Genomic DNA, 144179 nt, shown 5'->3' with positions numbered 1-144179 from the left:
AAACACTCTCATTCCCACTCTCATATTCACCAAGTACATCTTTCAATTGAGCTTTGGGTGACCACAAACATTTAGGAGGGTAGAGGCTATTAGAGCAGTAATCACAGCCAAGTTCACATTTCCCCCAGCAGTATAGAGAAAGTGGCTCTGTTTAAAAGTTCCATTCATAGGGGCAGAAAGAATACTTGCAAGGTATTTGGCAACTTCCAATGCCACTACCACAGTTTGGAATGCTAAAAACTGGTGTTTGGCAGAACATTCTTTAACAGTTTAGAGTAAAGGTTAAAAGACATACCAGCCACAGAAATAAAGCGGACTTTCTAAATTTGTCTACTTTTGATCCAAGACCAAACTAGATATGTCAATTATGATCCATGCACTAGGCATTTCCTCAGGTTCTGTTGGCCTTTTATTGCTTTCTGGGTGTGACAGGTTCATGACACCTAGTTAACACATTAGGCAGGAAATCCTAAACCTCCTGGTAGCTAACATAGGATAAACCACAGGTATACCTACCTCTCTAAACCTCAGTCAATAAACACATTTGTAAAAATATTCCACAAAATGAAGACTGATCTGCAGGTTCCAGTGGAAAAATCCAACTACAAAGGTATGTGTTCTTGTGCCTTCCTCATGGCTCTACCCTATTTAATATTTTCATGGTGAGCACAGAAGGGGAGGCTCATGTCTAATTCTGTCTTTTGATGCCCTGTAGGAGCTCAGGATGTGCAACTATCTTTATAAGCAACCTTCACAAGCACACTTGTTTAAAAAAATATTCAACTGGGAATCTGGTTAGAGCATGCTTAGCTATTGAGGACTAAGAAAGACAAAGTGAGGATTAATACAAAATATATTAGGTAGCTAAAAGGAAGAGGTGATTGGACACCTAGCTATCTGAAGACTGCCTTTATTTTGAGAAGTGCGTAAGATCTGTAGGACAATATACCTTCAAGTAATGATTCAAATGGCATAAAATCACCAAATTCACAAATGACAAGATCTGATCTTTGTATGTTTTCTGATCTCTGTATGGTTCTGTATATCACACAGGGCTTTAAAAATATATATATATATATGGAACCAAGCAACATACATAGAAACTAACTTTAGCTATAAATCAATTCCTGGCTTACTGATTACTTTTTAAGAAAATTTTCTGATAAGGGTGTGTATAAGCTGTAGGAGGTGATTGAAAACCTTCCTGTAGCAGAAGAGAAGACTAGACATAATAAAGCAATGTATTGACCTGGCCTTTCCCAACCTCAGCCACCTCCAACAGCCACACCTAGCCCCCACCACAACATCCTTGGTACCTGCTCAACCAAACTCACTCAACTGCTAATACTCCCAGCTCTGGAGAGCCATGACTAGCGCTACACTCTGTGGTTGCTCCTTTCGGGGTATGTCTTTAACTCTTACCAGACAATACAAGACCTGCCGGAAGATTTAAACATCTGCACAAAGATGATGAGGACTTCTATCCCGATTTACTCTAGCCATACGGGACTCTACTTCTTAGCAAATGTAGTTCTATGTTGGGCTGTGTGGGATCCCCTGTTGGGCCAAGAACAAGTACGGGTCCTTTCTTGGTTCTTCAGGGCAAATGATGAGCAACTACAAAGAATTACTTTCATATGGAAAGTACTGAAAATGCTGACCAACCCAACACAGATGACTGATGCCACAGTGATAATAAGTTGTCCTTTCCAAAAGCTGTGGGAATCTGGACTCTGTGCATGTGTATTCAGAAGTTACCCTGCAATGTGGCCAAGGACTGTGCAGATACCAGATGGTTTAGCAGACCCCGGACTAGAAGTGCCCAGTGAGCGTTGGGAATGTGCTGATGCAAGCTTATGAATATGAAATTTCCATAATCCTTAATAACCTCCTTAGGACCAGTCAAGATTGAAACAAATTGTAGTACACATTCTAGTGTGTGCTCCCGTGACTTAAAAAAAAAAAAAAAAAAAAAAATTCCCTGGGGCACCTGGCTAGCTCCGTCAGTGGAGCATGCGACTCTTGATCTCAGGGTTATGAGTTCAGGCCCCACACTGGGTGTGGAGCCTACAGATTAATTAACTCATTAGCTAATTGATTAATTTTAAAATGAAAAAGCAAACAAACAAAAATAAATTCCCTAACACTGTAATGTTTCCCTTCACAGAAATTCTGGAGTTTGTTCCCTAGTTTGGGGAGACAGTTCACAGAAGAGCAGCATTAATATTACTTTGCAAACCAATTTCTTTTTAAAGTTTGAATGAGGGAAAGCATTCAGGAAAAGGTAGTTTGTTGAAAACAGAAATGATCCTAAGAAAATCAATACTGTATCTAAGAGCCTTGGCTTGGCAGATTTTACTGGACTGTTTTAATACAAAAATCTTGTTTGTCTTCCCCAGTCATCCTAACCTGGCTCATCTTCCCCCATTCCAGCACTAGGGGAGAAAGAAACCCCTTTCTTTATTAAGGACTCTTCCTTACAAAGGCCTGCTTCCATTTTGTCAACTACCATGAGAAAGAATTTCGGTATTCTAGGACTTCCAGAATTCAGACCAAGGGCAACTGAACTACGCCTATGAATGAATCCATTGTTAACCCAATTGTTAATTGTTAATTCCATTGTTAATTGTTAATTCCCATTGTTAATTCCAAATGGGAATGGGGATCCCCAGCCACTCCCAGCTGACTGGCTTGCAAGGATAGGCTTGCTGTATTTAATTCCATTACATACAGTATGGAGATATATAAGTACACACACATATGTATATATGTGTATGTATAAACATATAATTATATAATGATTATTTGTTAAGTATCTGTTATGTGCAAAGAAGGAGAGGACAGGGACAAGAGAATATATAAGAGAATATGAGAGTAAGACTGGAGATACAAAGATTAATTAAAAAGACAAGAGCTGTGCGGATCCTGGCTGGCTCAGTCAGAGGAGTCAGCAACTCTTGATCTCGGGGTTGTGAGTTCTAGCCCCACATTGGGTGTAGAGATTACTTAAAAATAAATAAATAAAACTTCCAAAAAAAAAAAAAGACAACAGCTGAAAAACCATTTGGCAATAAATCTATCAAAACTGAATACACAGGGCGCCTGGGTGGCTCAGTGGGTGAAAGCCTCTGCTTTTGGCTTAGGTCATGATCCCAGGGTCCTGGGATCGAGCTCTGCATCAGGCTCTCTGCTCAGCATGGAGCCTGCTTCCTCCTCTCTCTCTGCCTGTCTCTCTGCCTAATTGTGATCTCTGTCAAATAAATAAATAAAACCTTTAAAAATAAAAATAAGAATAAAAACAAAAAGCAAAGCAAAACAAAACAAAACTGCATACACACCCACTCTATGACCCATCAATCCAACCTCTATGTATGTGTATATATAGTCACTAAAAGAACGTACGAGAATGTTCAAACAGCTCCACTATTTGTAATAGCCACAAACTGGACACAACCTGATGTCCATCAACAGTATAATGAACACATTAATTGTAGGTTATTTATACAATAGAATATATGTCTCAGTGGTGAACAGTTGATACATACAACAAATTGGATGAATCTCATAGACACAACAATAAGCCGAAAAAGCCAGGCTAAAGGAGTATGTGCTATGTTTCCATTGGCACAAAGTTTAAAAACAGGCAAAACTATTCCATGTTGTCAGAAAGGAGAGTGAGTGGTTACCCTGGGAGGAAAGGACGAGGGACTAAGTTGGGGCAGGTACAAGAATGGCTTCTGGGGTGTGACAACGTACTGCTTCTGCATCTGGACCCTGGTTGTTCAGAGCTGTTACTTTGTGAACATTCATCAAGCTAGAACTTGGACTTCATGTACTTCTGTTGAAAAGATTTTATTTTTTTACTTTTTAAAATAAAAATAGCATATATCTAAGTATATAACATGATGTTTGATATACATATACATAGTGAAATGATAACTAGTTTCAAGCTAATTAACAAATTCATCTCCTCGCATAGCTACCATTTTTTAATGTGTGGTGAAAGCACATGCAATCTATTGGCTCAGCAAATTTCCAGTAAACAATACAGTATTATTAAGTATGCTGGACACTAGATCTGTAAACTTATTCATCTTTCATAACTGAAATGTTGTATCCTTTGATCAATATCTCTCCCTTTCTCCCCATCTTCCCACTCCTGATAACCATGGTTCTACTCTCTACCTCAATATATTTGAACTAAAAGATTCCACTTAGAAGTGAGATCATGAGGCATTTGTCTTTCTTTGTCTGGTTTATTTCACTTAGCATAATGTCCCTCAGTTTCACATACGTTGTTGCAAAAGAAAAATCTTCTTTAGGTCTGCATAATATTCCAGTGTGTGTGTGTGTGTGTGTGTGTGTGTGTGTGTGTATGCCAGAATTTCTTCATCTACTCATCTATTGATGGACACTTAGGTTGTTCCCATATCTTGGCTATTGTGAATAATGCTGCAATAAAATGGGAGTGCAGCTATCTCTTCAAGATACTGATTTCATTTGCTTTTTGTACATGCCCTGAAGAGGGACTGCTGATCATATCACAGCTCTATTTTAAATTTTTGAGGAATCTCCATACAGTTTTCAATAATGGCTGTACTAATTTACATTCCCACCAAGAGCATACAAGTGTTCCCTTTTCTCCACATCTGCACCAGTACTTACTATTTTCTTTCTCATAACCACCTTCCTAACAGATGTGGGTTGATACTTCACTATGGCTTTTATTAACATTTCCTTGATGATTAGTGATGTTGAGAAATATTTTCATACATCTGTTGGCCATTTGCATGTTTTCTTTGAAAAAATGTCTTTTAAGTTCCCTTGTCCAGTTTTCTTTTTCTTTTTTTTTTTTTTTAAAGAATTTATTTATTTATTTGACAGACAGAGATCACAAGTAGCAGAGAGGCAGGCAGAGAGAGAGAGAGAGAGAGAGGGAAGCAGGCTTCCTGCGGAGCAGGGAGCCCAATGCAGGGCTCCATCCCAGGACCCTGAGATCATGACCTGAGCCGAAGGCAGCAGCCCAAACCACTGAGCCACCCAGGCGCCCCCCTTGTCCAGTTTTTAATCAAGTTGGGTTTTTTTTTGTTTTGTTTTGTTTTTTGCTACTGAGTTGTATGAGTTTTTCATACATTTGAAATATTAACCCTTTATTAGATATATGATTTATGGGGTGCCTGGTTGGCTCAATCAGTAGAGCATGTGACTCTCAGTCTCAGGGTCATGGGTTCAAGCCCCATGTTGGACATGGAACCTACTTAAGAAAATAGACATATGATCTATAAATTTTTTCTTTCAGACTATAGGTTGCCTTTTCATTTCATTGATTATTTCCTTTGCTGGGCAGATACAAGTTAGTTTGATATAGTCCCACTTGCTTATTATTGCCCATGTTGCCTGAGCTTTAGATGTTGTGTCCAAAAAGTCATTACCAAGGCCAACGTCAAGGAAATTTTTCCCTATATTTTCTTTTAGAAGTTTTATGGTTTCAGGTCTTATATTTAAGTCTTTAATCTATCTTGAGTTTATTTTTGTAGATGGTGCAAGATGAGGGTCTAATTTCATTTTTTGCATGTGGATATCCAGTTTTTCCAACACGGTTTGTTGAAGAAACCATCCTTTCCCCATTGTGGCCTTGTCAAAAATTAGTCAACCATAAAACCTGGGTTTATTTCTGGGCTCTCCAGTCTGTTCCAACGGTCTATGTGTCTGGTGTTATGCCAGTACCACATTGTCTGGACTACTATAGTTTTGTAGTATAATTTGAAATCAGGTAGTATGTTGCCTCCAACTTAGTTCTTCTTTCTTAAAATTGTTTCAGCTATTCAGGGCCTTTTGTGATTCCATATAAATTTTAGAATTGTTTTTCTATTTCTGTGAAAAATGCCACTGGAATTTTGATAGGGATTGCATTGAATGTTTGTATCACTTTGGGTGGTACAGGCATTTTAACAATATTAAAAATCTATCAACCTCGGATATCTTTCCATTTATCTATGACTTCAGTTTCTTTCATCATTTTAAGTTTTCATTGTACAGATCTTTTACTGCCTTGGTTAAATTTGTTCCTAAGTATTTTATTCTTTTCAAAAAATTATGTTCAGTTAGCCAACATATATAGTACATCATTAGTTTTTGATGTAGTGTTCAATGATTCATTAGTTGTGTATAACACCCAGTGCTCATCACAACACATACCCTCCTTAATACCCATCTAAGTATTTTACTCTTGATGCCATCATAAATAGAATTATTTTCTTGATTTCCTTTGTAGATCACTGTTGGTATAAAGAAATACAACTGATTTTTGTATGCTGATTTTATATTCTTTAATTTTACTGAATTTATTTATTAGTTTTAGCCATTTTTGATGGGGTGTTCAGGGTTTTCTATATATAGGATCATGTCATCTGCAAATAAAAACAGTTTTGATTTTTCCTTTCTGACCCAGATGCTTTTTATTTCTTTTTCTTGTTTGATTGCTCTTGCTCATACGTTCAGTGTTGTGTTGAATAAAAATGGCAAGAGTGGGCGTCCTTGCCTTATACTGGAACTTAGAGGAAATGCTTTCAGTTTTCCCCATTGCTTATGATGTCAACTATGGACTTTTCATAAATGGTCTTTATTATGTTAAGAAAAATATCCTCCTATATCTGTTGTGTTGAGAGTTTGTATCACAACTGGATGCTGAATTTTCCAAAAGTTTTTTGTTGTTGTTGTTTTTACCTACTGAAGTGACCATGTGGTTTTTATCTTTCATTCTATTAATGTGGTATATCACATCATTTGATTTCCATATGTTAAAAAAAAAATCTTGCATCCCAGGGATAAATCTCACTTGGTCATGTGTATAATCTTTTTAAGGTATTGTTAAATTTAGTTTCCTAGAATTTTATTGAGGATTTTGCATCTATATTCATCAGAGATAATGCTTTCTAGTAGTGCTCTTGTCTTGTAGTGTCTTTGTCTGGCTTTGGTAGCAGAGCGATGGTAGCCTCATAAAATGAGTTTGGTAGTATTCCCTCTACTTCTATTTTCTAGAAGAGTTTAAGAAGGATTAGTATTCATTCTTCTTTGAATGTTTGGTAGAATTCAACCATGAAGCCACCTAGCCCTGGGTTTTTCTTTGTTGGGAGTAGGAATGTGTATTCTGCTTCGGGCAGAAAAGTTCTGTATATGTCTGTTGGGTCCATTTGGTCAATAGTGCTGTTCAAGTCCATTGTTCCATTCCTGATTTTCCATCTTGATACTCTATGCATTATTGAAAGTGGGGTATTGAAGTTTTATTATTATTGTACTGCTGTCAATTTCTCTTTTCAGATCTGTCAATATTTGTTTTTATACACTTAGGTGCTCTCATGTTGAATATATATATATATATATATGTATATATATATATATATATTTACAATTGTTACACCTTTCTGATGAAATTATCCTTTTATCATTATGCAATGGCCTTCTTTCTCTCTGTAGACAATTTCTGACTTAAAGTATACTTTGTTTGATACAAGTACAACCACTCCTGCTTAATCTGATTACCGCTGAGTGGAATATCCTTTCTATTCCCTCACTTTCAGCTTATGTGTGTCTTTAGATCTAAAGGAAGTTTCTTATAAACAGTATACAGTTGGATATTGGTTTTTTATCTATTCAAACATTCTGTATCTTTTTATTGAGGAGTTTAGTCCATTTCCATTCGACGTAATTATTGATATGGAAGGATTTACTATTGCTATTTTTTTAAAGATTTTATTTATTTTATTTGACAGACAGAGATTACAAGTAGGCAGAGAGGCAGGCAGAGAGAGAGAGAGAGAGAGAGGAGGAAGCAGGCTCCCTGCTGAGCAGAGAGCCCAATGCGGGACTCGATCCTAGGACCCTGAGATCATGACCTGAGCTGAAGGCAGCGGCTTAACCCACTGAGCCACCCAGGCACCCCTACTATTGCTATTTTTAATATTTTGTTTATTTGACAGAGAGATCACAAGCAGGCAAAGAGGCAGGCAGAGGGAGGGGGAGGGAAGCAGACTCCCTACTGAGCAGAGAGCCTGATGCGGGGCTCGATCTCAGGACCCTGAGATCATGACCTGAGCCAAAGGCAGAGGCTTAACCCACTGAGCCACCCAGGCACCCCTACTATTGCTATTTTTTAAACAATTTGGTTTGCCTTATAGTTCTTTTGTCCCTCTTTCTCGCATGCTGCCTTCCTTTTAAAACAAGATATTTTATTGTTATTATTATCATCATTATTATTGACAGGTTTTAATTCCTTTCTCTTTTTCTTTCATAACTTCTATAGTTAAATTACTCTGTGGTTTCCAAGGGCCTTTTTATCTTTTTCTGTATGTATGTCTTATTTCAATAAAAATATAATCCCTTCACTCCAGATTATAACAGAATACAAGGAAAAGTGAGTACAGTGATAATTTTAATGTAGACCTTAAAGAGTATCATCGCCAAGTTTTTGTGTTAATCAGGGCATTTTCAGCTGCAAGTAACAACAAAACCAATCTAACTGATTTAATCTAGAATATCTGAAAGTGGACTTCACATGCCATGAAGTTCAGAGGTAGGGCAATAACAAGATTGGCTAATCCATGGTCTGACAAAATCATAAAGGACCCAGGTTCTTCCTATCTTGTGTTCATCCATCCTTGGGCTAGCTCCCTTTATGTTTATAAGATAGTTGCTATGATTCTGGAAATCATACCCACACAGATAATGTCCAGCAGAATTGTTCCTTCCATAATATTAAAATATTTATTTCAGTCTTTATTTTAAAAAAAAAAAGCCTTTCCTAGAATGCAAACATTGCCTCATTATTCATTGGCCAGAATCATATCACATGACTACTCCTGCACCAATCACTGCAAAGGGCACTGGAACCACTATGGATGGCTTCAACTAATCAGGGTTTACAGGAGTCAAAATGAGGCATGATAACTGAAACTAGTCCAGGGTTCTCCCAGCAGGAGGGAAGAGGAAAGACTACTGGGTAGGCAGCAAACAGAGGCACAAAGTGCAATGGAGGTTTGGATGATGAGAGAACTATCTGGTTGAGAGACCAAATAATAGTTTTGTGAAGAAGGTGACATTAGGGAGAGGACCTGAAGGATACAAGGACTTTTAAAGGTAGAGATAAGTCCTAGGGAATAATTTCAGACTAGGTGGCAAAGCTATGAAAGTCTGAGGGGTGTTTGAGGCACAGCAAATAATTCAGTTGGGTCTGTTTAGGAAATTTGTGGGAGATACTGTAGAAGGGTCTTGGTCATCTAACTGAGCAGTGGGAACTTAATATGAGGTAATGAAGAGTTACTGAAAGTTTCTTTGAAGGAATGTGACAAGATTAGAATCTCAACAGTGGTGTTACAAAGTTCTGTCTTATTATAACGTATTGGTTTTACATTATTGTATAACAAATTATCTCAAATTGTAGTGCCTTAAAATAACAAACTTTGCATACTGCCCAGAGCAATCTACAGATTCAATGTGATCCCTACCAAAATACCAACATTTTTTCATGGAATTAGAACAAATAATCCTGGAATTTGTACAGAACCACAAGACTCCAAATAGCCAATGCACTCCTGAGAAAAAAGCACAAAAATGGAGGTATCACAATCTCAGATTTCAAGATATACTTCAAAGTTGTAGTAATCAAAACAGTATGGCACTGGCACAAAACAAAACAAAATAAAAACAAAAACAACAACAACAAAACAGATGCAAAGATCAGTGGAACAGAACAGAGCACCCAGAAATAAACCTACATAATGTGGTCAACTAATCTATGACAAAGGAGGCAAACATATACTTTAAGGAAAAGACAGTCTCTTCAACAAATGGTGTTGAAAAAGAGTGAAACTGGACCACTTTTTTATACCACACACAAAAAATAAACTCAAAATAGATTAAAGGCTTAAATGTGAGACCTGAAGCCATAAAACTCCTAGAAGAAAACAAAGGCAGCAATTTCTTTGACATTGGCCTTAGCAACATTTTTCTAGATATTTGTCTCCTTGAGCCAAGGAAACAGAAGCAAACATAAACTATGAGCCTGCGCCAAAATAAAAAGCTTTTGCACAGGGAAGGAAACCATCAACAAAATGAAAAAGCAACCTATTAAAGGGGAGAAGATATTCACAAATAACCTTTTATTATCTCACAGTTTCTGTGGGTCAAGAATTTGGAAAGATGTACCTGGACAGTTGTGTCTCATGCTCTCTCTTCAGGCTGCAGTCAAAACGTTTTCTGGAATTGTAGTCATTTGAAGGTTTGATTGGGGCTGGAGGGCCCACTTCTGTGGTGACTCACTCACCGGCTATCGGCAGGAGGCTTGAGTTCCTTGTCACATGGGCCTCTCCTTAAGGCTGCTTGAGGTCTTCACAGCATGGCAGCTGGCTTCCCCCAGACTGAATGATCCTAGAAGGTGGGGAAAGAGGAAGGAATTGAAAAGTTTTTATGACTCACCTTCAAAAGTTATCAAGTTTCAGGTAAAATATTTCTTCTGTCATATTCTGCTCATTATAATAGAGTCACTACTTAGAGACTACACCCAAGGAATGGCAAATGAAGCTTCACTCTCTGAAGGGAGGAATAGCAAAGAATTTAGTGGACATATTTTAAAACCACCACAGGGAGGTACTGATTTCCTGCTCTTGACTTGACTGGCACCAGTAGTAGAACCAGAGAAGATAGATATACCAGCAAAGATGGCCAAGTCCAAACAATGCAGGTGTTATAGGGCTAAGAAATTTCACCCCTGCTTCCTCTTTGCCCTCCTGAAACCCTATCTGGTTGGTGACAGTGGCCAGACTCTGGCCAAAATGGACTCTGACTAGTAAGTGATTTTGGTTTCAGATGACAGCATTGGGAAAGGAGCCTGAATCTTTACCCAACAAAATAGTTTTTCTAGTTTGCCACCCGCTTTGATATACTTGTTTCTTTATATATATATACATATATATATATATATATATATATATATATGTATATATATATACTTATTTCTAACACACGCATAGATAATGTTCTCTCCCTAATTTTCAGGACACTCTCAAGCATTTGAGTGGCACTACATGTTACTTTGCCCAAATGAGAACTGTGGAAACACCCAATAGTAGTTGGTATAAAATAATGGGCAAAGTATAGCATAGGGAATAGTACAGAGTAGTATCATTTAGTATAGAATGGTGTAGTGTGGTATGGCATGTTATAGAATAGAACAATGCGTGTGCACTCATAGTCTAAACATTTGGCTTCTCATAACTCCAGTGTGAGCTCCTCTGAACCCCGCCCAGCCAGATTTCTAGTTTGGATTCAGATTATTCAGATTATTAGCCAAAAGACAAAGCTATTTTTTGTCTGGCCTGGGAAGGAAAATCAGATGGGAACTTCCAGATGGACCACAACTGGTTCCTCAACCTAGGATGGTTTAGGGGAAAGGAAATGAAAAGAAGTTTCTCTGAAACAGTGGTTCTCAAAGTGTGCTCCCTAGACAAACAGCAACAGCACCACCTAGAAACCTGTGAGGATCACACATTCTCAGACCCATTCCAGACCGGCTCAGTCAGAAAGTCTGGAGGTGGGGCCCAGCTGTTTTAACAAGGCTTTTAGGAGATTTTCATGTATGTTCAAATTTGAAAATCACTTCTTAGAAAAATCCTACACCCAACTCACTGCATTTAATTTAACGATCACTTGGTGTGAAAAATGAATAAAGGAAGCCTGATTTACAAATGGAGTCCATGGGGCATCTGGGTAGCTCAGTTGGTTGATGGTCTGACTCTTGATTCCGGCTCAGGTCATGACCTCAGGTTTGTGGGATCAAGCCCCGAAACAGGTTCTACAATTCTCTCTCTCCCTCTCCATCTGCCTCTGCCCCCTACCCCATGTACACACTTGCTCAGTCTCTCTCTCAAAAAAAAAAAAAAAAAAAAAAAGGAGTCAAGAAGCCATGAAAGGAGAGAGCTGCCACACTCTTTATCAATCATTTCAACCAACATGACTGGCAGGAAGAAGGAAGTTTTCCACAGGCCTCAGTAACAGCAAACTGCCCACCACTTGCGGCTGAGAGAAACCACCATAACTTCAAACTCATTCTCCTCCAATGAACTTATTGTCAAAACAGCCCTCCCCAGTCTCCTTCTAGAACCTAGTAAAAGCTAGCCTCTCCTTTGTCTCTTTGGATGTGCCTCTGGTTCATCATAGTTTGCTTGTCCTGAATTATAAATCCCTTGCCATTCCCAAATAAACTTATCTTTGTTTAATTAAAACACCATTTATTTAAGGTTGACATTAGTAAAGTAGTTGGCTGGACACTTGCATTTATTCTTGTTCATGCACGAACACAGAATCACAGAAACACACACAGAGAGATCAGAACACACACAGCCCAATGATGCCGACAACCACTGAGTCGGCTGCAAGAGCCCAGGTTCCTTGACTCCAGAAAGTGGAAAATGTCTAGAGTTCTTTCAAGAAGAAGAGTAAGCCACTGGGTGGGCTCAGTGGGTTAAAGCCTCTGCCTTCAGCTCAGGTCATGGTCTGGGATCGAGTCCCACATCGGGCTCTCTGCTCAGCGGGGAACCTGCTTCCTCCTCTCTCTCTGCCTGCCTCTCTGCCTACTTGTGATCTCTATCAGTCAAATAAATAAATAAAATCTTTTAAAAAAAGAAGAGGGGGACGCCTGGGTGGCTCAGTTGGTTAAGCAGCTGCCTTCGGCTCAGGTCATGATCCCGGTGTCCTGGGATCGAGTCCTACATCGGGCTCCTTGCTCGGCAGGGAGCCTGCTTCTCCCTCTGCCTCTGCCTGCCATTCTGTCTGCCTGTGCTCGCTCTCTCCCCCTCTCTCTCTCTGATAAATAAATAAAAAATCTTTAAAAAAAAAAAAGAAGAGGAGGAAGGAAGAGGAAGAGGATAAGGAGGGTGAGGAGGAGAAAAAAAATTGTGTATTTTTTTAAATTTATTTTTTTTAAATTATAAACATATAATGTATTATTAGCCCCAGGGGTATAGGTCTGTGAATCGCCAGGTTTACACACTTAGAATTGTGTATTTTTAAACTTGAGTCCGTAAGACATCAATTCTATCTATAGACAATCGCTGAATGCAAACACCAGTGATCTTTACAGTAGCCTTAAGAAAGTTAAACATTTTAAATAATTTTATGCGGCACAAAACTCAACATCAGTGATGGCATTGTTCACAGCTCTAAAAGAATACACATCGCACCAGAGATGTGTCTGCTACTTCAGAACTTTCTCCCAGACTACAGATGGTACCCAACAAGGATGGCTTCCAATTTGTTGACAACAATGGTGAGAAAGTGATACGTATTCAGTAGAAATCCTACGTCAAACTTTGAATTTTGACCTTTTCCCGGGCCAGCAACACTTCCTCGTGATGCCGGGCAGTGACAGCGAGCCGAAGCTCCTGCTCGCCACAGGATCATTTTCCACTTACGGCATTCTGTACCACACCACCTTTCTGTTTTACTTTCAGTACAGTGTTCAATAGATTAGGCGAGACGTTTGGGGACCCTGGAGGGCTCAGTCAGTTGAGCGCCTGACTTTAATTTCAGCTCCGGTCATGATCTTCCAGGTTGGGAGATCAAGCCCCGCAAGGCGCTCCACGCTCAGTGGGGAGACTTCTTCTCTCGCTGTCCTTCTGCCCCTCTGCACCGCCACCCCCACTCTCTTTCTCTCAAATAAATAAATCTTAACAAAAATTACATGAGCTATCCAACACCTTGTTATAAAATAGGCTTTGTGTTACATGATTTTGCCCAGCTGTAGGCTCATGGAACTGTTCTGAGCACGTTCCAGGTAGGCTAGGCTGAGCTATGATGTTTGGTAGGTTGGGTGGATTAAATACATTTTCGGCTTACAATATTTTGAACTTATGAAGGGTTGATCGGGAGGTAACCCCATTGTGAGTTGACAGATATCTGTGGCTTGCTTTTTAACTTGTGCATACCATGAAGGGAATGTTGACTACGCTGCCTTCTTCCAGAAAACTCAGAGCCAAATTAGCAAGTGAACATCAATCAGCCTTTAGCCTAAGAGCCTCACGAGGCTGTCTTATTTTTCCGGCTTTTATTTCCTCTGCCTGGCATTCCTCCTTACTATCTACCTCACTGTACCATTCACATTTTTGTCAGATATTTCAAGCGCTTTCAGGAATGAGGCTGGCAATAAGAAAATAAATTCAAACTGTATGTGGGGGGCTGGGGGCATAGTTTCTTTCCTCAAGCAAACTGACAACCTGAGGGGAGAGGCAGAGTGACAGCCGTGGGTCCAGCAGGGCCTTCCCCGCTGTACCACAGCCGACGTGGGGTAGGCACCGCCATCAGGATCAGCTTCTGAGAAAGCAGGAGCGGAGAGCGGGGGAAGGAAAGCGGTTCGTGGCAGAAAAACTCTTTGCACAAGTTGTTTCCTGAGGTTAGGAAAAGGACGGGGGGAGGGGGAGAGGAACTTGAGGTCTGGCTTCTCTGTCTTATGAGTTGGACCTCTTTCTGTCCTCCTCAGTCTTCTCATTTTAAGATGAAGTCAGCATCCATGAAGGATTGGCAAACCTGAGGCGGGCCGCCCAGATCCCAGGTATCTCTCCCTTTCCAGGTAATAATGCACACGCTCCAGAGAAAGACCACCCTGATTCTACTCTGCTCAGAGATCCCGGGGAGACAGGCTGGCAGTTTGGGGACAGGAAATTATATAGACAATTAGGGGCAGCTGGTGCAGGCTCATTGCAAAAGTCAGGAAATACTCGCTGTTTTGATTTCCTATCTTGTGGGGTATTCTTCTTGGAGGGGACTTCTTTCAGCTTCAAGGTGGGCTGGTGAGCAAGGAATTGGGGACCAGCCACAGCACAGGGGCTGTCGGGGGGGGGGGCACGCCACCAGCCGGCAGTGCCTCCCAGGAAAATTTCCATAAACAGCTCCATCAGGACGGCAGTGTCAACCTTGACCAGTCACTTCTGAGCCCAGTTACATTCATAATGACACTTCTCCACCTGCCCCTTCCCCTCAGAACATGACAGATGAGGGGCTGCATGGAACAAGTCTCTGAGCTGCGATGGGAATCCGTCTCGCTTCATTGCAGGAAAAATATATATCCCTGAACAGCTGTGAGGGATTCTTTCATTATTCATCTGTAATCTTACCGCTAGCCCTTGCTTCCTCTTTTTACAATAAAAAATGAAAACACATTAAACAGCATATTCTGACAATGATTGCTTTTAAACACCCAGGCTGGAATAAAGGAGGTAGTAGAGAGAATGTGAGAATAGAGGGTTTGTGGAGACAGAGGAGAATGGCCCCTGCTGGGTAGAAGGACAAGGAAGTTTCCCAGGGTGGCCTCTCCTCCTGGTGACCACACAGGGTCAGCAAAAGACTTTATGCTTATGCCCCACTCAAAAGCTTTTCGTTTGGAGCAATTTACAACCATCCAGGATCATACCAGGGCTGCTATGTCTAGAGGAGAAGGTAAATTTTATCAAAGGCAGAAACAGCCAAGGGACAAATAAAGTGGAGACAGATACCCAAAAGCCATCCGCTCAGTGTTGTCCACATTACAGATTAGGTCTACTGAGAAGATTCAGACCCTTAGAAGGGCTCCTATGAGGGGCCTTACCCTCCAGAAACTCACCCTGAGGTCAGTGTAAGCAGGCTCAGAGGAGATGGTGCAGGAAGGGTCAGGAATGGCTTGAGGCAACGCTGGAGCACAGCACAGTTGCCTGGCTAGACAGAGGGCCTGACCAGCTCACACAGTGCAGACGTGGGTAAAACCATCTCATGAGGCAGTGGGTGGTGGTGGAATTTGGCCATCTGTCAACCATCGGAAGACCTCCTCACCTACGAGCAGAGTACCTGACCAGTGTCTGAGTAGCCTTCCTATATATTCACTTGGTCAATTCAATCGGTTTAGTGCACAGCTGCTGCCTTCATTTCTATGTCACTTAATTAATTACCAAAAACTCAGCAATCCTCAACAGCACACATTCATAATCTGTAGTTTCTGTAGGTTAGAAGGCTACACACGGCTTGGCTGAATTCTCTGCTTACGGGTCTCATAATCCAGGTGTTGGCTGGGGCCGTGGTCTCATCAGAGGCTTTAGTGAGAAAAGTGTTTTCAAGGTCCCACAGGTTTTCCTTGCACTTGCCAGACTGAGGGTATCAGATTCTTTTTTTTTGTTTTTCTTTTTAAGATTTTATTTATTTGACAGAGAGAGAAAGAGCATAAGCAGGGGAATGGCAGTCAGAGGGAGAGGAAGAAGTAGGCTCCCTACTAAGCAAGGAGCCCGATGCAGGGCTCGATCCCAGGGCTGGAAGGCGAATGCTTAACCGACTGAGCTACCCAGGTTCCCCTGGTTTCCAGTTCTTGCTGGAATCTACCCTCAGCTTCTAGAGAGTCCTTGCTCACAGTTCCTTGCCACGTGAGCTTCTCCAACTGGGTCACTTCCTTCCTAGCAGCCTGTTTCTTCAAAACAAGCAAAATGGAGAGGGAGAGGGGGAGAGAAATAGAGGCTGATAGGAAAATGGAGTCTCATATAATACAATCATGGATGTGAGAGCTCATCCCTTTTGCCATATTCTATGCGTTAGAAGGAAGTCACAGTCCAGAGGAGGGGATTACACAAAGAAGCAGACAGCAGGAGGTGGGGTTCATGGGAACATCTTGGAGCCTGTTTACCATATCTACTATGAGCCAGACTCGGTTTTAGGCACTAGGCATACAGCAGTGAACAACAAGTCACATCTTAAGAGGGAAGTGGTGAGGGGCAGGGAAGGAAGGGAGGGTGGGAGAGGGGAAATTGCCCCGTAAATCTTACACGTTAGATTAAAAGATATATCTACAAATCTCAATATCTGGACCTCGCTTGTATTCTGAATTTTTAATGTAAAAAAAAAATTCTGATAATTATGAAACAATTGGAAATTTGAATATCAAGTGGATATTTGATGACATTAAGAAATTATTGTTAATTTTAACTGTAGATAATTGTATTTATGGTCTTTTAATAAAGAGCCCTTCGTTTTTAGAATTTCTTACTGAAATAGGAAAGAGAAAATGATATGTCTAGGCGCTTTTCGTTAAAAAACTATGGGAATAAGGGGTGACTTAATAGCTCAGTCAGTTAAATGCCAACTCTTGATTTGGCTCAGGTCGTGATCCCAGGGTTGTGAGATTGAGCCCTGTGCTGGGCTCTGCACTTGGCGTGGAGCCAGCTTAAGATTCTCTCCTCCTCTCTCTGCCCCTTCCTGCCCACACCAACCCCCTACCCCACACTGTGCTCTCTCTCTCTCTCAAACAAACAAAAATTACAGGAGTGACAGAAGGTGGAGATATCAACGAGGTAGAATTTCCAGGGGTTGGTGGTTATGGGGTTGGGATGATGGTCATATGGGAGGGAGTTCATTAAGATATTCTGTCAACTTTTGTGGGTGCTCAAAATCCTGTATAACAAAAGCTTTAAAAATAAACATATTGGTATATACCCTTACCAGTAATCATAGAAAATAAAATAAAATAAAAGTAATCATAGAAATGCAAATGAAAATTATGTGATACCATTCTGTGTCTATCAAATTACCAATTTCTTTTTTTAGTGATGATATCCATTGCAAGTGAGAATGTGATAAAAACAGATATTCTGATACATTTGTGGAAGGAGGCGAGGGAGGAGTGGGATATAAGTTGGTATACTCTTCAGAAAGCATTTTGATAACACGTATCAAGAGCCTTAAAAAAATGTTCATATCCTTTGATCCAATAATTCCATTTTTGGACATGTACTCTAAATTATAGGCATCAAACTGAACAGTTTATGCACAAAGATATTATAGAACATATGAGACAATTCACCTTACCCAACTGGTCTTTGTCCTCAGCTTTGGGAGTTGATCCCTATGTCTTTGGAATGTCCTGCCTGATAAGAGTGTCTTTGCTTACGTGGAGGCCTTGGCCACAAGACAGTCTAACATTGTGATTTATGATGGGGGTTTTGGGCCATGTAGTATCCAGTCTATATCTAGAGGGGCTGGAGGTTAAGATCAGCTACACAGGTAGTCAACCATGGAGCTCCAATAAAAACTTTGGACAAAATAACAACGCCATGTCTGGAACTTTCCTGAAATCTCTTCCATGGCTGCTTTCATCTGTGTCTTTTAACTGTAACAAGCCATACCCATGAATAGCATTGCTAATAGTGAGTTCTTTGAGTCCCTTCTAATGAATTATCAAAATTCAGGACAGTCTTGGTAATTCCCAAACTTATAAGTGGTGTCATAAGTGAAGGTAGTCTTGTGAACTCTTCCTAACTTTGCAGTCAGTATCAGAAGTGAGGGTAGGGGCACCTAGGTGGCTCAGTCAGTTAAGCATCTGACTTTTGATTTCAGCTCAGGTCATGATCTCAGGGTTGTGAAATCGAGCCCCACAACAGGCTGAGCACTGGGTGTGGAACCTGTTTAAGATTTTCTCTCTCTCTTTCTCTCTCTCTCTCCCTCTTCCTCCTCTCCCTCTCTCCCTCCCCCTACTCTGACTCTCTCTCTCTCCATAAAAAAAAAAAGCTTAAAAAGAAATGTGGGCAGTCTTGTGGATTGTGCTCCTTTAATTTGCATGAGTTATTTACAAAATTTTAAAAAATCGTGGGAAAAACAGAATAATAGTTCAATAATAGCACTATATTTCACGTATATAATATTATGCAGACATTAAATATAGCACTTACAAAGAATTTATATATTAATAGGGGGAGGCTATATAACATGTCCAAAGCAAAATATTTGATGTGTAGTATTTCTACTATATGTATGTCAATATTGGAATACATGTAGAATAATGTCTACATGAATGATGTAGACAATGGGTAGCTTTTTTGGAGTGCTAGGATTCTCTACATCTCTTAGCTTTTCAAATGGTCTACAGTATGCCCATATGTATAACTTCCTTTGATAATCAGAAATGTGTGCATTTGGTTTATAAATTTTAGCCATATCAGCAACAGTTCCATAGCATAATAAAGATACCTCTTGACCATTCTCAAAAGCTCAAACTTACGTGACTAAAGATGTCACCAAAAGGAAAGGGAGAGGCAATGCCAGGACGTCTAAGCAGCTGCAGGCATTCTGACAAGCACAAATACAGAGTGTGGAAAGAAGAAACACAGAACCAATGACCTCCAGAGCAAGGACCAAGAAGCGCAGAGAACAGTGACAGGTGGTGCTGGGGAAGAGAAGCTCATGACCGTCTCTGTTGGAGACTCACAGTTCATGTGAGTCTCCAACAGTTCATATGACCTGGCAAACCCTTGCGATCACTTCCAGGTTAGTACTAACTAACTAAGGCTTCAGCAAGGCAAAGGGGTCTTGAACTGACAAAGTGTTCAAGGCACTTCCCTAAATAATGCACATGTTCTCATGGAATTCTGTTCTCCAAAATCCTGGCAGAGTGGAATGTGAACGAAAACTAATAAATAAGATGGGTTTTGGTTTAAAGAGTGTCAGAAGGCTGAAGCCAGCATTGAGGTGAAATTTGCAAGAAGAAGAGCCAAAAGCATAAAAAATGGCTTCTGTTTTTTAAAGTTAAGTTTAGGGCCAGTTGGAAAACAAAGATTACAGGAGCCACTGTTTAGGAATGGTGGTGATTTTTATCAGAAGGAAGGCAGAACCTCTATACCCCTAATTTGCTTCCATCTTTTCTGTCAAATAACATCTTCTGCCATGAGATGGGTAACACAAATGTTGATAAGAGAGAATTAAAGCCCCGAGTGAAGAGATTATAAAAAGTGCACCTGTTCCCTAGCTACTCTAATGAATTAAAGTCGCTTACCTCAATGAATTACTTTCCAGGATGCTGATAACCCTTGCAAATGGGATTGCTAAATTATTGTCAGGGATCTTAGAGGCAACCAGGAGGATAGAAGATTCTAGAAGATGGAGGTTGGGGCTTTTATAACAAACTTCAGCCTAGATATAATGCATTACATTTCACTAAGCATTTTCACACAAATTCTTCTTTGTTCTTTGCAATAATCAGTATGGTCAGACCAAATGAGAGAATAAATGCTAAATGGTAAAGCCCCAAACAGAGGTTTGGAATTATAAGTAGGATAGATAGAATTATTCCATCAATCTTGCAGATGAAGACACTAAGATTCAAATAGATTTTCTCAAGGTCCCATTGCTGGTTCATTTTGCAAATACAGGGGCTTATTACTGACATCCATGCAAGAGCTTCAAATTCTAATTGACCTTCCAAAAGCCCTAGGAAACCAAATGGCAAACACTGGGATGTTATATGGATTCACTTACAAAACACACACACATACATCAGAGTGACATCATTTCTACCTTTGCCATGATTATTAAGACTCTTGGATATAATATATCTGTAATTCAACAGAGGATTTCCAAATGCTCTCCCATCAGGCACAATGTCGGGCTGTTCCTTAATGGTTGGAAGAAGGATGTCAGAAGAGGTACCAACCAGGAAACCTGGAAAATTGTGTTAATGGAGCTAGAAGCTGAGACACAGTAGGCTGTGTAAAGTCTTAAAGTCTGTATTCTGTTTTTCTTACAGTTACATTGTTATAAGCCATAGACTCTCCATCCATTGATGGGAAACAGTGGACTTTCCTGGGAAAGCATCAGCGACCTTGCAGGACTGACAGGAAGCAGGAGTGGCAGTCGGCAAGGACGGGCAGGACTTGGCTAGCTAGAAGAACCGCCTTGTCAGGGCACTCCCCTCTGAAATGTGTGCATTTGGTGTCGTCTCTTGCTGTTGGAGGCCGTCCTTCCATCAATCTAGGGGAGATAAATCCCACTGCTTAGCATTATTTTAAAACAAGTCCAAGCATTGTCTTCTGAAGCCAGCAAAGTGAGTCTTTGGCTAAGTGGACACAAGTACAGAGAATGGAAGTGGATGCTTCCCCCTTACTTCTAGGGAGAAGGAGGCTACACAAGGAATTTGAAAGGGAAAGGCCACTGGCATGCTTCTAAGCCAGAGACTCTGGCTCTGATGTTTGACCAAAACAAGGGTTAAATCTAAAGGGATGTATTAGGATTGTGAATGACAAGGAATCAGGAGATGGAAACCAAGCGGAAACTGGGTCTAAGTGAATGAAGAAGGAGCCTATGGAGAGGACAGTAGGGTCATGACCATGAGCGCCAGAACAGATTTTGGTTAGTGTAAGAAAATGCCTTCTAAGAGCTGAGCTTTCAGACTACGAAGGAACAATACTGGGAAGCAGCAGCATTCAGGTGGCTGTTGAGTTTACCAGGAAAATTGTAACAAATTCACACATCAGATGGGAAATAGGACTGGAGCACAGATTTAAGTCCCTGTTAATACTGAAATTCTGTGATTCTATTGCAGAACAGTAAATACATAGATTCCTTCAATCGCAAGCACAGCGACCATCACGTTGGGGAACAGCAATCCATTATGTAACCCAGAAATTAACGTTCATTAAAGTCACTCCTAAGCTGCCATCTTGATAGTTAGCCAAGCTCCTAACACAAGAGTTCAAAGACACTGAAGTCTCGTTTTTGCTGATGCCCATGGAGAGTCTGCGATCACCTGGCTGTGGGCTGCAGCCCTCTGGATGGAAAGCATGTCTGAGTCAGTGCCTGTGTCAGGAGACAGATGGAAGCTGGCCACATGACCCCTGGTCCCACATCCATTCCACCAAATGGAGAGACATGACAAGCCTTTTATTTTCAGGACAGAACACCATTGATTATTCCCTGTTAATGCTTCCCTGTCGATGGCGGGCAGGGACTAGAGGGAAATGGAAGGATGTGATATCCGGGCCCCCCAAAGGGAAAATCAATGTGATATGGTTTGTATTTCATCCTAGGATAACCTCTTTCTCTGAGTGCCAACCCACAGGCCACTGTTTCTCTCTCCACCAACTCCTCCAGACATTGTCACATCCTCTCACACTCACCAAAGGCCGGGGAGGGAGAGGAGAGGAGAGAAGGACCAGGCGTTCAGAATCGTTAAACTCTGCTTTCATTCTCTTTCAGGAATTTACAGTCACTTACAGGCTACAGGATGCACAGAGACTTCCTCAGCAGGTTCAGATCAGAGGAGAAGAGCCGACTAAGTCAGCCGAAGAAACCCTTGTCTGACTTATTACGGATGCATCCAGCAGTGAGCTCGTCTCAAAGGATGACCTTGGAAAACCGACAACCTAGAAACTGCGTGCCCCCTGGCACAATGCTGAAAGTTACAAGTTCAGAGAAAGAGGCAAAGACTTGTATCGCAGGGAGGTGAGAGGCAGGAAGCAACCTTTCTTTGTGTACACACACACACACATCAAATACCAAAAGTGTTTATGTTCCTCCCTCCCCAAAAGGAACCCAACATTTGAAACAAAACGCTTGAGGATCTTGGATCTAACAGAAAGGGGAATTTTTGCTCCCTTTGGGGTCTCAGAGTGAAGTAAAAGCAATACTTCTTTATTGTCTTAAAAGTGGGGAGGCAAACCAGTAATATCCTGATACCTAGAGCTATCCTCACCTTTTGGTTCCAGACAGGGCATTTTATTAGCATTTTACCTCCTCAGTATTGGAAGCCAATAGATCCATAAGGTGGTGTTGCCTCTGGAAAGCTCTAGGATTATCCATTGTTATTTTTCCCCTTCACGTAGGAGTTACCCCAGGAGAAGCGAATCAACTTTTCTCCATTTACCTTACTCCCTGGGGCCAAGAATCACAGACTGAGCCCTCCGCCTGGACCAGGCTGGACCAGGTGACCTCCAGTGGGCTTTCCAACTCTCAGACTCCATGTCAGGTCCCTGTGCTGCAGACCAGAGTGGCAGGACGGAGGGTCTGTTTCCTGCTTGCAGGGAGAATGGAGCAGCTTGTGTTTTGTGCATCTACACAACGTGGAAAACCAGTTCCGCCAGAGGTACAGCAGTATGCTTCCCAGAGCACTGCTGTATGTATAGGTGTAGGCATCAAAAACATGAGCTGAAAAAGAAAAAGAAACAAATACATAAAATAAAACAAGAAACATGAACTACTTTTTCATAACTTAGAGGAAAAGCTTGTGTCCTAGCAGGAATAGGATTAATCCCGTTACTCGATTCACAAATGACTTGTAAACAATGCTACCATGAACATCCTCGAAGACTCTGAGGCTATGTCTCTACACGTTCTTCTCCCCATGGGGGATCTGCTTCATGCCTTGGACTCTACCCCCCTCAGCTGGTCACAGTCACTTGCATCTGGGTCCCTCTTCACAGCAACTCCAGGGCTCCATCAGCTTCATTCCCCTGCCGCCAGGGCTCTTTCCTTTATTCCACATTGACCAGAGAAGTGTCCAGGACCTTTGAGTTTGCAGGGCGCAGTGCTAAAGACACCTTTGGGCAGTCGCTTAGTCCCGCACCAGGGGTATCCTGCTGGGAGAGACATATGCTAATCAGAACAGATGTTGGCCAGAAGACTCAGGGGCAGGGTCCCACAGCAGCCTTTGCTGTGGAAGTTCCTTTCCAAGTAATGTGGTAAGTTATGGGAAATGCCAGAAGCCCTCAAGGATTGCCAAACTCAGACACTCAAAAACACCTATGTTCACATACATTTTTGTTTGCTTGTTTTGTGTTGTTTTTATTGAACATAATATACTTCCAGAGAAATGCAGTCCTAAATGTACAGCTCAAGGAATCTCCATGAAGAGGGCATAACCACTTAACAAAGGCAAGAAGTTGACCAAAACTTGCAGGGGCCCTCTGTCTCCTCCAGTGAATCCCTCACACCTCCAGGCATGCACGCTCCTTCCTTCCAATAGCACGTTTCATTTTGCTCGTTCTTAACCTCATATAAATGGAATCACACAATATGTTCTCATGTATCTGGTTGCTTTGCTCACCCTTATTCTTCTGAGATTCATCGTTTCACATGTGATTTGTTACTCTTCATTTCTATAAGGCATCCCATTGATGACTATATCACAATTTATGAATTTGTCGATAGACAGAGTTTGGTCCCCTGTGTGTAGAGCTGCTATATGCACATATTTTGGTGCACAGAGGTTTACATTTCTATTGAATATATACCTATGAGTGAAAGTGCTAGGTGGTTGGGTTTGCACCTGTTCAGTTTTAATGGATTTTGTCAAGTAACATTCCAAGGGGGCTGTACCAATGTCCATCTTGCCAGGTTTAGGGGGGAGCCTGTTGCTTCACATCCTTACCAGCATTCGGTGTTGTCAATCTTTTTAATTTCACCATTCTGTTGAATGTGTCATGCTATGGCATTGTGGCTTCAACCTGCAGTTCGTGAACGATTCATGACGTTTAGCCCTTTATCATACATTTATTAGCCATTTGCATACCCTCCTCAGTGATGTTTTGTCCAAGTCATTTGCCCATTATTCTGTTGGATTACCTGTTTGTTTTCATTGATTTGTAGCAGTTTTAAAAACGGATTCTCGATACAGGTCCCTTGTCAGATCTTTGCATTGCCTGAATAATCCCCTACCATGTGGCTGGGTTTTTATTCTCAATAGGGTCTTTTGGCTTTAATGTAATCCAATGTATCAATCTTTATCTTTCTGGGTAATACTTTTTATGTTTTAAGAAATTTTACCCTACTTCAAGGTATTGGAGATATTTTCCTTTTTTTTTTTTTTTTTGGAAGTTGTATTGTTTTATCCTTTCACTTTTTTTTTTTTTTTTAAGATTTATGTATTTATTTGAGAGCAAGAAAGAAAGCAGGGTGGAGGGACAGAGGGAAAGGGGGAGGGTCTTAAGCAGACGCTGTGCTGAGCATGGAGCCTGAAACAGGGATCAATCCCATGACCCTGAGATCACAACCTGAGCCAAAACCAAGAGCCAGTCGCTTAACCGACTGCACCACTCAGGTGCCCTACCATTTCACCTTTATGATGCAATGTTTATGGAATTGGTTTTGTTTAAGTAGTGAAAATAAGGATTAAGGTTTATATTGCAATAAATATCCAACTGAGTAAGCACTGTTTACTGAAAAGGTCATCTACTCCTTACTGCACAATCGAGTCACCTTTGTTTTTAGCCAAGTGACTGTATGTGTGTGTGTATGATCTGCTTCTGATCTATTTTGTGCCATTGGTGTATCTGTCTATGTGTGCACCAATAATGATATAGTACTACAGCTTTATAAGAAGTCTTGATATCTAGTGGTGTAAGTCTTCCAGCTTTGTTCCTTCAAGAATGTATGCTCTATTCTTGGTCTTTAACATTCTGTTCTGTTCTTTTCTTTTCAAGATTTTATTTATTTATTTGACAAAGAGAGAGAGAGAGAGAGATCACAAGTAGGCAGAGAAGCAGGCAGAGAGAGAGGAGGAAGCAGGCTCCCTGCCAAGCAGAGAGCCTGATGCAGGGCTCGATCTCAGGACCCCAGAAGAATGACCCGAGCTGAAGGCAGAGACTTTAATACACTGAGCCACCCAGGTGCCCCTATATATTTCTATTAATCCTAATAAACATAGATTCTTTAGGATTTTCTACATAAACAATCATATCATCTGTAAATACAGTTTATCTCCTCCCTTTCAGCCTTTACAACCTCTTTTCTTGCCTTATTACAACAGTTACAATCTCTAGAACAATATTGGCTATAAGTAGGATTAGGAGCTATTCCCAATCTTAGGGAGAAATCTTTCAATATCTTGCTATAACTATGATGTTTTCTGTTATAGGTGATGTTTATCAGTTCAAGAACATATCTTTCCATTCCTAGTATGTTGAGTATTTATCATGAATAAGTATTAGATTTTATTAAAAGCTTTTTCTACATCATTCTATTGAGATGATCTCATTATTTTTCTCCTTTATTGTGCTAATTTGGTTAAATACACTAATTCTTAAGTTGAGATATAATTCATATACTGTAATGTTCATCCTTTTAAAGTGTGCAATTCAGGGTTTTCAGTTTATCCATAAAGCTGTGCGACCATCACCAATATCTAATTCCAGAACATCTTAATCATTCCCAGAAACTCACTCCAATCCCATTGGCAGTCACTCCCCATTACCTTCTTCCCCCAGTCTCTGGTAGCCACTAATCTACTTCCTGTCTATTTGCCTGTTCTGGACACTTCATTTATAAGAGGAATCACATAGTATGTGGCTTTTGTGTCAAACTTCCTTCATGTAGCATAACTTTCTTACAGCTCATCCATGTAGCATGAATCATCATTTCATGCCTTTTCATGACTGAACGATAAGCCCACCATATGGATACACCACATTTTGTTTATCAATTCATTCATTTTTTCATTTGAAAATTCATTTGAGTTTTTTCCACTTTTTGGCTATGAATAATGTTGTTATGAACATAGGGACATAGATTTTTAATTCGTGGGTACATACCTAGGAATAAAATTTCTGGGTATGGTAACCCGCATTTAACTTTTTGAAGCGCTATCAAACTGTTTTCCAAAGTGGCTATATCATTTTACATTCCCAAAAGCAATTTATAAAAGCTCCAATTTCTTAACATCCTTGTCAACACTTGTTATCATCTGTACTTTTTAAGGATTTTTTTTTAAGTAGTCTCTAATGTGGGGCTCAAATTTATAACCCTGAGATTAAGAGTTGCATGCTCCACTGGCCAAACCAGACAGGTATCCCTGTATTTCTTCTTCTTTTCTTTTTTTTCAGTTTCTTTTTTTTTTTTTTTTTAATTAGTGCTTTTAAGGGTTGAATTTAGTGATTCCTCAGTCACATATAACACCCAATGTTTATTACATCAAGTGCCCTCCTTAGGGCCCATCACCCAGCTACCCTATCCCCCATTCCCCTCCCCTCCAGCAACCCTCAGTTTGTCTCCTAGAGTTGGGTCTCTTATGGTCCTATTATTGTTTTCTTTGTTGGTGTGAAGTGCTATTTCATTGTGATTTTGATTTGCATTTCCCTAATGAGTAACAATGTTGAACATTTTTCCTGTGCTTATTGTCTATCTGTATCTCTTCTTTGGAGAAATGTTTATTCAAATCCTTTGCCTACCTTTTTTTAAAGATTTATTTATTTTAGAGAGAAAGCACACATATGTGCATGGGAGTGCATGTGCACATGTGTGCAGTCAGGAGGGGGTGCAGAGAGAGAGGGAGAGAGAATCCTCAAGCAGATGCCTTGCCCCACTGAGGGTGGAGACTGATGTGAGACTGGATCCCAGGATCCCAAGATTACGACTTGAACCAAGATTGAGAGTTGGATGCTTAACTGGCTGAGCCACCCAGGCACCCCCCACCTTTGCCTATTTTTCAGTTAGGTTGTTTATCTTTTTGTTTTTGCTTCTTTGTTTTTTTTTGTTGTTGTTGTTCAGTTGTATCTTTTTGTTGTTCAGTTGTAAAAGTTATTCATATATTCTGGATACTAGACTCTTATCAGGTATATGAGTTACAAATATTTTCTCCTACTCTGTAGGTTGTTTTTTCTTTTTCTTCTTAATGTCCTTTGAAGCATAAAAGTTTAAAATTTTTGATGAAGTTCAGTTTATCTATTTTTATTTTGATTGCTTCTGCATTTGGTTTCCTATGTAAAAACTCCTTGCTGAATGAAAGATCATAAAAATTTATACTTATAATTTCTAATAGTTTTATATTTTAGCACTTACATTTAGTTTTTTTTTATCCATTTTAAGTTAATTTTTTTTGCATGTGGAGTATGGAGAGATCCAACTTCATTTTCTTGCTTGTGGATATCCAGTTGTCCCAGACCCACCTGTTGAAAACACTGCTTGATTTTATAATATTAAGCCAACATTGCATTCCTGAAATAAATCACAACATTGGACTCTACTTATTAATATTCTGTTTTTTGTTAAGTATGCTCATGAGAGGTATTGCTCTATAATTTTCATTTCTTGTAATATATTCGTCACCCTTTGGCATTAAAATTATGGTTGTCTGTTCCTTTTCTATAATTTGAAAAGAGTTTGTGTAAGATTAGTTTCATTCCATTAAATGTTTAGAAGAATTTGAAGAAATCTGGACCTGGAGATTTCTTTATGTGAAAGTTTTAGTAACAGATTCAATTTCTTAGCTCTAAAACATTCATATTTTCAATTTCTTCTTCAGCTGGTAAACTGTGTTTTCATAGACATTCCATTTCATGTAGATTTTCAGATTTATTGGTATAAAGTTCTTCATAATATCTACTTAGAATATTGGTAACTTGTACCATTTTTCTTATTTTTTTAATCTAGTAGTTTTTTTCTTGCTAGCAGTTTGTCAATTTTATGTCTTTTCAAAAAACAAAACAAAATAAAAACAAAACAAAACAAAACCCAGCTCTAGGTTTGATTTTTCTTACATACTTTTTAAAAATTTCATTTCTGCTATTACCTTTATTATTTTCTTTACTCTTCTATTTTCAGATTTAATTTTCTATTCTTTCTCTACTTTTTGGGATGGAAACTAAAATTGATTTTTCACCTTTCTTTTCTTTTATTATATGCAGACTTAAAGAAACAAATTTCCCTTTAAGTGCAGCTTTAGCTTTGTTCTTGAAGTTTTGATATATCATTATTTTTATTTTAATCTAGTTCCAATTATTGTCTGTCGATATAATTTTTTTGAATTATTGGTTATATGGAAGTATACTGCTTAATTTCCAAATATTTGAGGAGTTTTTGGTTATTTTTTTGTTATTGGTTTCTACCTTAACCACTTTGGTCAGAGAACATATTTTGGATGATTTCACTCTTTGGAATTTGTTGAGATTTGTTTTAAGGATGAGCATATGGCAAATTTTGGTAAATGTTCCATAGGCTCTTAGAAAGAACACATATCCTGACAATGCTGGTTGTAGTAAGGTATGTGCATCGGTTAAAGTTATTACTTATGTTTAAATCTTCCATATTCTTGATGATTTTTCACTGTACTATCAGTTAGTTACAGTTCTATAATTTTGTTTTCTATTTTGAATCTATAGTAGTAGGTGTATAGTAGGTGTATCAAAATACAAAATTATTATTTCTTCCTGGTAGATTTTTTTTTATGAACTGTTCTGTATCTTTAGTAATGCTTCTTCACTTACATTTACTTTGACTGATATAGAGCTATATCAGCCTCCTTTTGGTTAGCCTTTGGTTGGTGTACCTTTTTCAAATCCTTTAATTTCAATTTTTCTTTGCCTCTACACTTAAAAATTGTGCCTCCTGAAAGCAATATATATTAGGTTTTAAAAAATATTTTTCCATCTGGTAAGCAGCCTCTTTAAGATTATCCCAAATGATCCCCACCTTCTGTATTCAAGCCCTTGTACAATCTCTTCCCGAGTGTACACCGAAACTAACTCACCTCTAGTGAATTCTAAAGTTCAGCCATGCTCTTAAGTCATTTTATATGTAATGCAAGTTTATCTATATGAATAATTCCTGGGATTGTTGGGTTAAAAGATGTAATGTACCTTTGTAATTTTGATAGATACTGCCAACCTACACAGTTTGTACTAATTTAGGCAATGTGTGAAAGTGCCTATTTAACCAGATGCTTACCATTATAATGTGTTAACAAGCTTCATTATTTTTGATAGGTGAAAAACTTATATTAAAAGTGAGGTTTAGCATATTTTCATATGCTTCAGAGTCATTTGTACTTCCCCTTCTATGAATGCCTATTAATTTCTTTTGCCTGTTTTTGTATTGGATTGCTGATCTATTTCTTTTTTATTTGAGGGGCTCCTTTTACATTAGATAAATTAGCCCTTATCTTGATGGAGTTACACACATCTCCCACAGGTTCTCATTTGCATTTGCTTATGATACTGCTGTCATGAAGAAATTCTTTATCTCTACAAAGTCTCATCTAGCAACCATTTCTTTTGAGGCTTTTTGGTTTTGTGGCAAAAGAAAGGCCTTCTTCATTCTTAAGCCATAAAATTTTCCTCTTTTTTTCTAGTACATTCAGAGTTTTACATCTTATGTTTAAGTCTTAGAACTGTCTGCAAGTTATTCTGATGTAATGAGTGAAGTGTGGATCCAACTTAATTTTCTTCCAGAATACTACCCAGTGATCTCTACTTCCTGAATAATCTTTTTCCCATTGATTAAAAAGCCACCTTTATCATACACTCAATTCCCATATGTAGATCTGTTTCTGAACCGTTCTGCTATACTGATCTATTCAGAAATTATTACCACAGTTTTAATCACTGTAGATTTATAAATTTTAAACAATTATAAATTTTAAACATCAATAATCTCCCTCTACCAACATCCCTTTATTTCTCATATATTCTTGCTTGGTTTTCCATATGAACTTCAGAAGCAGTTTTGAAAATCTTTTTAAAAAATCTTATTGGTATTTTTATTGGATATCACATTAAATTTATGTTAACTAGGGAGAGGTGACATCTTTATAATGGTGAAATGTTTTTATGTACGAACATAGTATATCTTTCCAATTGTTCAGGTTTTGTTTTGTGTCCTTCATTAGCATTTTAGAATTTTCTACAAATATTTCTTGAGTTTATTCCTAAGTATTTTATATCTTCTGTTTTCTGCTGCTATTATAAAGTGGGTCTTTTCTTTCCTTATAGCTGTAATCAGACATTGTGTATACAAAGGCTGTTGATTCTGAAAGTTAATCTTGGAGTCATCTAATTTATTAAATTCTTATTTTGTTTCTAAGTTTTTGGTTAGTCCTTTTTAGTTTCTAGGTTGACAATCCAATCACATCAGCAAGTTATAATTTTATCCTCTCTTCCTAATTTCTATACCATTAATTTCTTTCTCTTGTCTAATTGCTTTGTTTAAGTCCTGAAGAACAATTTTAAATAATGGTGATTATGTATTTTATTTATATTAATAAATAAATAAATATTGATTTATTTATTATTTATTTATATTTATTTTAATAATGGTGATTAGTGGACATCCTTGTTTCTGATTTAAATAAAACTCTTTTGCTACTCTCAAGCATGGTACTGGCTTTGGACTGAGATATATTTTATCATACTAAGGAAATACCAAGCTAATCTTAATATTAAATGATCCTTGTGTTCCTGAAATAAGCCTCACTTAGTCATGGTGAATTACTCTTATCTGGAGCCAACCTGACTGGGTTCAAATCCTAGAATCATAACTGGTTGGTATTTGAGTTTGGGCAGAATACTCTATCTCTTTTTGACTTAGTTTCCTTATCTGAAAAATGGGGATGATACGACTATCTATTGCATTAGGTTGTTATAAAAATCAAATACAAAAAGTCGACCATTTTTCCACATGCTTAAGGGGCATTTGCATTTTTTTCCTGGAAAATAGTTCAAATCTCTCCCCTATTTTTCTGTAGGCCCTCCTCTGTTTTTAAAAGGTCTTTATAAATTAGGACTGTTAGCCCTTAATATGTGAAATCAGTTGCAAATATGTTATCCCAGTTATCACTTGTATTTTACCTTTTGCATGCAAGTGTTTTGGTTTTGTCTTTTAGCATAATTAAATACATCTCTTACTGTATCTGGATTTTTTTTTGTATCTGGATATTTTTATTAATTGATTTTTTTGTTGTCATTGTTATGTCACCATACAGTACATCATTAGTTTTTGATGCAGTGTTCCATGATCCATTGTTTGCGTACAACACCCAGTGCGCCATGCTATACGTGCCTTCATTAATGCCTATCACTGGCCTCTGGATTTTTAAGTTACATGTAATCTGGAAGATTACATTATTGGCCTCAATTTTGTACCATTCTCAGTATCCCCACCCTTTGTCATGTGAATTTATAATCCCTTCCACAAATGGGTGAAGATTATTTTCCTAGTGGTCCAAAGAGAATGAAAGACATGTGGAACAGAGCCGCCTTAGCTGAGCTCAGTGCAGAACTATGCAATGACTAACCAATACCATTACGAAAGCTCCCTCACTCCAGGTTACAGAGCTGGGGTTGACAATCTTCTTATCAAGGTCAGATAAACATTTGAGGGTTTGAAACCAGGTAAGTTTATGTTCTTTCCTCTCCCCTTTTCACTGAATCTCTTAAAAGTTTTTTTAAAAAATTCTTATAAAAAAAATCTTATTTAGTTCCCAGCAGCCCCAAATAGGACTCTGGCCAGAATTAGGCTGCAGGTCAATTTGCTGAGAAATTCATTCTTCCTTTTTCTAGTAATTGTGTGGTTTAATATCATACAATTAAACCTCTGATCAATTTGAAAGTTATCTTGGCATATAGTATGAGGAACAGATCCAATTTGCTTTTTCAGATGGCTATCCAGTTATCCTAATACCATTCACTTAAAATGTTAAAAAAAAAAAATTTTTTTTTAAAGTAAAATTCTACCTCCAACACAGGGCTTGAACTCCCAACCCCAAGATTGAAAGTCACATTCTCTATTTACTGAGCCAGCCAGGCCCCCTCAACACCATTCATTTTTATAGCCCATCTTTCCCCTGCTGACTTCAGATACTACCTTTATTGTATCCTGAATTTCTACAGGAGTCTCTCTATTTCTGAATTTTCTATTGTGTTCCATTTGTTAGCTTGTCTATTCATGTACCTGTACCATACTTTGTCTCAGAGGCTATATGCTTTTAATGCCCTTTCCCTTCCAAGTGCTCTTTTTCACAGTCTTCTTAGGCTAGTCTTGCTTCTTTGGTCTTCTAAATAAACTTCATAAGCCATAGACATTTCCACCATTTTGGTGGGTCACACAAAATCTTTCTAGGAAGAATATACAGTCTTTTAAAATACTGACTAGTAGGATTAGTGTTACAGGACTAACGGAGTTAATTTACCAAAACTCAATCTCCTGATTGAGTTTTGGTAAATTTTTTTTCTGGAAATTTTTGGTAAATTATTTTTCTGGAAATTTGTCCATTTTGTTTAAGCTTTCAAATATACTGGATAAGGTTTTCATGGTATTACTTTACTATCTTCTAAAACTCTTCTGTATCTATAATTATATGTCCCTTCTTTCCTAATATTGATAATGCCTTCTCTATCTTTTCTTAATGATGCTAAAGTCTGCTTATCTTATAGTTTTTGTTGATTTTTTTCAATTATATGGTTATTACATTAAATTTAGATCTTATACTATTGTTTTATTATTTGTCTTCTCTGGGTTTATTCTGTTGTTTTTTACTAACTGTAAGTAGAATGCTTAGCTCATCAATTTTCAGTCCTTTCTTCTTCTCTGACTTAAACATTTCAGACCACATGCTTTCCTCAAACTACCCTTTAAGCTGCATTTCCAGAGGGTTAATATAATTCAGTTCTGAGTATTTTCTAGTATCTGTTAAGACTTTTTCATTGGTTCATTAGATATGCTATGAAATTTACAAATATGTTAACAAATTCATTTTTTGTTACTGACTTTTCAATTTCATTCCATTGTCATTAGAAAGAGTGGTCTATGTGACTAACTTGAAATTCACTGAGGTTTATTTTATGACCTAAGAGCCAATTTTTGTAATGTTCCACCTGTGCTTGAAAATAATATGTAATTCTTCACATTGTTGGGTGTGATATTCTTTTCATGTCCACTAGACTACAAATTTATTATACTATTTAAATATTATGTATTTATAACAATTTCTATTTGTCACATCAATTACTAAAAAAAGATATTTTAAACATAGTTTTGCCCATTTTTATTTATGTATACTGAGGCTTTATTGAGCTTAGTTGAGAATTAGTGTGTCTCTGGCAAATTGAACCACTTATCAGTGATTGAGTCAACGTTTGTTATTTAGTAGAGATTCTTAACTTTCGCTGATTATCTTCCTCTTACATTTTTTCTATCCTTTTACTTTCAGTCTTCCTCTACGTATTGGATGTATCTCTTATAAATAGCATATAAGTAGATATTTAAAATCTAGTATTATTGACTTTATCTTTAAACTGGAGAGTCTAGTTCATTAACATTCATAACTGGTAAGTTTAAATTCTTTTACCATCTTATTTTATGCTTTGTTTTTCTCTCCTTTCCAGTTTATTGTTTTTATTTTTTTCCCCCTATATTAGCTTAAATGCTATATTATTCTCTTAGTGGTTATCCTAAATATTTTAACATGTCTACTTACCTAAGGCCCCAAATTGATAAGATTCTTTAACTCCTCCCGAACAACCAAAAGGCAGCTGGACACTGTTAACTCATACCATCCCTTTTCAAAATTATGTGTTTTGTTGCCTGGTGTTTTAAAGCCTTTTTTTTTTTTTTTAAGATTTTATTTATTTATTTGACAGAGATCACAAGTAGGCAGAGAGGCAGGCAGAGAGAGAGGAGGAAGCAGGCTCCCTGCTGAGCAGAGAGCCCGATGCGGGGCTCAATTCCAGGACCCTGGGATCATGACCCGAGCTGAAGGCAGCGGCTTAACTCACTGAGCCACCCAGGCGCCCCTAAAGCCTTTATTTCTTGAAATATATTTAAAACATTTAGTTTATACTGCATGCCAGTAAGCGCAGTATCTAATGTGTTTGACTCTGATTGTCCCACAAAATGTTTCTGATGACTCTCACTCATGGTCTCTCCTTCTTTGGTTTGTGGTTTTTACCTATGAGCTACCTATAATCTTTATAACTATCTGTGATAGTTATAAACTAGTTTATAACTATCTGTGATAGTTATAAACTAGTTTATAACTATCTTTGATACCGGGACTGAAGTTTCCTTCCTCCTGAGAGAATTTGTGTTGGCTTTGCCAGTCATCTAAGGTTACTCCTGACCTGGGTCCACTGTAAATTAAATTTCCATTTACAGTATTTTAGACAGCACCAGTAAAATAAACTTAGGGCATAAACCTTTATAAGGGACTTGCTGGGGCACCTGAATGGCTCAGTCAGTTGAGCATCTGCCTCCGGCTCAGGTCATGATTCCAGGGTCCTGGGGTCAAGCCCCATATAGGGCTCCCTGTTCAGTAGGAAGCTTTTGTCTCCCTCTCATTCTGTCACTCCCCCTGCTTATGTTTTCTCTCTCTCTCTCTCTCTCTCTCTCTCTCTGTCAAATAAATAAATTAAAAGGTACAACCTGTTAAACATTTTTAGGTTAAAATAAACTTTTCCTCAACCCATGGCCAAGGTCAAGAAAGGCCTTGCTGCTATTTCTGCTTGGTGGGTTTACTTAGTATTGATGCTTATGCTCTGAGAGTAGCCCTTTGAGGGCCCCCACTTTGTGGGAGATCTCGGGCTAAACTGCCTGGTTTGAGCAGGTCCTGCTTTACCTCCTGCACCACAGTCACCATGACAGAGGCTCAAGGGGACTAGGACTCTGCAGATACTTTCAGAGTGAATAATGGCTTTCATCTCACTTGTCATCCAAAGTTGAGCTTTCACAGAACCTTTGACTTCTATGGGTTCTTTCATTCCTTGTTACTGGTTCAGTGCATTTAAATTGATTTTTTTTTTTTTTGGACCCTTCAGAATCAATGATAAAACTCACCCACAAAGTAAGAGAATTCAGTAAGGTAGCAGGACCTAAAAATTAATTTACAAAAATCAAAAGCCTTCCTATATAAGAATAACCAAGTAGAAGACATAATGGCAGAGAAAACCCCATGAGTAGCAACAGAGAAGAGGGAATACTATGGGGTAAACGTAATAAGAAATGCATGATACCTATCCAAGGGAAAGTCTGAAGCAGTCTTAAAAGGCACAGAAACAGACATGAACAAATGGAAATACATCCCCTGTTCATGGATAATTTGGATAACTCAACATTGTAAAGATGCCAGTTCTCCCTAAGTGAGTTAATAAATGTAATACAATCCCAGTTAGACATGTTGGTACTAAAGTTTATATGGAAAAACAAACATGTAAGAAAGGCCAGGAAAACACCAGAAAAGAAAAATTATACAGAAAACTAGCTCTATCAGATATTAAAGCACATTATCGTTTCAGTTATTGAAAACATTGTGCAACTATGTACAAGCGGACACACAGACAAGTGAGTAGAATCAAAAGCTCAGAAACAGACCCAAGTACATACGGTCCTGGATTGAGTCCTTGACCAGAAAAAGGGAAAATGGGTGACGCTGAACTAAGTGGGTAGTTTCGTTAACAGGATTGTATCACCATAATTTCCTGGTTTCCATCATTATACCATGGTTATGTAAACTGTTAACATTAGGAGCTAGGAGAGGGACATATAGCAATTTTCTATACTATTTTTGCAACTTTCCTGTAAGTCTAAACTTATTTAAAACAACAACGCCAAAGGCAAGGGAAGCAAGGGCAAAAATGAACTATTGGGATTTCATCAAGATCAAAAGCTTTTGCACAGCAAAAGAAACAGTTAACAAAATCAAAAGACAACTGACAGAATGGGAGAAGATATTTGCAAACGACATATCAGATAAAGGACTAGTGTCCAGAATCTATAAAGAACTTAGCAAACTCAACACCCAAAGAACAAATAATCCAATCAAGAAATGGGCAGAGGACATGAACAGACATTTCTGCAAAGAAGACATCCAGATGGCCAACAGACACATGAAAAAGTGCTCCATATCACTCGGCATCAGGGGGGTGGGATTATGGACATTGGGGAGGGTATGTGCTTTGGTGAGTGCTGTGAAGTGTGTAAACCTGGTGATTCACAAACCTGTACCCCTGGGGATAAAAATATATGTTTATAAAAAATTAAAAAATTAAAAATTAAAAAAAAGGATAATTATACAAAAAAAAAAAAACTTAAAGATTTTTTTATAAGAGTTTTCAATCCAGAGCTCCAAAGAATGCGTTGAATAAACTCTGAGTCACACTAACGTGGAACACCAGGAAAATGGCCATACGTCACCACTGTTGGCCAAAACCCCTACATTGGTTCCATTTTACAGAGCCCAGATAACTTTGCTTATAGCATGGTATTAATGAGACTGAAATCATGAGATCGATGCCTGGGATGGGCCAGCTGCATTGGTTTTGTCCTATAGACACTTTCTGCAGCACTGAAATTACAAAGATTGTAAAGTTCCCCAATATAAATGGTGTAGATTCATCAACACAAATTTACTGTGGCCACTGAGGAAAAAAAGTCCCAAATGCATAGTTTAGAGTGGCAACTTTGCTACTGAAGAACAGTATGAGGGATTAAGGTTACCACACTGTACATTAAATTCTACCAAGATAAAGTGGTTTAAAGGGAATAACCTCAGACAGGCATCAAGATAGAACACATGTAGAATTCAGCCAGCCATGGGGCAAACTGAGTATTTCATGCTCCTAAGTATGTCAGTAGCTCCTACAAATAGACGGATCCTATTTTATTTTCCAGGGAGGTGATCGAGGCACTGGCAACCTGTTCACATCTCCATTCAGCTTTGTCTGCACAATGGGCCAGTTGCATTGGCTTTCCATGACTGCATGGCAGAGGAATACTGTGACAGTTCTCCAAATCAGCAAGCAAGCCAGATTACACAGGGTCCTTCACTTTGCCTCTACCTCTCCCTCTCCTCTATGCTGTCAGCCGCACTGCAGTGCCCGGTACAAACCACACCCTTTATGGCCTCCTCCTCTCTTCTTCACTTAAATTCTGTTCATCCTCCGGGACTTGGTCCCATATTTTTAAACTCCTCCCTCTACCCAGCTTGAGTTGGAGTGCCTTCCTCCTTGCTGCCAAGATCCCCTGGTATTCTTTCTCAAAGTTTAACATTCTACCCTGGAATATTTGCTTTGTGTCTTCCTCAGAAGACCAGGAAGACCATAACAGGAATATCCTTCCTCTTTGCATATTCAGCAGCTAGCAGTGTGCTGGACCAAAAACGTGCTCTCTTCACATCTAATGAGTGAAGGGACATTTAGAAAGGCCAAAACCATTAAGACCACTGTCTTGCTAGCAGCAATGCGAGATGTTTAGCAAGATGTTCAGAACAGTTCATCGCTAACATTAACAGTTCAAAATACATGTCCTTCTGGCTTAGGGATCCATTTTTGTTTTGGCCTACAGAGGACAGTGTCTGTTCACTGCCATGGATTTGGAAGATTTTATTGACTTTTGCTCTGGTCACTTCCAAAACCAAGAATCGACCACAGAAACTGCCTATCTTCTTTCCATGATGTAGGCACAGAGATGTGCCCATTCAGAGTTGCTTTGACAGAGAAACAGCCCACCTGGAGCAACAGGTAAATGGAGTCAGAGGGTGTCACGAGACACTAGTTCCAGGCCCACTGGCACACAGTTAATTTCAGATATACATGGCCAACAGGTCATTTGTATTGTGAAAAGGACAGCACAGGGTATTACTGGGAACAGAAAGTCTAGCACAAAACAGACTTGGGAGTTTGAACTCTGGCTTACACTGATTAGCTATGTAACTTTAAGCAAGTTAGTCTCTAACTATAAGCATATTTCATTGCTTTAAAACAGACATAGACTTACCTACCTTAGAGTTGTTGGATTGAGATGCTGTTGACAAATGGCATATAATAATCACTCAGTAAATAGTTATTGTTATTATTATTATTATTATTATTATTATTTTCACTAGGGACTCTAGAAAGGCTCAATCTGGTTTCATGCAGAGCATATCTGAGAACTTTGGGCAGCAGCCACCTTCCCCAAAAGGTCCCTGAAGAAGACTGGCTTAGCGAGTGCTCAACACAGGTTTGTTCAATCAGTAAATACGACAATGGCCCTTGAGGACCTTTGTTAGTCTTATCAGCTGTCCAGCACCTGAACTATTCTCCTATGTTTGAGGAATTCCTCCAACCCCAACAGACGCTACACATTCCAGATAACCTCGTTCTCACTTCCTGCAGCTAGAACGTAAGCACAGGAGTGCTAATCAGATCCATTCATACCAGACTTTGAAACAGAAATTAGTGATTCAAAGAAGTCAGGAACACACAGGATCCCTTCCAGTGAGGGAGAACCCCTGACATATAGCTCCTGAGGCACCAAGTTATGATGGTAATAAAGTAGAAAATCGAGTTCCACTTTACTATTAGTAGAGCTAGGGCCTGAAACCCCAGTAAATATTCTCTAATAATAAGATCCAACACAGTACCAAAGGTCAAAAACCACCTGAAGCGAGCACTAGATGGAGGGGTAGCGTCCTTGTATGTAGAAGTGGGCCCAGGCCTCCTTACCAGTCCAAGATCCTGGATGGGAGAAAGCAGAAGAGGGACCACAGTTCAAGCCTGACTGTTTATGAATGGCAACCCCAAGAGTATCTATGGGGGTGATCCATCTTAGGATCTGACTAATGTGGTTAGCAAACTTCCTACCTCAATGGGCCAAGAGGAGGGACAAAGAGAAACAAAGGAAGCAGCAGAGACCTTGAGCATGACTTCCTGTGTGTCTACAACAGTGATGAAAGAATGTAAATACTTCGCTGTAAGTCCATGCTTTAAGTCAGTGCATTAGGTGATACAGCAAAGGAGCTCACTCGTACATATGTGTTCATTGAAGTACTGGAGGTGAGGACAGGGACATTCAGAGTGTGTCGGATTGACCCACCAACCCATCTGCCCACCTGTGGACACTGCAAAAGCAAAGTAGTGGAAAAAACCAGGAGAGAGCAGGGTCAGAACAGGCAGAATTCCAAAAAGAAAGTGGTTATATAGCATGAAGTCATCAGCATCAACCAAAGGGCTGTATTTTGACAACTGGAAATCACTGATGAACCCAGCAAGAACAACTTTAATGGTGGTGAGTGCAGCAACATTTTGGCATGCCGGTTCTCAGCCCCAGCTGTACCACTGTTTTAAAAAAGAATGAAGCCTGTCCCACCTCTCCATTCTGATGTAATTGGTCTGTGGTTCAGTGGGGGGAATTAGGATTTTTAAAAATCTCCCCAGGTGGTCCTAATGTGCAGCCAAGGTTAAAAACCACTGCTTCAGGGACTCAGAATTAAGGAACAGGCAGTGGAAGTGAGGGCGGTATCTTAGTGGCAGTCAAGGGGTATTTTCGTTTCAAGAGGGAATCTTTACACACGTTCAAATGCAAAGATGTACGTGCCAGGAGTGAAAAGCTACCGCTAGATTGAGCAAGGTATCTGATCAAAGGAGAGGGACCGAGGCATGGAAGGGATTTGTCTTGGGCAGGACAAGCACTTACAAGGAAGAGGTGAGGAAGGGTGTATGTCACCGTGTGCAGTGGGGGACTCCCGTCTAATGCATTATTCCCTGGAAGGAGTTGGGAGAGATTAGCTGCTGAGGTCGAGAGAAGGTGGGGGGTTAAGGAGTGTGAAATGGCCACTGTCCACAAGAGCTAATGACAACAGGACTGGGATAAATCCTGAGAGCAGTTCCAAGTGTTGCCATGATTTGGGGGTAGCAGAAGTTTGCATAATCGTGACAATTGTTCATGTAGAAATACATGGCCCACTGGGAGGAGCAACAGGTAGAAACTACACAGTGAAATGTGTTGATTTAAGTCCAAGCCACCAAGGCCACTTATAAATTCTCTGATTTTTTTTCTTTTTCAATTAAAAACATTCCATTGAGGGATTTGCAAGGGTTAGAACTCACTTCTTGAGAAAGAAAATACTCATTTTCATAATTTACATCTTAAAAATCTTTTTATATTCCCATAACTTAAAAGCATCTAGTAACAACACTTTTGGCCAGAGGTATTTTTAACTGGTTCTCAAGATGGAAAAGAAAAATTACATGGTTTTAAGACTGCAAAAATCGAAAGGAGAGCTTAACAGCTTCCACATGTGTGTTAATCATGTTTTCTGCTTTCTATAATAATTATGTTTTAACAGAGTAAAAGACCTTTCTGGCTGGGGGAAAACTACCTCTCCCAAAGCTAGCTGATTCTTAGAAAGATAGCAAAGGACTCTGCCGGCAGCATGCTTTCGGTGTGCAAACAAACCATGTATGATACAGCCATACCCTCTCCATCTGACCTGTTACACTCTAGGAAACAATCATCCCAGGGCCAGGTACCAGGCAACCAGGGACTAGACTATAGCCTAAGGCCCCAGAAAGTGTCGAACTAGCCATTTCTAGACTGTTCACCCTGCCTTCCCTTCCCTTCTTAGAGGAAACCCCAATAAAGGCTCTGGCCTAAACCTGCTGCTTGCTCCACTCTTCGGCCTCCTGACCCAAACCTGGTATTCATCCTCTGGTCCTGCGTGGCAAGCCGTGCCTTCTTTCCAGGAAAACTGTAATTTCAAACTTTTCTTTGAGTGGCACAGACCTCTCCATGTCCTCACTTAATCAAACCTTTATAAATCAAACCCCGGGCACAAGACAACATGAACACCTGAGAGATGATACCAGAGAACTCCTCTTTGGCCAAACAAATTCCCAGAGAAAACTTGGGTCTGTGGGCTTTGGTGATCAACTAGAGCCTTGCCCAATTCAGACAAATAAAACCCGGAGAAAAAAATGGTTGTGATTTCATTTCAAAGCTTTAAGATTAGAGCATTATATTTTGAAATGCTGAATCCATGAGTTAGGAAAAAAAAAAAAAATAGAACAAGCAGTTGCTATTGGCCACCAAGCCCTGCAGAACCACTGAAATGTAAAACAAAGACAATAGGGTGTGATTAAGTGGATCACTGAAAATTGATTTTTACATGCTCTGAAGTACCAAGATTAAGCCCTAGCAAAAGACCACCAATAACTCAACAAGTATTTAACATACAACACTATGTTCTCAGGGTGGTTTTCTTCTTCCAAATATTTTCATTTTTGTGAGCCATACCTTAACAACTTCATCATTATTATGCTGGAAAATGCATGACATTTTCCCAGGAAATTAAGATGCAATGAACAAATATCATGAAATCATGGACAGCAGTATCTTACACAAATGTTTTACCATCTATTGTGAAAAATGACTACAACTCACAGACTAAAAATTCAGTGTTACATTTTAATCCACTTTAAAGGTTGTTTCCATCCATCCAAATATGGCCTTGACGGCAATTTTCTCCACATCATTCTTTCTCAATATTTCCCGATCTTTTAGGAGCTTTAGGGAAAAAGTATGGGAAATAAAGACATTAATTAACAGTTGCCGCAAAGAATCGTATACAAAACATATCTATACTGATGGAGGGAAATGTTAAGTGCACCTCAGAGCTTATAGGGGGATGCCAACATACTAAAACATTTAGGTTCAGCAAAGCCTGTGGTTCTCAAATGTCCACATGCACCAGAGTCCCCCAGAGGGCTTGTGAGACTGCCGGGTCCACCCTGTTTCTGATTGAGTGGGTCTGGTGGGGTAAGTATGTGCTGCTGCTGGTAGTTGAGGGGCCCCAACACCCCTGCTCTGAGCATCTCCCCTTCTCTTCCTCGTGCCTTCTCACTTCTGGACGTTGCCAAGATTGTTTTCCCTGGTCAACATCTTTGGGATCTGCCTCATTCTTCAATACTGTAGTCGAAGAGCTTTTATTCCAAAAACTCGGCAATTTTAGTAAGTGCTTATCATATCTATTTGCAGTGGCAGGAAAAGTTCTCCTTTTGGCAATAAGTTTGTCAGGCTGGTTAAGAACCTTACAATCCACTCTCTTTGGTGAATCATTCATTTTCCTTGCTTCTTTTCGATGTTGCTGTTTCCAGGCATTTGACATTTGTCTGTTTGGGGATCTTAATGGAGTGTGAAAGCATCCCTGGGCCATCAAAGCAGAACCCACTGATCCCCTCACCTCCCTCTGTGCCATTTCCTGATGGGGTAGGAACCCATCCTGACTGCTTCCACCATCAGTAACTCTACTGGCTGGCACAACCGGAGCAGGAGACAAGGAAACATGGACAAGTAAGACCGCTCAAGCATTAACAAAGGAAGCAGCTGACACCAGAGCAAGCTCCTTTTACCATCCCTCCTGCCACCCCGCGAATCATGACGGATCCTGTAAACTGTGCCCCCGACCAGACCACATCCACAGTCCCAAGAGTAAGCCATTCTGTTCTCACACTGGCTCAGAAAAGGTTCACCAGACTTAGGGAATACTGACTACGGCTCCTAATGCTGAGACTTCTACAGAGCCTTGTCCCCAGGAAACAAAAGTGTATTGGCCCATACCACAATAATGAGGCCAAACTTAAGAAAAGACCTGAAATGAATCAAACATCACCTGGAGCCCAAGCAGAGAGGCCATGGCATCAGCACTGACACTGCCAGCCTCGCTCCTTTCTCTTGTTCAATTTCAAGTGACAGAGGTCTGTGATGGCTCTGCTCCTCTGCGGCTCCATAACTTCCAATGCTGTGGTCTAGACTGGGTCTCTGATGCCAAAAAGCAAAAAGATAGGTCACAGTCCTCTACATGGGAATCATGTAAGTGGTTTAATTACCTATTGTCAGTATGGAGCTTTACTCATTATCAAAGGACGCCACCAGCACCAGAGAATAAGAAATTTTATTTCAGCTTTTGGTCATTTTCCTGCCAAAACAGCCTTGTTTGCAGCCTGTTTCACAGCCCAGCAAAACAAATTTTCAACTGCATTTGATTTCAAAAGAATTCAACGTTAAATGTGCCTTATTTATCAAGCACACACCACTCAATAAAGACCACACTCTGCCTCTCCTAAATTTGGCACCATGTAAACAGCTAATTCTCTCTTCTGCACAGGTCTTACCAAAAAGCAACACAAGAGTTTTGATACAAATGAACTTATTCCCTTTAAAATGCTGTATCTGAAAAATAATCTCAAATTCCCTTGTAAGCAAACATTTTTTTAGGGATTTTTAGGAATGATGTTCATACAAGTGGATAATATCTTGACTTTTGCTCCTTGTGGAAAACGCAGAAGATTAGGATTCAGACAGGCAGACTGTGTGGCCAGCTAGGATGAATCAGAAGTTGGAAATACATAAAAACTGTGGAACTCAGCTTTGTTACTACTTTTAGGCAGATAAAACACATGTGAGCTCCATGATTATTCTCAAAGGAAGTCATGCTATCAGTTTTTTTAAGAGACTACAAAACCTGATTTTGAAATTATATCTTTCGTTAAAAGGTAACAGACTTTACTCAATGTATGATATCATACACTTGGCTACATAAAAAAGAAATTTAAAATTTATGGTTCAAAAAAAACACTCAATTCTAAGGTTATTCCTCTGGAATTGACTCATACAGAAAACAAGCGAAGTAAGTTGGTTAATAATTCTGTCAGCATGCTCATGCAGCAGCTTAAAATGAGGAGCACAATTTACAACCCTGTGTTGCAAAGTATTAATAGCTGTTTCTTAGGCAATTAATTTTCTTCCCCACTTATTACAGGCATATCTGGCATTTTTGGATAATCCCCATTGAATGTATTCAAAGTAGAAAAGCATGCCCAAGAAAGATGATAAACATTCATGACACACGGATTCAAAATTATGGGTCTCAGAGTGACTCAGATATACCACGGGAAAACAAAAGATTATAACCCAGGGCAGAGGAAGTCCGAAAGTCTGGGATTTTAGTCTTGGCTTGATCATGTGATTTTTTTGGCAAGTCGCTAAACTCTGTGACCATTCTTGTCTCTCTAAAATGGCAGTACAACCTAGAGATGTTAAAAATGTAAATAAAGTCATATATATAAGTTATTTGTAATCACAGGTAGATAGGAGAACTGCCAAGGCAAGAAGATGCTATCTGCACTGTGGAGATCTGAATAGGACATGATCACAGGACCCGTCTCTGCAAGAGCCAGAGCCTAGTGTGAAGAAAATAAAATTATGCCTGTGTATTTTTCCTTAAATCCAACAAATTATGTTACAAATGTGTCTCAGGACACGATGGGGACTAGGTAAGAATGCACATATGACAATAATGCACATATGATAATAAACCCCCCCCTTCATCGCTAAAACAATATAGTAGTGCCATTTCATATTCAATAGGCACTTTATTTTCTGTACTGCCCTGGATGCAGCCCCAAGGGGGTGACAGGAGAACCAGGGGTGGCTCCCAGGGATGCAGGGTTGGCTTTAATGCTACTCCTCACCTCCTAATCTCCCACCTGCCCCTCCCTCCACCAGACTCCTCGTTATGAACAACTGAAGGACGTGTTCTCCCTCTCACAGAAAGTGCCATTTAAATCAGCTTCAAGTCCCCCCCTCCCAAACAGAGTCACACCCAAGCATCAACAAGGAAATCCTGGAGTTAAACACTGATACATAAGGACTATCATGTTTAAAGGGAACACAACAGAGCAGCCCACCCCACGTTCTGTGCGAGGAAAAGAGACAGCTGCACTTCGGGGAAAGGAGGCTCTGTCCCACTCGGCACCTATTCAAGCACAGAAAATATCCAGGGGCAGGGCTGGGAGTTCCTCTGGGACGTTGCCAGAGAAGTGGGCACTTAGAGAACAGTTTCTCTGTATTTCAGAGCGAATGTACTCAATTCATATAAAAAAAGAACCCTTCCGTCAACCAGGCCCCCAAATGACACTCACGATAATACTTCAGAAAGGGCGGCTTTTCTCCAGCAGCTCAGGCAGCCACTGATTCCTCATTTTGACAAAGTAGCATCCAACTTCAGGCACAGCCGTATATATAACTCCACACGCAGCTGAGCCGTCATAAACACACCAAGTATAAAGGCGTGTCAAAAAGACATTTTTCTCCCCAAAGTATGGCCCTGAGAAGCCATTATTATAATAGAGTGTGGATTTCTGCTGCAGGTTATTGACCTATAAGCTAACAATAAAAGTCCCATTTCGCACATAAAAGCTTACACTGTGACATGAAGTATTAAGACACGATCCACTGACTATTTTAAGTTTGCAAAACAACTCAACCACTTCTTCATTACAGCATGAATGTACACATCCTCCTGTGGGAGAACAGCAACTCCGGAGACACGGCGAAGTACAGTCCAGCCACCGAAGATCCCATGAGGCTGTCTAGGAAAATGGAAGAAGTTCCCACTGTCCGTGCTGCTGGGGTCTCCTCTGAGGCTCCCGAAGGAGAACGTGGTGAATTTGGCTTATGGCACTCTCAGTGAATCAAGACCAGGCTCAAAGGCAAACTCTATCTCCTGTAAACACGATGCCACACACAGGTCTCAACTCAGTGTTTACATCTGTCCAGAACTAGCTACAAATTTGGGACTTCCTCAAATGGTATTAAAAGCTCTACATAAAAAGTATGCAAAAGCAGTTACTAGTTTTTCAGGAAAAGAGACATACCTGCTAAAAGCAACAGCTCTGTACACAGGGCTGTAGGAAGCCGCCGGGGCTACAACAGCAACGTAACAAACACAACATCGGGTGACCTTTTTTTTTTTTTTTTTAAATTGCTGCTGCAATACTGTACTTTAAAAAAAAAACAAACAGAAAACCAAAAAACAGATTTCCACATGATTTCGTAAGAGAAAGAGTCCACTGCTTTGTGTGAAAGAAGGGTCATCCTGGCGGTGGAAGGACTGGGAATGTCAATTACGCTACGCGAGATTCTGTGATACCAAGTTTAGGATGCGTTTCACAGCATCCAGTGGGCTCCTGGTGGGCGGGATCCTGCTCTCTAGCTGTATCCGGAGCTCTTTTCTGGTGGCATTTTAAAAAACGTAGCTGGAGCGGAGTCAGTGGCTTTCTCTGCGGCAGAGGTCCTGACCAACCACTCGGGGTTTGGAGATTTCGGGACCTGTGATGCTGGCGTGCTTGGTTCCGCTACATCCACGTGAACTGGTAAGGTGGTTACAATGAAAGAAAGGAAGAAAAGATCAAGGGGAGACAAATTAGAATCCGAGACACTGCAATGCACAAATCTCAGAATGTCTTTATTTTTTAACCTATGAATCCAAGTGGCTACACGGTTTTTTTCCCCTTTCCAAAAATACATACATACATACATACATAAAGGCAAATTTCAGAGAGAGAGCAAATATTTCTCTACCTGAGAAAATGGGTTGAACAGAACAAATAAATAAATTCAGTCACACAAATTCATAAGACAGTCATGATCACTTATCGAGCACTCATGAGCCAGGCACTGTGCTATGTAAGTACTGTCCAACCAGAATCTGATTTCCTAATGCAAACCCTTCCAAGTAGGACTGTCATCTCCATTTTCTTGATCAAAAACTGAGGCAGAGAAGACAGCAGATACACTGCTCGGGGACACAAAAGAGCTAGTTAAGTAGCAAGATTTAAACTCAGATACTGGACGTCAAGCCCTTAGGCTCTTTCTGTTACATCCCATGCCTCCAGTAACACAGCATTTCCAATAAATAGCCTATCATAAGAAAAATCACACAATTAGGCCCAGTGTTTTTCAATAAGGACACCAAAGACATTCTGGACATGATAATCATTGCTTGTGCAGGGCTGTGCTGTGTATTTTCGGACACTTACCATTCTGGACGCCATCCACTGAATGCCAAAAGGACTCCTCAGTCATTTTGATGACCAACACTGTCCTCCCATTTCCAAATGCCCCCTGAACTGAGTGGTACAAAGCACCATCACGCCCACTGCTTGAGAGTGAATGAATATACACTAAAATACAGCAAAGTCTAGAAAATTTTCGTTTTTACTTGTCACTCAATTAATTTCACCCCTAGAAATGTAACTAGATCAGTAATTTTCAAGTTATGGGTCCCAAAATCAATTTAGTAGGCCAGTCCTTTTCTTCTTAATGGAAAGGAATAGGATATGTCAGAGCAAACCCAAGAATTTATTTCATATTTACACATACACTCACATACATATTCAAACACGAATTTCTTACTGTGAGTTACTGCAAAAAACAATCCGCAGGCTATTTCTCTGTGGCACATATACGAGAGGTTCTTGAGGGCAACAGCTTTCAAACATGTTGGAACCTCACCCATGGCAGCAAGAAATACATTTGACACAACCCAAATCTCAGTCTCTCCCTCTCACACAAACACACACACGTGGGCACACACTCACTTACTCATATTTGGCTGAAAATAAATTTCACAAAACTGTACTTACGGTTACTATATGGTATTCAACTGCAAGGGGGGGAAAACCCCTTATCCTAGGGAAACTGGGGGTTTTTGCGTTATATTTTTTAACTATAATATTATTTTACTATGGTAAAATACAGGTAACACAAAATTCACCAATTTAATCATTTCTACGGGTACAGTTCCGTGGCATTACATATATTCGCACTGCTGTACAAGCATCACCACGATCCACACCCAGAACTTCTTGACTGGCCCAAAGAGAAAGACTGTACCTGTTAAACAGTAACTGCTACTCTCCTCCTTCCCCAGCCCCTGGCAGCCACTGTTCTACTTTCTGTCTGCACGTATTTGACCATTTGAGGAACCTCGCACAACTGGGATCATGCAGGATTTATCCTTCTGTGCCTGGCTCATTGCCTTTAGTATTATGTCCTCACCTGTGCTGTAGCATGTCAGAGTCTCCTTCCTTTCCAAGGCCAAATAATACTCCCCTGTATGTATAAACCACATTTTGTTTATTGATTTATCCAGCAATGGACACACGGGTGGTTTCCACGTTTTAGTTCCTGTGTATAATGCTGCTATGAACATGTATGTACGAATTATTTGTTTGAATCCACGCTTTCAATCCCTTTGGAAAAATACTTAGAAGCAGAACTTCTGCAGCATATGGTAGTCCCGGGCTTACAACTGTGACAAGCCACGACCCTGGGCCCCACGGCGGCTGCACTATTTTACATTCCCACCAGCAACGCCCAAGGGTTCCGATTTTTCTCCATCTTTCCTAACATTTCTGTGTTTTCTGGTCCTTGACAGAGCTATACTAAGGAGTGTGAAGCAGCCCAGAATCACTTTTGCACACGTTCTCTCAGAGAACACTGCAGTATTTTTCACAGTGGCATAAAATGGGATATAATCCAAATGTCCATCAGAAATGTTTAATTATAGTGTACTCAGCACAGTCATACAATGGAATACCAGATGTATATGGCAGTAAAAAAACAGGGGGGGCCATTTTAGCAGGACAAATCATGAATGAATCTCAAAACATAACTCGGTGAAACTTGTAACTTATAAAATAAGACATCCCATTTACACAAGCCTCCAAAGAATGCTAACTAGACAATATACTGCTTAGAGAGCTATATATGTCTGTTAAAGCTAGCTGAAAAAAATCCCCAAAGAATGATAAATGATTAACAAAAAAGCCTATTCACATAACAAAAAAACCATATGAGGATAATGGTTACCTACGAGGACAGTGGGAAAACTGTAAAGGTGATGTTCATGTTCTTGAAGTGGATGGTAGGTACACGGATATTTGCTATTACTGTTTTCCTTGACACCTTATCTATTTTCCAGAAATTTTCTTTCATAGCCCTTCAATATTTACTATAAAGCATTTTTAACTTTAAAAACCATTTGAACTTTAAAAATAAAAAGAGGCAATAAGAATCTGTCCTACGACACCTGAGATAAGGGCCAACCTACAATGGAACTACTGAAACCAATCACAGGGTTTTAGAATAACTTTCAACTTTAAGATTCTATTCACTTATTCATATAAGAAACGCCAAGTGAGGTCCTTCTCTGAGCTGTGTATTATTTTAGATGCTCAGGTTTCAGAAGTGAGCAAAACAGATTAAAAACTCCTGCTCTTGCAAATGCCCCTCTAGCATCGCTGGCCTGGTATTTGGAATCCGATGTAACGAGTTAACAGATTAACTGCTGAGTACCCTTCCAACAGATGCCCGAAGGACATATAACCTACCCCGGAGACAGGAAGGTCAGAAGAGGCTTTGGGGATGGCCAAAATAGGGCTCTGAATACAATGTCTTATCCTTCTCCGACTCTCCTTTATCTAAAGGAGGCACATGTTTAATTTTTGAAAGAATGGGATTTGTACACCAAAGGCTCCATTCTTGTCATTCATCTCATGGACATGAAATCTGGTTTTCATCTGAGTTCCTTGTTCTTCTTATAGCCACTTCATCTCAAATCTTAGAGAAAATAACCCATTTTTTTCTTTTCCAAGTACATTCTTTAAGAGCATAGAGGGCCATCCCACTTCAGCGTGAGTTACAAACTTGCCCTGTTCTGGTGTTACTGAAACAGAAGCAGGTTTACATGGTTACTCGCTAAAATCCAAGGGTGGCTCTGTGTACCAGATACCTGTGTAGATTATAAAGTCATAAAGGGAAGGGGAGTGGAGATAAAAAGGAAATAAAGATGCTACCCTTTCAAGAAGGACCTACTTGACCACGCCAATGAAAAGCTCTATTTCCCTGGCCTTTCCTGAGTGTTAATGTAAATTTCCTCAGAGTGAATTCACTATCATCGAGAAAATAACAGGGTATTTCTGAGAGGTCCTACAAAGAGATATGCTCTTTTTGTCCAAAGAAATTCCTCCACTGCACTGAAATAACACAAAAATTTCCTTGTTACTGATTATGTTTAACTATCTTCTTCTAACTCCAAAGAAAAATACTGATAAACATCCAATATTCTAATTACTACCCCCCATTTTTTAAGGACAATATATGTAAAGAGCATAAATCATAAACATACAGCTCAATGAATTTTTACATATGATATACCCATGTAATTCTTATCTAGTTATGACATACAGCATTTCTCAGAAGATTTCTGATTATGTCCTCTCCTAGTTACTACCCCTCACCAAAGATAACCGCTATTTTGGTTTCCAAACAACTGGCTTTGGCCAGGAAACTAAAAGGTTTTAACTTGAAAAACAGTTTTTAATTAGAAAGTTCATGACTGGTAAAGCTTGAAGACAAGCTACTCCTTTCTGCTCTTCACTTCTCTAGCCTTATTAATACCTTTAAATTCAGTCAATCTCAACTCAAAACTTTCCACCAGTGGGGGAGGGGAAAAGGGAAAAGATTTGTGGCTGCATGTTTAAGAAAGAAGCTGAATTCATCACAGTGACAGGGGAGAGTGTTGGCAGAGATCTGAGCTATTTATTCTTTTAGGAAAATCCTATAAAGAATGACACAAGGAAGCCTCTATCTGCAGTCTTGTTCATCACACTGGTGAAGAGTCCGATAACAGATGTATGCAGTAGCGTGATTTAGTGCCAGGAGCTGGCCCCTGATGTGTATTAATACAGCGGCAAAGCGGAACGCACCTCTCTTCATCACTCATTTCTATAAAAGAGGTGGAATCCGAGATGGCCCGATGTTAGGCAGAGCAAGCCCATTTGTTCTACTGACTGATGGCGCGGGCTCAGGCTATGTCCTTCACCTCCATGGGGCACTCAGGTTGTGGATAGAAAAAAAAAGAAAATGTTCAGTGAAGCAGACCTTAGTCAACAAGTGAGAGGAGGAGTGGGCTCAGGAGGAGAAATGTTTAATGCTCAAGCCTTGCTTAATCCCTCCCAGTAACATTTCCTGATTTGGGTATGGAACAAGGTTTTTAAACTCTTCTCACAGTTCTTGTCTTATGAACAACTAAAAGCTAAAAACAGAAGCTAGATATTGAAAGGGGGAAAAAAAAGAACAAAAGCTGTAAGAAGGGAGACTGTTGTAATGCTTCCAATATCATTGGCTGGATTTTGACGCAGTCAGTTTGGGACCAATGCTATCTTACACACCGCAGAACACCTAAAGTGTGGAAGAGGGCAGCTCTTGAAGTCATAGGAAAACTGATTTGAACTTGGCTTGCAACCATGGAGAAGTGATTTAACCTCTGCAATCTTTAATTTTCTCATGTGTAAATTAGGAATAAAAACAGCATCTACCCTTTAAGTTGTTGCAAAGATTAAGTGAAATAATACAGGCAAAGTAATCAGCTCAGGCCATGGCCACAGAGAAATCACTGGAAAAAATTCACTGTAAATATCAGATGTAAGATTAAGATTGTCCAATAAGAACCATTACCAAGGAGCAACCCTAAAGAGAAGCTGAAAGAGGTCAATTGTGAAGTATGCTGACACCTACTGAGTTAAGGGAGAGAGAGAGAGTTCCCTAGCTCTCTGAGGTCTCTTCTTCACGCATCAATCAACTATTCTGATCTATATAAAATAGAGTATTTCCTGAAGAAAATACAGTATTTATGATATACTCAATTTCCTCAGAGTGAATTCACTATCATCAAGAAAATAACTGGGTATTTCTGAGAGGTCCTACAAAGAGATATGCTCTTTTTGTCCAAAGAAATTCCTCCACTGCACTGAAATAACACAAAAATTTCCTTGTTACTGATTATGTTTAACTATCTTCTTCTAACTCCAAAGAAAAATACTGATAAACATCCAATATTCTAATTACTACCCCCCATTTTTTAAGGACAATATATGTAAAGAGCATAAATCATAAACATACAGCTCAATGAATTTTTACATATGATATACCCATGTAATTCTTATCTAGTTATGACATACAGCATTTCTCAGAAGATTTCTGATTATGTCCTCTCCTAGTTACTACCCCTCACCAAAGATAACCGCTATTTTGGTTTCCAAACAACTGGCTTTGGCCAGGAAACTAAAAGGTTTTAACTTGAAAAACAGTTTTTAATTAGAAAGTTCATGACTGGTAAAGTATTAGCACTCTACTACACATAAAAACAGTGCGAATGTACTATATCGTGTGCCAAGTAAAAAAGTAAATAAATCCATGTTTGGCTACTGACTATACCATCACCCTAACTGGATTTTTCATTAACACAGACCTAATTTCCTATCTGTGCTAGAACAAAAGCACAAATGACTGCGGATTGTGGATTGTGGAACACCGGGATTCAGACTCAAAAAGCCACATGACACAGTGAAAAAACACAGACTTCAGGGTTAGAGAGAACTAGGTTGGGATTCTTAAAATGTGTGTGACCTTGGGCAAATTACTTCTCACATTCTCATCTTCCCAAGTAAAATGGAAATAAAATGACCTACCTTATCATAAAGGTTAGATGAAAAGGTATATAAAACATAATTTAGTGCTTGACACACAGTAGGTGCTCAAGAAATGAAAATTACATACAGTTACCTGCATTTGGGCTGGACAGAGATGCTGTGGCCACAGGTTTCCGTTTCCTCTTGATGTCACGTGAACATGGGGGTCCCAAATGTATGTTTGCCTGTCTGCAGATGTGAGGGGAAAAAAAAAAAACATTGTTTTCAACTTTGTAATTCTTACTGTAAGACATTTATGTTCAGCCCAGATAAAATCCTTGACCCATTATAGACATAACACTAATAAGACAGGCACTGTTCTTTGTCATCAAGTGTCAAGCACAAGATTATTCAGAATTAATCATAACTCATTCTTCATGCACAATATAGACCTATTCTAAACTTTTTACTTAATTTCAGAATAGCAGACACTCAAGATTAATTTCAATAAATGTGTTTCATTACATGCTGATTTTTGTACAATTATTTTTCATAAAAACTATAACTGCAATTGTTCTAAACTCACTAATGAAATACCTACTCCCAAGTGGTAATATATTGAAAAGTTTAATGCTGCATGAACACAGAAATTTGCGTAGAATTTTAATAGGAATTTTAACCCTTCTGTTGCTACAATCTGGATTTTTAATAGTGTCTATATCACAAGTTAAGTAAGTTAGATTTCTGTGATTTTTAAAAAAATTACTTGCTAATAATATATTCCCTCATCTGAATATTCAGCTTATATTAAAAACAAAACAGTGGGTGTTCCAAAGCTGGAAAAAAGTAAAAGACTGTCTGAAAGACAATGAACCTCATACTGCAACAGCTGGTCACTATGTTAGTTGCCCACTTCCTCCTTCCTCAAATTAGACAGATCCTATCGCTGATTAAGGACCAAACTGATTATCACCTTTACACAAAGCTTTCCTTGAACATTCAAGGCCTTATTGACCATGAATCATTATTTAACTGGTAAACATATATCTTGTTTCCCTAATGAGGCTTAATTTCCTTGAGAACAGGGACCATGTTTATACTTCTTTGGTAATTTTCCAATGATCCACCAACCTCAGCACAAGGCACTCAGCTGACGGCCATTAAATATCTGTTGACAAGAACTGATATAGATGAGTAAAAGCTTTAAAAACCAAGTAGCCAACTGTACACTTAAAGTGGTTAAAATGGCAAATTCTGTATCCTGTATATTTTACCACAGTTTTTAAAAAATAGCCAGAGTCTATAACATATAAAAAGGAATCTAATAAAATTATACCAGATGAACTCCAAATTGGTAGTCCTAGCTTGGGGAGTTAAGTATCAACTAAATGATCGTAAAACGAGAACCTCAGTCAAATCTAAGAGCACCCAGCTAACAAAGCACCAAGACAATTACTCAATGGACAAATTTTCCTATTAAGAGGGCCCCCAATCTGGCAACTTCCATAGTTTAAAAGCATGCACGTATATAGTTTTTTTCTCTACAAGCAAAAGCTTAAGAATCGATTCACTTTATAAATGAGAAAAGAATTTAACTGCAATCATAAGATTTTTGGAATGCAAAGAGCACTACAATAGGCAGAGATTTACAGTATAAAGCCTGTGTTTTGGAAAATTCCATCCAAGTCACTGCGTATTGATACGTCTCTCCTGTATACAGAAAAAAAGTTAACTTTTGAGTATCCCATGAATAGTTAATTCTGAATGCCCAAAGTGAAATGTAAATTTAAATGTGCAAATTAGGGGAAAACAGTTCATTTTTCATAACTTAGCAATGTCCTGGGACTAAATCAACATGTTGATTTAATAGTAAGAAATACAGATGACAGAATATCAAAGGTAGACAGGCCTTCAGTCTAAATGGAAAGAAGATAATTCCTTTGAAGCCAAAAACACAGACAGAAAAGAGAGTGACCCTACAGAATTTTGGTTTCTGTGAAAACAAGAGAAATGTACAGAAATGTACAAAATAGGGCTTCCATCTTTTCCACGAACAAGGTACTTGAGTACATACAGATTCAAACTCAAAAACTGGTCACTTTAATCCAGTCATGCTGCTCCTGAAGCACTTCAGAGAGAAACAAGTCAAATAAAGGGTAACAGTTTATATTCATGCTTCTTTCTTCTTCTTTCTTTCTTCTTCCTTCTTCTTTACCTTAAGAAGGCCTCCCCAAAACTTTTTAGGTTAAACGTTAACATCCTTTCTTCAAACTAAACTCTGTTATTAGACGTCGAGATAGTGGTTACCCTTGTGCTGGGGGACAGAGGGGAGGAGGGACAGCGACTAAACAAAGCACCAGGAGCTTTTGTGGTTCTTTCTGATAATGATCTGTTTCTGGATCTGGATGAGGGTTACCTGAATGTGACTTCATTATCCTTTGTTAAAAAGTTTAATTAAGGGGCACCTAGATGACTCAGTCCATTAAGTGTCAGCCTTCAGCTCAGGTCATGATCCTGGGATTCCGGGATCCTGGGATCAAGCCCCGCTTCTTCCTCTCCTTTCCCCTCTTCCTTCCCGCCCTCCCCCCCCCCACCGCATGCTGTCTCCTTCTCTATCAAATAAATAAAATCTTTAAAAAAAAAGTTTAATTAAAAAAATGCAAAACATTCTTTTTTTCCCTCTATTTTCTTCATTGCTTCTTCAAGATCAATATGAAATGCTGAATTTTATGAGACAGATGCAAAATGAAAAGTACAAGAAAAGTACTCAAAAGAGTTTTAAGATATTATCTCTCAGAGTATCCACTGGGGCTGAACAAAATAAATACTGCCTTTTATTTACACACCATTCATCATTTTCACAGCTTTGCATGTTCGATAGATGTCAGTAAGACAGTTAAGGGACCATATCATCCCTCCTTTATTGACCTAGTCAGTAACATTTATCTCACATTTTCAGAAATGACACATTTGGGAATAAAAAGATCAAATCATTTATGTACGAAAATATTTACATTTTTAATCATTTTAAATGGAAATAGGGTGCTTTTTAAAATGCTTATTTGTTTTAGTAAAATGAAAGTAAGTATTACTTATAGCTACCCTGATGCATCTAGATTATTACACGGCCCTCACTACATCTGGCAGCATCCTTAGGGGGCTACTGTGGACACAAAGGCTCAGGTGGTTCTTCCCATGCCCCGCCCCTCTGGGCCCTGGTTCCCAGATCCCTACATTGGCCTGCTCCGTGATGGCGAGTGCTTCAGGGTTAATTGTCCCTACATTAAATGACCCCTGACTGCTAAGCCTCCAGACTGTTACTTGTTTCTGCGGTAAATGATCTACTTCTACTACCCCACTTCCACTCTTTAAAAAAAAAAAAAAAAAAAGATTAATTAATTAATTTATTTATTTACTTACTTACTTACTTGACAGAGGAGAGAGAGATCACAAGCAGCCAGAGCAGCAGGCAGAAAGAGAAATGATCTAATATCCCATTCCCAGTCTTTTTTTATTTTTAAGATTTATTTATTTATTTGACAGGTAGAGAGAGAGATATCACAAGTAGGCAGGACACAGGCAAGGTTGGGCGGCAGGCTTCCTGCTGAGCAGAGAGCCTGATGTAGGGCTCGATCCCAGGACCCTGAGATCATGACCTGAGTCTAAGGCAGAGGTTTAACCCACTGAGCCACCCAGGTGCCCCTATTCCCACTCTTAATTGTTAGCCTGAACATGCTAAAATCCTTCAAATTTTGTAAATTCCTCTGGTGATTACTCAGGAAAGAACTAAAGGCTTTCTAAGGAAGCCAGGTAATAAAGCTTACGAAGTCAACCACCTTATTTTGCCGTAAAAGTACTTTTTGCCTGGACTATTTCCTTTCTACTCTGGAGTTTTTCTGCATCTTCATTGTTCACTGCTTTTACTGAGGTGAGACAGTCCCTTCCCTAAAGGACCTTGTAGCCTAGTCTTATTTCCAGCCACACAGCTTTTCTAGTTAGAATCTGGATAACAGAGAAACTGAGGCAGGGATACAGAGAAGCCACATTCATTCCTAGAATTCAGTTTAAAGCTCTTTCCCTCTTAACACATTTCTCTTAGGACCATTTCCAGGTTGGAGAGCTATTTTGTAAGAAGTGAAATAACATCACACCTTAGGTTTGAGTACAGAAGAGATACTTGTCTCTCCCTATATCCCTTCCTAGCAAAGATCTGGGAAAGGAAGAAGAGAAACAGTCAAATTATTACAAAGAACAGCAAGACATTTTCCTTCTTTTTGGTTTTAAGTGAACACTAGAAATGGAAGACTTCACAGCTTGGGAAAAATCTATATTTCCTTTTGAGGGCTTTGTCTGCCTTGGAAAAACCTTGGAGGACAGAGAGGGAAGAAAACTCAAAAGCTTGGAGACCCAGAGCCTTGGGAAATCACAAAGGAAGCTGAGTGCTTAGAGCAAGAAGACTCAAAGGAGACAGGAAATGGAAGCTGCCACCTGTATAGCACATTCCAAACATGAGGACACCCTGTTCGGGAGTGGAGAATAATCCGTGTGGCGCTGGAAGGGCCCCCTGTGTTATTTTTGGGAACCTGAGCATGGAAGTATGCACCTGCTGCAGCTAGAGCCTCCTAATCAGAGGCAGTTCCAATTTTTGTGTGTCCCCAAATAATTCCTCATCAGTAACTCCAGACATAAAGACTGAAAAAAAGGAAACAAAATAAAATATTGACCTCTCCCCACCCTCATTTTCACTCAGGTGTATTTGGCTCCCTTTCTTTAATTTGTGTTATTTTATTCATACAGTATGTCTGTCTACTCTCACAAGATAGAAACTGAAAAGGGTCAACACACAAGCAGCTCTCACAAAGGACAGGGAAAGTCAGAGCTTCCCCTTCTCGCCAATACATGGTAGGTAGAAAGGGTAGAAGACTTAACTAGATTTTTAAGAGCAGTATGTAGTCGCTCCTGCACCGCAAATCATGTACTGTGTGTGGAGGAAAGGAATCATTCAACAATGCAGGGAGCAAAAGGCTAAGTATCACCTAAGCTGAAATTTCCACCAAATCAAAACTTCCTTCTCAGTTGGAGTGGCAATGGTTATCAGAATCACGTAAGGAGACTTTTACGAAACACACGTGCCCTCTCCATGTTGGGGTAAGAGAAGAACCAATAATACGCTTACTCTGAAATTTCTCTTCAGGTAATTCCAATAAGCTTCTACCTACTATGAAAAGTACTGAGTTAAAAAAGAAAAAAGAAAGAATGAAATGCCAAATTCTCAAAGCCAAACTAGTTAATAAAAAAGATCTAAAAATTTAACCTAAAAAATAACAGAAGGATTAAATGAAAATGGACTGAAATAAAAACGCTGTTCCCTAGTATACAAACAATTACCCTAGAGAAAAGAGAAGGCTACCCTGGTTCTGTTTCATCTGATCTGGGCCTCGGAGTTCGGCTCCTTTCACAGCCCAAGTCCTTCCCCTAAATGCACCCCATTCAGCAGGACTGGTCAAAAGGAACTGATGATGGGTTGGGGGGGCGGGGAGTCAGCATTAAAAGCAGAAAAATACATTCTTTAAAAATTCTTACTCCAGGAAAAGTAACTAAATTCATTTCATAGCTGTGAAGGTGAATGCTGAAGATTAGCAATTAATTGAAAGAGTATTCTGTATATCTACACATAAACACAACATTTCTCTTTCACTTTTTAGTGGAGGTAACTCAGAGATCAGGTGTGTTGTTAAACGGCAGGGTTACTTAGGAAACTGGGCAGATCACTATGTCCCTGGGGCAGGAATGTACTTTTAGGGGGAAAAAAAAATTACTTTGAGAAATACATGCATGTTTAATAGAACCAATGTTGGCAAAAAAATAACTGAAGTGGCTGCTTTAGATTTAAGAACAAAGATGTTTAGAGTCACTCCTAAGGAGTGAAAACAGTCTTTACCCGCCAATGGCAAGACAATTTAAGGAAGAGTTCACCTTCAAAAATTCACTCGTTTTAAAAACCCATTGAAAAGTTCACGTTTTTAATACGGGAAATAAAAATAAAATTTACCGTGAGAATGTACTTATTTGCTGTATTTTTTTTCTTAAGCACACACAAACAAGTAGTATCAGAAAAAAAAATTATTGATATTTCTAAGGACCAAAGGTCATATATATCATATATTCCAATTATTCTCCTTAATTACCAATCTATTCCCCTCAATTATTGTTAACACAAATTTATGGAGGCCTACCCTGTGTAAAGCACTCTAATGATATGGCCAGGGTACACACAAATGACCGGGCTGAGGGCCTGACCACCCGGAGCTCACAGCATAGTGAGGAAGGCCGATGCGTAAAGAGCGAAAAGATACTAAGACACTGAGCTGTAATCAAAGAACAAAGTGCCAGGGTACAATGAAGAAAAGAGGATCAAATCGAGGGAAGTAGAAAGGCCCCTTCCTCACATGTGATTTTATCTTCAGGGTTAATAGACATTTATGAAACACCCAGTAGGGGAACTATTTTCTCAGATTGCACAGAGGACAGGGGCCGGGCCTGACACTAGCAGCCGCTAGTGAGAGCAAAGCACTTCACAATTAGAGGACACAGCCGAGGCTGATCGGACAGGAAGAGATCCCGGCAATTCCAGTAGTGTCTGCACTCAAACCTAACCCTCAGCAGTCCATGCCAAACAGCTCACCAGCGCCTGGAACTTCTCGGCACACTCCTTCCCTCGGCCAGGCCGAGGCCGGCAGATCACGGAGCCGCTCCGTGCCACCCGCAGCAGCAGCAAAGTTCGGCGTCCATTGGAGAGTTGGGCCGGTTACAGGGGCCAGGGAGGGAAAACGCTTTCATCACTCCGCTTAGGCATAAGATGCCAACCGGCCGAGAGGGGCTGTCAACAAGACTATCCGGTGAAGGACAAAAGATTCAAGAGCTGTGCACTCTCGGAGGGGAAGTTCCAGTAGGACTCGGCAGCTGCATGGACGCGGTCCCAGCACAAACACCCTCACACAAGGCCAGAACGAAGGCGCTACGGAGGTGAGCGTGGCGGCGGCGCATCACGGCAGCCCCAGCAGATATGGGACTAATAAAAGGTTCTTTCCCCTAAGCCCTGAGGTAAAACCCGAGGCTGTTTACTATGGCTCCAAAGGTCAAAATTAATAGTGTGAATTGAGTCTTCTTCTCGCTCTTTGAAACTCCTTGTCAAGTGGCACGGCCAGCTGGGCACACAACTCTGATATGCAGATCGTAACGTTTGTGAACAGATAAAATGAATTCCAATGAGCACAGCCCATCATATTTCAACTCTCTGATGGGCAGGAAGGTCTCTCTCTTTTTTATCCACTGTCCAAATGCCTCCTCTTTTATAGTCCATTTGAGGCTATTTAAGTACCCCAAGAATCTGTACAACACCCCATTAGCAAATGACTCTGGAAGCCAACTCCAAGTTTATAAAACTGCCATTATCCTAAGGACAGAGTAGGGGTAGTGGCAATGTAAAATAAATAATCGTGTTAGCTACCAGTATGCTCAACAGTCAAATATGTGATTCCATTTTGATCTTCGCTAGCCCAATAAAAATGAGTATTTCCATTTTAAAGATAAGAAAATTGAGGTATAGGGAGGTTAAGGCACTAGCCCAAATAATGCCAAGGTTCTTAGCCAGGACTGCCTCACACTAAAACCTGCTAACATGAGATTAAAAACTTAAAGGAGGTCTAAGTACAAGTGGTGATACATTACCAAATCATCCCTTGTGAAAGAAAAAAGGTCAGGAAAGTTGGGGAAAACTAAAAAATGCCACGAGACACTAAAAAACCACAAATGGTGACTCGCGCGTCATACAGAGAGCTGTAGCATTTGATAAGTTCTAGTTAAGGTTTTCTACAGCAATCACGGTAAGAAAAGCTATCCTTCACAATCAATAAATCTCTCATTTTGGGAAAAGCTGCCTCCAGCACTAGCTCCTTATTACCATTCTAGAACTGTGTCCTTGACAGCAACACCACTGCCTCCACCTGAACACCGATCACACCATCTGCTGTTTGAGCAGCAGCAACTCCTAACACTGATAACAAGTATTACTACTTTAATACAACATCCCAATACCAGCAACCAAAACAACCAACCGAAAGAGCTGGTTCACGAAGCTCATCCACGTACCCTGCCGACTATCCAGACCCCCATCCAGCAAGCCCTCCCATCAGTGAATCACTGTGTGCCAGGCCCTGTGCTAGACCCTGACGTTCTCCGCTTCATTTCAGAAGTCGTCCAAAATGAAGTCAGCATTCCACCTCCCATAAGGAATCACGCACACACACACACACACACACACACACACACACACCACCGAATCACAGAGCTGATTACGAAATGGGATTTCCTATTAAGAAAATTACAAAGCGCCGGTCACAAAATCATATGCATTTAGGGCAACAGTTCATAACCTTGGCTGTGTATTAGAGTCACCTGGGAACTGAAAAATAATGCCAATGCCTCATCCCAGATCAGTTAAATCAGAATCTTCGAGTGGGGCTGAGCATGGCTCTAGTTTGTAAAGCTTCTCAGTAAAGCTTCTCAGGTGATTCAAAAGTGCAGTTGGAGTTGAAAAACACCAAATTCAAGTATTTCTAGAGTGGTAGTGCTGGAAACCTCACAACCCACGAATCTATTAGGCGGTGAAAGATCACAAAGACTCCCTTGCCCATCCACTGCACCTGCCATCTGGGCTGTATTAAAATGATACATCAATATAGTGCTCTCTTAAAATCAGGGTCCCATCATTACCTTGTTTATAGCAATGAAATACTAAACAAGAGAGTACCTGAGGTCATGTGCGCCCCCCCCCCCACCGCCTCCCTCCCACACCCCTAGCGCTGAATGGCTCCAGCAGTGAGAGGGTGGCTGAGGGGGTCCTGTCTCCTGAAGCTGAGTGTTTGGGTGAGTGGAACAGGCAATGTCCAGGCAGGAAGCAGCTTCAGCTCAGTAACCCGACAAGAGGAAACCTTCACAGTTCAGGCATGATTATCAAACTCTTTGTGCTCTTAAAGGAGAGTAATTATAGGCATGTGAAAAAAGGGAAGCACTCCCTGAGGAACTCTTCCTCACATGCTTCCCAAGAGGCACCAGGGCCATTAAAAATTCCATGATGAAGAGGAAAAACAGCCTGGGAACAGCCAGGAGGCAATACAGCAAATTAATACACCAGCCCTCCTCGGGGAAAGCTGTGATAAAACAGGAAACACTTTTCTCTTCGCAAAATAAAATTATACCACTAATGATAACATAGTCACCACACACACACACACACACACACACACAATCATTCTAATGATAGGTGTGAAATTCCCAAGGCTGCCCAGACGCTTTGAAAGAAATCTTTTCCTACTACAAATAAAATGGAACAAGAAAAAGATAAAATTTCCATTCGAAACAGTTTTTAATACAGTCATTCACCTGCCTCTTCCCTGCCACCATGGCTCTTTAACAGTCCTCGTTAGACACCAGGCTTTGTTAAATGGTGTCCACTCGGTGCAAAGTTCCAACCATCCAGCTCTGAAACCATCTTATCCTTCGGCCATACCGGAGCTAAATGGCTCCTTCTCAACTGACCCCTTGCTGGGCAGGGACCACCACCCCCACTCCCCAACCTCAAAGGAGTGAGAGGATGCCCGGAGGGCTCAAGGTTTCATCACCCACATTTTCTAAAAATTGCTTAGAGGTCACTTATGCTGACCATTTCCCACAGAGCCGAGGTTGCCAAACTTTTATTGACTGTGCTCCCCCATGAGTAAAACATTTGCACGAACATCCTTTATGTATTTAATATATACATATAAAACAAAAATACTACCGGATGTCTCTATGTACAATTTAAAACAAAAACCATTTTTTAAGGATCAGACAATAAATGGAAATTTTAAAAATGTCTTCTCCTACCCTGAAAGAATGCAACCCACTTTGCATCCACTGCCCTGGGAATGATATCTAAAAGGACAAAGATGAGCCAAAACTGTCCACATTCTCTCACCTTGTTTGTAGTAATGGTCTAAAGCAATGAGCAGTATTTCCCTAGAGCTGACCACACTGGAAGCTCAGCCTAGACTTCCTTACTCTTCCAAGCCTGGCCACAAGCACTGCCAGTAGAAGGAAGACAATGATGTGGATAATAAGATACATAAAGAAACAGAAAGGGGCACCTAGGTGGCTCAGTGGGTTAAGCCTCTGCCTACGGCCTCAGGTCATGATCTCAGGGTCCTGGGATCGAGCCCTGCATCAGGCTCCCTGCTCAGCGGGAACCTGCTTTCTCCTCTCTCTCTGCCTACTTGTGATCTCTCTGTCAAATAAATAAATAAAATCTAAAAAAATAAAAAATTTAAAGAAACAGAAAGCTGACACCCACTCCAGCCAACAGGAGGCTTTAGAAGCAACAGGGAACCTGATACAAGCTCAGCACAGCACCACACAGCTCTAAGTAACAGAAGTAAAGGGAGGAGGGCAAAGAATCCACTTTCTGCATCTGACAGGATATAGTGCTATTCATATAATCTTCCCAAAGAGCCATTATTTCACATGGGATTAAGACAAAAAGCTGGAGGACTGCTTTCCTATGCATTGAAATCTTGGGTCTTTCGAGACAGCTTGAGGATCACCACCTGTAAGAAAACCTCCCTGAGCCTCCAACTTAGAAGCCTGTCTTCAGGGCTTTGTATCATTCTGGTACGCGTTTTTACACACTGTTCCTCCACACTGTAACTGCTGATGTCCATGCCTGGCTTTCTCAAGAGAATGGAAGCCCCTGAAGGCAGGAGCTAAACAAAGAGCCTGGTGCACAGTACAGAGCCAGCAAGTGCCGAGTGAGTGAATGATGAACAAACAGCAAAGAGAAGGCCTTAGAGAAGTCATTTATTACTTCATTACTACTTCTCCAGTAGAAGCTCTAGCAGTTAGCAGTAGATTGGGGGCAGAATTTATTATTACAGCCCATAGTGGAAGTTCTCATTGGATCTGTGAAAGGATAATTTCTTGTGCCTGCACACCAACCTATGAACATATCCATTTAAGAATGAATTAAGAGAAGGGGAGAAAAAACCCGTATCAGAATTTTGGAAAGAAATCCTTTGTGCCACTAGAAATAATAAAAGTTCTGGGGTTCAGCCTATTAGCTCCTCTTTTGTGCACAATAACCTTGCTAGGGGATACTACCATTAAAACCGTGTTTACTTCCCATGTCACCTAACTCCAGAGAATTTCTGTTGAAAAACGCAGGATTCATTCTGCCACGTCGGCAAAGGATTCATTCTGACAAATGTATACTGAAAGTCTAGTAAGTGCCAGACACTATGTTAGGTACTGGGGATGTTATCAAGGAACAAGAAAAAACAAAGTCCCTACACGACGAAGCTTATATCCTAGTGAGAGAGACAGGAGAAAAAAGTTGTGAGGGGAACCCAACAGGCAAATTCCTTACAGACTGTGATAAAGCTTCAGCGAAAAGAAATTGATGAGCAGAAAGCGGTGGATGTGGCCCCTTTAGACAGGATGGTCTGAGAGGTCCTCCCTGAGATGAGAAGTAGCCAACTGTGAGAAGAGGCTTAGCACGGGACTCCAGACAAAGGGAACAAGGGTGAAGGTTCCAGAGCGGAAAAGGTTGCTACTTTTGATGAACAAAACGGAGCTGAGCTTCCTGGCATGGCTGGGCCTCCCCCAGCGAGGGGAGAGAAGTACATGAAAGGAGGCTGGACACGCAGCGGAAGGCAAATTACACCGAGTTCTGCAGGTCAAGGGAAGGATCATTAATAACGTTCTTGGGAGATGGGGCTTTTAGCCGAATAGGAAATACAAGCCAGAAGACTTGGGGGTGCCTGCGTGGCTCAGCTGGTTAAGCGTCTGACTCTTGATTTCAGCTCAGGTCTTGATCTCAGGGTTATGGATTCAAGCCCCACGTTGTTAAAAAGAACAAAATAAAAAAAGAATCCATGCTCTAGTACAAGTCAGAAGACAGGTCACAGTTAAGACTTAAATCACTATTAGCCATGTGATCACAGGAAAGACACTTCAACACTCTGCCTCAGTCTCTGTATCTGTAAAATATCCACTGGCCTTTAAAGGTTGTTGTAAAGATCATATTGGATATTATACACAAATATACTTAATAACTTGAAGGGTGTTGTAAAAAAGGAACGGGTCTTGTCTGGAAGAAAACCATCACCAGAAGACGCTTACCTGGCAGAGCAGTGTGCTGGTGAACATCTTCGGTGAGAAGCGTCGGTGAGAACATCCAAGGAGTAAAGGGGAGACAAGGGATTAAACTGCAGGAAAAAATGAGATTATTTTAGAACAGCTCCTATGAAAAGATCTGATCCCAGGGAGTGGCCTGCTATTTGGTTATTTTGCCCCTTGGACCGTTTGACAATTTGATCATACAAATGACCACCATTCAGTGAAGTCGCAGCTAGGAACAGAGCGCACTGATCCCACACACCTCAAAAAAAGGCTATTCCTTGGTAACAACTTTACAAAAACTTCTAATACAAGACAATTACTTAAATGGCAGAAGATAGTACCTTCTATCTGACATAACAGGAACTTATGCTATTGACTATTAGCTCTTGTTCCAAGAAAACTAGCAAGAAGTTACCTTTTTATTTCCTTATCCTGGTCAGTGCTTCCAGTAAATAATGGTTAACACATACCAACAGTCGTTGCTCATGGAAACAGAACTAGATTAAGAATCCCTAACATCTGATTCCAGTCTATCCCTGAGTTGCCATACATTAAAAGCAACATACTTTCTTTGAGCTTTACTATCCTCATCTGTATAACGGATGCACTGCTTATCTTACCTACTTTATAGGACTGTTATGGGGCTAAATTACATACTGCTTTCAGTTTATAATTCCAGTTTCTCTTCTGTAAAACTTCTATTTATCTCAAAAGGTGGTTGTGAGGATCAAACTCGGATACAATACACAAAAATACCTCACTTTCTGTTTTCCAGCTTTCTTTGGACTTCTCCCAGAATAATCCTTCCCCCAAATTTCAGAACTAAATATATCTTAAGACCAGAGCTCTGAATGGTAATTTCAAAAGAACTTACAAAGAAGTCTAACTTTGGGCAAATTGTTTAACTCTTATGTGTAAGTAACAGATCTGGACTAGGTAATCACCGCAGGCCTTCTTCTGCCTTTCGATCCTCTGAATCAAACACGATCAGTACCGTGGCTTCCTGTCTTTCACATACCTCCTTAATCACTTTGTACCTGCCCACCATCTGCACTATATTTACTCCATATTTTCTTCATACCAATTATTTTTACTCAACTTTTACTATTTCTATGGAATGACAGATTGATAGAATGATATTTTTTCTAATACATATTATGACTTAAAGTAATAATTGTATGTCCACACACCATCTAAAATCCTAAGTACACACCAGTTAGGTATACTCTAACTCTATGCTCTAGTTCATTCTGAAATAGTAACTTCAAGAGGAAGGTTCCAAGTCTAAGCTGTACATCAATTTAATAAGCCCTAAAGAGTCTAAAACAAAACAAAAACCAGTGAGCAACAGGAAACCTGATATTTTCACCTATCGGTCTTCACCTGTTTTCTACCTAATTGAGATAAAGCAACCTCTACCCACAGAAAAATCGAAAGCTTCAAACATTAAAGGAATATACTGTTGCAGCAGCTCTTTCTGCCCGTGGGTCCTGTCCCTGTGCTTTAATAAACCACCATTTCGCACCAAAGACATCTCAAGAATTCTTTTTTGGTTGTCGGCTCGGGACTGCACCTCGCCGACCCTCAATTATATTCTAAAATTTCATCATTCAGCGCCTGAACGTGGGGCTTTGAGTCTTTACATCTGGACGCTGAGCTTCAGTGCAAAATTGGTGAGTACTTTCTCTCCTTCCTTTACTCTCATTTCAGGGGCTTTTCAGGGAGTGTGGTCTTATTGGAACACTTGCATGTCGATTGCTCAGGCCGTAATCCTCTAGCCTGTGGCTGCTCTATAGAGAGAGAAAGCCTGCCTTTTGGTTGGAAGTTAGTGTCCTGACCAGAATGGTAATAAGACCAGAAACTTGATGCACTCTTTTTATTCCTTTTCTTTCTTAAAAAAAAAAAAAAAAAAAAGGAACATACTGTTAGCCATAGTCAGTAATTTTTAAATTATGACCCCTTATAAAGGCCTACATTTGCCAAAGGCCCTCTCCAAGGATAGCCAGAGAAGAGACTAAGTGGGCAAGGTCCCAAGGCCTTGACCCCACTTCACTCCCAGCAGCCCTCCCTCCTTCTGTTTCTTATGTTCAGGTCTCATCACTGTACTTCTCAGAGTAGGATGCTGGTGCTAAACTAAATCATAGACAAACGAGGTTCACTCTAATTTCTTACTACAAAGTTCAAAACCAAAATAAAAACGATCCCTATGAAATATGCATTACAAGTAATAAACAGAAAAACACAGTTGAACCTAAAAAGGGGAATTAGCTACAGTTCTTATCAGTGAGTATCAGATAATCTTAAACAGTCCTCTTAAAAAAAAATCAGAACATAGGGAACAGGGACCTTACCTCATGTGCACAAGCAGAAATGTGAGGAAAATCAGAAGCCAATGCTTTATTCTTTCTAAAGAAAAGGAAATCAAATGATAAAATAAAGATGACAAAGAAAAGCGATCTTACCTGATTTCGTTCTCTTTTCCCAGCTGACGGTAACCAGAAACTAAAGAGAGGGAGAGAACAACAGGAAAGAAAACAATAAAAGAAGCAGTTGGAAATTACAGAAGAGCAGAATAAAAGATGCTGAGGTAACCAAGTGAAGATGAAGAAAGAACTGGGGAAAAGAAGGAACTAGAGGCTAAAAGGAAAGGAATGGTAAATGTATACAAACTTCTTTTGTAAAAAAAATAATAATAATAACTTCAAAAGAAAAAGCCTTGTAATGAAATGCAAACCACTGTACTCTCTAAAAACAAACTCGAGATTACAGTGTGACACCAACAGACTCTTAGCTGTGTGGTAACAACAGGATCCCCCAAATTCAACAAGAATATATTATATAAACAAACTCATATCTTGCCTATTTTGTAAATGACAAATTTGGCCAGGCGAATGAGTATAAGATCACAAGTAGATACCAACCATGAAGCGTATAGGAGACATCAAACAGCCAATCATGTTAGAGGACAAGGCTGTCACAAGAAAGGTGGGGGGAATACTTCCTAGAAGAACACAAGTGATAAGTTTCTTGCCATGGGTCTCTTTTGACTTGGGGGGTGGGAGGTGGGATCTGACTGCAAAGGCAAGGGAAACAAAAATAAAATAAATGGGACATCGGGGCGCCTGGGTGGCTCAGTGGGTTAAGCCGCTGCCTTCGGCTCAGGGTCTTGGGATCGAGTCCCACATCGGGCTCTCTGCTCAGCAGGCAGCCTGCTTCCCTCCTTCTCTCTGCCTGCCTCTCTTGTCTACTTGTGATCTCTCTCTGTCAAATAAATAAATAAAATCTTTAAAAAAAAAAAAAGAACTGGGTGGGAGGTTGGGTGAGCCTGGTGGTGAGTATTGTGGAGGGCACGTATTGCATGGAGCACTGGGTGTGGTGCATAAACAATAAATTCTGGAACACTGAAAAGAAATTTTAAAAATAAATAAAAATTTAAAAAATACATATATATATATAAAGAACTCATGTAACTCAACAACAACAAAAACCCAAACAATCCAATTAAAAACTGGGCAGAGGGCATGGAAGACATTTCCCCAAAGCATACAAGCCCACAGGCACATGAAAAGATGCCCAATACCACTAATTATCAGAGAAATGAAAATCAAAACCACAATGAAATATCACCTCACACCTGTCAGAATAGCTATTAACAAAACAAGATATAACAAGTGTTGGTGAGGACATGAAGAAAAGGAAATCTTAGTACACTGTTGGTGGGAATGCAAACTGGTGCAGCCACTCTGGAAAACAGTATGGAAATTCTTGAAAAACTAAAAACAGATCTATCATATGATCCAGCTATACCACGTCTGGATATTTATCCAAGGAATATGAAAACACCAACTTGAAAAGATACATACACCTCTACGTTCACTAAAGCATTACTCAAAATGGCCAAGATGTGGAAACAACCTAAGATTCCATCAATGGATAAAGAACATGTGGTGTATACATCATACACATACACACAACGGGATACTACTCCATCATAAAACAGAAGGGATCTTGCCATTTGTGACATGAATGAACCATGAGGGATTAGTTTAAATGAGTAAGTCAGAGAGAGAAGACAACTACCGTATGACATCATTTATATGAGGAATCTAAACAAAAACAGTAACAACAAACAAATGAAAGAATAAAACAAAACAAAACTCATAGATACAGAGAATGGATTGGTTGTTCTCCAAGGAGAAGGGGATGACAGGCAGGTGAAAGGGCTCCATTTCAAGCTGATGTATGCTACCTAGATTTACGTGATGATCACTTTGTAGCGGATACAAATACTGAATTACGATGTTGTATACCTGAAACTTACTTAATATTATACATCAATCAATATAAATAAATAAATAGGAACAGCACAACTGGAGGCTACTTTTATAATGCAGCATCTATATACACAAACAGCAAAGAAATAAAAACTAGTCTAGAAAGGAAAAAAAAAAATCACTGTCTTGAGTTTAGGGCATTAGCCATGTTAACTGTTGTAAAGTACACATCTTGAAGATCCTCTCATTCAGCTCTAAAGTCAGATTTCTAGATTCCTTTCAAAAAACTTCCCTCTGCCTCCTACTCCAACGAATGGGCTAGGATAATGAGTAAATTATAGAAGCACTTACTCCTTCTGCCGAGGGTCACTAATGATGTGGCCTATTCTCTCAGTACTTATGCTGGTCTCCTGCAAAGGCAAGGAAGACAAGAGTGTCATCTAACCACAGAAACAAATAAAGTATGATCTGTCATCAAGTTCACACTTTCCCATAACTGTGCCAGCAACCTCAAAGGCACATGTCAAGTGTCAATCTTAAAATCCAATAGCAAGTTTATTTCTTTTTATGGAAATTTATCTTAAAAGTGTTATGCTTTCTAGACTTATTTTTCTCTAGTGTTCCCAAAAAGTCATTATAAACCTTGTTAACTATAGATAGCATTTCAATAGTAAGTTATTAAAGTATACAGAAATAGAAACAATTTTTTAAAAATCCAACAGTAGCTGATTTTTAATGGGCTGCACACCAAGTTCCCCAGTGCAGACACAGCCCCTTCATAATGGGAAATTCACCCTATCCTCACTGGGAACACCTAAAATCTGCCGACTAAATGTACAAGTATTAAAGGAATTTTGCTAACTTACAAAAACTGTTACCCTGTCTTGTCTGTTAATCATCATCTCTTAAAGTAAAACAGAAATTTGTACAAACTGATTCTTAAATTTAGGGTTCTTAAGACTGTAATGTGAAATCTTATCCATAATTCCACCAGAAACTAATCATCTCCAAAAAACTGAAAAATGGCACAAGGCACTCACCACCCTTCGCTTCACTTGAATATATTTACAATGACTGTCTACCACAGGACCTGAGGAAGCACACCGATAGCACACGAGTAAGAGTCATGCACACACGAGTTAAGGGCTAAGATGAGAGCGTGTAAGTCACGGGCATGAATGTCGAGTACGTGAAGTCTGTTACTCAAACACATTTGTTACTGGGCAAATATGATCAGTATTCATTTATGTGTGTGGATTAGCCTAGAATATTAGGGTATACATTTTCGCAGTACTGACCATAGGAAAATTAATCTGAAGTCAGAGTCTGGGCGGGAATGGAGCTAAACGAAAAGGTTTCCCAGACTGTATTCTTCACATTCTTCATCCCTTATGCACATGCCTCCTGGTCACAGACACAGCCATAGTAGTGGGGCCAAGGGAAAGGATGGGTGAAAAATGAGCTATTTGTTACTGCAGAAAAATTATTAACTTAAAGTGCCGTAATGTTTAAATTTACAGTTTATTACTGTGTAAATTACAAGCAGTACTTTGCGTAATTAGCAGCTCGCTGGCAGGGAGCTGTGAATGAAACTCATTATTTATGATTACAATTTAGAGAAAGAGAAGAGAGGTGGGGGAGGGGGGAGAAGGGGGGCAGAACATTGACCTCTGCTAGAAATGACAAATATCCCTTTAAGGTGATGAAGATGAATTAAACAAGTAAATATTATCCCATTCATTTGAAATTCTTAGAGGCATATCCAATAGGCCCTAGAATTTCCTTCCAGGCAAGCTAAAGGAAGCCTTCAAGACAAACTGATTTACTTCCATGGAAGTGGAAGGCTCTTATTTTATAAGAGCTGAAACAAAGTAAGGTAAATAGGTAGAACATTATCTTTCAAGCCCAACTGATAAAGGAAAAAGTAAAACCATCTCTCTGTTCCCTACTCCCAACCTCCAGCCTGCCTCTACCTATTAGCTGTCCTGTTAACTAAGAATAAGTTCTCAGAACAGTGAAAGCAGCATTTTAATGTCTGTGAAATCAATGAGCCAAAAGAAGAAGGTCTCATTCTTTCAATAATCAAATGTCTTCCAATTAAGAGATTTGAAATTGAATTTAAAGATTAAAAATATCTGAGTTTGGGGCGCCTGGGTGGCTCAGTGGGTTAAAGTCTCTGCTTTCGGCTCAGGTCATGATTCTAGGGTCCTGGGATCAAGCCCCGCATCAGGCTCTCTGCTCAGCGGAGAGCCTGCCTCCTCTACTCTCTCTCTCTGCCTGCCTCTCTGCCTACTTGTGATCTCTGTCAAATAAATAAATAAAATCTTAAAAAAAAAAAAAATCTGAGTTCACCTGGAAATAAATAGCTTTTTACATAGCAAAAATTTCAGAAAACGGTTCCCTAATTCAACTATAAAACACCTGAGGGTAGCCAGGCTGTGGCTGTGATCACTATGTACCTGACCTGGCACAGAGCCTGACACATAGTAGGCATTCTAAATGTTTATGCAATGAATGTTTATGCATTAATGTTCTGAAATGCCTCTCACTCTCTTGCCCTTTGCTCACGACCATCCTCTCTAGGTACGAGCTCCAGTCTTCACCTACCTTGAATCTCAAAGCTACAGTAAAAAATTAATTAAAATCGTTTTTACGGGTACCTGGGTGAGTCAGACAATTAAGTGTCTGCCTTTGGCTCAGGTCGTGATCCCATAGTGCTGGGACAGGACGGTTCCCTGTTCAGTGGGAGTCTGCTTATCCCCTTCCCTTTACCCCTCCCCCTACCTGGGTACTCTCTCTCTAATTAATAAATACTTCTTAAAAAAATAATAACTTTCTAAGTTTTAAATTAGAAAAGATAAAAGAGAAACACAGCTGGGTTCAATTCTCTCTTCTGCCACATCTTTCTGGGGAATATCAGACATTACCTAGTTTCTCTGAACCCAAGTTTTCCTCATCTGCTAAGTGGTTCGGAACATCACCTATATGGTTGTTAAGAGGATTAAATGAATTGAGTGCCCAGTACAGTCCCCAGCAAAGGGGGAACTGAATAAATGGTAGATATTCCTCCCATGTGGCCAAGGAGAAGCTTTTGAAATCTGGTAACAGGTTTTCTTTCAGTTTTGGGGTTTTTTGTTTGTTTTGTTTTTTTTAATGAATTCTGGAATAAAAGACCAAAGTTAGAACAGAAGACGCATTTATGAATTCAGGAGGAGTTATAAAGAAGCCAAGAGTATTTTAACTTCTACAATAATAATATAAGATTAATTAAAAGAATAGAAGAAACTAGAGCAGGCCTACAGATTACAGACAAACTGTCATAATAGTATTTGCTTTGTCAAAACTTCTGTATGAGTTAAGCTTCATCTTTTATGTGTGTATCCATTTATATCCTACGTTAAGGTTCACTCTTGTGAACTTGAAGAACATTTCAATTGGCTTAATTTACTCCAGGGAGTTCTGCAGCACCTAGGATTATTGAAAACAGTACACAAATCCCATAGGAAATACTGTCCTCCCAGTCTCCCAGTGAGCCCAGTAGACATAGAGAGCGGTCACCTTCCCAACAAGCCTTCTTCGGCCCTTTCTGAGGCATCGAGCTGCAGCTCCAGGCAGACGATTCAAGCGGGCATGGTACCCTAAAAAAAAGAAGAAAGCCCTCAGAAACAGAATGCAGAAGATTCATTACCAATGATATGCTTCTAGATCACCAAAGGCCTTCATCCCCAGGACCTTACTAGAATGACCCTTAAACTAGTATCATTAGTCTATATGCCAAGGATTTATAATTCTTATGTCTTTGCAGTATGATCTTAGGTGTGTCTTTAACTCTGACCTAGGGATCCTCACCTAGAAAGGAGGGATAATCACTCACTCAGTCCTAGCATACAGGGCTGATGGGAAGACTCAATTAAATAACACAGGGAAGGTATTTTATAAATTGAAAACAGTACACAAATAAAAGGTGTTATTAATAATTTCTAATAATAAATTAAATCCTAGTTATTATCTCAAAAACACTGAAGTCATAAAATAATAGTAAAAATAGCCTGTTTAAGTGTATAGCCATTTATACATTTATATACAAAAAATATACATAATATACATAAAAATGTTTAGCCATTTTTCTAATTGCTGTATGTGTTCTATACATAAAAAACACAACTAGAAAAATCCACACCCAAGTCTTATTGATGACACTGTCTCTGGGTATAGAATAATGGGCCATTTTAAGGTGTCCTTCCTGTTCTCATTTGTGTGCATTTTAAGTGGTCCATAAAGAATTTTCAGAAATGGTCACTGAAATGTTTGACGCAAGTTATTAAGGCAGCAACATGCGCCTCAGCCGGGCAATAATCTCTACCAAGAGCCAAATGTTTTCAGAAGGACTTTCAATCACGTAAATTCATCCTTAGAAAACGCTATAGGAGTTTATAGCTCTGAGCATAATTCTGATCACCAAAAGATGCCCAACAAATACTTGATCACTGACTGATTACTGGGCACCCCAGAATCATCAGTTTATAGAGCTAAAAAGCTCTGAAACAGTCTTCTCAAAGCCACAATTATTTTAAGTGCCAACCCCCATCTCCCAAGGCAATGAAGTGACTCTGTCAGAGTCACAGAGCTAGAAAACAGTACCTGAGAGTTAAATTAGCACCCCGTTCCTTCCTCCTGTCCTAGGCTCTTTCCACTCTACTTTGCTACATCATAAGTAAAGGAAAAGCAAAAGGAAAGGATGTATTTGTGTTTAAGTCTACAATAATAGAATAAAATCAAATTATTTAAGGAAATATTTTAAAATCATCCAATTAAAAAAAATGTCATTATACCTTGTATGTGAATGTTCTTACTGAAATCTGTTCTCTTCCAAGATCCAATACTTCAGGCTCCCACTGAGCACTCCATAGCCCATCGGTTTCACAGCAGGTAAGCAGCAGTGACACGCTGCTAGGCTTCCTAAATCTGGCACAAATGGCAATAGCAAGCTGAAGGAATGCCCTGCTAATAGATATCCCAAGAGTCTCCATGGGTTGATTTAGGTTTGAATGGAGAACCTCAAGCTTTGAGACTCACCCTTGAATCTTCTAGGAAAATCCCTGGACTAGCTCCAAATTTCAGAGAGTTAATGCATACTTAGAGGGATGAGTATACTGGCCATGGGATGATTCTCCCCAAAGAGAACCATAAAAGTTGCAAAGTATATTTTGGTCTCCTCAGAACTTACCTCTTTGAGCTGGTCGAGAAGGTAAAAGGAATGTGGAATCGGAAAGTTTATCCAGTCCAGAATCCATTCTTTCTACTTCAGGGCAATGATCAGGAGCCCACTTTGGCAGAAGATTAGGGACAGTGAATCCTGGGACACATTCTCCCTCATAGAACCAATCGCTCTGCTCATCATCTCCTAAAATAAAGAAATCATATCATAAGCTGGAATTTTAATATGCTCTATGGAAAACTAAATGAGAAAATGATTTCTCAGAGCAATGGAGTTGATTATACATTTTAAATAAAGTGAAAGTACAAAAAAATTTGTTTTGATCTTTCTTCTTGACCTATATTATGATGAAAACTAGAGTATCAAACTAGTTTCACAAAAATGTCATACTGTGTTATACTGGACTTCTTTTTAGAGTAAAAAACTAATAAAGCTACCATTTACTAAACCCTTACCACCTATGAGGGTCCATGCTAAAAATCTCTAAGTATGTTATCTCTTCTAAACCCTACACTAATTCCAACTTATAAATGAGGCAACTAAAGCCCAGAGAAGGCAAGACCAAGTTAGTGAATGATGAAGGCAAGATCTGAACCCGAAGTCTAACTCCAAAGCCTTTAACACAAAAATAAGTTGCCTCTTATGTAGCATTCTGTGGTATAAATGGGCCTGGGGGTTCAAAGCCCACAAATGTCTTTCAATTCAAAACTAGCTATTCCTCAGGATGTTTTATTTGCCTTTGTTATAACGGGTGAATAAAAAATGCATACCCATACCTCAATTCCTACATTAATGGGACAGAAAAATCATCTTGACACTAGCAACCCAAGCAACCAGGAAAAAACTAACCACAGGAAGAAGCAATATAATCCCTTAAGGCTTGTCATGAAGTTATACCATTCACCCAAGGCCAGACTCTTCACCAATGACAACATCAAGGTGAGACCCATAGAGTTAGACTCTTGGTTCAAACCTTTTTCTACTGGCTAGGATGACAGCTTCTCAGTTTGTAACAGAACTTGCTCCCACCCACAAAAAGTAGTAAGACAGATAACTTCAGGTCTGCCACTCCATACTCCTTTCAAATCAGCAAGGATGAAGGGAATTACTACAAGAACATCTAAATAATTCACAGCGCATTCATTCTCTAATGTATGTCAGATCCCAGGGAAAGCTGGTCAGGCCATGGTTAGGGCATGAAGTATCAGATTCATGAGCCTCTAACAGGATAATGGTAACTCTTAACCCACCTTGAAGATCTCTAAAAGGGAAAAGGAAAACGTCCATTAAAAAGTTACTCGAAGTGTTCCCTTATAAAAACACACCACCAACAACTACTTCTCTAGACCAGTGGTTCTCAAACTTCAATTGCATCAAAGGAAGCAGAAAGGGTTGTCAGAACACAGGCTGCTGGGCCCTACTCCCAAAGTTTCTGATTCTGGTCCAGAAAGGATCAAAAATTGAATTTCTAACCAGTTCCCTAGTGATGCAAAGCTGACTTCAGTACCACATTTTGAGAATCACTACTTTGAAAGCATCTCACCAAGCCATGTACATAAGATGAACTACAGATAGGCTTTAGAATTAACAATGAGGGGCACCTGGGTGGCTCCATTGTTAAGTGACTGCTTTTGGCTCAAGTCATCATCCCAGGATCCAGGGATCCAGCCCTGCACTGGGTTCCCTGCTCAGTGAGAAGCCTGCTTCTCTCTCTCCCACTCCCCCTGCTTGTGTTCCCTCTCTCGCTGTCTCTCTCTCTCTGTCAAATAAATAGAATCTTAAAAAAAAAAAAAAAAAGGAATTAACAATGATTAGTTTCTCTGCACGTCAATATATTAATTCCTTTCTTATTCACAAGCATTCCTTAGGCCATTTATTAAAACAGTATAGTTAGTTAGACCATACTTCCTAAAGACAAATGATATCCCATAAGGGCATTTTGTTGTTGTTGTTCTTAAGCATTCACTCAAGATTTTTGACAATATAAAAAGGGACTCACTGAACTGGAGAAAACCTTGTGAAGTCATCTAGACCAGTAGTCGCCAACCCTGGGCTCACCAGGATGCATGACGCAGCAGCTCCCCCAAAAGACTACTGCCAGAGAATAAGGAAGAAGCTGATGGGTCAGACTCCAGACTTCCTACTCCTCCTGCTTTTTCCAAAATAGGTTTAGCTGTTTCATCATCTGAGGTTCTATGTCTAATTCTGTTTGAGGGAGAAAAAGGAGAATTTTCCCCTTATCTGGCTTTTCCAGTAACTAATTATTAAGAGCTTACTATATGCCAGGCAATATGTTACCCACTGTAGCTCCAAATAGTAAAAAAAAAAAAAAAAAAAATTCCTACCTTGGAAGACTTCAGTGGAAAAGATACACATCTACAAATAATAACATCATGGTAAGTGATAACAAAGCAGTAAGTACAGGCAAAGACTAGGGGTTCCAGAAGAGGAGACCTGCACTGAGTATCAGTCAGAATCTTCAGGAAATGCACACACATTTAAATGGGATAATCGAGGGGTGCCTGGGTGGCTCAGTGGGTTAAAGCCTCTGCCTTCAGCTCAGGTCATGATCTCAGGGTCCTGGGATCGATCCCCACATCGGGCTCTGCTCAGTGGGGAGCCTGCTTCCTCCTCTCTCTCTCTGCCTACCTCTCTGCCTACCTGTGATCTCTCTGTGTCAAATAAATAAATACAATCTTTAAAAAAAATAAATAAATGGGATAATCGAGACTTTAATGAAGTGACTATTTACGAAAGTGTATACAGTATTAAGAGGAACCAATACGAGACAGTGAAGCACCTGGGAGCCAGCACAGTGGGGAAACTTTACCCTTCCTAAACCTGCAGCAGCAAGGAGAAAGAATGGTTATCAGAGACCAGAGAGAAAACTGAGGTTGTAGAAGACTGCCCAACAGAAAGGGAGCCAGGGAAAACTACAATCCAACTCAGTAGATTGCATTATTTTTGCCAACTCTTCACTACCTCCCTATGATAATACATCCGTGCCTTTTGCCCTTTATCATGGAATTCCAGAGCCTTCCCCTTGAGGCAGAGCATACTTCCTCATCCCACTGATAACTGGTTTGTCAAGTAACATGCTTTAGGTAGTAGAACATTAAAAGATGTGACCTGGGGCGCCTGGGTGGCTCAGTGGGTTAAAGCCTCCGCCTTCGGCTCAGGTCATGATCTCAGAGTCCTGGGATTGAGCCCCACATTGGGCTCTCTGCTCAGTTGCTCAGTAGGGAGCCTGCTTCCCCCTCTCACTCTGCCTGACTCTCTGCCTACCTATGATCTCTCTGTGTCAAATAAATAAAATCTTTAAAAAACATTAAAAAAATAAATAAAAGATGTGACCCAAGCACAAGCTTTAAATATATATGTATGCTCTGATTTGGTCACCTAGCATTCACGTTTTCCAGCATGAGAAGTCCGTGCCTCCAGCAGAAAGGTCCCAGGATAAGATACACTGAGTAGATACAAATATAGTTTAAATCCTGGAGACCAGCTGAGCTCAAGTTGGGCCAGCTGAAGCACAGCCAACCCTTAGCCCCACAGCAAGAAATAAATGCGGTACACCACCAAAATTCTGGGGCTGTTAAACACTACTATCAAGCTAAAAACTTGCCTAATACACTCAATCATCCGCCTCCTTCCCTCCCTCCATTCCTCTGCCAATGGCTCCTATTGCCCAAACCCAGTAAGAAAATGAGAGCAGAAAGCCCCACCGATGCAGTCCATAAATATGCCCTGGAGGGAGAAAAGGAAAACTGTGTCTCCGTGGATGAGCAACGATTCAAGAAAAGGTAAGGGATGAGATTCCTGGCAAAGACACCAGCGTAAACAAAGACATGGAAGCACGAAATAAACAGCTTTGTGCTGAGAACTCCCAAGCATCTAAGTATCATCAGAACCCGTGAAGTTGAAACAGAGAGGAAAGCTGGGGCTCTAGAATATCCTAAAATCTTCCATCAGAAACCAAGGATTCCTTACCAGTAGAAAGGTTTTCTAAAGGCCCAACACATAACCTGTCATACAAAGGTCCACGCTCTCTTAAATTTCTGGATAATTATACATCATAATCTTCAAGAGACAAATTGTGAGTGGTGCCTGGGTGTCTCAGTTGGTTAAATATCCGCCTTCCACTCAGGTCCTGATCCCCGGGGTCTGGGATGGAGCTCTGCATCAAGCTCCCTGCTCAGGGGGGAGCCTGCTTCTTCCCTTCCTCCCTGCTCGTGGCTCCTACTCTCTCTTGCTATCTCTGTCTCTCCTTCAAATAAATAAATAAATAAAATCTTTTAAAAAGAGAGACATTATACTTCACTGAGCAGTATAAGAGCAAATAAAAAGCAGCATTTGTAATTCTGAATAGTATGCACTAATTCATTCATGGAAAGACAACCAGACTTCCTGGTATGAAACAAAAGAATCAAGACCTGAGCTGCACCCCAGCTGGGAGTACACACACATATAGCCTCTAATGACACATGGCTCCCTCAGAACCAGAAAGAGAGAGACAAGTACTCCCAACAACCTGGATTATAGTAGGAAGCTCAGCAACTCCAACCACGCCCATGACTCTCGAGGCACGAGTGAGATACCCGCCCTCATGATGTCTCTCCAAAATCAGAACTTGGATCCTGAGAGTTACAGTCCCAGGATTCCTTCAGTTACTAGGGAGCCTATCTGGAACAACCCGGACATGTAGCCATTGTGCTTCTGTTTTCAATCACTTAAAGAAAAATCACTGGATCTCAGAGCTAAAAGGGACTTTAGACATCTACGAATCTCTTATTTAGATTAACAGAAACACAATCCAAAGGAGCTACATGAAATTATCACTGGTACACAATTAGCGTGGTCCTAAGCAAATGCAGAGGATAAAACACAGTTTCAAATTACGGTGTAGGCTGTAAAGATAAGGGACTGGTAATTAACATACACCAGCCTTATTCACAGTGTTCTATGCTAAACTTCAGGAGTTTTAACATTAGAAAGAAGATGTGTTTTATAAAATATTCATCTAGAACACTATGTTCATTTATAAATGAGGTTATAAAAATAAATTCTTCTATAAAAATAAGAATGTCTTAATATCCAATAAAAGAATACAATACAGAAGGATATTTTTTGGTTCTAATAAAATTAGCAACTTCCCAGAGTCCCATCCTTGACACTATATTCCTCTAATTAATGAATTCTCAAAGTCTGAACTACCTGCATAAAAATCACTGCAGGTACTTAAGAAAAATTCAGATTCTAGGGGCCAACTCCAGACCTATTTGATTTCTAGGAACTCAGGAATTTTAACAGGTGGCCTTTAAATGCTAAGGGGCCAACTCCAGACCTATTTGATTTCTAGGAACTCAGGAATTTTAACAGGTGGCCTTTAAATGCTCTAAAGTTTGAGAACCACTGCCATAGACAACCACCATACTCTCAGTGAGTCATTCATCTAATCATTACAATCTCCCCAGAAATACTGAGCCAACATCCCAAAGCTAGGATCCAGGTTACCTTGCCGTCCTTCATCGTTGGTAAAGAGCCCTGTGTCACTGCTGCTACACACACTGCTGGTTTCACTGGAAAAAAAGAGTCAAACATAATAGAACACATCAGCTCCTGTGAAAAAGAAAGCAGTGCCCATTCTGGTTGTCAAATCTAACATCCCAAGTTTCCGTGATTTTACTCCAGTTCATTAGCCAATCACAAATGTAAATTTCATAATTAAGCCACAGAAGAGAGCTTATTTTCCTGTAAAACAAATAAAAGGAAAACTCTGTAACTTTTGCTTATTATTTCAAAGTACTTTATAAACATCTAAAGTCATTTTGTTAGGTTAGCATTAGAAAGTTATGTATTATGGTTCATAGACGTAATCTCAACCTGGCTAGGTATATAAACAATACAAAGCTATCAACCCATTTTGTTTATAAATCCTGTCAACTATCAGTTTCAAATGAAGCTATCCAACTTTAAGACATCTAACATCTATCATATTTTTTCCACATTTACACAGCAACTAACAAAAATCCATGAACAAGAAGAAAGTCAGTATGACCAAAGGTATGTTTTCGGGTTTAATGGGTACAACAAAACTCATTTTCAAAACAGAAGGTTAAAAATAAACATACAGGGGCACATGGGTGGCTCAGTCCTTAAGCTGTTGCCTTTGGCTCAGGTCATGATCCCAGAGTCCTAGGATGGAGCCCTGCACTGGGCTCCCTGCTCTGTGGGAAGCCTGCTTCTCCCTCTCCCACTCCCTCTGCTTGTGTTCCCTCTCTTGCTGTGTCTCTCTGTCAAATAAATAAATAAAATATTTTTAAAAATAAAAATATAAATATAAAAACAAACTCCATTTGAACCCACTTAAATAAAACTTTTACCCTATAGAATTCTGTACAATTGGTTTCATTTCCTGAGCCATCACTAACAACTGATTCTTGCCCCTTCTGATGCCGCATTTCTTTTGCCTAATCATCATTAAATTTGATCGATCTGGTTCAAGAAAAATTACTCTATTCTTTACATTACGAGCTATTTTCTTGAGTGGGAGTGTTTCCTTCCAAGCTAGCCAATTTTTTTTACCTACTCTACAAGATGGAAGAAACCAAAGCAAGGAAGAAACATTCTCATCATATGGCATAAGGAACAGGCTTGGCAAAATCCCAGTCTACATTTCTGGATCAAAAATCTGAAAATATTCTGTATTTTGCAACATTTCCAAATATCTTGCCAACACTAAATCCTTAAAATCCTGATTAAGTAGCAATGCTTTCCTCACTTAAGTTTATCCCTGAATAAATCCAAGAAATTTGCTGTAGCAAGAGCCAATAAAACATACTCAATTTCTTTAAAGGCTCTTTCGTTTTATTTTCTTCTGTACTTGTAAGTGGGAACTTTCTCAGGTGTCATTCCAAGAAATGGCTCACAAAACTATATGACTGGATTCTGATGGATTTAGAATCTTCAAAGAGCTCTGTAGTTAAAACCAGAAGATATGCCCTCTGAGTTCTGTACTCTTCCTACTTCTGAGTTCAAGGAACTGTGCCTGCTGAACGTAATGGTGTTATTTTTGTGCTTCTAGCAAATTCCTAAGAGTATCAGTGGTCCAATTCCCTTGAGTCCTACTCACATTCTCTCATATTACTACTTTTTTATCCTCATCTGGCCTCAAAGATAAAGCAAATTTGACATTTTTTAACTCCTCTTGAGAGTAGGGTTTAAAAAGCACGTTAGGCCATGGAACAGATACTCTAGCCCACCATCATGTCATATACTTTACTAGTCAGCAGTATCACTAACCAAGATTTAGGGACCAGCAAACAGCTTGCCACCTATTTTTGCATAAGCTGTGAGCTAAGAATGATTTTTAGAGTTTAAATGATTGGGGATTAAAAAAAGTAATAAATCATTTTGTGACATGTGGGAATTATATGAAATTCAAATTTCAGTGTCCATAAATAAAGTTTTATTGGAACACAACCACAGTTATTCATTTACATATCATAGATGGCTGTTTTCACACTACAACTACAAAGTTCAGTAGCTCCAACACAGAACATATCACACACAAATCCTTAAAATATTTACTATCTGGCTCTCTACAGAGAAAGTTTGCTGGTCCCTGCTCTACACATATTACAAATTCTACTCTTGAGTATTTAGAATTAAAAAATTAAAACCATTTTTCTTGATCACAAAATCTATCAATTCTTTTCCCCATTCATTTCTAGCCACCTATATGTCCTACAAGATAAGATTTCCTTGATCCTTTTTTGCATGGATTCCACTCTCTTGTTATTCTAAACAAAGGGACAAGCTCAAAGAAATCTGCTTGATCAAGAAAGGTGCTAGTAACCTAAAGCCTTTCTGTCGACTGCACATTTCCTATTTTTGTCAACAGCATTTAAGAAGACTCACTGTTTTTGAAAAAGCCTGGACTAACCTTGTCTAAGCTTTCCCACTTATAGTTAATTAGACGAAAGGCAATGAAATATCACCAGAATTTTAAGACTATGATCAAGGGAGACGGGTATTTTCTTCATAAAGAAAATAATTTGTCATGAAGAATGCTTATTACACAAAAGAATCACCAGTCTACTGGTATCCAGAAATGACTACTTCACAAATAGCATCTGCCAATTCTATTTATTCTCTCAGAAGGACTTGCATTGTGGAAATTTAATTATATGTAAGGAACTCTTAGCGTAATTTAATGAAAACAAAAGTCGAAACTTTGTGGTATGTCTGCACATAAACATTACGATACAGCAAGCAAAAATGTAGTGTTGGCCAAAAAGCAGAAGCAAGTATTTCCCCTTCCAAGTTACAGGCCAACGCTGTCCAGTCCTGCAGACTTTATTCACTTCTGGCTCAGAGATATGATTTCTTTGGAAAAAAAATAAGATTCATGGGACTTTAATGACAATCTGGTCAACTATAAAATGTCAAGTTAGCTAATTAAGCATAATGTTTAATATTTTATTAAAACTAAGCTCCCTTCTTTCAATAAACACAAGAGTTTCTTTTTGCACCTTTGTAGTTCACAGGTCAAAAAATAAAAGATGTCAGGATCCTACATTTTCCTATTCCAAAACCTTCAAATTTGTTTGTAACTTTTTTGCTATGAGCATTTTTACTAGGCAAGAAAAAAAAAAGCTCTGCTCATTTTATAAGAAAAAAGTATGATCCTACCTTTAGGGTCCACTCTACTGGTGGTACTCTGAGGCTTAGTGAGAAGACAGAAACAGCCTTTATTAATCTTCAGAAAAAGTAACTAGACAAACCCCACAAAGATAGCAGGTGTGAAATCTTGTCTTTTCCTAAAATGGCAGCAACTCATAGAGGCATCAATGCCTCCTGCCTTTGCCTTGGGAGCTGTTCTGTACTCCCTGTTCTCACATGATTCTAAATATAAAAGTTTGCATATTAAAAAAAAAAAATCTTCCTAGAATATCTCTAAAATTTCTAAAAATGTATTAACCCTGCAAATAATTTACACATCATTCAAAAAACTCAATCCTAAATTGGGGCAATAAGAAGTTTCTCACAGAAAAAGGAGGAAGAAGCCCCATCTCCATTTCTCCTAACCTTTCAATCACTCCCCCGGTAAGCATTTATTATTTACCATACACCAGAAACTGCTCTGCCCAGTACTAAAACTAACAAAGAAACAAGTCAGTAGAAACATACAGGTGTACATTTTATTAAAAACCTAGTCCAGGGGTGCCTGGTGGCTCAGCCATTGAGCATCAGCCTTCGGCTCAGGTCATGATCCCAGGGTCCTGGGATCGAGACCTGCATCTGGCTCCTGGGATCGAGACCCGCATCTGGCTCCCTACTTGGCGGAGAGCCTGCTTCTCCCTCTCCTGCTCCTCCTGCTTGTGTTCCCTCTCTCACTGTATCTCTGTCAAATAAATACATAAAATCTTTTTTAAAAAAATTTTTTTAATTAAAAATTAAATAAATAAAACCTAGTCCAGACTACAGAGAAGCTGTGAAAACAGAAAAAGAAGAATGCTTTACAGTGAATAATACTCTGCAAATAAGGGGTTGGGCAAGCCTACAGTTTAACCTTAATGATACTGAGGCAACCAACCCATTTCAGAAGCCAGAAAACACCTCAAAAGCACTCTTATGTGAGTAAAAGTAGTAATAATATATTATACTTCTGTATAGTGGTCTTCACTAAAAAATGTTCCCACACTTAACTCAGCAGCATAGCCACCATTCTAAATAAGAAACAAGTAAAATTAAAGCCTGGGTTTTAGACCACCAATTGTGTTACCTAATTATTATAATATTGTCAGAAAAGCAACTGAACCACATCCAAAATGAAATAACGGACGTGTAAAGAAAATCACCCTAACCTGCGGTTCCAGAGGCTTTCCTCTGCCAACATTTTATAACGAAAATTTCTGAACAGATGAGAAAGTTGAAAGAAGTTCCAATTACCACTCACAGCCCATCACATCTACTGCACATCACACACTGCAATTAACATTTTGCTTTTTCTGTTTTATCACACGTCTATATAAGAAACCTTCCCACCCTGGCATCTTTGTAATTCAAGGCACTCTTGGTAGACCAGGTGATTGGTCATGGCATCCACTCTCAGAGAAGTAGATTATCAAGGAATCAAGCTTAATAAAACACTACTGATACCTCTCATCAACTTGAAGAATTAATTCCAGGGTGAACACTCGGCTAAACACTGTATACCTTGGTATGAACGTTAAAATGTTTTCCAAGTTCTGAAAATGAAGTGCCTGCCCTGTTAAAGAGTATTTTTTCAAGTTAGCAAAAACTCTTAGTTAAAAAGTTTCTAAAACTACAGTGTTTTTATTCACAGAAGAGATCAGTGTTTTGGTCTTACTAAGTTCTCTAAATCTGAAATTCATGCTTGTTGGTAAAAGCAAAGTCAATGAAGTGAAACCCCATCTCAGCACCTAGAAACACCAGCAGTAACTCTCAACTCAATTTTACTCCTTTCCTCCCCGACCCCTACCCCTACCCCACCCCCACCCCAACCCTATACCCACAGGACCATCCGGCACTGTCTGGAGAAATATTTTGTCAGGACTTGGGAGCAGGGGAGGGGGAGTTGGTCTCCTACTGGCATCTGTCAGGTAGAGGGAGGGATGCTGTTAAACATCCCACAATACAAGGTCCACAGGACAGCCCTCACAACAAAAATTATCTGGCTCAAAATGTCAGTAGTGTCAGAGTTAAGAACCCTCACCTATAGGGATGAACAAACTACAGGATGCAGTGGGCAGGGCATCATGTGAAAAGAAACACCACTTCAGAGGAGGAGAGGAGGCTGTGCCCTTCTGTTGGATAAAACCAGCCTCCAGGGACCGAGGTCAACATCCCATAGTAGTAACAATGACATTCTCTTGCCAGAGCTTCAATGAGTCTTGGGCCTCTGGATCCCATGGAATCATGAGAAGGTAGCTGGACCTTCAGGCCTACTGGTAAACTGAAACTACTCAAGTAGTACAGAGGATCCCTCCCTGCCTAGCCTGGGCAGAAAGAAGAGCATCTATAGGGAGAGCAAGAGATCCAGGCTGGGTAAGAGGGAAAGATCTCACTCATTCCAATGTCCCGGATGCCTAGCAGAGCACCTGGCACAAAACAGGCCTTCAGCAAATGTTACATAAATGGAGTGAACTCCTTCAGATCAACTCTGCTGCTTCCCTCCTATGGCCTTTGTGGCAGGTCCTTCAATCTCTAATCCTATTTCCTGCATGTAAAAAGTGAATGGGTTCTTTAGAGGATGTGATGACATGAGGCATGTGAACTCATTTTGTGAATTCTAGAGCATTATACAGAGGCAAATGAAAGACTCAAAAGCTACACCTATAGTGCTAATTCTTTTATGTGCCCAATATTATTACTTTAGAGGCTAATAATAGTAACTTCCTGATAGTCTTTTTATTAAAATAGTAATCTCAATTCTATAGGACTCTCAATTAAACTTCCATAGAGAAAAAAGAATTCTATGGGACTCAAATCTATTTTCATTTTGAATGGAAAAATAAATGTGGCTTATGAAGTCTAGTATTTTCCCTGGGTTTCATCCGAGAGAGGCAAACGCAGCTCTCAGCAGATATCCAAACCAAAAGTATCTCAAACAGCAGTCTGGTACTTGAATTGAGTTTAAGAAAAGTATTAATATATTACTGTTAATTACTGAGACCAGTAATATCATGTACTGGGAGTTCTACTATAGGCCCAGCGAAGTACTGAGTGCTCCAGGCTCCATGTACAGTATGGTATATGCTTGGGCTTCTCTCTCCCTCTCCTTTGCCCCTACCCCCTGCACTCTCTTCCTCTCTAAAATAATCTTAAGCAAAAAGAAAAGAAAAGAAAGAAGGAAAGAAAAAGCTCTCTTTCTTAATGCCATGTCTTGAATTTTTAAAAATAAATATTCATTTTCAGTATACATATTTAAAACACAACAAAATATACTCTCTGATCTATATATACCCTTGCTTGCCCTTCGAGTTCCTGAATGCTCTTCCTTTGAAATCAAAGTAAAAAACATTCCCCCAAATTCCGGAGGAAATATTACTCTGAGAATACCATTCCTCAAACTAGCTTCATACTAAGGAAAAAATCTCAGAGGATGGGGAGACATCTATGGTAACAAGACTGTCAGATGATTCCCAACGATCCCAGTCGCCTGGTATTTCCCAGCCTGGTAGTCTGTATAACCAATAGCATAGGCAGAAGTAATGGCAGGTTACTTCTGAGATTAGGTTATAAGAGACTGTGGCTTCCATCTTGGGCACTCAAGCAAAAGCTGGCATGCTCTCACTCTCCCGCTCTCTCAAAACATTCCCTCTAGGGAAAAGCCAACAACCACGTGTCTTGAGGACACTGACAGCTCTGTGGAGGGGCCCACATGGAAAGGAACCGAGACTCTCAGTCCAACAGCTTATAAAGAATTAAAATCTGCCAACAGCTCTATGAGCTTGAAGTGGATTCTTTGGCCCCAGTTGTGCCTTGAAACAAATGTAGCCAGGGCCAACAATCTGCAACAATATGAAAGAGTCTGAACCTGAACCACCAGCTATGCTGCTCCCAGATACCTGACTTCAGGAACTGGAAATGTTTGTTGCTTACAGCTACTAAATTGTAGGGCAGCTTTTTTTCTCCATCAGTAAGGAATACAGCATTTTCATTAATCTTTTTTGAAAGTAATTCCCTGCTTTTGAGCCCTAGCAAGAAGCTTCTAGTCTCAATAAAACCAATCTCTCAGGGGGCACCTGGGTGGCTCAGTGGGTTAAACCCCTGCCTTCAGCCCAGGTCATGATCCCAAGGTCCTAGGATAGAGCCCTGCATCAGAGCTCTCTGCTAGGTGGGGAGCCTGCTTCCCCCACTCTCTCTGCCTGCCTCTCTGCCTGCTTGTGATCTCTTTCTCTGTCAAATAAATAAATAAAATCTTAAAAATAAATTTTTAAAATATCCCTCAGTATTCTCATAATTGGGCGGAAAAAACACAGTTTGTCCTCTGAACTGACGGCTTGCTGGTCTTTCATATTCCTAATCACAAAGAACTACAAATTTGGAATTGAATGAGAGTAGTTTATACCTGTGTCAATTAAAATAAAGAGGTACAGAATTAATTTATCACCTATAATCAAAAAGTTGGTATCAGTAAGTTAATACCCGGATTTCTCACCCACTGATTTTTTTTTTTTTTAAATAGCCCAAAAAAATCTTTGCTCAATTTTTTTCCTGGGCCAAGGTGGCAGACTTATAACCATATATAATCAGACCTCAGAGCCCTAAAGTAAATATGACTGAGGGAGAGGTTTATCAGAGAAACATCTCACATCAACTGTAAAATTAGTCTCATAATAGGTTATAAGAATGTATAATGAAGGAGCTTGTTTTTCGGTTTCATTTAGAGGGAGGACACCATGCTAGAAAACCACCTCACTGGGTTCACGGGCTCATTAATGCGGCCCCTGCCCCAGGTATACTTTGTAAAGGTAATGATTTTCCTCAGGACTATGCCTCAGTTATTGCACTGGGGACTGTGCCTTAGAGAAACCCACCCATCCTTTAAGGACTTACCTTTTATTAGAGCTAAGAGATTCATCTTCAGTTAGATGAAATGTCTTTTCAGAGTCAATTTTTAAAGAGCATATATTCTGAGACCTGAATGTCTGAAAATGTCTTTCTGCTGCCTTTGCATACGAAATCTATCTAAGCTGTATATAAAATTCAGGGAGGAGTGGGAAGAGCAACCTTACCCCCAGTCGAAATTCTAAAGGCAACTGTAGCCCCTCACATTTAGTACGGCAGGGATAAATGCTGGTGTTTTTCTCATACCTTTTAAAATTGCTCTTTAGATCTGTTCTGTTCCCACCACCAACGCAGAATGCAAAATTTTGCCAGGATACGTCTAGGTAGATGTGTTTTTTTCATTTGTTTTTCCCTTTTAATCTTTACACTTAATTTTTTCGACTCAGAACACTTTTTCTCTTTAGTTGTATTTTAAAAATCATTATTCCAATTCTTCAGTTTCTTCCTGTGGAATATTTACTCACAGACCGGGCCTCTATCCTTTGTCCTCCAGATAGATCAACTTTTCTCTCATTTTTACCTCCTCTCTCTGCATTTTGGGAGGGCTTCAAAGTTTTCCACATCAAATCAATTTTCAGCAAAATGAATTGTTCTTTTTTATTTTTTATTTTAAATTTATTTTTTTTATTTTTTTTAATTAACATATATTATTTGCCCCAGGGGTACAGGTCTGTGAAGCATCAGCCTTACATACTGAATCTCCTGTTTTAACACTGCAATTACATTTCAAATTTCCCTACAATTCTCTTCCCATACTACTGGCTTTTCAAATAGCCACCTTGTCCTTATGATTTACTGCTCCTCTTTCAAAGTGAAATAAGTCATTCAAACACAAATATTGTATGATTTCACTCATAGGTGGAATCTGAGAAACCGAACAGATGAAACACAGGGAAAATGGGGGAGGGAGGCAAACCATAAGAAACTCTGAACTATAAAGAACAAACTGAGGGTTGCTGCAGGGGAAGTGGGTGGGAAGTGGGCTAAATAGTGATGGGGATTAAGGAGGGCACTTGTGAACACTAGGTGTTATATGTAAGTGATGAGTACTTCCTAAAACCAGTATTACACTTCATGTTAACTAGAATTTAAACAAAGACTTTAGAATACGGGCGCCTAGGTGGCTCAGTGGGTTAAAGCCTCTGCCTTTGGCTCAGGTCATGATCCCAGGATCCTGGGATCCAGTCCCATGTCGGGCTCTCTGCTCAGCAGGGAGCCTACCTACCCGCCCGCCTGCCCCCCCCCACCCCCCCCCCGCCTGCCTCTCCACCTACTTGTGATCTCTGTCTGTCAAATAAATAAATAAAATCCTAAAAATAAAACAACAACAAAAAACTTTAAAACCAACCAACCAAATAAAAAAGTGACTATGTCTTCATGCATCCTAAAGAAGATTTTCTGAAATGTTCTTCTGGTTTCCACTGGCAATCATTTTCAAAGATATGTTTTTCCTCGAAACTTTCAGAATGATGTTCCTTTTACCTTATTCTGCAGAACTTGCTCAAAGGACTCTTCTTGAGAACTGGTTTACCTAAAATCTGGTTATTTGTCAATAGAAAGTGTGTGTAAATTACCCCTGGTCCCACTCTCTAGTCCCCTGGATACGGGAAACATGTTCTTCTCACACTACAGCTGGCCAAAACAATGTGCAGAGGCGCTGGCCGAGTGCCCCATGTCACTGGTAGCTTTTCTCTCATATAGCTATATTGGACTAAGACAGGATCTTCTTCTAACTCTCAAGGGTCTGAAATATATAAAGGTATATAAAACATTACAATTTCTGGAATGCACCACTAAGTGATTTTTTTCTTCTCTGCCCATGCCAACAGTAAACTTTATTCTTGGAGAATCTATTTCCTAGGATTCAATTTGTTGTGACTGCCTCCTACCCCAAACACAAATGCACACACAGAAAACACTAATTCCCTATCCAAGTGTATTCTGGTAGTTAGAGCCTCCAAATGAAGATGGAAAGATACCAACTGGGAAGTACGGTAGTTCCCCCTTATCCACAGCAGCCACTTCAACACCCCCAGTGGATGCTTGAAACTGTAGTTAACCCTCCGATATGCCATGTTTGTTCCTACACATAAATCTGCGACTGTTTTATTTATAAATTAAGCACAGTAAAAGACAAGCAATAACCAATAATAAAACAGCACAACATAGCATAATAAAAGTTTTATGAATGTAGTCTCTTTCTATCAAAATACCTTATGATTCTCACTCTTCTTCCTAGGATCATGGGAGAGGATAAAACGGCTACATCCCGAGCTGAAGTGAGCTGAATGACGCAGGCTCTGTGAGGCAGTGCTGGGCTACTACGACTACTTCTGACGATAGGGCAGGGCTTCCAGACTGCACCAGACTGAACCTGCCTGCGGGTAACTCAAACCACTGAAAGAAACTGTGAGTGAGGGGGGACTCCCGCAGGATGGACCACTACTCTGGCTCAAACTGCAGCTGCCTGATTTTCTGACTGAAATGAACCCTGTATTTGTGAACAAAGGTCTGACTACAGAGAAAGGAGGAAGGCTCTCGCTCCCTGCCTTCAGCGTCAGCTCGGCACTGCTGATGTGGGCTTCCGACCTCACAGGTAGCAGCCTTGTGGTTTGAGGAAATCTTGGCAAGAGCCAACTCTAAGTGCTAGGTCCTGGTGATACAAGTTTACATATTTTATGTCTTTGTAAGTATTTTGGTGGGCAGCTGATCCTGCCTTTCAAATGCTTTTTATTTTCATTTTTATTTTTTTTAAGTTTTTTATTTATTTATTTGACAGACAGAAATCACAAGTAGGCAGAGAGGCAGACAGAGAGAATGGGGGAAGCAGGCTCCCCGCTGAGCAGAGAGCCCGATGCAGGGCTCTATCCCAGGACCCTGGGATCATGACCAGAGCCGAAGGCAGAGGCTTTAACCCACTGAGCCACCCAGGCACCCAGATGCTTTTTAAAGTATGAAGTTACAATAATGCCCTGGAATGGGGCTGTGACTAAAAAGAATGACAGAAAGATCATACAGCACAACCTCTACTAACTCTACACTAACTTAGCACATGGTCCCCAAGGCCCAGGCTTGAACCCCTTCAGTGACCTAGAACTCGCTACCCCGTCAAACAATTCATTTCATTTTTAGAGTTCAAATTTTTCGGAATGTTACTGAGGCAACACTGAACCCTCTACTTTGAGTCCTACCACCGTCCTCTAGAGTCACACAAAATAATCCAAACACATTCCTTTCTTTCAAGAGACAGATCTTCAAATACAGTAGTATCAAATCCACCTCCCAAGCTGTCTTTCTTAGTTGTTCCTAAAGATCTACTAGCAGAACTTTGAGTACATCTACATAAGCACACCATGCTGGCTATTCAATATTCCCAAATGCAACAGCACCGTCTGCAACAATGGTACATGTACTCTCGGTCAGCATCCCTAGTTATGGAACAGAAAACAGAACAACCTCAACCTACCACATATATTCTTTCCCACAGTTCCAGTGGCCCCTGATTAATGACCTCCACTTGCAAAGGAGGCTACTTACCTTAACCATGAAATAATGAATGCTATTGATCCAACAAGCTACTGCTATAGAGAGTTACTGATCACCCAATCTTTGTTAAAATGGTCCTCATTTAGCAATTTCACTGTCACAAACACCTGGAGCAAAGCATGCTCATAATTAAAGAGTCTGGGGGAGTTAAAGTGAAAGGTGATGGACAGAGATCTCAGCTTTCTCCCATTTATTCTTGCTTCTGAGCTATTGTTTGTGTCAGAAGGGATATTGATTTTCTATAAAAATAAGAAAACAAGAGGCACCAAGGGGCCGCAGAAGGTCAGCCTGGGCTGGAGAAGGAGGGGGGAGGTTTAGCACTTTATCTCTGTCACTTGCCTTCCAAGAGAAAGGAATATTTTCTTTCCTGTGAGATCAGCCTCTAATACATCACCTTAGAAAGGCTCCAGACTGAGACTTCAGGCCAACACCAAACTGATTCACTTATAAAAGAACAGAAACTAAACTATATTCAAGGGGAACAAACAAATGTGTTAGTGAAAAACAGAGCAAAATCAGGCTATGAATCACCTAATGGCTGCTACACAGACAATATGAATAAGAACAGTAGAAAGTAATTGCACAAAAGAACCGCTCCATTTTAGAATGGAACACACATACAAAGGAAAACATTAAAATAACCGATCTTTTTGCAAGCACAAAATACTACTACCTCATAACCACTTTCAGTTCCTCAGAATCCCTGAGGGATTGGTTGGTGCAGAATTGAAGGAAGAACAGAAAAAGAGAAGTAAAAAAGAATTATTGGTCATGTTTAAAGCTATTCCATGGTTAATTAATAAAGTGAGTTTAAGGAAATTAGAAATAAAGCTCTCTGGTTGAGTCATACATTTTCAAACCTAAAACTCATGACATACATTTTTTTAAAAGAACTGTATCACTGACAAGGCTAGGTTAAATTTAATGATCACCTTCATCCTAATAATTCTACAAGTTTGAATCATACAGGCTGACAATCCTCAATGACTCATAAAAAGTAAGGTTCTAGGGGTGCCTGGGTGACTCAGTTGGTTGAACATCTGCCTTCGGCTCAGGCCATGATCCTGGAGTTCAGAATCAAGCCCGGGTCAGGCTCCCTGCTCAGCGGGGAGTCTGCTTCTCCCTCTGCCCTTCACCCAGCTCCTGTTCTCTTTCCCCTAAATTAAAAAAAAAAAAAATCTTTAAATAATAATAATAATTGAGGGAAGAAGATTTTAGTTCCATCTTACTTGAGAGACTGAATATAATTTGCAGTCTCCTCTCTTTCTCCACAGGGTAGATTTTGGGGGGGAAATACAAAGCACTTCTGCTCATAACTACAGATGAATCAACATAAGGCATACTCCCAAACAGTGAGATTCTAAAGACGTAGTATTCTCATTTTCGGTCTGCTACTACTCTGCCTATTATTCCCTCACAGCTACAAGGCCATGTTATTAAAGACCTCTGAAGTCACGGACCAGGCAAATAGTACAAATGGCGGGGTGGGGGGGGACGACACGACAAGATCTTCTCAATTTAGAAAAGAATAAGAATTTCGTAAGAACTGCTGCCTGCTTCCACTTACCCAGGCTCTCATATAACCAGAATGTTTATTATTACAACCTGACTATAACGTGCAATAGATGTGTCTGGGGTAAGAAAGAACTGGAAGGACTGAAGGCCTCACTGCTAAATTACAGACTCCCTATCTGGAACCATTCTCAGACTATTAAGAGCAGACAGAGTTAACAGTCTCTCACCTACAATTATGTCATAATTTAACAAGAAATTCTGGGGAAAAAATATATACAAGCTATCATTGCAAAAAAAACAATTAAAAATCACTATTCTCGGGGCGCCTGGGTGGCTCAGTGGGTTGAGCCGCTGCCTTCGGCTCAGGTCATGATCTCAGGGTCCTGGGATCGAGTCCCGCATCGGGCTCTCTGCTCAGCAGGGAGCCTGCTTCCTCCTCTCTCTCTCTGCCTACTTGTAATCTCTCTCTGTCAAATAAATAAATAAATCTTAAAAAAAAAAAAAAAAATCACTATTCTCAACAGTAAATTATTTGGCATATAGGTTTGATATTGAAACAAACTTAAATGCCTCAATCAAGGGTTTTGGTATTGTGAAAGGCTGTAAGTTGACTAAACATTTATTTGATTAAAAATAACACCAACAAAAAAAACTTTATATCCCAAAATCATACATATAAATTGGGCAACTAAGTCTGAGGAGATACATTAAAAGAAAATTAAGAAGCGAAATTATAAGCTTATCTGGTTGTGCAGACTGGCAAATATAAAGTTAGTCAGAAAAAATGTTAAAGCTGGATTTAAAATCACCCATGAAAGGTACAGGGATAAACATCTAAGCAGCTTTCCCTATTACTGACATAGCTTCACCTCATAGTTCCTAAGATTTATGTCTTTGTTTTTCAGACAAACTTCAAGAGGAAAGTCCTAAGAAAAGCCACATATTCTAAGCTAAGATGAGACGGAAAAAGAGCCATGGAAAAGGGACACTAAAAGGGCAGCAAAACATGGTGGTTAAGTATGAACTTTGGAATCAGGTTCAATTCCCAGTTTTGCCACTGGGTGACCTTGGGCAAATTATCTAAATGCTACTAACCTCCATCTCCTCTTCTACAAAATACGAATAGCGGTCCTACCATACAGTGGAGTTCTAAACATTCGATTGGGACTACCAACCCACTAGGCAGCCCCCATAAAGCCATTTGATTTGATGCTATGAAGAAGATAGAAACAATGTAGGGATATCAAATCCCAGGTAAAGCATGGGGTGGTCCCTCACCACCAAGAACTGCCCCATTCAAAACACCAACAGCATCTTCCTTGAGAAACAGTTATCATACAATGATATTAAGAATAATATTAAAGTATCAAGGTGGGGATTAGTCCAATGTTCCTAGGACTACCTGAGATATAAAAAACAAAGTCACCAAAAACTGCACTGCCATTTTAAACATGCACCTAAAAGACCCAAATGTTTCTGGCCTAGTGACATCTAGTATAAGACTAATGGGATTTGGTACTGTTATTTTCAAAGCCCACTATGTGTTCAGACTACGTGAATGTCAGCTGTAAAAAATAAGCTCCACAGAGTCAAACTGGAAGGAGCAGACAACAGAATTATAGCCCAGTACCTAAAGCCATGACTCTTGATGGGGAAAGGCAGCTTACCAGGAACATACACGAACTCCACGTGCCTGGCACCAGCATTTTCTCATGCACACAAACACACACCCCAGCCTCTGCTGAGACCCTCATTCTACCAACATCTACGTTTGATCTACATGGCATAAGCAGCAGCAAGTTGTTTTTAAAATAAAATTCATGGCTTCGCATGTGAAGTACACATTTAAAAACAATTTTTAGAAACAAATGTGTTTGTTTATATACAGCCTTCTTGACATAGGGAAACAGAATCATGAATGTACTGTAAAAAGCTAGAGATAAACCCTAGCTGCCTGCTTACGGGAGGGCTACAAAGTCAACACCACGGTGGCTGGTTTGGAAAGAAAGCTGAACTCATCAAGACTTGGGGTAAAAATAGCCAGGAAAATCTCTGAGTAAGGGAGAGCTCACCATTCTGACATGTTCTCATCAGAGCCCTGTTTTTGTTCATCTGCTTCACACTCCATCCTTTCTTTCCTTCCTGTTTTGCTTAGGAAAGTCCTATTTTCTGCTGATTCACACAACCCATGACCTGAGGAGGCCCAGGGAGTATTCTCCTTCCAGCGGGACAGACGCTGCTTCTTAGCCGACTTGAACCTGCAGCCTCTCTCATAGCTCCAATCTGACACCTTGAGCTTCTGCTGAAGGCTGGCGGCCACCTCTGATGTCACTCGCTTCACCTTCCGCCGGCGCCTGAGCGGTCGACACGGTGCATTTTCGGTAAAGGAGTCAGACTCGTGCCAAGAGTGCTGCTTACTCTTAACAATGGCATTGAGCGCTGGGTGCCGTTTGGCTACCATTGTGTCATCGGAGTCACTAAAATTGGCAATAGGGGCCATTTCTCGACAGTCCTTGATGGCTTCATCAAGACTCGACTCGGAGGCCTCACTGTAGCAGCAGGTATGTTCCGCCAGGTGAGTGAAGTCGGAACGGCGCTTCCGGCCTCTCCTTTTGCGAAGCTGCCGCCTCTGCTGCCGAGGGCTCAGGGCCATCTCCTCCCACAGCTCACCAAGCTTATTCTGCTCAGATGTCTGCTCTAAGGCTGAGGCTAAGTCATGCACCAGCTCATCCATGAGGCCACATCTGCCAAAAGAAAGTTCAGAAAAAGAAAAAGAAAACCTGAATAGGATTCTGCTGTTTAGAGTAATTTTATAAAATAGATCATGGCACTGCAGGGTCCACCCCATCTACAGAAAATAAAGTCATCTTTCATCTGGCTACACTTAAGACTGTCCCTACACCCGTGCACCTTTAAGCCACTAAAAACAGGTGTTTATCCTTGTTAAGTACCTCAAGTCAACATGCTTTTAAAGCACAAAAAAAAAAAAAAAAAAATCACCAGATCACAACTAGGAGGTTAGCAAAAATGAGCAAAGCCAGGGATATAAATCTTTCCTCCCCTTTTCCCCAATTAAACTTGTCACTAAATTATCTGATGATCGAATCCAAAAAGATTAGAGAAAGTCTCATTAGACAGGAGCAGAAAAACACACAATTTCAAAACCATGGATAAAGAATTGTTCCATGGGCTGGGGTCACTTGTGGAAGGGAGGAGAAAGACAACTTAGTGACTCACTTTAAGGACCACTGCTTGCGGTTTCAGTGATCCAAGAAATTGTGGTAACCAGATGTGCACCCTGAATGGAAAAAAGACACTGTCTGCCCCCACTCTGGTCCCAACTACCACCTGGAAGCTAGCAGGGAAGGAATTTTATCGGGTATGTCATATCTTTTTTAACAATTGGCAGCTTCTAAGCTCTTCTCCCATCCTTCAGAAAATTAAGTGATCATAATTATGTGCTTTAGTACCAATCACACAAAATCAGGACGTAACTGATGCTGAAATGACAGGGACAGATGGAGTCTCTATGATTTGTAGCTAACCGCTTTCTACATTTTTCTATTTTTCTATTCATTCTTGTCAAACCCTCATACTTCTGGGGTCACTTCAGAGGCAAACCTTCCAAGGGATGAGAGCAGTACGAGCAATTTTCAAAATGCCCTTTTAAAGGTAAATGTCTAATATAATTTTTACAATACCTTATTAAATACATATTAATTTAGTAGCTTTTCCCTAGCTCTCCTTAAGCCCAAAGTATTTCAAGCCCATAATTAGAATTTAATACTGTGAGCCACCACTCTCAGACCCTATTTCCATTCATGCAGTTTACATTTGCAAAGGGCTTTCTAAAACCTCTATTCAGGCTGTCCCTATGCCAATGAATTCAAAGGCAAGAAAACAGGAGGCTGGCTTATCTATCACATGGGTGGGAGCAATGGGACATCTAGTTCCACAACCACCAAACAAACAAAAACGTCTCCAGGTGTCAAAAGCCACAGAACATAAAATGACCACGTCCTTTCAAGCAATACGAGGTAATTGAAAACGCCCTGACGGGGGTCTGGGAGACAACTGCCCTTAAGACCAAAACATGTGGGGACATCACGTCTAAACCTATTTCCTTATTAAAGAACTACTGCTTTTAAGACTCAGGCAGAACTGTACACTTTAACGTGGAGCCAAGTTACAGAACTGGCAGCTGTTTGTGCAGAATCCTTTCCGATCTAAGGGAATGCAATTCGAACAGCCGGTGACAGAACCCTGAGCTCCCCACACCTTCAGTCTCGGGTGCACGCTCCAAGAGAAAGCCCTTGTCCAGCAAGCACTCGAGGAGAGGAAAGGTAAGTCACGCAAAGAAAAGAAGGGGAAAGGCAGCCGCACGGCTAGAGCGAAAGACCGGGTTGCGAGGAGCGGGGGAGGAGGCAGGCGTCAGAAAGCAACTTCTCCTGTGGGCTCACCGGGGCAGGGGGTCAGCCCTTCCCGGGCAGAACTGCAAAAAAAGGAAGTCCTGGCGACTAAGAACCCTCCGTAATCAGGGGTCGCAACATGGCCACATATGTGAGAAGGAGCTTGTTTGGGAGGACTCTCCCCCACGCCCCGGCCCGCCCCCGAACACTAGAACGAACACAGCTCGGGACACCAAGCCCTCACGCTGTCGCCTGCCCAAAAGAGTCAGAAAGAAGAAAGGAGAAGAGGTGACTGTCGCCCCGGAGACGCCCGAACCTCGTTCCCCGACATGGGGTCGATGGGCCCTGAAAAACAAGGCCCGGCCGCCCTCGCCCCTCCCGCCAACCTCCGCAGCCCCGTGGCGGCCATAGCCCCTCGGCCTCAGCCGGGAGCCCCGATCCCCGCTGGCGCCGGCCCCCTGGACCCCGACCCTCTCAACCCACTCCTCCCCCTCACCAGCTGCCGCAGCCACCTCCAATGGCCGCCGCTTTTGGGGCCGAGTCTCCCCGCCGGGGTTTCCCTTTCTGACCTCATTTCCGGTCCGGGCCGGAGGGGTGGGGCAGTGGTGGAGAGGGAGGGGCTGGCTACTCGAGAAGTCCCGCCCCTGCCCAGCGCTTCCGGTCCGTGGCCGCGCCCACTTCCGTCCCACGGAAGGCGGGCCTTGGAGAAGCCGGAACAGGGACTGGGGGTGCCCCGGGGGGCGGGGGCTAAGGGCGGGAGAGTGAAGGATGAGGTCCACATCTGGGGCTGGACACTCCTCCCCGGGCTGGCCTCATCTGCCTCGGGGACGTCAAGAAATTAGGCACTAGGGAGGGACTTCGGCCTCGCCCTTGTTTGCTGACCTACTTTTAGAAAGGGTGTGTGAAATGGAGGGGAAATGGATCCTCATTCTTGACTGAGAGTTGGCACAACTGGTACCTTTGTAGTGAATCACTCAGTCTTACAAATACAAATGCCTTGAGCAACAAAACAAAGTACTATGGGATTATAACTCTAAGTATAAAATCAATTCCCATGCATCTCTACTGACATAAACTAATGAATACAGACATGAATAAAGTAATAAACGGGGAAAAGGAGATAAATCTCTGGTGCAGAAAAATTCCAAAGACTTTATGTAGATAATTCACCCTGAAGTATAACTCCCAACCCCTTGAATGAGGGCTGTGTGTAATGACTTCCTTCTAAAGAGCACAGTATGGAAAGAGGGGAAGTGAGGAGAGTGGAGACACTCGGCAAGTACTACCTCGGCCAGGTGATCAGGGTTAACATGAACGGTGAGAAAGTGATTAATTCCATTTTGGACACACCAAATTTGTAACTGTCACAGGAGAGAAAAATTGTTCTAAAGTTGTTCGCAATCATCAGCCCTCTTTTTTGGTTAAGTGAAGTTCTCTCTCACAAGCAAACTAAGTGTCCTTTGATAAATAGATTTAAAAAAAAAATGTGGTGTACACACACACACACACACACACACAGGAATATTACTCAGCCTTTAAAAAGGATGAGATGGTTACCATTTGCAACAACATGGATGGACATAGAGGGTGAAGTAAGTCAGATTGAGAAAGACAAATACCATATGATTTCACTCATATGTGGAATCAAAAAAATGAATAAACAAACAAAAAGCAGAAACAAACTTATAAATACAGAGAACAAACTGATGGTTGCCTAGGGGGAAGGAAAAAAATGGGTTAAGAGGAGTGGGAGATACAGATCTCCAGTGATGGAAATGAATGAGTCATGGGAACAAAAGACATAGCAAAGGGAATATATTCAATAATACCGTAATAACATTGTATAGTGACAGATGGTAGCTGCTCTTGGGGCGAGCATAGTATAACATATAGAGAAGTTGAATCACTATTTTGTCCACCTGAAACTAATAAAAGATTGTGTATCAAGTATATTCAAATAAAAAATTTTAATAAATAAAATAAAACTATGAAAAAAGTTCTCTCCCACAAATCACAGCATCTCCCATGATGTCAGTTACCTCAGTCAGCTCTGAACGCTCCCATATTTCTTGAAATCCAACTTTTATTTTCAGCTTTCTGTTAGTTATCTTCCCTGGTTTACTCCACCAGCATCTCCAATTTAAGATGTTGAGACAAAGCTTAGTTTCTTCCATAGTCGCTATCAAATCTTCCCCTTCTCCACTGTTCCCTGTTTGGGAAATGTTAACACCATCATGCAGTCACCGAGGTGAGATGGTTTGAAGTCATTTTTAGTTCCTGATTTTTTCTTTCTTTTTTTAAAGATTTTATTTGTTTATTTGACAGAGAACAGAGAGATCACAAATAAGCAGAGAGGCGGGCAGAGAGAGAAGGGGAATCAGGCTCCCTGCTGAAAAGAGAGCCTGACGTGGTGCTCGATCCCAGGACCCTGAGATCATGACCTGAGGCCAAAGGCAGAGGCTTAACTCACTGAGCCACCCAGGCACCCCAAGTTCCTGCTTCTTTCTTATGCCCCTTTATCTAATTAAATGCCAAGCCTCATAGATTTTACTTTTATAGTACTCTTGCATCCACTCTCCCTGTTTTGTTTGTTCTGTGCCGTTGGCCTGGATAGGCAACCACTCTTCTGGATGGTCTGTCCCCAAGCAAGTCATTCTCTACACTGGCAGCAAAGTGAGAGTCCCAAAATACAATTGCACCTCATCTGTCTTTCACTATCTCTTGCATCATACTTGAGCACACCAGATCACTTGCCATTTCTTTTTTCTTTTTAAGGTCTTATTTTTTTTTATTTGAGAGAGAGAGTACAAATGGGACAGGGGCAGAGAGACAGGGAGAGAGTCCCAAGCAGACTCCATACTGAGCACAGAGCCTGATGTGGGACTTAAGCTCACGATCCTGATATCATTACCTGAGCTGAAATCAAGAGTCAGATGCTTAACTGACGGAACCAACCAGGCGCCCCTCACTTCCTATTTCTTGAGCAATACTATGATTTAGGATGATTTAAAGGCTGAATGCTTATGGGAACTCCAGAAGACTTCCCCTTGCTTGTGTATGAACTCGATGAAGACTTCCGCTTGCTTGTCTACTCTGTTGGACTCCCTCAGTACCACCTGGCATCTTTACTAGAGCATTTTCTCCATTCAACCTTGAATTAGAGCCAATTATGTGCAAGTTTGCCTCCCCAGCTAAATTACTCATTCCACAAATATATACCAAGCACCTATGTCAATCTCTGGCAATAGAGCTGTGTGAACAAAAATGAAGCCAATTCCACTGCCTCAGAGATCTTGTCCTAGCCATTATATTCTCATCAATGCCTAGAACAACACTTTGCATGTGGTAGGTGCCCAGTAACTGTTGTTAATTAAAAAAATATATATATATGTATATATATGTATAAAAAATATATATGTGTATATATGTATATAAAAAATATATGTATATATGTACATATATGTGTATATATGTAAATATATATATATTTGCTGACTAAATGCTGAAACAGGAAATTAGAAGGGATTGTCTCCATCTTAAGAGAAAATTTAAATAAAAGCTCCCACCTTCAAGTGATGATGGTAGTCAGAGGTGGGACCACTCAAAGAAAGAGCATACAAGAAAAGTCTGGGGGGTTGAAGGAGACAGCTCAAAAGAACAGAGAGCATCTGAAGAAAATGACTGTACAGAAGCCAGAAAAGGGAGAAATTTAAGAAAAAAGAGAACCAAAAGGAAAATTGGTGAAGACTAGTTCTAAGGAAATGCTATCATACTTGATAGGTAAAGTCACTGATGACATGGAGTTTGGGGCCGACTGCAAGCAGCTCACAGTAGAGGCAGGAGGAAAGTCAAGGGTAAAACGCCGGAACAGACTAGCTGTGTCCAGAGCTAACTGCTTAAACTCTTGGAGCACCTGCTTCACCCTCTGTGAAATGGAGACAATAATAGAATGTACACGTCCCTTCAGTGGAGATTAAATGACATAACGAATGCAAACCATTTAGCACAGAACCCACCACAAATTAAGTGCTGCAAAAAATTAGTAGTTACTGAGAAAAGGAAGAGAGTCTAGCCAACGAGTTTCCCTTAATTGACCATTAAAGCAAAAGTGTTGGTTGAATGAGAAAATCACCAGCTGAAAAGGATCCACATGTGGGAAAATTAATAGGTTTCTCCCTCTTGTGTCCCTGTGTCCTTCCCACAAAACACACACACACACACACACACACACACACACACACCACCATAGGAAAAGCACCTCTGCTGCTGGTTCATTAGATTCCCTGCAGTTAGAATAAACAGAGAGTACTCACCATGACTTCAGCACCTATGATCTGGCCCCTGCCTATGTCTCAGCTTCACCTTGACCCCTTTCCCCACCATACCAGCCCACAAAGAGCTCTCTCTTTGCATCCCCCAGGGCCTTGGCAAATGCCATCCTGCGACCAAGAATACCTGTCTACAGGGCTTTGTAGGCCTGGGTGGGGGATCTCCTCATCTTTGGAGTCTTAGCTAAAACATCACCTTCACATAGAGAGATTTCCTAACACCATCTGAAGGAATTCTATTCCCCGAGCCATTTTCTATCTCATCCTCCTTATTCCCTGTGGCTTGTGTCATAATCCAACATCACCTTGTTTATTTGATGTGTACTTGCTTATAGTCTGTCACCAGCCACTAGAACATAGATATCATAAGAAAGCGGACATTGTCTTTCTTTTTGCCTTTCTATCTGCTGGGCACTGTTTGATGAAAGCAGGAATTTCTCATCTTCTCATCTCCACAGTGTTTTTCTAGGTCCCCTTTTCTCTGCTGTCATCATTCCTAAACCGATCCTGGACATTCCAGAATCTTCCCAGAATTGTTTCCCAACAGTCTCTGGAGATATGTTACTAATACAGGCCGTGTCCATCAAGGAGAGTAGGAAGAGGCACCCGGGTGGCTCAGTCGGTTAAAGCTTCTGCCTTCAGCTCAGGTCATGATCCCAGGCTTCTGGGATTGAGCCCTGCATTGGGCTCTCTGCTCAGTGGGGAATCTGCTTCCTCCTCTCTCTCTGCCTGCCTCTCTGCCTACTTCTGATCTCTGCCTGTCAAATAAATAAATAAAATCTTTAAAAAAAAAAAAAAAAGGAGAGCAGGAAGTGTCAGCATTTACTTGAATAAACGAATGACTACCAGCAACAGGCCCTCCTTTGGCCCCAGCACTCTTTCTGCTTTGCATTAGAAGAAACACCCTGGATGCTGGAATGGGAGTGTGGGGGCAGGTGTCCATCACTGTGTGGCAGCTGTGGCAACAGAAACAGAACTCCTAAAGAACACACCAAGTGTGGGGACAGTGGAAGAGACTATTCTGTATCCAGAGCAGGTAGCCACAGGCCATTAGGTGGCAGCTGGCAGATGTTTGCCAAATTCCTCCTATGCCTTGCCTTTCAGACTCTCTCACATACCCTTCTCAACTACAGAATTTTGAGGTATTGTTGCAGTAACATTTACTGAAGGCTTACTGTAGACATCTCTATTAGTTTCCTATTGCTGCTATAACAAATTGCCACAAGCTTAAAATAATGTCCCCACATGGATAATCCAGGACGGTCATCCCATCTCAAGGTCTTTAACTTTATTTTTTTTTTTAAGATTTTATTTATTTATTTGACAGGCAGAGATCACAAGTAGGCAGAAAGGCAGGCAGAGAGAGAGGAGGAAGCACACTCCCCGCTGAGCAGAGAGCCTGATGTGGGGCTCAATCCCAGGACCCTGGGATCAGGACCTGAGCTAAAGGCAGAGGCTTTAACCCACCGAGCCACTCAGGCGCCACATCAAGGTCTTTAACTTTAATCATAACTGCACAGTTCACATATTTATCTAGTGTATTATCCCCACTTTTGAGATGAGGAAACTGAAGTGTTTAGAGGCTAACGAGTTTACCTAAACCCACACAGCTGGAAAATGATAGAGCGACGACAAAGTAACAGGGACGGAAGCAACCAAACACAGATTACTCACCCCCTATGCTTGGCTGAGCTTGTTCTTACGTGGAAGGCATTGGAAGGAAAGAAAAGCAAGAAACTGGAGTGTTCAGATGACTGAGCCAAGGCAGTCGAAGTTGGTTCTGGCTTAGCTGGGTGTATGTGGTGGTGGGAACCAAGGTTTAGAATATTTACATTTAGGGGCGCCTGGGTGGCTCAGTGGGTTAGGGCCTCTGCCTTCGGCTCAGGTCATGATCTCAGGGTCCTGGGATCGAGTCCCGCGTCGGGCTCCCTGCTCAGCGGGGAGCCTGCTTCCTCCTCTCTCTCTCTCTGCCTGCCTGCTTGTGATCTCTGTCAAATAAATACATTAAAAAAAAAAAAAAAGAATGGGCGCCTGGGTGGCTCAGTGGTTAAGCCGCTGCCTTTGGCTCAGGTCATGATCTCAGGGTCCTGGGATCGAGTCCCGCATCGGGCTCTCTGCTCAGCAGGGAGCCTGCTTCCTCCTCTCTCTCTGCCTGCCTCTCTGCCTACTTGTGATTTCTCTCTGTCAAATAAATAAATAAAATCTTAAAAAAAAAAAAAAAGAATATTTACATTTAATAAGATTATCCATATGGTGAATGTATTAGTTTACGAGGGCTGTTATAACAAAGTACCATGGTCTTGGTGGCTTAAACAAGAGAAATTTATTTTCTCGAAGTTCCAGAGACTTGAAAAATCAAAGATCAAACTATTGGGAGGTTTGGTTTCTTCTGAACCCTGCCTTCACATGGTCTTCCTTCTCTAGTTATGTATCAAATTCCAAATTCTTTTTATAAAGACACCAGTCAAAGTGGATTGGGGCCCAATACTAACAACCCAATTTTAACTTAATTACCTCTTAAAGACCCTTTCACCAAATACAGTCACATTCTGAGGTACATCAACCCATGAATTTGCAGGGGATACAACTCAGCCAGTAAGAGTTAGGTTTAAACCTACGACCTTGCTTTTTATTTTCTATTTGTCCCATCTGTTCTTTTGTTCCTTTTCCCCTCCTTGTCTTCCGTCTTTTGAATTGAGTGTATTTTATTATTTCATTTTATTGCCACTGTTAGCTTAGTAGTTATCCTTCTGTGGTTGCTTTAGGGTTTCTAGTACACATCTTTAACTCATCTTGGTATGTCTTCAAGTAATACTGTATGTAACACTTTATGCCTAGTACAAAAAGCTTGCAATAGTATCCTTCCATTTCCTCTCTCCCAGCCATTGTGCTATTGTTATACAGTTTACTACTACATATGGCAGAAATCCCACCATACCTTGTTATTTGTTTGCCTTCAATAGTCAGTTATCATTTAAAGAGATTTTTAAAATAAGAAAAGTCATAATTCAAAAGAAAAGTGATAATTCTACAAATACCATTTTTGGTGCTACCTACCATTCCTCTGCAGAGACCCCAGTTTCTGTGTGGTATCATTTTCCTCCTGCCTGAAGTATTTCGTTAACATTTCTTGTGTAGCCCTGGTATATTGGTGGTGATTCTTCAGGTTTACCTGAGAAAGTCTTTATATTGTCTTCATTTTGAGGGAGCAAGTTTGCTGACTATAGAATCCTAGCTTAATGGCATTTTTCTTTCATTACCTTAATGCTGTTGCTCCATTGTCTTCTGGTTTATATTATTTCCAAGATAAAGTCTATTGTCATTCTTATCATTTCCCCCACTATGTGTGATATGTTTTTATTGTTGCTGCTGTTAAGATTTTCTCAAGCACTAGTTTTAAGTGTTTGATTATTATGAGTCTTAGTGTCATCATGTTTCTTTCTTTCTTTCTTTTTAAGATTTGTTCATTTATTTGACAGAGAGAGAGATCACAAGTAGGCAGAGAGGCAGACAGAGGGGGAGAAAGAAGCAGGCTCCCAGCTGAGCAGAGAGCCCAATGCGATTTGGAGCTCCATCCCAGGACCCTGAGATCATGACCTGAGCTGAAAGCAGAAGCTCAACCCACTGAGCCACCCAGGTGCCCCTGTCATCATGTTTCTTATCCTTGGGATTCATGGAATTTCTTGGATCTACGGGTTTATAATTTTGAATATGGAAACTTTGGGGCCATTACTTCTTCAAATATTTTTCTCCTCTCACTTTCTACTTCTGGGACTCTAATTACACATATCTGAGGTTGCTTTAGGTTGTTCTTTTGTTCTTTCTTTCTTTTTTTTCTTTGTTTCGTTCTTTTGGGTTTTTTTCCCTGTTTTACTTTGAATGGTTTCTATTCCTATGTCTTCAAAGTCATGTTTCCTTCTGCAGTGTCTAACATGCTGTTAATTCTACCCAATATATTTTTAATCTCAGATGCTATATTTTTATAGAAGTTAGGCTTGAAAAAAACTTCCATGTCTCTCTTTAATGTGTTCATGTTTCTCTCCACTTTATTAAACACATGAAATATAGTATGTAGTAATTCTGGGTTTATTTTTATTGATTGCTTTTCTTTCCCATTTCTTTGTGCCTGGTAATTTTTTATTGTTTTCCAGACATGACTAATTTTACCTTGTTCAATACTAGAAATTTTTGTATTCCTTAAATTATTTAGGACAGGAGAGTAAATATGGTCCTTATTATTCCATTAATGCAAGAAGCAGAAGTCCTAGGCCTTGTATTACATTGAGAATCTTTTTTTTTTTTTTTGCACCAGAATGCTTTTTTATTATATGTTTTTAAATAAAAATTTTTTATGTTTAAGATGTACAACATGATTTCACATATTCATAGTGAAATGATTCCTATAGTCAAGCCAATTAACATATCATCTCCTCTCATAGTTAACCAATTTTTTGCATAATAAGTGCACCTAAAGTTTCTCTAGCACATTTCCGGTGTTCAGTACAGTATTAGTCATCATGCTTCTATATTAGATCTGGAGACTTAGTCATCTCATATAACTGCAATTTTGCACCCTTTGACCACCAGGATTTCCCCAGTCCTCAACACCTCCCCAAAGTTCCTAGTATCCACCATTTTAGTCTCTGATTCTATGCGTTCGAATTTTTTTTTTATTCTACTTTTAAGTGAGATTGTTCATTATTTGTCCTTATCTGGCTTGCTTATTTCACTCAACATAATGGCCTCCAGGCTCATCCACATTACCACAAATGGCAGGATTTCCTTCTGTCTAATGGCTAAAAACATTCCATCTTTAGGTATATGTGAGATCTTCTTACTAATTTCACCCATCAAGAGGCACTTGTGTTGTTTCTTGTCTTGGCTACTATGAATAATACTGCGATGAACATGAGTATGCAAATAAGTCTTCTTATAAGATCCTAATTTCATTTCTTTTAGACATATACCCAGAAGTGGGATTACAGGAGCATATGGAAGTTCTATTTTCACTCTTTCAGGGAACTCCCTACTATTTTCTTCAACGGCTGTGTCAATTTACATTCTCACCAATAAGGAACAAGGGTTCCATTTTCTCCACATCCTCACCAACAAGTGTTATCCCTTGTCTTTTTGATAGTAGACATCCTAAGATATGTGAGGTGATTTCTCATTGTGCTTTTGATTTGCATTTCCCTGATGATTTGTTATGCAAGCACAAAACAGATCTATTTGACCTTTGTATGTTTTCTTTTGAGAACTGTCTATGCAGGTTCTTTGCTCATTTTTTTAATCAAATTGGTTTTTTACTACTGAATTGAGTTTCTTATATACTTTGCATATTACTCCTTATCAAATGTACGTTTTGCAAATATTTCCTCCCATTTAATAGATTGTCTCCTTAGTCTTTTGACTGTGTCCTTCATTTTGGAGAAGCTTTTTGGTTTGATGCAATCCCATTGGTCTATTTTTGCTTTTGTTGACTGTGGCGTTTGAGGTGATATCCAAAATATTATTGCCCTAATATCAGGAAGCTTTGTCCCAGGGACGCCTGGGTGGCTCAGTGTGTTAAAGCCTCTGCCTTCAACTCAGGTCATGATCCCAGGGTCCTGGGACCAAGCCCCGAATAGGGCTCATCTATGCTCAGCAGGGAGCCTGCTTCCTGCTTGCTCTCTCTGCCTGCCTCTCTGCCTACTTGTGATCTCTTTCTCTGTGAAATAAATAAATAAAATCTTTAAAAAGAAAAAAAAAAGAAGCTTTGTCCCTGGGTTTTTTGGGTTTTTGTTTCCCTAATAGTTTTGTGGTTTCAGGTCTTACACTTACAGGTCTTATTTAAAGACTTACACTTAAAATTACACTTAAAGACTTACACAGTTCTTTAATCCATTTTGAGTAACCTCGTTGCTGTTTTTGTTTAAGATTTTATTTTTAAGTAACCACCCCCTCTCCCGCCACAATGGGGCTCAAACTCACAACCCTGTGATCAAGAGTCATATGCTCTACCAACTGAGCCAGCCAGGCAATCCGAGTTTAATTTTGTACGTGGAATGAGATAATGGTTCAGTTTCATCCTTTCCGTGTCAAAAAACCAGTTTCCCCAGAACCATTTGTTGAAGACTCTCTTTTGCCATCGTATATTCTTGGCACCTTTGTTGAAGATCAGTTGACCATGAATGTGTGTGTTTATTTCTGAGGTCTCTATTCTTTTCATTTGGTCTACATGTCTCTTTTTACGTCAGTACCATGCTGCTTTGATTACTATAGCCTTGTAATATACTTGGAAATCAGGGAGTGTGATGCCTCAAACTTTGTCCTTTTTGCTCAAGAGTGCTTTGCATATTCATGGTCTTTTGTGGTTCCATAAGATACAATGAGATTCTTGAGACCAGAAATGAGAAACAGTTTTATCTTTCAATTCAACTTCTGGGACATTTATATTCCCTACACATTCTGTTGATGAACAGTTGTTTCCTGTTTTCAGTTCTCTCTTTCTCATAGTCCCTTACCAGAGTCACTCGTAAGAGTCCGTTGATCTTTCAACATTCCACCTGGAAATCTCATTACTTAAATCCCTAAGTTCGTTAAGTACTTTTTCTTCTTTCCAAATTAGCTCAGATACCAAGTTTTATTGATTGATTCACCATACATAAGTACAGGTCACCTTTTGTCCAAACTGCTCTAGTAGTTCCTTCATCATCTTTTCTGGACTCCACTTGCTTTCCAGTCCCAAAGCCATTGCCCTGTATCCTAGGATTAGGTTTTGTTTCGATTTTGGTTTTGGCAACATCAAACTTCTTGGTACCAATTGGTTATCTACTTTGCAGTAAAGCTGCCTCACAAGCCACCCCGACATTTAGTTTCTTAAAACGACAGCTACTTACTATTTCTCACAAGTCCATAAGCTTTCTAGAAAGCCTTGCCCATCTGGGCTAGGATTGGCGGACTGGCTAGGTTTGCTCATGTATTTTCAGTCAACTGAGGGCTGGCTGTCCCAGACAAGGACAACTTGGCACTCCTCATCATGTCTCCCACATGCCTCCAGCAGGCTGTCACCCTCAGGTTCGCATGATCAGAGGCAAGTCATGGAATGTTCTTATGACTCTGGTAATGTGTCAGTAAAGGTACACACAGAGGTACATGTTCTGAGATAGAACGGCACAGTGCTTTTTCATGCCTTTGCTTAAACCAAGCTACCCGAAGTTAGTGATGTGACTGGGCCCCGAGTCAGTGCAGACAAGCACTAACAGTGGGTGTAGAACAGGAAGGCAGGAAAAACCAGGGAAAGTTATGCCACAGTCTATCCTCCCTATGAAGTAGGTATTAGTATATGATCATTGCCCCCATTTTACAGATATGAGACTTAGGCACAGAGAAGTTAGGTAACTTGCCCAAGTTTGGGTTTGAACACAGGTGATTTGGCTGTGGAGTCCATACCCACAATGCTGTGCTGCGCACGGGGAACAAGTGATGGTATTAGAGGAACGACTAACGCATCTGGATGATTGTCATCCAGCCTCCTCCTGGGGTCTTCCAGGGATGGCAAGCTCACTCCTTCCTAACTCAGCCATGACCCCTGGGGTCAGCCAAAAGCCCCAGACCTCCAAGGTCTGCCTCCCAGGGGTGCATGGGGAAGGCCCTTGCCAGTCCTCACTTCTCGGCCTCCAGCGCCTGTGGCCACAGTAAAGTCTGTCAGGGGTTAAAGGCAAGGAAGGGAGAAACAAAAGAAGGAATAAAGTTAAGAAATGTGCCATGAAGCTTCTCGCAGCGCAGAGCAGAGAAAGTCATTTCCAACTTCTTTCATCTCCAAGATGAAGCCACTAAATAAAGGGGCAAAGCGGCGAACACAAGGGCTTTTAATCTGTCTCATCTCCTTCATAATAACTGCAAATTTTCCCTGGGCCCCTGGGAGTGAGCCTCTTCCCTGCGCTCGGCCTTATCTCCCCCTCCACATTTCGCCGGCGCCGCGCCGCTCCCCGCGCGCGCTGCCCGGGCCGTCCCGCCGAGGCCTGGGGGAGCCGGCGCTCCCCGCCGCATTGTTCGCGCGGCCCGGGGCTCGCAGGAGGGATGAAGGCCAGTCAAAGGGAAGCGGGCTCGCCGCGGCTTCATTAACGGCGGCCTTTCAGCGGCGCGCATATCAGAGCCAGGCCTTTTCAGAGGCGCTAATTAGCAATTTGGAGCCTTCCCCCCTCTGGAGAGGCGCCTTCAATCTAACAAGTGGGAACGGCGCTGGCGCTCCCTTTTTTCTTGCACTTAATATTTATTGTTTTCCATTTCTCCCTCTCCTGTCCCTCCTCCTCCCGGCCCGTCGCATTGTCGGGCTCACCGCCACCAGATAAGGCCGATGGGGCGGGGGCGCCGCGGGAAAGGGGGGGCACCATTAATCACTCTTTTAATTCTCTGCTAATGATAACTTTCTCTCTCGCAGCGAGAGAAGTTAATCTTTCTTGGATGTTGAGAGGAAGGGGAGAGTTGGGACCGAGCGGGGGTCGGGGGAACTCCGAGGGATACGGTGATGAACGGGGGGGGGGGGGGGGGGGGGGGGGCGCGACTCGAATCCTATCCCCGCTCCTCCCCTAGTTCCCCAACTTGACCTCCTGACCGGTTGGCGTTACAGGGAGGGGCTTTCATTCTTCCGACCCCCGCTGCCCAGCAGCAAGGCTTCCCCACCTACTGAAAGAATTCACCTTCTTCCAAGTCCAACTCAGAGGGCCACCTCCTCAGGAAAGCCAGCAGCGATGATCCTGTCCTGCCTCAATGTCCCTCCTTCCTCGTTCTGAAATCCCACAGCGCCTGAGGCACCACTCTTCTGGTGAAGTCTGCCCATATTACCGATGCCAGTATTACACCTGGAGAGTAGAGGCCACCAAATCTTTAAAATATGTATATCCTCCATAGGACAGCAAATGTTTATTGAATGAATGGATCAACTCATTCTTGACTGCCACAGGGGCCTATAACCTTTTTTCTGCTTCCTTCTTTTTTTTTTTTTTAAGCTTCTTTACATAACATATGAATAACACCCCTTTGAGGCAGGTGTGCTCACCATTTCACAGACGAGAAAGCCAAGGCACAGGGAAGTGAGGTCACTTGCCTGTGCTCACAGAGCTGTTAGGCAGCACAACTGGATTCAAACCCAGGGCTGGCTGGCTGCAGAATCTTGTTCTCATGCCCACTTTGCTAGGATAGGATCTTGGCTTCCACAGGGCCCCTGCTTCCCTACCTGGACGGAGGAATGGGCTGGGAAGGAGGCCCAACACAAAAGTCTAGGCAGGCACAGAAGGTAGGGCAAAGTCAAATAAGCCAGGCCCCCAGCAACAAGCGAGATCTGACACCTGGTGTTTGGCTTTTGGCTACAAAGCGAGGGCTACCGGCAGTGGCCTCAAGACAATGGCTGTGACCACACACCCCCCCTCCACCTGTTCTCCCTTCTCACCCCAGGCCCGCCCCGCTCACTGAGGCAGCAGGAGCAAAATTCCCAACAAACTCTGGGTGCTGCCATACAGAAGTAAGTGGAGCCGAGTGCCCTGGAGAGGGAGGGAGGGCAGGAGAGCCCCCGAAAATCCCCTCCGAATTATAAACATATCCTCTTTAAGTACATTTCTAAGGATAACATTTGTATTACTCTGTCCTGTGCCTGCAGATAGGGCCGTGCCTATCTCCTCCATCTCCCCTCCTTTCTCTCCGCTCTGCTGGGAGCAGTCCCTATCTGGAGCCGCGCTGGCAATCCGCTTCCCTGCAATTGTTTCGATCGAAGGGAAAAATTAATTTCTGCCTATCGTTAATTGAGAGAATTGTGTGGAGGGCGAGAGAAGGGGAGGGGAAAGGAGAGGAAGGAAGGAGGCGGAGGGGAGCAATCGTGTTATTAACCGTGTCCCTTTCATAAGCAAATATTCTGATTGCCATCAGTGAGATGAGAGGCTCATTAATGCAGGAAGCAGAGAGGTGATTAGAGAACTTTCAAGAGCTATTGAGCTAAGCGGGAGGGAGGGTTGTGGGGATCTGGAGGCCAGGGGAATTTGGGGAGGACTGGGCTGAGGGGAAAGCCACTGGCCTTTTCAATTCGATGGGCTTTCCTCCTCTCTGGTCCCCCTCAGCCATTTTCCCCAGTACACAGTTCCAAAGGAGTCCCAACGCCATCTGCTCCAGTTGCAAAGAATGCAAAAAGAAAGTGAGTAAAAACTTCACAAAAGTCACATCTTCTCTAAAGACCCCATCCGCCCTGATGCTAAACCGGTAGTCTGCAAATTTCCTAGCCGCCAAAGAGGTCTGTGTAATAGCACATGCTTTTAAAATTGTGTCATTGTCTTTACAAGATCCCTACTGTCTGATTTGCCGGTCCCCACAGTTCCTATTTATTGACCCCCAACCTGCCTCACTTGTGTATGTCCCTGCCAGGTCTGCTCTGCTATTTGTGTCGGCAGCCCCAGGACAGAGCTGAGAGCTGCCGGTGGCCCTGGGGCATTGGGGATTAAGAGGGAGGGATGGGTTGAGGAGGTAGGCGCGGGGGCTGGTGGCAGGAGTGACAGCAGTTGATAAACCTTACATCCTCTCAGCCCACCTCTGATTTCAGCCATCACTGTGCTGCTCAGGTCCATGTGAATTCATCCCAAGCAAACCCGCCTCCAGAAGTACCATGTTCTGTCTCTCCAGTTTTCTGCTCTGGAGACTTCTCCAAGAAGAAGGTGCTCAGCAGTACCCCTCAGGTGACACACTAGTGCGGTGGAGCTGGATGGGAGAGTTTATACCCCCAGGGATAACAGTCAAGGTGGGCAGGGGCAGGGGTGGAGGGGAGCCTCCGGACAAACACCCAAGGCTTTTCAGAAGGGTGTTTCTGGAAGGGTACTGTACCCAGCTCAGAAGGCCTGGGGGAGTCATGCCTCACTCCTACAACAGCCTCTCTGGATAACACACTCTTTAATTGGTTTTTCCTTCTTATCGGCCTCACTTTCTCCACCCTTCACCCGGGTTTCCCAGGATCAGCTCTCACACTATCTGTGCCCAAATCTGCTCCAGCTGTGCTTTCAGGGGCACATGAACTAAGACAGTGGTCACACGAGTCCCCAGTACAGAGGGCAGGAGACAGTCACTCAGAAGAAGTGGCAAGTGCTACTTCAGAGAATGGCTCCCTGTGGCCCGGAGCACCACTGGTGCTAGAGACAAGGGTGTGTGCAATGCCAGAAGAGCCAGGACCAGGAGCCAGGGAGGACCCAGAACCTATAGGTGGAGCTCAGATGCTAGGACAAAGCTGGGGGGGGGGCGGGGGAGCTGGAGAGGACAACACCTGAAACTGACAGTGTATGCCTTGGTCAACACTTGGACAACACTGAAACTGACAGTGTATGCCTTGGTCAGGGACAGCCAGGTGTGTGGCCCTATGGCAGCACAAGCACATCATGCAACGGCTTACTTCCCAGGCTGTGGCCAGCCACCACACCAGGGCTCAGGGTGTTTCAGATACCGCATAGCCATTTTGGGATGCTTCTGAACCTCTCCCAACTTTCTTTCCCACATGTGGACATGATAAAGTCCCCATGACACACAGGAACCCTGCCCAGTCCTTCCTCACATCCGGGTCCTTTATCTCCCAGAATCAGTCCCAATGCCTGATTTCAAATTAGATGCTCCCAACTGGAGGCACAAAGAGGGGCCAGGCTGCCTCTGGAAAAGGAATCTGGGGGAGAGACAACAGACTGAGGGCTCAGGGGACTCCTAGGGAGCTCTGCTTCCTCTATTCTCCAACCCCCACAGCCAAAGGGGTTCTCTTCCAGGAGCCAAATGTTCCTTCCCATCCTTATTCTTCCCCTAAAAGTGGGAGAACCACCTGCAGAAAGACCAAAACCAAAAAAAAAAAAAAAAAAAGGCCAAGGAAAGAACTGGAAAGAGGAAAAGGAAGAAAAAAGGAGACAAGAGAGAGCAAAGAGAGAGAGAGAGGCACTTGGAGATTTTCAGAACAATCTCCATTCTGTACGGTGCTTTCTGTTTAAAAAAATGAAAAAGGAATGATGGAGAAGGGGAGAGAGTCAGACAAGTTTAATGATGTGTGTTCAAAGCTCAGATTGGAAAAATGACAGAGAAAAGCAGCCTGTTTCGGCACTAATAAATTGTTCTCTGCCGTAAGAGGCGCCTGTCGCGGCATTAATACAGGCCCCTAATACACGGGTCAGGGTTAAGTAATTCTCTCCGGCAACTTAAGCGAATAATGAAGCTGGCAGCGGCTGGTGGTGCGGTGGGAGAGATGGTCTATGCCGCCGGCACTTTGTCTTCATTTATTATGCCAGCGGCGGCACGGACGGGAAGCCTCCGCCGAGGAGCTATCGCTTCATTTCGGCAAGGTAATGAAAGCCGGGTTGGGGGGAGGATAAACCAATTTGCCGGCTGACACTGGAAGGAGTGATTTGCGGACTCAGGAAGGGGAGAGGAGGGCCTATGCACAAGGAGGCACAAGGCTAAGTAAACCAGAGTGGGCCTGTGCTTTTCCACTGTGCAGAGATCTGGCAGGGGCAGGGGCAGGAGCACCGAGCGGGGACAGGCGGGCCAAGCTGGGGGAAGAACGGGGCAAAACTGAGGACCCAGGTGAGTGGGAAGGTGGGTGGAAGGACCCGCTAGGAGTGAGGGGAAGGAACAGAAAACAGGCGGAGGAAAGAAAGGTCACAGAGGTATTGGGCCAAGGCTGGAGAATGAAGCATTGCAGGGAAGAAAAGAAACCGAGACAGAAGCAGAGGGTACAGTTAAAGGTCAAGACTTGTCTGGCAGAGAATGGTGGATGGGAATTACAGGGGAAAATTGCGTGTTGGCTGATAACCAACTGGAAATATCTGGAACTAAACTGTCTTTGAATGGAGAGTCTGAAGTTCCCCCAGGACACTTGGATGATCAGGCAGTTCAGGGATTACTTCCTCTGTGGACAGCATGGGCCAGTTCGGCCATCAGGAGCACCCCAGGTAGCTTCTCTCCTCCAGAGATATCCTCAAGCAGCAATCTGAATTTAAGGGCAGAGGGTCTGAGGTTGTCATTGGAGAGTAAGTTGAAGTCCTATTCCAAGTCTAGAATGACTCTTCCCTCCAAATCACTCAAGAGCATCCCTCTACACACCCAGTTCCGCCTTAAAACTAGGGGGAACCCTCTCCTAGGTCAGATGCTCAGTTGAGTCTCCCCTGCGGGTACTTACTCCCTCCAGGACTCTGGCTCAGTTACAAATTGTCATTCTTCTCTGCCAGATGCGTGTAAGTAAGAGAGCAGGACAGAACAGGTGATGGGATCTACTTCTGCCCGTCCTCATAGAATGTTGGCACTTATGTCTTGTATGTACTGCAAGGTCACACCTGAACAAGCCAGAACACTCATAGGAGCGGGTATAACCCCAGGGACCAAGACAGGGTTAGGAAAAGTAACATCGCCCCAGTGACATTCCCAAACACTGTCACCTTCCTTTCAGAACCAAGACCTTTGGACAGCTCCAGCCAGAGCCCCAGCCAACTAAACAAGATTTCTTCCCCTATTATCACGTTTTCAAGTTCCCTAAGATCCATGCTTACCTCTCCCTGCAACATCAAGATGAGGGGATCTCCAGCAGTCAGTCAGTGGAGAGGAGTCTCAACTTCCCCATCCTCCTCTTGCCAATAAGCACTTCTCTCCCTGTTGCCCTACACCCAATCTTCCTCCTGATTCCCTGCCAGCCACCCGCCCCCCACCCCGCCAAGTAATGCTGCCACTTTTCTCCCCTGATGTGGGTTAAGGATTTCCAATAAGGACCAAGTATTTGAAGCTTAACACTGCAGTCTCTGGAGGAGCCAGGCCAATTTCACACTAATCTAACCCATGAAGGGAGAGAGCATCGGAAGCAAAAATTACATCAAAGAGAAGTTAATGCCGAGAAGCAGGCGACATAAAAAGGAGCTGCTTTCAGTTTCAAATGACTACACCAATCTGGATTAAGAGATCAGCCTGCCGAATGCCTGTATCACCATTTCTGTGCCCGGGCACCAGGCAGAATGAAGCCTTGTCCTCGGGGCCCACTCTGATTGGGGGGTCAGAAGAGAAAATGAAGCTTCCAGCCTAACCCCACACTCAGTGACATAGGGACACGCCCTGGGCTATGGGCTTTTGAGGGGAAAAAAAGTTAAAGAGCTCTAAGAAAAAAGACAAGAAGGAAGCATATCAAGATGCTAGTTTTTTAGGTGGTTTCCCCCCTCCTCGTTGCTCCAAATTTTCTGTAATAAAGTTATATTAATTTCATAGTAACAAAAATAAAATAGATGTTTAAACAGCAGTGGAAACTCAATGTTTTTCTCTCCATCTGGAATTTATATCTCCAAACATTTTCCTTGGCACAGCACTTAGCACAGTTACATTTAAATGTGAAAAAGCACTTTATCAATGTGCTAAGGATTATGGAGGGATAGGGGCTATAGATTCATACACTGATTCTATGACAGAAATGTCAGCCTGAGAAACTTGTGACACTTTAAGTCCTTTCTTGTAGAATATGGGGATCGGTACTGTTGGACTCAGCCCTTTGCATAGAGCCTCGCTGAATACCACTGGCAGAATGAGTAAAGGAATGAATAAAAAGCAAAACAAATTCATTTGACCACATTTCACTTGACCACAGATAGAATCTCTCCAAAGTAGTCCATTTTCCCCACAGGGTCCCATTGCTCCTTTCCAAACATATGCCCCAGCTGCTGCCCAGGACAGCCAGTACCCCCGGCCCTGAGGCCACCTATCTTTCCCAACCTGCTCACTGGCTGGGCTTCTTCCCATTCCTTGAGCCTGAAGCCCACTGACCTGAAAGTCCCCTGAACCTGGGGAATGACCCACAGGAAAAAGAAGTGGAAGCACAGCAAAAGCAAGTGGACCCAGCCTGCAGTGCCCCTGGAGAGGAGCCGCCAGTCATCCCATTTTAAGTGGAGCTGGACTGAAACCAGCCTGCCCACCCCTCCTCCTGTCCACCCCCAGGCGGCAGCCTGACAAGTGTAAATCCCAGAATGAATGAAGGCGCCCGGCCTCATGGAGCCAGTGTCTCGGTGCGCATCTCCGCGCTGATTGACTTGTAGCCTCTGCGCGGCTGACTCTATCAGCTCCTCGGCGCCTCCAATTCCAGGTGTGATTTAGTTTGGAGATGAGAGGTGACAGTTAACATTGGTACTCGTCACTGTAGATCAGACGCAGTCACGCTGTCTTCCCCCTCCCCTCATCCCCAGCCCGCCTCGTCCTCCTCCGAGACAGACGCCGCCCAGCAAGTGCAGCCCATGGCTTTCCTTCCAGACTCCTTTCTGTCCTCTGCATTCCCAAGTGTTTTCTCCAAGCCCAATGCCTTCCTCTGGCCTGACCCCAAACGGCCCTAGCGCCCTTGTCTTTCCAGGGAAGGCTGAGAGGTTTTTATTTTCACCACCACTCCACCTTCTCTCTCCTGTTTAGGCCAGCCTCTGAGGGCTCTTGGTCCCTGCTAGCCTTTGGCTCAGGACCCCCTGCAGATGATGGAGGCATGCTTACTGGGCTTGCCCCTTCCTCAACAGAGGGACAGTTTCAGTTTTCTTTCTTTTACTTTTTCACTGAGGTATAAGTCACACAAAGTGCACAATTAGGTGTAGGGCACCATGACCTTTTATGGACACAAGGGCTCCTGTGGCCATCGCCCTGATCTAGCTATAGAACATTCCTAGCATGCCGACTGACTCTCTCATGTGCCCATCCTCCAGGCAAGGAGACACTGAAGAACAAAAACCCTTGTGAAAAGGACACCTGGATTAGATGTGAGCAAAATCTCCTGGGCCTGGAGGATCCAGAAGAGTATAGAAGGTTGTGTGTGCGGAAGGAGTGTCTCTGTGCCAGATCCAGGAAGTACCCAACCTGGGAAGACCAGCACGGCAGAGCGTGCTCATGTTCGCAGCCATGCCCTGTGCTTTGACTAGTGAGGTTGCAGAAGTGGAGATCTCAAAAGCTGCTCGGTCAGACCCCATCACTGGGATGGACCACCTCCCAAGCCACGGTGGCCTCTCCAGTTTCCAAAGAGTCACCCCTGTTTTGGCAATTATGTGACCTTGTGTGGTGGGGGCAGTTTCTTCTTCCTGAAGACCTAATCTCTCTTTCATCTCCTGAAGCCCATTTCATTCATTTGACAGGCCCCTAGTAAAGGTGTGGTGCATGTAAGCCCCCTAGGCTTATCCCTGCAGAGACCAGGAAGATGTGGTCCTTCTTAAACAACCTCTAGCCTTGCAGGAGAAATGGACATGACCCCCAAATCAACAGAGAAAATAAAGTAAGTGCTCTGTCTGGAGATTGGCAAAGAGCAAGAGAGGAAACAGTAGTTAATTCTATCTATAGAGAATGAAAGGTACCAGAAAAGGCAAATATGGCAACTATTTCAAATATGGCAGAGTAGTGGGGACAAGGAACCATGCCTATCTTGCAGTCTTAATTGCCTAGACACCCGTCCCAAGGTTGTGCCTATCTGCGACCTGCCGGGGTTTATGCTGCTGAGCATAGTGGAGATCTCAAAAGCTACTTGGCATAAACCTAGGTGGGTGGCAGATAGCCACACACCTGGAATGGCCCAGCCTGCACTGGCATCATGGAAATTCTTTTTTTCCTGCAACCACTAATTACTGGGTGATGAATGAAGCAGAAATGTAGCAGGAAACTTACAGGAAGAAGACAGATAATTAGTATGATATTTTTAGATTGCAGTCATGGAACCAAGGGACTGGAGACCCCAGATCTTTTTATCGAGCTATAATACACATGCAGTAAAATGCACAGATTTTGGTGAACAGCTCAATATTTATATATGTATACATCTAGCAGTGTGCTGGTAAATGTTTAACTGGCTCCTAGGAGAAAAAAGCCCTGATTGTCAGTTTGCCCATTACCGTGGTGTAAATCGCATCACAGCAGATTTCGACTCACTAACTGATGTCGCTGCAGGCAGAGCTGGGAAGAGATTCACACAGTTGGCTCTTAGGAGCAGGAGGGAGCCACATTTGAATCAGATCCAGAGCCCTTCTGTATCCTGTATATAATACTCATGTATTCAAATCAAGATAAGGAAAAGTTCTAGTCCTCTAGAAGAATCTATCATGCTCCCTCACCATCAAGGGGAGATTTTTTTTTTAAACAAATGTTTTTAATAATGTATTTTTTAAATAAAAATTGTATCTATTTAAGGCGTCCAACATGATCTGGTACTCACATACACAATGAAGTGATTACTACAGTCAAGCTAATGAATACAGCATCTCCTCACACAGCTACCATTTTGTGTGTGATGAGTACCTCTGATATCTCCTCTCTTAGCAAGTTTCCAGTGTTCAACGCAGTATTGTTTAGTTATCATGTCTGTACATTAGATCGCTAGACTTATTCATTCTATGTAATTGCAACTTTGTACCCTTTGACCGATATCTCCCAAAGAGAAGTTCTTGAGAGTATAATCTTGTTGGAAGAAGACCTGGATGAGATTTGGACGAAGTCCCTCAGGCCACGGAGGACCCAGAAGAATCTAGAACATCAATAAGGTGGTAGTTTCTCGGATAAGCAACTGCTCCTTTCTAGGCTTCTAGAAAGTGCAATGTGGAGCAAGATGAGGGATTTTAACCATGCAACCCTCAGAGTTCTAAGGGATCCCCTGTTATAATTCAGGGACCACTGATAAGGGGGCTCCAGGAGGGGGCATGGGCAGGCCTCTGGTCACCCCGCTCCACTATTCAGCTTCAGTGGCTCTGCTGATGTCTGTGTTATGTACTGGATTTCTCTACAGGATTTCATTCAAGAAAACAGTTTTGCAAGTATAGGTTGTGCTCCCCTTGACGCTACAAGTGGTCTCTATAGCACTAACATGCCTTGATTCTCTCACTCTAGGACCTTCTCCACTTCACTTTCTCCACCTTCCCTGAACCCTACACTGGGCTAGGAATAGTGTTCCCACCTTCTCAACAGGATACACCCCCATCTCCACCCCCCACACACACACTCATTCCTATTCTGACTTCACTTTTATTCTGACTTCATGCCTATCTGCCTTTGCAGCTGATGAGAATGGAGATTTCTGACCTTTCCAACCCCTCTTGCCTTGGATCCTGCATGGGGGCAGGGAAGACTTTGGAGTTCTCCAGGGTAAAGGTGAGAATAGGACTAACATTGTCCTCTTCCTCCAACCCAAGCCAAGGACCCTAAAAATACTTTGATTGACCTCAAAGTTGTTCACACAGGAGTAGGAGAAGAGCTTCTCTGACAACAGAGAGCTGGCCTGGCATTCACAGGTAGACTGTGATGCTTTCCTGATGACTGTAAACAATTTCACAGAACACCAACATCAGACAAAGCCACTCTGTGACTGTGATGAATCAAGGTGAAAACAAGACTGCTTCAAGATCATGTCTGCACATAGACAAAAACAAAAACATTATCCAAACCATAAAATGACCCACTACACCCCTATCTGGGCTGCTGCTAGTGGTGATGGCTGCTTCTTTACATATTATAGCTTTAACCTAGAGCTATTCCTGTTTTCTTCTAGATAAGCATCATTAAAATACCCAACTATAGAATTACTCCAACCTCCTGAGAGCATCTTACCCAGAGCAAAGTCCCACTTCCTTGAACCCTCCCCCAAATCACCTACCATGAGTCCGAATCCTATGATAATTCATTTCTCACCCTCTCTTACAACCCACAGACAATCCACAGTTCCCCATGTCTTGCTTTTGCCTCCTTGCAACAAATCAACAAGCCCAAGTTGTGCAACCACGAGCACATTCCTGATCTTTTTGGCTGGAGAACATTGGCACACAGGTTGAGTTTCCCCCATTCACAAACCTTAATGCAGAGGCTCAAGACAGGAAGTCGTGTTCATGAGGTAAGAGAAGTTGACAGAAAGAGAAGGTCTGGTACAGGTCCAGTAGGAAGGCAGATTCAGGAAAATGGGACTCATATTTATAGGTCAGGCATTTCTTATATGGGTCTTTCTAAATTCATGACAATCCAGAGAAGTGAGGGGTGTTTGCCCCATCTTCACAGCCGAGTAAACAAAGTTTGAGAGAGAATAATACATTTGCCAAAGCCACACAGTAAAAGGCTGGGATTTGAACTCAGGTGTTAGGGAACTGAATGTTTGTGTCCTTCTTCCCAAATTCATATGTTGAAGTCCTAAGCCATGATGTGATGTTATTTGGAGATGGGGCCTTTGGGTGGTAACTGGGTTTAGATGAGGCCATGAGAGTGGGAGCCCATGACAGGATCAGTGTCCTTACAAGAAGAGAAAGAGAAACCAGGCTCTTTCTCCCTTTCTCTGCCCTGTGAGGACACAGTGCAAAGGTGGCTCTCTACAAGCCAGGAGAAGGGCTTTCACCAGGAATTCAACTGGTCAGCACCTTGATCTTGGACTTCCCAATCTCTAAAACTTTGAGAAATAAAGGTGTGTTGTTTAAGCCACCTAGCCTTTGGCATTGTGTTATGGTAGCCTAAGTAGATTAAAGCATCAGGTTTGTCTAATTTCAAGGGCTGTGCCATAAGAAGCTTACTCCTTGATCAATTTTTCCCATTTTAATATTAAAATTTCATTATAAAAGTAATACACAAACAAATTCTTATCATAGAAAATGCTAATATTTAATCAACCTACCAATCTTAAGTCTTGGTCTCTCCTCTTAATCTCCCAGAGATGATCACTGTGAGTAATTTGGTGTGTACCTTTCAGTTCTCCTATGTACTCACACACTATGTGAATACCCTTAGAAAACATGTATCATCATTCTGCGCTGTGGTTTTATTTTTACATAAATGGCTTTCCATGTGTTACTCTGCAGCTTCGCCTCTTTCACTCAGCAGGGATTGGAAGCTCCACAGAGTCAGGGACTTTGGTCCCTCCTGTTCACAGGTGTGTCCCCAGGACCTAGAGGAGTGGCTGGCACACAGCAGGTGCTTGGGAAATGTCGATTGTTTGGATGAATCAATGAAGCTTTCTTGGTGAGCTTTTCAAGTGAGGGGCCTGCAAAGCTGCCCCACTGTCTTCACGGCATGATACTCCATGGTGGACAGGGCAGGAGGTGGCCCTCTACTTTGTGTGGCCATCCTCTGTGGATGGACACTTAGTTTGTCCCTCTCATCAGTGCTGTGGATACTGTGCCCATGTCACCTCGTGCATATGTGCACGTGTCTCTCTAGAGTAGACAACAAGAAGTGGCACGGTTGGGTCGTAAAAAGTGCATGGTTTTAATTTTAATGATCTCTTGCAAACAATCTTTTCAAAGATTTACCATAAACACTTCCAGCAGCAGCGCAGGAAACGACCCACTTCCTCCCCTTCTTGATGACCCTTGATGTTACCACACTTTGTAATGTCTGCCTTACTTGATGGGCAGAAGTGGTGCCTGCTTTAAGCATTCTGCTGCTTGTTTTCATGGGACGAAGAGGGACCCTGGTGAAATGTCTATGGGAGAAAAGCGGAGAGAAGGGTAAAGAAGACGCTGGAGTTTATTCAGGGACAACCCGGTAAAATGAGTTAGGTAACACTGACTGAGCACAGCCCTATGTCGATGTGACGTCCATGTCTGGAGGCAGAAGATCTGGGTTTGAATCCTGGCCCTGCCACTTGCTAGCTGTGTGACACGCCCCTACCAACCCAGTGAGTCACTTAGCCTTTCTGAGCCCTGAGTCTCCCATCTGTTAAATGGAGATAATAATATTACCTATTGGATAATGTTGTTGAAAGAATTAAATGAGTTGATATTTGTTCTTAAAGTACCTGCCTGTTTTATGAGTTATTCTTAATTAAAAATATTATATGCCAGAGTCCACATTTTCTATGTATATTGATTCATTTAAGTTTCACATTTGTTTTAAATAAATCCTCTTGTTAATCCCATTTTTGGGAAAAAGGGGAAAAAGCAGGCAAAGAGAGGTTGAGAAATTTGTCCAAGGTCAAAGAGCTCTGCTGTTAAGGGCAGAGCTATGATTCGAACCCACGTTGTCTAGCACCACTAAACCACTGCACTGTATGTCAGTGTTGTAAAAGGGAGGTGGGGGAGCAGGGTTTTACTCCTTGGGGTGGCTGTGAAAAGGGGGATAAAACTCTCAGAAAGATATTTAGGAGAAAGCTGTCATAGCCTCTGTCAGAGGGCACCCTGGCGTTGTCCAAGGTGTCCCAGTTTTTAGAACAGGGGCTTATTTTCCGCTCCACCCTCGTTAGTTCTGGAATCCAATGTCAAAAAGCCTTGTGTCCACATGCAGGCCCAGCATATCCTTGCTCTGTGAACTCAGGCAAATCTTCCATCATGGAGAGCCTCCAGTCTCTCTCTGTCAAAACGCAGGCAGCATTTCCCCCTGCCCCCCAGGATTAAAGCAATAATGCTTGCAAAAACCCTACACATAATGGAGGCCCAAGGAAACCTTACTATGTTTCCTTCTTCGGGCCTTTGAGCCAGTTCCGAATTCAACCTCCTCCCAGCTCTCCCTTTTAGAAGCTCTCATGGTCACGAAGAGGAAGTAGGACCAGCAGCATTCCAAGGATAAACCGATGAGCACAGTCTGCTCCAGGCGCAAGCAATACCAGGGGCATTGTCTTAAAGACTTTAAAAACAATCATGAGAATGATTAAAAGTCAGTCTGCTTTTTATCACTAACATGCCCTAGAAATTCTAAACCATGCCAGTGATTAAAAAATAAAAAAAAAATGCTTCCCTGAAAAACTTTTATTGGTCTAAGATCCAAGTGCCTGCATTCAGGATGCGCCATTTCTCCACACCACCCTTGGTACACCTCTGGGTAGGAATTCTAGTTGGTACAAGTGTATCTGCTCCACTGGGGGGTCTTTCCCTGGGTTTTGAGGAGGAGGGGCTAGCAGGAAGCAGGGAGGGTGGTTCTAAGGACCACAGATAAGAGAGTCATCTATTACTGTGTAATGAACCATTCCAAAGTGACGTGGCTTAAAAAAACAACTGCTTTATGGCTTATGATGTTGGGGGTTGGCTGGGCCGCTCTCAGCCAGGAGTTCCCAGCTCTGCTCTGTGTGCTTTGGCTGGGCTTGGCCTATGGCTTCAATATGCGCTAGAGGATCCAAAGTGACTGGCCCCCGAGTTGGGATGGCGGGAACACTGGGACTTTCTCTCCTCCTGGTCTTCCATCCTCTAGGCCTTTCTCTGCATGTAACTTTACTTCTCTCTCTCTTTTTTTCTTTTGTCCTTTTTTCTTTTCTTCTCTTGCACATAACTTTTCTAAGAGGTTGACCCAGACTTCTTTACAAGGTGGCCAGAAACCCCAAGAGAGCAAAAGAAGAAGTCAGAAGGCATCTTCAGCCCCAGGCCTAGAACTGGCACAGCTTTACTTTTGCTACAGTTCACAGGCCAGTCCAGACTCAACATGAGAAGGAACCCAGGGAGCTGACACCTGACTCAGCCACGCGCCCTCTTGAAGCTGGGACTCTCCTGCATTTAGGGAGTCTCTGACCCTAGGTGACCTCGCTGTGCAGCAGAGGTTCTCTCTGAAGCCTTCCACAGCCTCACCCCAGCACACAGACTTTGGGCAAGACCTGGCCTCCCCAGGGCCCATTCGAGCCCACCTTCCAGAATAAGCTTTTCTGACCTTTTCCAATTCCCATTAGAACTGACTGACCATACTGAGTGTGCTCGCCGTCATTCAGTGTGCTGAGTCCCAGCCAGTCCGGGGCCTTACCCTCCCACCTCACAGGCAGCCGGAGGGGTCTTCTGGAAGGGCTCTCTGGGTGAACCTTCCAGGCACATCTCCTGAGTCACCCATGAGGCTTGGAGCCCCTGACTAATGATATGCCAGCAGGAAGGGCCATGCTGTCCAGGAAATTAGTGAACCCTCAGCCCCAGACATTTGGGGGACTTTTCTTTCCAGTTACCTCCTCAGCGGGCTCAGTCTGTACCTTTCCTCCATACTTTCGAGCACAGCGATTAACAATTACACAAGCAAGTAGGGCTGCCTCTGTCCCGGCAGCCATGCCTCGGGCTTGGAGCACTGTCACTGCAGGGAAGGGCTGCCGTCCGGGGGCGGGGGGCGGGGGAGGGTACTCAGGTGTACTCCTGCCCTTGGCGGAGAAGCTCACCTGTGAGGCCCACTGCACACAGCTCGTTTTGGCAGGTCTCTCCAGCCCCTCTTAGCGTTGCCACCCTCCCCCGCTCTGAGCTGCGCCCCCAGTGTGTATATCTATTACAAGAAGGGGGAGAGCCAGCCAGCAGTATGTCATGGGAGTGATAATTACATCCCCAACTCCCATCATGCCGTCTGCTGCTGACCTCTCACCCTTCCTTTCCTTCAATCACCCCCCGGCATCACTCACTCTGACAGAGCAGCGGCACAGGCCCTGTGACCTGTCAGCCCGGGGACATGACTTATAGGGCCTCGCAGGTGGACAAAGGGAAGGGAGATAGGCCACATAAATCTCCCTAGTGAATAAAAGAGAGTAATGGAGGGCGCTCCCAGGACTGCGCTAGCAGATTCCCGTGGTCTTGTTATTTGGTGCAGAGTTACGGTGATGAGGAAGTGGCCCCAGCTGACGCGTGGGTCCCAATCAACCTTGCCAAAGCCAGCAGCCTCCACACGGGTCCCAATGTCACATCCACCCTGATGTCCCTGGGGAGAACGGGACGGGTGAGGGTCGCATGACTATGGAAGTCGGCTCCTGGGCTGGTTTACTGCATCACAAGGGGAGGGAAGGAAGGAGGAAGAACCAGGCTCAAACCAAGCAACCCCTGGCCTGGCCCCTCCTGGTTGGGGTTCTCTGAGCAGCTCCATCAGGGGCTTCATTCCAGGCAGTAGACAGGGCAGGAGCATCACCAGCCTGTAGAGCTACCCAGTTTCTAGAGAGATACTGGAGTGGTGCCTCTAGTCACCTGGACAGTAGGCGCTGGGAGGAAGACTTTACGAGTTGTGTGCAGGACTTCTCAGGGCCTTTCCAAGCTTCACTGATTAGCATGAGGGGACCTGTCCCCAGTGAGGGATCTGAGAATGAATAGGAATCTGATAGCCTAAAGCCCTGAGCTGGGCAGGCATGTCCCCCTTCCACAGAAGGATCCGCTAGTTGGTATGAGTTGATACTTCTGAAACACACTTGTTCATAAGACACCAGTCAGCTTCCAAGTCCTTCTTTACCTATTCATTTAGCCATGGGGCTTCAAACTGGGCCCCAGAAGCCAAATATGGCCCCACAGATGTCTTCTGTGTGTTCTGCACTTGTTTTTGTCAAATTAGAACTTGCATTTCTTCAGACAGAGAAGACTCCTTCCAGGACACACTCACAGACACAGGCCTTGGGACCATTGCTCTCTCCCAGTTCCATCATTTACCTCACCTGCCTCTTCCCCGTAGGGATCCTGATGACTGAAGATGCCCCTGGTACTCATGGCTCTTGGGTGGTCCTACTCAGACCATCTTGCTTGCAGACCTTCCCAATTCACCACCCACTGGCAACCTCTTCCATCTGTGTGGATGTTGCATCCATTTCCTCAAACCCTTTGTAGCTTTGACTGTACCTGAGCCTCATAATACTTCCCCAAGAGAGCAGTAGCATCATCCCCACTTGGGCAGATAGAGAACATGAATCAGAGAGGTCAATTGGCTTGCTTTGGGCCATACAGCTTGTCGATGACAGAGAAATGAGGACCCAGAGATTCTGATTCCAGATGTCTCTTTTCACTAGAGCATAACTCTACTCAATTGTTGCTTCTACCACACCCAACAATACATTGATAGCTAAATCTTCATACTTCAGAATTCAAGAGCTATTTGGTCTAATTCGTACCCTATGAACGAGGAGCCTTCATGATAACCCCAACATAGGTGTTCCTACAGCCCCCTCCTGGCACGTTCTGGGGCCAAAGAGCTCACCACATCAGAGGTATGCCTTATTCCTTCCTCGGGCAACACTTGCCTTTAGAAGAGTCTTATCTTCCTGGAGCCCAAATCCATGAGGTCCTCTTACTGCCACCATTGGCTCTTCTGTTCCCCTCAGGATCCACATGGAAAAGCCTCACTGACTTTAAGATTTTGAAAACCCTTTGTCAGGCCAAACAGACTCAGTCACTATGTCAGCCAGAATCACAAAGGACAAAATCTTAACCCTAAAGGGAATGTATTGGTTCATGAACCTGGCAAAATCCAGTGTTAGGCACTAAGGATTTGAAGGGTTCAAACATTTTCAGGAACCTGTTCCCCTTTCTTGCCTCTGCCTTCCTCCTCACTGACACTGTCCACGTGGCAGCCCCTGGCCGACTCAGCCTAAGTCCCACCAGCTCAACAAAAGTGGCAGAAGAAGATCTCTTCTTTTCCAATAGTTCCCGAAAAGGCCCCAGACAGGGCTCTCTTTGACTGGGCTTGGAACACATGTCCACCCCTGACCCAGTCCTTGTTTCCAAAAAGATGCAAATCTTTCTGACCTGAATGGTCAAGCCTGAGTCATATACCCACCACGGGAGGTCGGTTCCACCTACCTGATGTACACAGTGAGGTGGGGTGGGGTGGGTACTCTAAGGAAAATCACAGGGAGCTCTTTCTAGAACAAGGGAGAATGGAGGTCCGGTCAGAACAACCCCTGCCTGCCGTAGTCATCATGGTCTGGAGGCCTATCCTGTCCTGATTCACCCTCTCCGTGGGCCTCCGGCTATGTTACTGTCTCTCTGTGGGGGTGAGTTCAGAGAGAAGAACGCAATCTCCAGTGCGGTATCAACTGCGAAAAGTGGGTCACAGGTATGTCCCACCCCTGAACACATACCATTTCCATCACACACGAAGGCTCCCATTTGCTATTATGGGACCACACTGCTGTACCGGTTCCCCGAGCCTGCAGGCCACCTGTCACAGGGAGTGTCATTTAGCTACCCATCTCCCCCTGTGTGTTAGTACTACAGAGGTTTTTAAAACAAAGGTGCCTAATTTCATATGTTATCCTATTCGATCTTAGCTTGAGAGTTTTTGCCCCATGATTGCCGTGCACTGGAATCACCTAACACAGGATTGCTTCAGCAGTCCGAAACTATATATATGGCTGTGTGTTTCCTAGCCAAGTCTTTGATCTAAAAAAAAAAAAAACTTACTAAGACAGGATTAAGAACAGAGCCTGTGGCCTGCCACTAGACGTTCCATCTAGGCTGACATCAATCCAATGACAGGATAGCAGCATTACCTATCTCCGAAAATTGTCGTGATGATTCAATGAGTTGATATTTGTAAAGCTCTTAGAACAGGGCCTGGCACATGGTACATAATAGATAGGAAAGTGTTTGCTAAACAAACAAACAGCTGGGACTTGATCGATCAAAAAAAGGTGGACGAAAGCTGCGCTATTCTTCAACTCACATTTCTGTTTCAGGACTCCAGTCTCTTGTGATAGGTTTTCTCTTGTGATAGGTTTTTCTCGAAAACCTTACAATATAAGAATGTGCTATCTCCGGCTTTCCTCTCATCCATCTTACAAAACAGGGAAAGTGAAGTTTGGCTGGGATGAGTGACACTGGCCCCTTGTGACCCACACACCTTTCTAGGAGTTCCAAATCCATCTGTTTGATAAGCATACTGTTCTAGAGCTGTCTTGGGGAGTATCAGTCTTACTAATAAAGAATGTGTGGCACCGCCTATCAGAAATCTGAAACAACACGGTATTAGTGTCTCTCTTCTTTGAGTCAAAGCTGTATTTAATCAAGAAGCGTGAATTCAGGCAGTTGAGTGTCTGACTCTTGATTTTGGCTAGGGTTGTGATCTCAGGGTTGTGGGATCAAGCCGTGCATCAGGCTCCATGCTCAGCATGGAATCTGCTTGGGATTCATTCTCCCTCTGCTCTTTCCCCCATTCTTGCTCTCTTTCTCTCCAAAATAAATGAATAAAATCTCAAAAAAAAAAAAAGTAAACTTAGTTTTATTGAGGTCCAAAACAATAATCCCCAACCAAAGTCAGAACCCTTCTCTTGATCACTTAACAAGCTAAGCCATGGCTTCTTGCCATAAAGAAAAAGTCTAGAATCAATTAAAAATGTTGTGACCTCCAAGTCACAGAACACTCAGCAGCTGTGCTGGTGTGAGGCTGGATATAGCCTGCATACCAGGAGGTCCAAGGACAGTAGGTCTTAGGGCTGGTTTAGCTGCTTAATCGTGTATCAAGGACCCAGTCTCTTTTTGTTTCTGTTCTTCTCTCTTTGGCTGTTGGTTTATGCCTCATGGTCACAAGATTGCTACTACAGTTCCAGACATTGTGGCCTTCTTTAAGGCACAAAGAAAGGGAAAAGATAAGCACCAACGAATTCTCTTCTCTAACTTTTTCCTATGGGGAAGCAAAATATATTTTCTAGAAGTCCCTAGCACACTTCCTCTTTGTTTATCATTAGCCAGAAGAAGATCACCCGGCTAACCCTAGCTACAAAGGAAGCTAGGAATGAGATGATCTGTGCTGTGTAATGAGGGGTGGCAAGGGATAAGCGCATTAGGAATGGTTGCTAGGTGGCCAACAAAACATCCGTGGCAAGACTGTAGTCCTTTCTATGCAACCCTCACAGCCCAGATGTTAGCACTGATAGTAGTGAGCTTGAATTCATCTTTTCCAGCTCCCCCATTTGGCTATGATAAAACAGGTGCCCGAAGAGAAAAAGACTTGCCCAAGGCCACACAGCTAGTTAGTAGCTGAACTGTGTCTTCATCCATAAATGAGGAGAACAATACATTTTAGTCAAGACTAGTGTTCTCCAGAGAAATGATACAGATATATAGATAGATACAGGGACAGATACTGACACGGGTATGGATACCTATCTCTATGTATCTTTCTGTCTACCTATCAGTCCATTGAGAGAGAGATTAAGAAACGGATTTTAAGGAACTGATGTATATACCCATGGGGTCTGGCAAGCCTGAAATCTATAGAGCAGGCCAGCAGCCTGGAAATTCAGGTTAGAGTAGATGTTGTAGACTGGCGTCCCAGTCCTTTAAGGCAGCAGGCCGGAAACTCAGGCAGGTCTCCTTCCTTCCTTCCTTCCTTCCTTTCTTCCTCCCTTCTTCTTTGTTTCAAGATTTACTTATTTGTTTGAGAGAGAGTGTGTTTCATGCATGTGTGTGAGCAGGAGGACAGAGGGAGAGGGAGACAGAATTTCAAGTGGACTCCACACTGAGGGCAGAGTCTGACGTGGGCCTCGATCTCATGACCCTGAGATCAAGACCCTGAGACACAGCCAGGAGTCGGACACCTAACCCACTGCACCACCCAGGCACCCCTCAGGCAGGATTTCTATGTTGCAGTTTTGAGAATTTTTTTCTTTGGGAAATGTCCGTCTTGAGGCTCTCATCATATTGGATGAGGGTCCAGATTAGGGAGAGTCAAACGCTTTACCCAAAGTCCACTGATTTAAATGCTAATCACATCTAAAAAATACCTTCCCAGCAACTTCTAGGCTGGTGCTTGACCAGACAACTGGGCAGTGCAGCCTCACGAAGTTGACACAAAAAGTGAACCATCACACAGTAGCACCCAGCCTACAAGCCCGGTATGATGACAAAACCAGTTAATACTGGAACATTCAGAACTACTGGAGAGTGTTCGTTGAATCATGAAATGGGGAAATAAGGAGACAAACAAAATGGGACTCGAACCGGGTCGGTCACTCCCACCACAGCTCCTGAGCGCCGAAGCACACACTCGGGGGCCCAGGGGACCTTTGAAGCCACAGGCGACCACAGCGATGCTCGATCCCGTCAGACGCTGCGTAGACTACGAGCTTAAGGTGGTTCTCAGCTTACGTAGGATGTCACCCTACATTCTTCGCAATGGTGTCCTACCTTTGAGAAGCTGGGTTTCCCGCGGTTGCTGTGATAGAAATCAACACGGGACCAGAAATGAGGTGGCGGTGTCCAATAGGACAGCAAAGTCTGCGAAGATGTGCTAACAGGCACACACGTCCCATTTGGTATGTAACCGGTCTGTGACAACAAAATAAAGTCTTTTTCATTTCAACTTACATATACCGTGTTTTTGAGTGGTTCATTAGCTGTGAAGACAGGACTACTTAAGTTGTTTAGACCTAGCCACTTAATAAAATGAACTTTTAGGTGTCTCTTTCATGAGAATGACTGAGATGCTAAGAGTGCCAGGAACGGAGAAAGAAAGTGTAGGCACCTCTGTTCTTTCTTCTACCCTGTCACCTTTCTCAGTGCTGTGCCCGAAGCTTGTCCACACCCGAGCTTCCCGAAAGACAACAGGAAGCATAAGGAGCCTGGTGAATCTCCATTAGTTCAATGACCAAATACTTCTCTGTCAATGCAAGGTCCTATTCCTTGTGCTGGGACAGAGCTGGGAACAGATTAAAGAGTCCTTTTTCCATGGAGCTTTCTTGAGTGGGATGGAGACCGAAGAGGGCTTAAGTGCTGTAGGCTGAGCTGAAGCTGCAGGAATCCAAGTAGCGAAGCAACACCCTAGAACATTCCAGGTGAAATTAGGAGTCAGGCCAGTGGAGCCAGTGGGTCATCCTGCCTAGCCCTAGGGACAAGCCCCACACTGGGGTCCCCTTCTCTCTCCGGGGCAGCACCTGCATGCTGAACAGAGTTCCCTCCATCATCCCCTCGCCAGCTCCAACCTCCACCTCGAGCACCGTGAGGCTCAGCTGAGTGGCTCCATTCTTGCTTGGAAAGGGGTTGCCACACAGTCCTAGGGCGCGAGAGGGAGAGAGGGAGACCCTCCCTCTCTTGCCTCACCAGCTGGGCCAGGGCCTCTGAAGAGCTGCGGTGCACGGCCCCCCGCCCTTCCCCCCATCTGCCGTTTAACCATGATGGAAGCTGCTGTCAGTGCACAGCGACAGTAATAAACACTCTTCTTAATAACACAGGGTGTACCTCTTATTAAAATGAATGGACTCCCACGGCGCAGCCTGGGGCCGCACGGCTGGCAGCCAGCCGGGGACAGCAGCCCTCAACTAGAGCAGTTTATCTGCTGTAATTACTGGCAGGACAACGCAGTGGGGGCTTCTGGGGGCAGGCTGGAATGGGTCCAGGCCCGGACCGAGCTCAGACATCCATTCACACACTTGGACATGTCCCCACAGAAGAATCTCTGTATCCCCGCCTCCAGACCTCGTTCCCAAAATATACCTTCCCACATCCAAGGGGGTATAGAGACACCTATCCAGGGACATACACACATATACACACACATCCAGAGCTGACATGGGAACCCTCTGGTGGGACCCATGCCTGCCTGATGTGGCCAAAAGCAACAAGAGGGATTGCTCTCCCTGATGGTCCAGTGCCGCAGGTATGGGGGAGAAATGGGGTTATACACATAAATGAGGCTCAGAGAGCTCACACACAGCTGCACGGGCTATCAGGAACCAGGTGTTTACCTTCTTGGCAGCATTTAAGATCAGGGAGAAACAGGTCCCTATAAAGATCTATAAGATCCCTATAAAGATCCTATAAACTCGATATGAGATCACAGAATCATAAACATAGACTCTCGGGGCTTCGTGGCATTTAGCAAAATTATAATTCATCATTTTTTAGATTTGTTATTTAGTTTATTGAAGGAAGGAGTGAATTAGGATTTATTTATTTGACAGGGAGAGAGAGAAAGAGACCACTAGCAGGGAGAGAGGCAGGCAGAGGGAGAAGCAGACGTCCTGCCAGGCAGAGAGCCTGTCGCAGGACTCATCCCAGGACACTGGGATCATGACCTGAGCCAAAGGCAGATGCTTAATGGACTGAGCCAACCAGGCGGTGCAGGAGTGAGTGAGTTAGTGAGTTAATCAGAAGTTTTGCAGAGGAACATGATGAAGTATGAGGGCCTTTCAGAATTTATGCACACAGGCAGAAACACACACATGAACAAAGGTACTCAGGCACAGATACATGCATATGCAAACACATGTAGAGGGACACACACAAATGTTTACACACACACACACACACACACACACACACACATACACACACATCTGACATCCCCTTTCTCCGGCTGGCTCAGTCACAGTGTTAGAAATAAACACACTAGGGAGCACCTGGGTGGCTCAGTTGGTTAAGCGGCTGCCTTGGGGTCAGGTCATGATCTCGGGGTCCTGGGATCAAGTCCTGCATCAGACTCTCTGCTCATCGGGGAGCCTGCTTCTCCCTCTCTCTGCTCCTCCCCTCGCTCATGTTCTCTTTCTCTCTCTGTAAGAAATAAGTAAGATCTTAAGAAAAGAAAGAAAGAAAGAAAGAAAGAAAGAAAGAAAGAAAGAAAGAAAGAAAGACACTGTAAGCTCATGCAGGTGCCCTGAGACCTAGCTCCTGAGACTCCGCTTTTTAAGTTATTTTTCCTCTTGAGAAAGGAGGGAAAAGTGTGTTGTGAAGACATGAGAGAACTGAGACAAAGGCGGGGTGGGGGGGGACGTGCCCACAGCATTCCTTGCTTGTGGTCCTGATTCAGGCCCTGGCAGCCCAGCCTGCTCATAGCTATGTTGAGATGCCATCAGGCAGAGGACCTCCCCCTCCCCTGCCAGAGCCCAGTATTCCTTGCTCACAGGGACCCTGAGACCCCTCCTAGGGATCCTCCTGCAAGAACAACGGTATTCTGCTCCACTGTGTCCTTGGCTTTAGAGAAGCCCCATTGCAGAGATGTGGGGACGCTGAGAGGGAAAGTGCGTGTGTGTGTTTATGTGTGTGCACACGCACGTGTGTAGGTGGGTGTGCATGTGCCTTTGGGGCAGAGAGGGATGGACTTCCTTCCCTCCCAGTTGGAGCAGCTCTCATTTTCCAACCCAATACTGAGATTACATAAAAGAACTTGCCCAAAGGGTTCTGTGGTTTACAAATATACAAAAATTAAAGCCCTCAGAACTAGCCCAAGAACGACCACATCTTGCTCATCTCAGTCTGAGTCGGGCAGCGTCAAAAATCCTGTGGATGAGGTTTTAACTAACGAAATGCTAATGGAACCGGTCATTTCAAGGCTTTGCTGAGCACCTCCTCTGGGACAGGCGTGGCAAGGCACTTTCGAGAGACCATTTCGTCAAATCCCCACTTTAACTGTATCATCACCTCTAATTTATAATGGAACACACAGAGAGTAAGTAACAGGATTAGGATTCCCAGACAGGCCCTCTGACTCCAGAGCCCACATTCCCTATCAGTACACAACACTGCCCTCGGGGAAAGCAAATGCATGAACTTCAGGAGCTAGTCTCTGAGAAGTGATGGATGGCTGCCGTGGGGGCACTGGCCCCATGCCTCACACAGCCACTGGGCTGCACTCCTGCGTCTGTCTTTGGATGACTAGATTGTATTTGGCCAACCCAGGCCTTCAAGAACACCTCGTAAAGCTGGATTTATTTTATTTTTTTTAAGATTGTATTTATTTATTTGACAGAGATCAAAAGTAGGCAGAGGGGCAGACAGAGAGAGAGAGAGAGAGAGAGAGAGGAGGAGGAGGAAGCAGACTCCCTGCTGAGAGCCCGATGGTGGGGGGAGGTGCTCAATCCCAGGACGCTGGGATCATGACCTGAGCCAAAGGCAGAGGCCTTAACCCACTGAGCCACCCAGGCGCCCCGTAAAGCTGGATTTAAAAACAGAATATATACAATGTGGATGAATCTTGAGGACATTATGCTAAGTGAAATAAGCCAGTCAAGAAAAGACGAATACTGCATGATTCCACTCATGTAATATACCGAGGATAGTCAAATTAACAGAGTTTCAGTTTGGGGAGATAGTGTTCTGGAGACTGGTTGGACAACAATCTGAAGTTAATCCGAACTTAATGCTACTAAATCGTACACTCAAAAATGGTTAAAATGGTAACATATTTATATGATATGTTAGGAGCACTTACTATAATAATATTTGTAACATAGTATCAATGATAATATAATAATAATTAGGAGCACTTAAACATACAAAGAAAATATTAACAGGCCAAAAGAGAGAAATAGACAGCAATACAATAACAGTGGGGGACTTTATTAACCCCACTCACATGAGTAGATAGATCATCCAGACAAAAAATCAATTAGAAAACATCAGCCTTAGATGACACATTAGATCAGATGGACTTGACAGGTATATACAGAATATTCCATCCAAAAGCAACAGAATACACAGTCTTGTCAAATGCACATGGAACATTCTCCAGGAAAGATGATGTGTTCGGCCTCAAAACAAGTCCTAACAAAATTAAAAGATTGACATCATATCAGGCTTCCTTTCCAACTGCAATGGTATAAAACTAGATATCAATTACAAGAAGAACATTGGAAAACTCACAAACATGTGGAGATTAAGCAACATGCTACTGAACCACCAATGGCTCAATGAAAGAGGAATAAAAAATACCTTGAGACAAATAAAAATGTAAACACGACATATCAAAACTCATGAGATGCAGCAAGACAGTTCTAAGGAAGGGAGTTCATAGCAGTAAATGCTGACTTTAAGAAACACGAAAAATTTCAAATAAACAACCTAACTTTACACTTTGATGAACTAGAAGAAGAGGAACAAAGTCCAAAATTAGTAGAAAAAAGAAAATAACAAAGATCAGAGCAGAAATAAATAAAATAGGGACTAAAAAGACAATAGGGTAGATCAAAAAACCAAGAGCTGGTTCTTTAAAAGATAAACAAAATTGATAAAACTTCAGCTAGATTCACCAGGAAAAAAGAGAAAACTCAAATAAAATCGGAAAGAGAAGAAGCTACAACTGATACCCCAGAAATACAAAGGATTGCAAGAGACCACTCTGATCAATTATATGCCAACATTTGGGACAACCTAGAAGAAATGGATAAATTCTTAGAAACACATAACCTAACCTTGTTCATGAATGAATCATGAACAAATAGAAAATGTGAACAGACTGATTAGTAATAAGGAAATTGAATCAGTAATCAAAAACCTCCCAACCAGCAGAAGAACAGAAGTCCAGGACCATATGGCTTCACGGGTAAACTTTACCAAACATTTAAAGGAGAATTAATACCAATCCTTCTCAAACGCTTCCAAAACCCAGAAGAACAGAGAACACTTCCAAACTCATATTATGAGGGCACATTACCCTGAAAAGAAAAGAAGGGAAAGAAAATTACAGGCCAATATCTCCAGTGAATACAAATATAAAAATTGTCAACAAAATATTAGCAAACCAAATTTAACAATACATTATACACCATGGCCAATTGGGGTTTATCCCAGGGATGCAAGGATGGTTCAAAATCCTCAAATTTGTCAATGTGATAACCACATGAACAACATAAAGAATAAAAATCACATGATTGTCCCAGTAGATGCAGAAAAATCATTTGATGAAATTCAACCTACATTTATGACAAAAAATCTCAGCCAGGTGGGTATAGAGGACATGCACCTCAAAATAAGGAAGGCCACATGTGACAAACCCACAGCCAACAACATACTCTATGGGGGAAAGCTGACAGCTTATCCTCTAAGATCAAGAGCAAGTCAAGGATGCCCACTCTCACCGGTTTTATTCAACACAGCGGTGGAAGTTCTAGCCAGAGCAATTAAGCAAGAAAAAGAAATAAAAGGCATCCAAATTGGAAAGGATGAAGTAAAACTGCAAATGACATGATAGTGTATCTGAAAAACACTAAAGACTCCATCAAAAAATTGTTAGAACTAATATAGCAGCATTCAGTGAAGTTTCAGGATATAAAATCAATACATAAAAATCTGTTGTGTTCTATATACTAAGAAGGAACTATCAGAAAGAGAAATTAAGAAATCCCATTTACATTTGTATCAAAAGGAATAAAATACCTAGAAGTAAGTTTAAATGAGGGGGTGAAAGACCTGGAAACTGGAATAACCTAAGTGTCCATCAACGGATAAATAGATAAAGGAAATATGATAGATACAGATATATAAAATATTATGTTGCCATAGAAAAGAATAAAATCTTCCCATTTTGATAACATGAATGGACTTTGAGGGCATTATGCTGAGTGAAATAAGTCAGACAGAGAAAGACAAATACCACAGATCTCATTTATATGTGAAATCTCACAAAAACAAAAAGAAGCTCATAGATACAGAGGCAAGGGGCGGGGGGTGGGGGTAGGCAAAATGGGTGAAGGGGATCAAAAGGATAAACTTTCAGTTATAAGATAAATCAGTCCTGGAGATAGAACATACAGCCTGGCAACTATGGTTATTATCCTATACTGCATATAGGAAAGTTGCCAAGAGAATAAATCTTAAAAGTTCTCATCACAAAAAAATTCTATGACTACGGGCGATGATGGATGTTAACTAGATTTAATGTGGTTATCCTTCTGTTACACAAATACTGAATCATGATGTTGCACATCTGCAAGCAATATAATGTTGTAGGTCAATTATACCTCAGTAAAGAAAAGAAACAAAGAAAAGATTAAAATGTTCAAGATGTGTATTTCAGCATAAGTGCAAATGGAACGAAAGGTCTGGAACAGTTAGGCTTGCCGGAAGTGTCCCCAGAGACAGTATGGTTGTGGGTGTGGAGACCTCAGCCCTCCTGCAGCCTCACCCCAACCCTCCTAGGCTCCCCCTCCCCTGCCCCGGGGCAATGGGACAATGGAAAGGTCAGCCTTCATTTGAGGGTGGCATTGCATTTGCATCTCCAAAATTACCCACTCCTCTCCCTTCTCCCCTTCCTTTTTCCCCCCCACTTTCCTCTCCCCCCAGTTTCTTAGTCGTGGCTTGCCGGCTTCACCCAAGCCACAGCTGGAAACAGCTGGTGTCCTCCTCTGGTTCCTCTGGCTCCATGTTTCTAACTACACTTAATTAACTTGGCTCCAAACCATAGGAATCACTTTCCCTGCACACTATGGCAGGGCCAGTTCAAAATCACTGTTCCCATCCCAGCTCAGGTGGCTCCAGGCCAGCTTTTGGGGGCAGGTCATGAGGAGGCAGGGCCCAGAATTATGGGGACAGTAATGATTACAAAAGGACATGCATTTGGTTCACACCACGGGAAAGGGTTTTACGTCCATTATTTCATTTCATGCTCACAACAAAGCTATGGTGGTGTAGCGTTAGCCCCATTTCACAGATGAGCAAACTGAAGCTCTGGGTAATTACACAAGATGCCCGCATTTCCGACCCCCTCAGTTTTCCCGAATGAAGAGATATAGGATATAGGATAGGGACAGTAACAACCTCTGTCATTCCTTTGGACCACTGGTGGCTGGTGTGGAGAAGTGGCTGAGCAACCCCGTCTGCCGTCCCAGCTTGCCCAGCTGAAGGCCTGCATGACTGTGTCTATCAGCTCTGGGTTAGGGGGACAACAAGGCCTTTAAATATGCCAGCTATGGTGGGCCCAAGGCCCAGGGAAAGTTCTAGAGGTGAGGTTTGCTGTGAGCCCCACTTGGAGCTCTCTAGTATCTGTATCCAGGCGGCTTCGGGGACCCCTTGGATGGAACAGGAAGTTGAGAAGGAAGATGTGGGCTGCTTTGGGGAAAGGGACGGTCTCACTGATTTTGCATTGACAGTGAGAACAGCCAAAATGGCCATTGTTTGCACCAGGCACCTGCTCTGGGCTTCTACATCCGTGTTACTAAACTTGGGATCCCTTGGCATCACCTGGGAGCTTCTAAGAAATGAGGGCTCTCAGCATCCACCCCAACCTGCTGAGGGGAAATCTACATTTTAACAAGATCCCATGGTGATTTAGACCCTGCTTTATGGTCCTTAGCACCACACCCCCACCAAGTGGGCTTTTTCTCCTTCGGGATTTTACAGCTGAGGAAACTGAGGCCCAGAAAGGTGGAGATCGTTGTCCAAGGTCAGAGGTAGGAAATGGCTGTGCTGCAATTTGAGCCCAGGGCGGGACGGGCTCAAAACCAAGAAAGGAGTGATGGGAGGTTTCTGAGCTAAGTCTCCCATTCTGAGCTTTTGATTCTTATCTGGTTTTCACCAGACTGCCCGGGTAGAGGTGGGGAGGAAGTCATTTCAGGGCTGCTCTGGGCCTCAGCCTCACCCTCCCTTACCCCAGCTGGGGCGTCACCATCCTTGGCCACCATGGCAATGTGTGGCGGTTCTGGGCAGCCCCCATGGGAGGCGTTGGAAGGGCACAGCTCAGGCACTTCGGGCAACAGGGAGACCTTTCTGCCTGCTCCCACAGCTGCTCCGCTTGGCCCTCCTGACATCACAGGCGGTCAGAAGGGCAGCCCAGCTCCCAGTGAGTCAGAGACATCCTCCCACCTAACCCCTGGAGTTGGGGCCAGGGCCAGGGGTGGGTCAGGACGGTGTCTCCCAGTCCCTGTCTTAGGAAGCCACGGAGCTACGCTACTCTCCGCCAGCTGCATCTCAGTCCCTGGGGCTGTAGCCCATGACGCATCTCATTCCGAATCCCTCAATCTTTCCCATTAGCTGAGATTGTGGGTTCAGAGCACAAACATCGCCGCCTGTCACCGGTGCTGCACATCAGCCCAGCGCCGGGAATGGTCTCGTCTCCTTCAATCCATCACACAGGCTTTCTAGCTCTTGTTCCCAGACTGCTGCTCTCCATGCCCAAGAGCAAGTCAAGGGCCCAGGGGATTTGCTGAGCTGCCAGGTGTCAGAAGGGGAGCAGGAGAGCAGGATGGAGCACTGTGACTGTAAGCGGAGGGCAGGGACCTCTTTACCCGGAACCCAGCCACACCCGGAGAGCCCGGCCTACACCACCAGCCGACCAGCTTCGGATGCACAGGAAGTGGATGAGGGGGCAGGGCGGGCAGTGGGAGGCAGAAGGCGGCAGAGGCCTTCTCCACCACTCCCCAGGCCTGTGATCTAAGTTTGCTTCTCCGAAGATCCACTCACTGTGGCTAGAACCGCAGATCCCAGGAACCCAACCCTGGGGCATCCGACTCAGCACCGCAGGGGGTGGGGCCTGAGAATCTGCATTTTACCAGGGCTGTTGCATGGGATTCTGAGGCAGTTGGTCCCTGAACCCCCACATTTCGACACTCTCCTGATGGAGCACTGATATGTCAGTTAGGTTAGGCGAGGTTGTGCTGTCATAACGAGTCGCTCCCAAGCCTCATTGGCTCAAAACAAAAGCGAGCCAATTCTGGCTCAAGCTGCTCGCCTGCCGCAAGTTGGCAGGGAGGCTCTGCTCGCTGACGTTACTCAGAGATCCAGGGCTGGAGCGTCTCCCATCAGCAAGGAAATTCCAGCCCCGGAACAACACACAGCACGTCTGCCCACAACCCACTGGCCAGAACTTCACGGGGCAGGTGGGTGGGGGATGGGGAAAGATAGCGTTCCCACGTACCAGGAAAGTGAGAAACACAGGACTCAGGCAAAGAGCTAGAATGCCTCCCCCACTCCTAGCCCAGTGAAACCCTGACCCACTGCTGCTATACCCATGGCAGAAAGAGATTGAAGACGCAAGGCCAAGGCCTGGGACCCCCTGCATTTCCACCACACCTTAGAAGCTCCCAAGTTCATGCACATGCTTTACCCCACTAGGGATGCTTGCTACAGCAGAATTATTTACACCTGTAATTTATTTATATTATATCTACCTTTTATTTGTATCACATCACATCATGACCATATTCACTTAGCTTTCAGCAGCCAAATAAGCCTCTCAGTTGGTTATAGGGAAGGATGGAGTTTGGTGCCCAAGGGTCCTGGCTCCTAGTCCAGGGACCTTCCATCAGGCTCTGGCTGAGTTAAGGCTGGGACAGGCTGGTTCCATGAACTTTGGGCTTCTTGGGTTTGGGTTTGGCCTCCCCCAAGGAGCTGGGTCCCTGTGCTCCTTGGAAGTCTTATGTTCGGTCTGCATAGGTCGAACCCCTATGCTACTGGCAGCCCCAGAGATAACTGCCTTTCTCTTCCATCTACAGGGAGAAGAAAGACTCCATCCATGTCAAACTACCAGTCCCCTCTCCATCCGCACTTCAGCCCACCCCCATGAGCCTGGCACACAAAACACCTGCCACAGCATTCAATTTCAAGGGCAGCAGGGAGCACAGGTGAAGCAATGAGTGGTCTGTCTGAGAAACTAAGAGGGGTTGCTGTGGGAAGTTAGGACAGGTGAGTCAGAGGGAAGCTGGGGCAGGAAGTAGGGGGACTTGGCCAACCTCTGGGAAATGAAGGGGATGAAGAATGGCTTAGGTTTGACTCTAATTTTTACTGCCTCGATATATAACCCAGGCTAGAGGGGGCGAGTGAAAACAGCATAACCAGGGCACCCGGGTGGCTCAGTGGGTTAAAGCCTCTGCCTTCGGCTCAGGTCATGATCTCAGGGGGAATCAAGCCTCACATAGGGCTCTCCACTCAGCAGGGAGCCTGTTTCTCCTCTGTCTCTGCCTGCTGCTCTGCCTACTTGTGATCTTTGTCTGTCAAATAAATAAATAAAATCTTAAAAAAAAAAAGAAAACAGCATAACCTGGTTACACAGTCCACATTGTGTAAGGCCTCGAGTGTACTCAGAGCTCCCAGGAAACTGTGCACATCCACAGAGGACACACAGAGGACCCCAGGCCCACCTTATGCTGTGGTAACTTGTATACTTGTATGCTTTTCACCTTAAAGGGAGTTGGCACCCTCCACGTATGATTTTAATTTTCTCCTGGGAAAAAATGCTGCAACATTGGGACTCAAAGGTCCCCAGAACTACGCAGCCACTCCATACGTTTCACCCCAAGACCTCATTTTCCCTTTTTCTATCTTTACTGTGCACCCCGCTCCTGCCTCAGATAGTAAAGCCTGGAGTGGAGAGGGGTGAGCTTGAACCTGCTGACCCTCCCCCAGGGAACTCACATGGTGTCTGGCCTCAGGTTGTGAAACTGCACGGAGATTGCTAAGGGTCAGGAAGGGACAGGGAGACCTATTTCAAGTCCAGAGACCTGGGATGGAGTTCTTCACACAGTGATTTCCTACCTATGGGGGCTTGGAAAATCTACTCTCACCAGCTTCCTTATCTATAAAACAGGACAATAATAAGTCTACTTTTGATGACTTTTTAGTTCATTCATCCAACAAATGTTTACTGAGCACCTACTATGTGCTAGGAACTATTCTAAGAGCTGGCAGCATAGGCGAGAATAAGATGGAGTCCCTGTGCTCACAGGGCTTTAGTCAATGGGGAGGAGGCAGATGGGGGAGTAGGCAATAGCCAAGGATTATAGTTCTGGTAAGTCCCATGAAGGAGATAATGTGCCATGAAGGGTGATAAGATAAAGGGTATCCAACTGAAACTAGGAGACAGCTAATTCAAAGTAGGAAGTCCGAGAATACTTCTCTGAGGAGGTGACACTTTAGCTCAGACTAAAATGCAGGTGAAGATCTGGGGCAGTATATTCAGGCTGAGGGAAGTGCAAAGGCCCTGTGGCAGGAAAGGCTTGGCAGGCACAGGGGGTGGCCAGGGTGGTTGGAGAAGAGGCAGTGCTGAATGAGGCCACCCTTGCAAGAAAAGTGAGCTCCAACATAGGTCACAATGAACAAGCTTAGGAACTAGTAGGTGAAATCCAGGCCTCCTGCCTTGTAATGCATCCCCTCAGACTTGCTCCCCACTACAACTGGCTCAGGGAGAAACAGAAAGTATTAAACAGAAACCTGGCTACAGGCCACCCTGGGACCACATGAGCCCTCCCACCTGCATCCAGGCAAGTTCAGGCACTTGGTTGATCTGGCTTATTGGGGGGAACAGCTGATGCCCCCTCCACCCAGAATGCACCATCACTGTCACCGGAGGAGACACCTGGAGTCCCCTGGAGTTCTCTTCCTGCTCAGCAGCCTCACTTCTGCCCTCCAGCCTACACACACAGAGGAAGAGTGACCTCTAGTGATGGATGCCCTGCAGAGAACTCAGCACCTGGCTGGCTGACCCCCCGGGGTCCCTGCTTCAGGAACCCAGGGTGGGGGCTGCCTAGGCAACGTCGGGCAAGGCTGCATTGGATCTGAGGAACCACAAAGTGACCTGTGCATCTAGAACACAAGCTGTTCTCCCGGCAAGGGCATTCAGCCGGCTTCGGGAGTCCTGCTGGGGGTCCAGGCTCTGCCTCCGGTCAGCTGGGTAGTCTGGGAGCCTGGGAGCTGGGTGGGGAGGGGGGCGGGGGGGGGTGGGCGCTGAAATTCCAGGCTCAGCTTCCCCTTCTAGGCTTTCCAACAGCCTTGAGTCTTCCACCAAGACTCACGGTAGGTCTTGATCTCTCCATTTTAGAAATAAAGATGTAGGGTCACCTGACAGGGCTATAAGGCATCGGAGCCAAGAGTCAAGTCAAGAAGGGTCAAATCCAAAGTCCACTCTTTTCCACTGTGCCTCATGCTTCCTCTGCCTGGACCTCACCAGCGGACCAGCACCTCTCAGGTGACCAGTGAGCTCCCAGGGCAAGGCCAGCCGTCAGGGGTCCTGTCGGCGGCTGCACACTCCAGGAGGCAGGGCCGGCTCAGTATGCATGAGCGGGAGGCCCAATGGTGCAGGGTCAGTGCGTGTGCAGGATTTGTGTGTGTGCTGAGTCCATGTATGTACAGAGTCCGTGTGTGTGCAGGGTCTGTGTTTGTGCAGGAGTTGGCTTGGTTCCACTCAAGAGCCTTCCCAGTCCTGCCAGGCCTCTTCCTTTTGTCCTTGCGCAGGAGCTGGAACACCCCTCACCTTAGGATGGGAAGGAAGGGGCAGAAGGACTTCTCTGCTTCCCTGAATTTGGGCTGAATGCTCGTTTGCATTTCGGTCTGCACAGCTGTAGACCTTGACTGTTAAGAACCCCTCCAAGGTCCTGTGCACCGATCGCTGCTCCTGGAGTCCTGTCTACAACACCCAGCTTTAGGTGGGAGGCCTCCGGTGGGGGAGCCTCACCCCCTACCGTCCCTACGTTCTGTTCCGACCGGGGATACCTGTATTGCCACAAAATTCCTCTTTATACTGAGCTGTCATCTGCCTCCACTAAACGTTGAACCACTGATGCTACTTCATTCTGAAAGTCACACGTGATAAATCCAGGGAGCTTTTCTTATGATACCTTTGAAAACACCCATCGAAGACTCTTCTGTGGGACAAATAGCCCCAGTTCCTTTGAACACTCCTCATGGAGCACCTTGTCTGGGCACTTCCTTGTCCTGATACCCTCCTGCCAACTTGTCTCTCTGACCCAGGTCATTTGCCAAACACTTTGGAGAACTGTATGTGAAGATAAAGAAACTTGGGGGGAGAAAGCCCATGAACATAAGATAATTGTCCCACATATGCTACATGTTTCTACCAAATAGGGGAAACTTTGGAATCAATCACTCATGCCTGAAATAGTATGGTTTCTTATTTCTGTTGATTCAGCCCTCCCAAGCTTTCAACAACAAAAGGGTCTACGATTTTAGCTCGTTAACAGAAGGTTGCTTAATGAAAAGAGAAGGAAGGGGAGAGTGAGAGAGACAGAGAATCCTGGTGCCTGTGTTCCCCACCCCCCCACCCCCAGCCAAGGACCAACTGGACACTAACTAATGTATATGTTCAATTCAGTACCTATTTATGGAGAATTTGGGGCTTTAGAACTTCTGACTCATCCCCCTTTGGGGAATAAATTCTTGAACTGCCCT

General features: G+C 42.2%; 1 protein-coding gene across 6 annotated transcripts; it reads right to left on the bottom strand.

The window, feature by feature from the left end:
• Positions 1-41740: 41740 nt before the first annotated feature.
• On the bottom strand, positions 41741-98008 carry GPATCH2L (G-patch domain containing 2 like). 6 transcript variants are annotated; one of them, XM_082733621.1, is made up of 11 exons: positions 97765-97884; positions 96207-96267; positions 95042-95713; positions 79824-79888; positions 74319-74495; positions 72650-72729; positions 69443-69501; positions 67169-67223; positions 64818-64903; positions 52759-52853; positions 41741-46499 (listed from the first exon to the last, which is right to left on the bottom strand). In XM_082733621.1, exons 3-11 carry the CDS (start codon positions 95701-95703, stop codon positions 46339-46341), a joined length of 1440 nt encoding a protein of 479 aa, XP_082589747.1. In that variant the 5' UTR covers positions 95704-95713; positions 96207-96267; positions 97765-97884; the 3' UTR covers positions 41741-46338. The 6 variants fall into 6 exon arrangements, with proteins under 6 accessions (XP_082589747.1, XP_082589746.1, XP_082589745.1 ...); XM_082733620.1 differs by having other exon boundaries at positions 97430-97882; XM_082733619.1 differs by lacking the exon at positions 96207-96267 and having other exon boundaries at positions 97875-98008.
• Positions 98009-144179: the final 46171 nt, after the last annotated feature.

Source organism: Mustela nivalis (assembly GCF_964662115.1).
Source record: "Mustela nivalis genome assembly, chromosome: 6".
In the NCBI taxonomy this organism is placed as follows: Eukaryota; Metazoa; Chordata; class Mammalia; order Carnivora; family Mustelidae; genus Mustela; species Mustela nivalis.
Note: the sequence above shows the minus strand (reverse complement) of the source record. Positions and strands in the feature narration are given on the sequence as shown.

Excerpts from the sequence above, each read along its gene's own strand:
- GPATCH2L (XM_082733618.1), bottom strand. The coding sequence starts at position 95,703 with ATGGATGAGCTGGTGCATGACTTAGCCTCAGCCTTAGAGCAGACATCT. Across the intron at positions 79,889-95,041 it reads GATGAGAACATGTCAGAATG|TGAAACCAGCAGTGTGTGTA; the intron begins GTGAGCTCTCCC and ends CTTTTTTTCCAG. Across the intron at positions 74,496-79,823 it reads CAACGATGAAGGACGGCAAG|GAGATGATGAGCAGAGCGAT; the intron begins GTAACCTGGATC and ends TCTTTATTTTAG.